The sequence below is a fragment of the Gossypium hirsutum genome, chromosome D13 (assembly GCF_007990345.1).
Source record: "Gossypium hirsutum isolate 1008001.06 chromosome D13, Gossypium_hirsutum_v2.1, whole genome shotgun sequence".
Lineage (NCBI taxonomy): Eukaryota > Viridiplantae > Streptophyta > Magnoliopsida > Malvales > Malvaceae > Gossypium > Gossypium hirsutum.
In genome coordinates this window covers 33,749,028-33,893,206 of record NC_053449.1, presented here as the reverse complement: position 1 = coordinate 33,893,206, position 144,179 = coordinate 33,749,028, and the positions used below count along the sequence as shown (strand labels likewise).

The window sequence follows — 144,179 nt, the reverse complement described above, 5'->3', positions numbered from 1 at the left end:
AGAAGTGTTCTGCATGGTGTGTATGCATCAAATATATCTCAATGTGTGAGTCTTAAAGATCGAAGACTATATTCCCTAAAATCACATGATTATTACATCTTGATGCAAGATTTACTGTCAGTTGCTTTGCGATGTTGTATGTCAAAAAAGGTAACGTCTTGTATAATTGAAATATCTAACATAATGAAAGCTATTTGTGGCAAAGTATTGATTGTTGAAGAACTTGAGAAAGTACAAGATCGAGCCGCCTTGACTTTATGCAACTTGGAGAAAATCTTTCCACCTTCGTTCTTCACTATTATGGTGCACTTGCTAATCCATATCCCTCGTGAAGCAAAACTTGGTGGATCGGTTTTCTGTTGGTGAACGTATCCTATAAAGAGGTGCTAATTTATTTGCAAAGTTTCATTCATTCATGAATATACCTTTAATTTAATTACAACTTTTGATAATGTTGTATATCGTGATTAGGTTCCTATGGAAATTGAAGTCTTATTGTCGTAATAAGCGTTATCCAGAAGGATCAATTGCTGAAGGTTACTCAGTATAGGAGTGTATGACTTTCTGCTCTAGATATTTAGAAGATGTCAAAACAAGACTGAATAGACCAAGTAGAAATGCTAGGCTCACTAATCATAACTTAGCTGAAACTTATCTATTTTCAAGTTATGGACAATCAATCGGTGAATTTGAAATTGCACACTTAGATGATAGATCTTGGGAACAAGCACATCAATATGTTTTTTTTCACCATGATTCAGTTGAACCATTAAGCAAGTAATTTTTAGAATTTGATAAATATTTGTCTTTTTCATTTGTTTATCTTCTAACCAAGTAATCCACTTTTTAACATAGTGAGTACAAACAAGTCTTAAGATATCGTTCACACTCCCGAAGATTATAACATCAAGAGATTTAGTTATTCAAAGAATCTTTTCATGAATGGTTAGGGCAGAGGGTATGCAACTGAAGCTTTCAATTACAAATAATAATGTTTTCGTATAACATTAAAATTAATCAATTTACTTTCAATTCAATAGGTTTGGAGTGGAAAGGACATTAATGAAGAAGTTAAATGGCTTTCCAAAGGTCCAAATAGAGTAGTAGAAAGATATAATGCCTTCCACATCAATGGATTTAGGTTTCGTACAAATTCTCGCAAAAGATTGAGGAGGACTCAAAATTGTGGAATAGTTGTTAATTCTTCAATTACAAGTTATGCTAGTACTAGGGACAGTAATCCTGTTGAGGGAAATGTGGAGTATTACAGACTTCTTACGGACACTATTGAGTTGGATTACTATGACAAAGGGAAGGTTTTCTTATTTTGATGTGATTGGGCTGATGTTAATATTGCTCGTGGAATTAAAAAAGATCAATTTGGTTTTACAATGGTGAACTTCTCTCGATTAATTCACACTGGACAACAATTGATAGATGAGCCGTATGTATTTTCTTATCAAGTCAAACAAGTTTTTTACTCAAAAGATCCAATTGATGAGGGTTGGTATGTTGTACTCTGTAACACCCTAGAGACTTGTTTGACATGGGCAATGGAAGTAGAGATGACATCGACAAAAGATCAGAAAATTTTCCTTTTCCAGAACAAAACTTAAATGAAATTACCCTTAGTACTAGTACACAATTTCAATGGGTTCACCAGGATGTGGATGAAGATATTTACGAATCATGATGTAATAATATTTTACGATTTTCTAATTATATGTAATATTATAATTTAAATCTTGATGTTGTTAAATATTTCAACTATTTTATATGTACTATTATTATTGTAATTAGTTACTAATATTTCAACTATTTTATGTGTATTACAGATAATGTCTAAAAGAAGATTGCGAGATTTAAGTATTATTCAAAATCCTCCAAATTTGGAAGAAACAAATAGTGATCAACAGACTGCTATTTGATCTTCGAATGTTTTGAATACAGTTGACGAACCTGTAGAAATTCAAAGTAATATTAGCTTTAATTTACATGCGTGTTGACTTTTATTATTATTTTTTGTTTCAAATTCTTATATTATCATATACCATTTTTTTTTGTTGAAAGTGGTGGGAGGCGCAAAACTCGAGGACGTACACTATTAAAGGATTTATATGATCTAAATTCTATAGAGCGTGTCAAAGTATCTAGAAACAATCATGGTCAGCCTATTGGATCAGAAAGCTCAACTTTTAGCAGGATACTTGGGCATTATAGCACGAAACGCCAATCTGTTGCCAATCAACTACGAGTTATGGCATCATATGCCTGACAGTAACAAAAATGAAGCTCTCGGTAATATTAAGGTAATAACGTGAATGTAATTTATAATAATTTGGTTTAAGTTTCACTTATATTTATTTTCTAAACTTGAGTTATTCGCAGGAGAGATTTGCTTTAGAAGTCTCGGATAATTATGTGAAGAAAGCATTAGGAAAGAAATGGAGAGTTCGATCCCAGCTTAGGATGAACACTGGCAGCATGCTTGACACATGCAAGTCAAACGAGAAGTGGTGTTTCCAGTGGCGGATGGGTGAATAATGTGTAAGAACTTGCCCTTAGGAAGGGAACAACGGTTGGAAATTATTGCTAAAACCTCGTAAGCTGAGGAACAAAAGGAGAAATCCGTTTGAGGAGGGGCTTGTGTCTGATTAGCTAGTTGGTGAGGCAATGGCTTATGAAGGCAATGATCAGTAGTTGGTTAGCGAGGATGACCAGCCACATTGGGACTAATACACAACCCAAACTCCTATGGGAGGCAGTAGTGGGAAATTTTTCGCAATGGACGAAAGCCTAACGGAGTAATATCACGTAGAGGTAGAAGCCTGACCGGTCGTGAACTTCTTTTCTTGAAGAAGAAGCAATGATGATATCTGGGGAATAAGCAATGGCTAACTTTGTGCCAACAGCCGCGATAATGCAGAGGATGCAAGCGTTATCCGAAATGATTGGGTGTAAAGCGTTTGTAATTGACAAGTTATCATTAAATTATCTATTCACTTGAAAAAAAAAGAATACAATCTAAATCAAACTTTAGTTTATGGTATAATTAAATAAGAAAAATTGGTAAAATTACAGAAATAATATACATAAGATGTTAGGTGAATCAAATTTACTATATTTTAAGCATTCATACTAAAATTATTAAATAAGGAAATAGAAAAAATTCAATCAATATGTTGAAGCCTTCAAAATCAATATGCATGTGGAATTTAAATTACTATAGCACTCAAGAAAGAATAATTTGCTCATTGAATTACTATAACATTAATATATTAAATTTGAAGTTAATTGCCTAAAATTTATTGAGTAAAGTCTTGGAGGTTATGGAACATTATGAATAAATTATTCTAGATGATGTTTAATATAAGAATTATTGTTTTTTAAAAAATATAAATAAATTAAAAACTTTGTATTTTTATTCTGTTTTACAATCATGCTTTAAACTCAAGTTATCCTTCGGAAGAAAGAATTACCAATTGAGACGTTCTTGGTCACTATAATTAGCTTATGGTTTGGAAGAGAAAACTCATTTTTAAAGATCGATTTGGAACCAGAATTCACCGAGTCTAAGGTTAAGACTTTATATTACTACTTACGAAATTTAATTATATTTTCTTATTTTATTTTTTATTAATATAACTTTTTATTGTTGTTATTTCACTTTATTTACTTTCTAAACATTTTCATCTCCCCTTACTTTTTTTTCCAACAAGTTCCTCAAAAGTCGTGGGCACGACTGTTGTCGCGACAATAATTCTGGTCGCGAGAAAAGGCGAAATATATTTTGACGTGTGCCGAGCCACCAAATATAAATTCCTACAAAAAATAATATTAAATAGTAGTATAGAGCAGTAGGACTGAATCCATAGGGATTGGTTATCTAATTTCGCCTTTTCTCACGACCAGAATTATTGTCACGTCAAAAGTCATGCCCACGACTCGTGACGAACTTGTTGGAAAAAAAAGTAAGGGGAGATGAAAGTAAATAAAGTGAAATAACAGCAATGAATAATTATATTAATCAAAAATAAAATAAAATAAGAAAATATACTTGAATTTCGTAAGCAGTAATATAAAGTCTTAGCCTTAGACTTGGTGAATTCCAGTTCCAAATCGATCATTGAAAGTGGGTTTTCTCTTCCAAACCATAAGCTAGTTATAGCGGTCAAGAACGTCCCAATCCTCAATTCTTCCTTTCATAGTTGATTCCAGTGTGACCTGCAAACCAATCCTTACTGATTATTTAACAGCGATACACACGTTCACAATTCAAGACCCCGACGGCCTTGCAATCTGAAGAACCTAATTGGGATCAATGACCTCAACCATGTTGGTTGTTTAAATCCGATTACTATCTCCCTTGATAAAAATTCCCACTAGTATGACCCCGCAAGGATATGCCAATTTGTTCATGGAAATCTGAATATAGTACAGCTGACTCGACTTTCCAATTATATGCCAAAACGACTCCAATCCAACGTGCATTTTGTGTTGAAGTTGAATTAACTTTAAGGGATGAATTTGTACTATCATATATTACAAAGAGATGGTGAATAATGTTATGAAAGGTTTTTTAGTGTCGATTCAATTCTCACAATTCTTGACTGAGAACAATACTGGCCTAAAGCTAAGAAAAAATTTAGCTAAGCATGAAATTGATCATGCTTAGTTGGGTTTTTAAGTAGTGGGTCAAATAAGGGAAGAAATGTAGAAGGAAACAGATAGCAAATTTTCCAAAATAATATTAATGAAAGAAAGGTGACAGTAGCCTTAAATTGAAGTTTGTCGAAAATTACAAGAGAATCAAAATTAATTCTCCATTGAAAGTCGTCCCTAAAAGCCCACTTTACTTCCCTTTTATACTAATTTTTAATAAACTACCCTCCTAAAATCAAGCTTTTCAAATTTAAATTAAAGAATAGAAATTAAAAATGAGAACAAAGATAAAGATTTCCTTAACAAAATTTTGAACAGATTTGAATTCTTCAAATTTTGCTATTTCTTTCTACAGCCCACACTTCCTAGAATTGTATTTCTACCCCCGCATTATGCCTTCTACTCCAATTCAGTCCTTTTTTGCTTGTTTTTGACTTAAAGGATCCCAATTGTGTTCATAACAGAATTTAAATATAAAGTCACCAACTTAGTAGAATTTAATTCAAGAATTAATCAATTTAAACACAAAAAAATGCAAAATTAACATGTTATCAATCCCCTTACTTAGCTTATGCTTGTCCTCAAGCATATTGTATGTTCTCACATTAGAAACTATTTGATAATTTATCAAAAATCAAACCTCTCTTCTGCAACCATGATCAATGCAAACAATTTAGGTGAAAAATGAATAAGAATTCAAATACTCAGTTTATTCAACAAGTTTTCATAAAATTTAAACATGTAAATTCAATCATTTCACTAAATTGAAATTGAACCAAAACTTTGCAAGGTACTTATTCTTAATTAATTATGCAGTAAAGTTGAGACATAGTCAAACCTTTTACACGAAATAAGATGACAACCCAAACACCTTACCCTGGTTACTCAATTTTACATGTCTCCAACCAGACTATTTTTCCCTACTCATGGTAGCTTGGTTAGAAGAGTATTTGCAAGTTTCCAGTTCTTCACATGATAACCCAAGCACCTCATATTAGTTATTGAATTCGGTCACATTCCCGAAATCTTCACTCGTAACTTAAGCCCTCAGTAGAGTATAATTAATTTTTCTTTTGTTTTCTTTTTCTTCTTCATTAGCAAATATATTTAAAATCAAATAACTAAGAATTATATATTTACCAAGAAAATTTACTAAGAATCAATTTTCATGAAACAATCTAATTACAATATTTCAACTTTATAACACACACGTTAGTTAAACTAGATAATGAACACTTTAATTCAAGAACCACCCAACTATCTAAATTGACTAAGTATAGGAATTAGAGGTTGAATGTCAAACAAATTAACTAATAATCCCAGCATAAGAATTAACACATGTGAAAGAGAAACAATCATGCATACTTACTAATCCAACACACATACTCTTTGTTAAAGCCTAGTATAAATACTATAGTTGTAGGTTCCTTGTATTCATGTTGAACTAAGTGAAGAAATCTTTCTTTCTTTCTTCTATTTGATATTCTCTCTATGTTTTTTTCTCTATCTGTTAATATTTCAACATGGTATCAAGAGCCATGGTTCCTTGCTGAGGGTAGACTGTTGTGGAAAGTAGTTGAAGTTTTCATTGGTGTGTCATGGCTCTAAAAGTAATCTCAGGAGATGGTGGTAGTCATTGAAAAACTGCTAATGATGGAAATAGTGCTACATAGGTATCTTATCGTCATTTAGATCCTGGGTGTGATTCTTGCATAGTGAGTAAACATGTTCCTTAATTTTCTAAGCATGATACTATTAAGTTTAATTAAACAAATTTTCTTTTGTGGAAACATCATATTATGTTTATTCTTGAAGGCTATAACTTGCAAGATTTTGTTTTAGGCACTATAAATATTCCATCTTAATTTCTTGTTGACAACAATGGTCAACTGGTGGAAAATCCTGTGTACTTGGCGCGTAATCAACAAGAAAAACTCTTGGCATCTTGGCTTTTGTCAACTGTGTGTGATGAGGTTCTTGTTTACCTCACTAGTACTCACACGAGTTTAGATGTCTAGCTCGCAATTGAAAGACGGTTTGTTACTAAGTCAAGCATGAAGATTTCTAGTCTGGGACATAGTCTTCATTCTTAAAAAAAAGGGCAGTTGTCCATTAAAGAATATTTGACTAAGATAAGGAACATGTGCGATGTTCTTACTGTAGCCAGTTGTTTGGCACTTGATCACAATTAGTGTTGTGTTTCTAACCGCAACCAATGTAGGGTTTGTCATCCACTTTATTAGGGTGTCATTTTGCCTCGACCTTGCCCTGCACCTCGGGTCAACAGTGGTATCCGGATTCAAGGGCTACGAATCATGTCACTAATGATTTTTCCAATATATCTACTATTATTGATTATACATGTACTGATAAGCTTATTGTGGGCAACGATGCTAGTGTGTCTATTGCTCATATAGGTTCTTCTTTTATTCATTCTGGTTCTAGGGTGTTACGACTCAAGAACGTTCTACATGTTCTTGAAGTGTGCAAGAATTTCTTGTCTGTTGCTAAGTCTACCAAAGGTAGTCATGTTTATTTTGAATTTCACCTTTTTTTGATGTTTTGTGAAGGATATACATACAAAGATTATTTTGCTAGTGGGGAGTGTGCATGAAAACTTGTATCGGTTTGATGTCTCACCAATTCAGGATGGAGCTATTCGCCAGTCACCTGTCTACCAAGCTATCCACCAGCGTCTGCCTGCCAATCACCTATTAGCAGTTCTTATTTAGTCTCTGAGTTTTTTGAATCTTCATTTGGTTTGTGGTACAACAAAATTAGCCACTCATGTAATAAAGTAGTTCAAACAGTGTCAAATAGTTGTAATTTGAAGTCTTCTAAGTCTGAAGTTCACAATGTGTGTTTAGTGTGTCAACTAGGGAAATCACACAAGCTTCTTTTTCCCACTTCCACAATGTTGTATTCCTCTATGTTTGAACTAGTTCTTTCAGACCTATGGGGACTAACTCATGTTTCCTTAGAAGGTTGTTTGTACTATGTTTCTTTTGTTGAGTACATAATCGATATACATGGATTTACTTGACTAAACACAAGTGAGGAGCTCTTTATTAGCATGGATTTACTTGACTAAACACAAGTGAGGAGCTCTTTATTAGTTTCTGGAATTTCAAAATTGTGTTGAAATTCAATTCAACAACAAGATTAAGGTGTTTCAAAGTAATTGGGGAGGAAAGTTTCATTCCTTTACTAAATTACTTTCCATGATGGGTATTCAACATCAGTTGACTTGTCCCTACACATCAGAGTAAAATGGTGTAGTTGAGAGAAAACATTACCAGATAATAGTTAGTGTTGATGTCACAAGCTAATCTTCCTATGCACTTGCGGCACATGCATTTCTTTATTTGTGTTTCTAGTCAACATTATTCCTACTTCCATTTTACAAGGAAGATCACCTCATGAGGTTTTGTATAAGACAAAGTCGAATTATCTTAGTCTTAAAGTGGTTGGCTATTATTGTTATCCATACTTGAGGTCTTACAACAATTATAAGCTTCACTATCAATCTCAACCTTATACTTTTGTTGGTTTTAGCACAGTATCAAAAGGTTACAAGTGTCTAGATTCGACTGGCAGAATGTTTATTACAAGGCATGTTGTATTTGATGAATCTTCATTTCTATTTCTCTCTATTAACAGCAATAAAGCATCTTGTCCTTCTAGTTCGTAGCCTCATTCTTGTTCCAGGAGTCCTTTATTTTCGTATCCCTCAATGATCCGCTAGTCACTTGTTTTTCTATCACTTGTCCGCTAGGCACTTGTTCGCAAGCCAGTTTGTCAGTCCCCTCTTCGCAAGACAACCCACCAGTCCCTTATTCGCGAGATAGTCCGCCAGTCATCTTTTAGTGAGACAAACTGCCAGTCACCTGTTAGCGAGACAATTCGCCAGTCACCTATTAGCGAGACAGTCTGCCAATCACCTGTTTGAAAGATAGTCCACCAGTTACCTGTCCACCATGCATATGTCTGCCAGTCCCCTGTTCACGAGACAGTACGCCAATCGATCGCTAACATACATCTTATACCACTCATTCTAAGAATGGTATTTCCAAAGCCAAATTTTTTTCAATGGATCTTGATGAGTGTGAACCCATGACCATTGAAGAAGCATATGCTAGTCCTAAATGGACTAAGACAGCTTAAGACGAATATGAGGTCCTTATGAAAAACCACACTCAAGAATCAGTTCCTTTACCTGCTAATAGGCAAGCTGTAGGATGTAAGTGGGTATTCAAAGCTCAAATGACATGTTGGTGGAACTATAGCCTAACACAAAGGTTAATTGGTGGTTAAAGGTTATTCCCAAGAGGCTGGTGTGGATTTTCATGAAACTTTCAGTCTAGTGGTTAAGCCATAACCAATTCTCGTAGTGCTTTCCTTGGTTGTAAGTTTTGGCTGACAAATGAGATGAGTATATATTAACAATAATTTTTTGAATGAAGATCTTTCAGAAGAGATCTACATGCATCAACCTCCTGGTTTTGAGTAATAAAGAGGTGATGTGTGTAACGGCCCATTCTTAGTAAAATTGAAACAGTGGTTTCGGGACCTCAAATTTGAAGTGAAAAAATTACTTTAATATTATTTTAATATCTACAACATGATAAGATAATAGTATAAAAACTTCGTGAAGAAATTTTACCGTTTGTACTTAATTTGTGAAAAAGGACTAAATCGCGTAAAGTGCGAAAGTTGTGTTCTATTAGCTAAAAGTGATTTAGCTATAGAAATTTAAAATAGAGGTCCTTATATGGTAATTAGACCATTAAATTTGATAGTGTATGTGCATGGCTGGTAATTATAAAAATTTTAATTAGGTGAGGGTAATTTGGTAATTAGGTAAACAATTGATAAAAAATAAAATAAAACAAAATGTCATCTTCTCCGTCCTTGCATGAATCAATTTTAATAGAAAAGAGAGACCTTGGAGAGCTTAAAAATTTTGCAAAAAGAATTCCTTGTATGTAAGTGATTCCTTGTCCCGTTCTTCTTGATTTTTATGTTTTCGGAACCGTTGTAGCTTAAGCTAGCTAAATAGGGGACTTATTTGCAATGTAATTGAAAGTATAGAATTTTTCCATGAGATATTTTTAGTTTTTCTTGGATTTTAATAGAAGAAAATGAATCTTGGTTGTTAAAGAAACAACTTTTGTTAAGTGAGTTCTGTTGAAATTGTCAATTAAGGGCTAAATTGAGAAAAGTAAAAATTGTGTGCTAAATATGTGAAATTGGAAATTATATGGGCTGCTATGAGCACCTATAAAATTCGTCTAGACTTGGGTGTAGAGAAATTTGCATGAATTTCATTTTACGAGCCTAGGGACTAAATTGTAAAGAAGTCAAAAGTTTAAAGACAAAATGGTAATTTTTTCATAATATGAAATAGGATTGAGTTGAATAGAATAAATATTAAATAACGCAAATTTAATTATATAGATCAAGAAAAGCGACGTACTGATTTGAATCGAGGGAAAGATAAAGTTAACGAGTAAACAATCATTTTTCCGTTGTACGAGTTCAAGGTAAGTTCGTGTAATTATATTGTGTATTTATATACTTTAATTAAATATGTATTTAGATTGCGTAATTACGGTGTATAATTATTGAACGCATAACCGATATAGTATGGAGAATACCGAGCCCCGTTTGAACTTTAGAACTTCGTAAGATACAAATGACATGTCATTAGGGTTACCATTTTGGTTGAAGTTCTACATTTGTTGCGGACTCACCACAGCTCGTATGAGCTTACCGATATTTAGCTCTAAGAAGCTTACCGTTTATCGCTTGTATGAGTCTACATGTACAAGAATTGACTGATTATAGTTTAGTACACCTCGTGTGTACTACCCGCGTATCTAACAAGATTCTAAGTGCTTCAACGGGCATAGTATTATTACGAGATTATATAAGTTCGAACTAAACTATTACAGGTATTTACATGGAGATGGTATATAAATATGATATATGGATATAAGGTATAAATGTTACATGTACTTGGAATTTTAATAATTGTTGAATTTATACACGATTCTCGATTTTTATATGTATACATGGCTCACTTGATGAATGATTATGTGATAGGCTTTGGCCAAATTTAACTGAATTACTTATCTAAATATGTGGTTATGTGGTAAGTTTAATTCTATGTTTTATGAACTTACTAAACTTAATTGCTTACTCCATTTATTTTTTCGTGTTTTATAGTGTCTCGAAAGCTCATTTGGATTTGAAGTCATCAAGGATCATATCATACTATCAAACTCTTTTTTGGTGCTTTGGACTTTATATTTTGAGTTAAATGGCATGTATAGGTATTTTGGCTAATGTGGTTTATATGTTTGCTTGTGTATTCACCCAAGTGATTTGACTTGAAAATGATATATGTTTTGACATGTAAATAGGTGTAAATGGCACCAAATGGCTGAAATTGAGAATGTGTTTGCATGCTAAGTTAGACACAATGTCTAATATATGAAATTGACCATTTAGGTATATTTGGAAGTATATTTGATATGTTTTAAAGTGGTCAATTGATATGCTTATAGATGTCATGTTGTATGTGAGGACAGTATATGTCATAAACTTGAAATTGGTTGGTTTTCAATGCCCACTTATGCCATGGTTATATGCAATTTGATCTGTATAGGTTGGTACCAAGTTGGGTGAGGAATAAGGCTTAGAAAAATGTCATATTTTTGTCCACGCGAGCAGAGACATAGGCATGTGTCTCAGCCGTGTGTGACCCACGGCCATGTGACATGGTCGTGTGTCCCCTGGTACTTTTATAAAAACCAAGTCAGTAGCTTCACACGGTCTAGCACACGGGCATGTGGCTTTGCCGTGTGGCACAAGTCAGTATACCCTCCAGTTTTCACACGGCCTAGCACCCAACTTGGCACATGGGCGTGTGAGGCCATTTCGAAGGGTACACGGCCTGGCACACAGGCGTGTGGGTTGGCTTTGTGACCCAAGTCAGTGAGTTACACGGGGTCAGACATAGACTGGGATACGTCCGTGTGTCCCTATTTCGGATGCCCACACGGCCTGAGACACAAGTGTGTCTCTTAGCCGTGTGAGACACACAACCTGGCTACACGAGCGTGTGTCTTCTGCACATTGAAAATTTTCAAAGATTTTTTAAAAATTCCTTGAATGCTCGGTTTATTTCCAAATCATTTTTAAGGTCTATTTTAAACCTCAAGGGCTTGTAATAAGGACTATATGAATGATTTTGAATGGGCTATGATTTGACTGATAATTGAATGTGAAAAGTATGATTGTTTGAGTTATAAGTTAGGTAATGCTCCTGACCCTATTTCAGCGTCAAAAATGGGTTAGGGGTGTTACATTTATTGGTATCAGAGCTACGGTTTTGTCGATTCTCAGACTAACGTAGCGTATGTGAGTCTAGCTATACATGCCATTTTATAACTTGTGATAGTGTGATGACTCCTGACAGTTTAAAATTATGTTTTCATAGAAAAATGGATTCCAATCAAACAGATTTCAATGATGCAGAAAGTAATGCGCCGGCCTCTATTCGCAAAACGACTTCTTTTGGATCGAGACCTGTATTTGAGGGTCGTGGAGGAGAGACTAAGGAAGCCTTCTTCCATATGATGAACAAGTGGTTCACTGAGTTTGTCCGAACTAATCCGGCTGCTCAGTAACCTCCACCCCTGCCTTTTCCACAATCAGTCCCCGTAGCTCCTCAAGTGCTAGAACTCGTAAGCTTGAACAAATCGCCCGTTGATAAAATTCAAAAATATAGGGCTGAAGAGTTTAGAGCTATAGTTGATGATGATTCAAAGAGATTCGAGTTTTGGTTAGAGAATAAGATCAGGGTTTTTGATAAACTGTCTTGTACGCCATCAGAATATGTTAAATGTGTTGTATCTCTTCTAAAAGATTCAGCTTATCAGTGGTGGAATACCTTGATTTCAGTAGTGCAAAGAGAGAGAATCACTTGGGAATTTTTCCAATCAGAGTTTCGTAAGAAATATATCATTCAACAATTTCTCGATCAAAAGCGTAAAGAATTTCTATAACTGAAACATTGTCGTATGGTCATATCTGAATATGAAAGAGAATTTGTTCGATTAAACAAGTATGCCTGAGAGTGCATTCCAACTGAAGTGGTTATGTGCAAACATTTTGAAGACGAGTTGAATGAAGATACTAAGCTTCTAGTTGGAATACTTGAATTGAAAGAGTTTGTTGTGTTAGTTGATAAAGCACACAAAGCTGAGGAGCTTAGCAAAGAAAAGCAAAAAGCTAAATTTGAAGCTAGAGATTCGAGGAAGAGATTTACGGGAAAGTTTCATCAATCAACATCGAATAAATCTAAAGAACATCACTATCGTCCTACTGTTTATATGGGGCTTGCTAGTCGAGATAGAGATGCGAGATACTTCACTCCTAAACCCCATGCTACATCTGTAGCTAGCATGGGTAGTGTTAGAAATGCTAGACCCGAGTGCAAACACTACAACAGTTCACATTATGGTGAGTGTCGGGTGAAGAGCGGGGCATGTTTCAGGTGTGGTTCCTTTGACCACTACCTTAGAGATTGCCCTGAGAAGCCTAAGAAAGAAAAAGCTCAAACTATGAGGCCGAGCAATACAGCTGCTAGAGCGAGACCACCCCAAAATACTGGAAATATGAGTGGTATTCGACATGCAACAAAATATTTAACAGTGAGATCCGAGACACGGGCGCCAGCTAGAGCTTACGCTATTCGCGCTCGCGAAGATACATCGGCGCTAGATGTTATCACCGATACATTTTCTCTTTATAACACTGTTGTAATTTCTTTGATTAATCCCAAATTAACCCATTCTTATGTGTGTATGAGTTTAGTGTCTCGTAAGAGTTTACCTGTTGATTCCATTTAATTTGTGGTTAAAGTGTCAAACCCCTTAGGTCAGTATGTCTTAATTGATAATGTTTGCAAGAACTGTCCTTTGATGACTCGGGGTTACAGTTTTCCAGTTGATTTAATGCTTTTACTATTTGATGAATTCGAAGTGATTTTGGGTATGTATTGGCTGACTACACATCTGATGATTTGAGTGGTTTGCCTATTGTGATATCGACTATGCTAGCACAAAAATATGTGAGAAAGGGTTGCAATGCTTATCTTGCGTATGTACTTGATACAAAAGTGTCTGAATTGAAGATTGAATCAGTGCTAGTGGTTTTTGAATATCCAGATGTATTGCCAGAAGAGTCACCCAGATTGCCACTGATCAGATAAGTCGAGTTTGCTATTGAGTTAGTATCGGGAACATCATCGATATCAATAGCTCCATACAGAATCACTCCGACAGAGTAGAAAGAGTTGAAAGCTCAGTTGCAAGAGTTAACGGATAGAAGTTTTGCACGACCGAGTTTCTCACATCGGAGTACACCGGTTTTATTTCTAAAGAAGAAAGATGGATCAAAGAGACTGTGTATAGATTATCGACAACTTAACAAGGTTACTATTAAGAATAAGCATTCATTACCAAGAATTGATAATTTGTTTGATCAGTTGAAAGGTGCAACGGTATTCTCAAAGATTGATTTAGGTTCGGATTATTATTAGTTACGAGTTAAAGATTCGGATGTGCCAAAAGCTGCATTCAAGACTAGGTAGAGGCACTATGAATTTCTTTAGACCATTTTTGGATTTGATGAATTGAATTTTTAGACCGTTTTTGGACCGATTTTTTGTTGTGTTTATTGATGATATCCTGATATATTCTCAGGACGAATCTGAGCATGTCGAGCATTTGAGAATTGTGTTACGGACTCTACGTGATAAACAACTATTTGTTAAGTTTAGCAAGTGCAAGTTTTGGCTCTGAGAAGTTGAATTTTTGGGACACATTATTTCGATGGAAGGCATCAGAGTAGATTCGAGCAAGATTTTAGCAGTTGTTGATTGGAAACCACTAAGAAACATATCCGAGGTTAGAAGTTTCTTGGGATTAGCAGGCTATTATCGGAGATTTGTTAAAGGGTTCTCAATGATAGCTACACCGATGACTCGGGTATTACAGAAAAATGTAAAGTTTGAGTGGTCTGAGAAATGCCAACAGAGTTTTAATCAGTTGAAAGCATTGTTAACTGAAGCACTAGTCTTGGTTCAGCTTGAGTCGGGTAAAGAATTTGTGATTTTCAGCGATACGTCATTGAACGGTTTGGGATGTGTTTTAATATAAGAAGACAAAGTGATAGCATATCTTTCCAAAAAATTAAAGACGCACGAGAAGAATTATCCCACACATGACTTGGAGTTGGCTGCGATCGTGTTTGCATTGAAAATTTGGCGACACCACTTGCTCGGTGATAAATGCCACATATTTACCGGCCACAAGAGCTTGAAGTATTTGATGTCCCAAAAAGATCTGAATTTGAGACAGCGCAGATGGCTCGAACAGTTGAAAGATTATGAATTGGTGATTTATTATCACCCGAGGAAAAGCGAATGTAGACGCGGATGCTTTAAGTAGAAAATCCTTATTTGCTTTGAGAGCGTTGAATACGCGATTAACTTTGTCTGATGACGGTTCAATATTAACTGACTTAAAAGCTAAACCGATGCTTTTACAACAAATTTGTGAGGCTCAGAAATGTGATAATGAATTACAAGCTAAAAAAGTACAGTGTGAGTTGACTACTAATTCAAAGTTTCAGATTGGATTCGATGATTTTTTGTTGTTCCAAGGAAGATTTTGCGTGCCGAAGAATCCCAAGCTTATACAGAAAATTTTTCACAAAGCTTACAGTGGTAGCTTGTCTGTTCATCCGAGGAGTAAAAAGATGTATAGTGATTTGAAACAAATGTACTGGTGGTCGGGTTTGAAACGTGACATTTCTGAATTTGTGTCGAGATGCTTGATTTGTCAACAGGTTAAAGCCGAACATCAAGTGCCGTCGGACTGCTACAGCCACTAATGATACCGGAGTGGAAATGGGATAGAGTTAAGATGGATTTCGTATCGGGGTTACCTCTATCTCCGAAAAAGAAAGATGCTATTTGGGTTGTTATTGATCGGTTGACGTAGTCCACCCATTTTATTCCAATGCGTACGGACTTCTCTCTTGATAGACTAGCTGAGTTGTATATTTCTGAGATTGTTAGATTACACAGAGTGCTAGTCTCTATTATTTTGGATAGAGATTTGCGGTTTACATCCTGATTTTGGAAGAAATTGTAATAAGCTTTGGGTACGCGGTTGCATTTTAGCACCGCACGTCATCCTCAAACCGATCGTTAGTCTGAGAGAGTGACTCAGATTCTCGAAGACATGCTTCATTCCTGTGTCTTAGAATTCGAAGGTAATTGGGAAAAATATTTACCCTTAGTTGAATTTGTGTATAATAATAGTTTTCAATCGATCATTAAAATGGCACCGTATGAAGCTTTATATGGTCGTAAATGCCGAACTCCGTTATACTTGACCGAGCTTAGTCAAAAAAAGATACACAGGGTTGATTTGATCAGAGAAACGAAGAGAAGGTGAAAGTGATTCGTGACAGTCTGAAAGCCGCTTCAGATCGATAGAAATTGTACGCGGATTTGAAGCGTAACGATATTGAATTTCAGATTGGCGATAAAGTATTTCTGAAACTATCGCCTTGGAAAAGAATTTTTTGATTTGGTCGCCAAGGAAAGTTAAGTCCACGATTTATCAGACCGTACGAGATTATTAAGAGAATTGGGCCAGTAGCTTATCGACTTGAGTTATCGTCAGAGTTGGAAAAGGTTCATAACGTGTTTCATGTATCTATGTTACAATGGTACCAATCAGACCCATCGCATATAATTTCTCCGACCAAAGTTGAGATTTAACCCGACATTTCGTATAACAAAGAACCGATCAAAATTTTAGCTCGATAGATTAAAGAGTTAAGAAACAAAAGAATAGCTTTAGTGAAGGTTCTTTGGCATCGTCACGGTATTGAGGAGGCTACCTGGGAACCCAAGGAAACCATGAGAAAACAATACCCTAACCTATTTTCTAGTAAGATTTTTGGATAGGAAAAGTCTTGAGGGGAAGAGTTGTAACGGCCCGTTTTTAGTGAAATTACAAAAGTGGTTTCGAGACCACAAATTTGAAGTTTAAAAATATATTTTAATATTATTTTAATATCTACAGCATGATAATATGATAATATAAAAACTTCGTTAAGAAATTTTACCGTTTGTATGTTCAACTTGTGAAAAAAGACTAAATCGCATAAAGTGCGATTGTGTTCTATTAGCTGAAAGTGTTATATAGCTATAGAACTTTAAAATAGAGGTCTTTATATGGTAATCAGATCATTAAAGGTGATAGTGGATGTGTATGGCTTGGTAATTATGAAATTTTTAAAGTTAGGTGAGGGTAATTTGGTAATTAGGTAAATAATTGATAAAAAATAAAATAAAACAAAAGGTCATCTTCTCCATCCTTGCATGAACCGATTTTTACAGCAAAGAGAAACCTTGGAGAGCTTGAAAATTTTTCAAAAAGAATTCCTTGCATGTAAGTAATTTCTTGTCCCGTTTTTATTGATTTTTATATTTTCGGGACTGTTTTAACTTAAGCTAGTGGGGACTAATTTACAATATAATTGAAATTTTAGGGCTTTTCCATGAGAGCTTTTTAATTGATTTGGGAGTTTAATGGAAGAAAATGAATCTTGGTTGTTAAAGAAACAACTTTTGTTCAGTGAGTTTTGTTGAAATTGTCAATTAGGAGCTAAATTGAGAAAAGTGAAAATTGTGTTAAATATGTGAAATTGGGAATTATATGGGATGCTATGAGCACCTATAAAATTCGGCTAGACTTGGGTGTAGAGAAATTTGCATGAATTTCATTTTACGAGCCTAGGGACTAAATTGTAAAGAAGTCAAATGTTTAAGTGAAAAATAGTAATTTTGCCATAATATGAAATTGGATTGAATTGAATAGAATAGATATTAAATAAGTTAAATTTGATTATATAGATCAAGAAAAGTGACATACTGATTTGGATCGAGGGAAAGACAAAGTTTCGAGTAAACTATCGTTTTTCCGTCATAGAGTTCAAGTTAAGTTCGTGTAATTATATTGTGTATTTATATACTTTAATTGAAATATATGTATTTAGATTGAGTAATTACGATGTATAATTATTGAACGCATAACTGATAAAGTATGGAGAATACCGAGCCCCGTTTGAACTTTTCGTCCTGTATTTGTTGCGGACTCACCACAGCTCGTATGAGCTTACCTATTTGTAGTGTAATACCCAAATTTTTACTCGGCCCATAATAAACAAGCAGTCTATTTTTTACAAACACGCCTATAGAGCCCAAAACCCGAAATACAACAGGGGCCCAAAGCTCAGTGGCCCAAATCATTTGCAGAAACCCTAGGGTTTTTGAAGAAGACCTTTGCGCCGCAGTCGCAGCCATCACCAAGCCGAATCTTCACGATCTTCACCTGCAAACACAAGAAAGGAAAGAAAATCAAATCAAACCAAATCAAATCAAGCAGATTTCTTGTTTCTATTTGTTGTATTTTCATTCGGCTATATAAAGCCATAGACAATACTGTAAACGGACCCCCGATTTGGAAATCGAAAATACAAACTACGACTTTCGCAATATCAAGAGCAAAAAAATTAAAGCAAAGGTTGATATCTGCAATTTTATTGTTCATATATTTTATTTACATACGAATAAAATAGAGAAGAGAAGGAAAGAAACAACTTGCGTTTGGGAGCCTAAACCGCGGTGTGCCTCTGAGGTAGCCGTCTCCGAGGAAAGACGGTCGAAAACTGACAGGTTTCTCGGGTTTTTAAGGCGTCTCTGCTTTTATTTTGAAGGTTTTAAGTCCAAATTTGGGTAAAGGGGGTCGAGAAGGCTAAAAGGGGGATTTTTTTTCCCTTTTCTGGCCACCGTAGACGGTGGTACCGACGCCAGAGATCGGCGGCCGGCGTGGTGGCCGACGAAGGGCCAATGACCGACCAACCGGAGGCCAGTGCCGGAGGTTGAGAGCTTTTTTGAAGGATTTTTTTTGTTTTTTTTAGGGATTAGAGAAATGAAATTTTTCTTTAAAATTTTGGCTTAAATAGCCGATTGAAAACGGCATCGTATTGAGAGGAGGATCCACGCGTCGACCCGACCCGGACCCAGGGATCCACGTGTTTTTCATGCGGAGGGGCAAATTGCATTTTTGCCCCCTCCGCCTTTTAATGAATTTTCAATTAGGTTTCTTATGTTTTTAAATTTGTTTTTAAATTTATTTTTCATTTCAATTTAATCCTACTGGAACGGCGCCGTTTAGAGGAGAAGGAAAAATTTCCCTTCCAGCCCCTCTATGTAATTCGCGCATTCAATTTAGTCTTCCAGACTTTATTTATTTGCAAATTTACCACATATTTTTTACTTGTAATCCAATATAGTCCTTTTTTCATATTTTCTTCAAAAATTAATTTTTTTTTATAATGCAATTGTTTTTATCTTATCTTATAATTCTTATATGTAATTATTATTATGTTGTATATATGTTTTAAAAAAAATTAGTATTTTTCGCGTACTTGTATTAGATATATACTTGTTTTATTTATTTAATTATCTTTGATATTATTTATTTCAAACCTATGTATTTTTATGTGTACTTGTATGTATTTTTTGTTATTTATCTTAATTATTCGCTTATTAATTTATGTTTGCATATTTTTGCTCATTTATTTAATATCTTTTGCTTGTCATTAATTATATTCATTTGTTTGTATTATTTCTATGTTATTATTGTATTTGTTATCATTTTTATTATGACATTTGCGCATATAAAATAATGTTACATCATTTTATTTTTAAAAAAATTAAAAATATAATTTTTTTTAAAATTGAGATAATACCCTTATTTAGGATTGCTCAAGGAAATTGAGCCCTAACGTATCGGGTTCCGATTTTTTTGAAAATCTAACAATCGAGGACTGCTCTTTAAACCAACTAAAAACTCATTATTGGGAATTCAACACGTTGTGTCCTAACGTATTGGATGTGACGGATTGATTTCTCGAAATGAAGATTTTTTTTAAAAAATAATAAAGGAAATATTTCGAGTTTGGGGTTTTGAAGGAATTGTGCCCTAACGTATTGGGTGTGATTTCTTAAATCTTGGATAAGTGGATGTTCTTTTAAAGTAAAGGAAATATTCCGAGTTAGGGATTTTAGAGGAATCGTGCCCTAACGTATTGGGTGTGATTTCTTAAATCTTGAATAAGTGGATGTTCTTTTAAAGTTTTATTACACTAGTATTTTGGCCCAATTCATTTTTGGGGGAAAATTAGAATGCTGTGCCCTAACGCATTGGGTGTGGTATCTTCTTTCTCTGAAATAATAAGGGTCTTAATACGTAGCATTGTAAGTTTTGCTAAAGATTACGTTTTTCCAAATTCTCGACCTTAAGACACTAATCAATTAACTAGGTACCAATTTTTTGGGCGTAATGAGGATGCTAATCCTTCCTCATACGTAATCAACTCCTGGACCCGTTTTTCTAAAATCTGTAGACCAAAGTCATTTTTTTAGGTGATTCAATCAAACCTCAATAAAAGATTGGTGGCGACTCCCAATTTTAATTTTTTTTAAAAAGTCGACAACCTAAAATTTTTGTTTTTTTCAAAAAAACGGCTTCGACAGCTTGGTGACTCCACTGGGGATTTTTTTTAAAATAAGAGAGTCGAGCCACAAAGTTGATCAATTTTTGTCTTAGGGTCGAGAAAATATTTTTAAAAAAACTCATAACATCCTTTTGCATTCATTATCCTCGTGTTTAAATATTGTTTGCATTCTACATTTCATGAGTTGAACAATTTTACCCTTTTAAGTGGGAGTGAGAAGATATGCCTTCGTGAGGTTTTCACCTCCATATAGGATAGTGGATCACTTTCGGGATACATCAGTACCTATGCCTTCGTGAGATTTTCATCTCCGTATAGTCATAGGGAAAATGTGTCCCCCTGAACCGAACTTGATCTATATGAGCCTATAATGGGTGAGGATCAAGGAATCTGCTGGTTCGGGTACCTTTACTTTAGAGCCAAACCGCATATAATGAGCCTTAGAAGCTTGCCTTAGGTAGAACTACACTAAACCCTAGTAGATGTCCTAATAGACGTTTTACTCTTCCTTGATTATATGCTTGTATTGGATACTGACTCTTGTGTTTTATTTTGTTTGCATGACATGACATTTCATTTCATCATAAAAGGCGTTAGTTCAGATTTGGTTGCTAGATAGAAAGCTTAACATGGAAAAAGGGTTTCTTGATAAAGTGGAGGACAATACGGCTGTCCGAACTTGGTCTGAAACAACGCAGCAAGAAAAGGATGATAGCCTGGCCGAGGGGTATGTATTAGAATTATGGGATTTTACTCGCATCAGTGTAACTCAAAACAATTTGCCGGAGTTGAAAGAAATTTGGGATCAGTGGAATAATGAGGTTAGGCAGTTATTTTACGACAATTATGGGGACTTGCCTTATTTGCTTGATGTGAAGGTAGACAAACATTTGTTTCGAGTCCTTGCCCAGTTTTGGAATCCTGCTTAGAGTTGCTTCACGTTTGGGAATATCGATTTGGTACCTACGATAGAAGAGTATGTGGCTTTACTCCGATGTTCAAAGTTTCAAGTGGATAGGGTCTACTCGAGAGCGGTGAATGTGCCAACCTTTTCAAAGAAGCTGATAGGAATAACGGGGATGAGCGAGTAGTGGGTCGCTGCACGAGTTAAGCAAAAGGGGGACTGCAAGTGCATTCCTTGGAGGAGCTTGAAGGATGCAATCCTCACCCACCCAGACATAAGAAAGAGGTTAGATATCTTCGCTTTAAGTATATACGGCTTGGTTGTCTTCCCTAAAGCCTTGGGGCATGTGGACGAAGCAGTCACCGATTTATTTGATCGGCTTGATAAGAGGGTTACACCGATTCCGACAATTTTGGCGGAAACCTTCAGGTCATTGAGTGCATGCCGAAAGACAGGTGAGGGTAGATTTATCGGATGTGCGCAGCTTCTACTCGCATGGTTTCACAGTCACTTTTAGAAGGTGGATAAAGTTTCGTATCGGGTTTTCTCTGAGAATTATTCACCACTAAAGGAGATAGTCGCTACGCCGAGCAGAGATGACATTTCAAAGGAAAAATGGATAGCCATTCTTCAAAATCTTCAAGAGGAAGATGTTGAGTGGAGAGCTCCTTGGTTATTACCAGATGAGATCCTATATAGGTGTGGAAATTTTGATTAGGTACCTTTATTAGGTATTTGGGGAGCTGTCGGATATGCCCCATTATTGGTGCTAAGGCAATACAAGTCAAGGCAATTTATACCTGCGACTCAAGGGATAGCTGATTGTGAATTTTCATACAAAGATGATGGTTATAGAAAGAAGATTCAAGAAATGTCCAATGCGTGGAAACAGACTCGCCGAATGAAGAGGTTAACTGTGGGGCCGATGACAACTCCTGAGTATTATGGATGGTGGGCTAGGAGGATTAATGATAACACGCCTAAGTTAAATCATGAGAACGACCAGTCAATAGAAGAGCATTTGCGAGTCATCCCTTCAGAATTGGAAATTGTAAGACAAGATTTTGAGAGGAAAACGCAGATTTGGAGAAAAGGATAGAGCAAATGGAGGCGAAAAAGACAAACTTGAGATTGGACATAGATGTTCAGAAGCTTGAGAACGAGAGGTTGAAGAAAGAGAAAAACAATGCTGAGGAGGAACTGGGCAGTCTAAAGACAGATTATAAAAAGTTTCGTTTGTCAATAAGAACTGCTGGGCTGGGAAAGATGTCAGAACAGTGGCGAGCAGAAATCCAGGAAGAAAAGGACAAGGCCGATAGATGGGAACAAAGATTTCAAGAGATGCAAAGGCGAAATGAGGCTTTAGAAAAGAGTTTGTCAGAAAGCCAGAAGGAAAAGGGTGAGTTAAAGGATAGGGTGATTGTATTGGAAAAATCTCTTCGTCAGTATCGAAGCTGAAACTCTACGATAGAGTTGAAAGCAAGCTTGAGCAAGATTGACGAAATAAAGAAAATAATCGAAGAGCTAGAAACGGTGCTGCAAAATTGTGAGGTTCAGATCAAACACTTGAAAGCAAACAAAAGTCGTAATAATGAACAGCTTCACCACTTTCAGAATCAAGTTAGAAGCAGAGATCATCTTATCGAGGAAGCTGTGGTCTAGATTCGAGAAGTAGCTGATCATATACAGACTTTGGCAGTACAGGCTGACACGCTGAGTGTAAAGTATGAATTAGAATCGGATTGGGGGCAAGAATTAGCTTTGTTACTTAGGAAGATTAGAGTTCTGGGTACTAGGGCAAAGTCTTATTTGTAATTCGCTTTATGTAAAGAAATTTGCTTTCTAGTAAGGTTTCCTTATACGGAATTGAATCAAAATTGACGTCTTTTTGCATTCATGCATTACATTACTTCATATGCATTTAAAAAACATTAAAAGATTCTAATTAATTTACATCATTCCTCAGTTAATCTGGAAACTAACCAACTTACCCAGCACCACTACGGTACTCAATCGAAAACTAGAGACATGGACCAAAGGCTAGAACAGTTCCAGAAGGAAATGCAAGAGCAAATGAATGAGCAACTTGAGAAGATTCAACAAAAGATAATGGATAAAATAATGGAATCTCAGGGGAGTATGATGGCTAAGTTGACTCAGTTACTGACTGGAGGAGTTGACAAAGGGAAGGGCTCGGTGCTCAACATTGAAGAATGAGACAACGAGGGACCTGTATATTCCTCAGGACTTACTTCTCAACAAGCGGGGATATATCTGCACAAATCCTCCGTCACTATCATGCCCCAAGACGGTACTGAAACACCAATAAACTTTCAAGCTAGATTAAGCTCCAATCTTAGAGACAATCTTGCTAATCCTGTTATCCCAGACTTCGACGAGACAATCGAGCAAATGAATGGTGAATTACTGAAACAACTCGAGGAAAAGTATAAATGGCTGGAGGAAAAACTTAGAGCGTTGGAAGGTACTGAGAGCTACTATGGAATTGATGCTAGAGAATTGAGTTTGGTTCCAGGGTTGGTACTTCCTCACAAGTTCAAAATGCCAGACTTCGAGAAGTACAACGGGACTAGTAGCCCCGAAGCACATATTACTATGTTCTGCAGGAGGATGACTAGTTATGTTAATAATGACCAATTGTTGATACATTGCTTCCAGGATAGCCTCACAGGGGTTGCATCCAAATGGTACAATCAACTGAGCCGTACCCAGATTAATTCATGGAGAAACCTAGCACAGGCATTCTTAAAACAGTAAAGCCATGTGACTGACATGGTACCTGATAGAATTACTCTGCAGAACATGGAGAAAAAGCCTGGTGAAAGTTTTAGGTAGTACGTACAGAGATGGAGGGAGGTTGCTGTCCAAGTTCAGCCATCTCTTCTAGAAAGAGAGATGACGATGTTTTTCGTCAACACATTGAAGGCACCATTTATTACACATATGTTAGGAAGCGCTACTAAAAGTTTTTCCGACATAGTTATGAATGGCGAGATAATAGAAAATGCTATCAGAAGTGGGAAAATAGATGCTGGAGAAAGTAGCAGAAGGGCGGCCTCGAAGAAGAAAGAGAACGAGGTCAACAACACAAGTTCATATTCGAAGACAATTACAGTGAATCAGCTGGGAAAAGTGGTTGTTAATCAGCAAGGATCATCAAAGCAGAGATCTGATACAAGACAAAATACAGAGACAATTCAATTTATGCCAATTCCAATGACGTATAGGGAGCTATATCAGAATCTATTCAATGCACACGTGGTTGCCCCTTTCCACTTGAAACCTCTGCAGCCTCCATACCCCAAGTGCTACGATGCAAATGCACGGTGCGACTATCACGCGGGAATTGAAGGGCATTTTATAGAACATTGTACGGCGTTCAAAAAGTTGGTGGAAAGACTTATAAGCTTGGGCGTGGTTAAATTGGATGATTCACCCAATACAGAAAATTCGTTACCTGATCATAATGGAGTGAACATGGTGGGTGGGAGCATGGGTAGAAAGATCAAGGAAAACATATCAGAGGTGAAAATTCCTTTGAGGTGGGTCTGGAAAAATATGGTAAGAAAGGGATTGATCGTCCCGAGTTCAGAGAGAAGCTTCGAAAGGGTGGAAAATTACTGTGAGCTCCATCACGAGGAGGGACATGAAATCCAGGAATGCGCAGATTTCAGAGCCTTGGTTCAAGACCTGATGGATAATAAGGAGATGGAATTTTATGAAGAAGTTAAGGTGGAGGGGAGCATTTGTACATCAGAGGCTTCGAAAGTTCCAAGAGTGGTGCAGCCTGTGGTCATTATTTCGCGACCCAAGAGGGATGAGGTAAGAACACCAGCAATGCCAAGGGTCATAATAAAGAAACTTGCAACCTTTCTTTACCAAGACAGCAAGAAGGTTCCATGGAGCTACGAGTGCAATACAACTGTCCCAGGAAAAGAGACTACAAAGAGCCAGTGTGTGAGGGCCAATCCAGAATTTATGAAAGAGGCCATAATAGGGGAGCAAAAAGGGAAAATAGCTGAGCCAGTGAAGGAGAAAGAAGCTGTGGAATTCCTCAAATTTTTAAAGCATAGTGAGTATAATGTCGTTGAGCAGTTGCATAAACAACTGGGTCGCATATCTGTACTGTCCTTACTCTTGAATTCAGAAGTACATCGAAATGCATTGATGAATATGCTAAATGAGACCTATGTGTCCAAAGATATTTCTGTCAGCAAGCTAGATTGGTTGGTCAATAATATTAGTGCTGATAATTTCATATTTTTCAATGATGATGAGATACCTCCTGGGGGCATGGGATCTACCAAAGCTTTGCATATTACTGCACGATGCAAGGGGCATATTTTGCCAGGAGTATTGATTGACAATGGATCATCTTTGAACGTACTGCCATTATTTACACTTAACAGGCTACCCATAGACAGTTCGCACATGAAAACGTGTCAAAATGTAGTTAGGGCGTTTGACGGTACAGAAAGGAAGGTTATGGGAAGAATTGAGATACCCCTACTGATTGGCCCAACCGTCTATGAGCTAGATTTTATTGTGATGGACATCAAACCTTCCTATAATTGTTTATTAGGAAGGCCATGGATACATTCGGCAGGGGCAGTACCGTCATCATTGCATCAGATGTTGAAGATGGTGTCAGATGGTCAGCTAGTGACAATAAAAGCCGAATAAGATATAATAGCAGCTGTATCCAATGAAACACCATACGTAGAAACCAATGACGAGTCAATAGAGTGCTCATTTTGATCTTTGGATTTTGTAAATGCGGCATTTGTTCCTGAAGGGAGCAAAATTTTGGTGCCAAAATTATCCAAAACTACAGAGATGGGTTTACAGTTGTTGGTGGGAAAGGAGCTTTACCCGGAAGAGGGCTAGGGAGATATCTTCAATGGAGAATTGAGGTTCCAATACTGAAAGAAAAGCAAGATAATTTTGGCTTAGGATACAAGCCAGATAGAGGACAGAGAAGGAAAGAGATAGAGAAAAGGCAGGAAAGAAGAAGGGCGCGTTTAAATGGGGAAGAAGCTAAGTGGGAGCCAATGATAATTCCCTACATATCCAAAACTTTCGTATCTGGAGGAATTATTTATCAGGAGAGAAAGAAGTCAATTGAGAAAAGCATCGAGAATACGTTGGGAAATATGCACATTAATGCCATTCATGAGCTTGGGAATGGAGAGAGAAGTTGGCTAGACATTCGTCCTTATGAGCTTGGGATTGTTCTAGACAATTGGACTGTAGAAGAAATACCTAAAGTCTTTAGAACTGTCTCAGAGTAATATTCAAAACAAACTTGTTGTTTTAGCCTAGAAGTAACAAGAATTCTTTTGTGAAATAGGCTTATGTTTAAAAATCATTATTTTAATAAAATACATCTTCGTAATTATTTCGAGTAAATATTCTTTCATACGTCTAAATATATTCTTTCCTTACATAAATAATTGTACATAAATTCATACATTCTTTTGTAACCATAATAGGTCTCTGTGTATCAATGACGTGAATGACACTGCTACGAGCTCAGGGTGCCCTTTTGAACGAAACGTGTGTTTAGAGGGATCGCGCGACTTTGAAGGTGATGAAGAGGGTAGTTTATCTTTGGACTTGTTGAGGATGGTGGAACAAGAGGAAAAGCAAATCCTACCTCACAAAGAGTCAGTAGAAGTGGTGAGCTTGGAAGAAGGGAAAGAGGTGAAAATTGGAACTGAAATTCTCGCAAAGATAAGATGAGACCTCATTGAATTACTCCAAGAATTCAAAGATGTCTTCGTATGGTCATACCAGGATATGCCTGGATTGAGTGCTGACATTGTAGTGGATCGCATACCCATAAAAGAGGATTGCAAACCAGTTCAACAGAAGCTTAGAAGAATGAGGCCTGATATTGTGCTCAAAATAAAAAAGGAAGTTAAGAAACAGTTTGATGCTAGTTTTTTACAGGAGGTCAAATATTCTGAGTGGGTAGCCAATATCGTCCCAGTCCCTAAAAAAGATGGAAAAGTACGAATATGCGTAGATTACAGGGATTTGAACAAAGCAAGCCCAAAGGACAACTTCCCATTGCCACATATTAATACTTTGGTGGATAATACGGTGGGATTTTCGCTGTTTTCTTTTATGGATGGGTTCTCAGGATATAACCAGATAAAGATGCATCCAGAAGATATGGGAAAGACTACATTCATTACTTTATGGGGAATATTTTGCTATAAGGTGATGCCATTCGGATTGAAGAACGCGGGAGCAACATATCAGAGAGCCATGGTAGCCTTGTTCCATGACATGATGCACAAAGAAATCGAGGTGTATGTTGATGATATGATTGCCTAATCCAGAACAGAGGAGGAACATGTGCAGGTCCTAAGAAGATTGTTCTTAAGATTAAGGAAGTTTCAGCTCAAGCTTAATCCGACAAAGTGCACTTTCGGAGCCAGGTCAGGAAGATTGTTAGGTTTTATAGTTAGTGAAAAAGGAATCGAGATTGATCCAGACAAAGTCAAGGAAATATGAGATCTATCACCACCACGTACCCAGAAAGAAGTTCGAGGTTTCTTAGGAAGACTGAATTACATTGCTCGGTTCATTCCACAGTTGACCGAGAAATGTGATCCCATATTTCGCCGTTTGAAAAAACATAATCCTGACGTTTGGAATGAAGAATGTCAAAAAGCCTTTGAAAAGATAAAGCAATACTTATCCAATACCCCAGTTCTGTCACCACCCAGCCCAGATAGACCCTTGATTTTGTATTTAACAGTGTTCAACAACTCTATGGGATGCGTGTTGGGTCAACATGATGCAGCTGGAAAGAAGGAAAAGGCGATTTACTATCTCAGCAAGAAATTCACTGATTGTGAGATGAGATATTTGCCTATCGAAAAATTGTGTTGTGCCTTGATTTGGACGACCAAGAAGTTGAGGCAATACTTACTCTATCATACGACTTGGCTAATTTCAAAATTAGATCCTTTAAAGTATATGATGGAGTCAACAGCATTGAATGGAAGAATGGCTAGATGGCAAATCTTGCTCTCTGAGTTTGATATCGTATATGTAAGTCAGAAGGCCATCAAGGGAAGTGCGATAGCAGATTTCTTGGCTAGCAGGGCTCTGGAAGATTATGAGCCTCTAGACTTTGATTTCCCGAATGAAGATTTGATGTATGTGGCAAATGCTGAAGAGGATCCCCAAGAAAATCATTCTTGGAGATTAAACTTTGACGAAGCATCGAATGCATTAGCCAATGGGATTGAAGCAATCCTGGTGTCTCCAAATGGAGATTATCATCCTTTCACCAGTAAATTAGACTTTGATTGAACTAATAACATGGCTGAGTATGAAGCTTGCATTATGGGTATACGGGCAGCCATAGAGCAGAAAATCAAGACATTAGAGGTGTACGGAGACTCAGCATTGGTAATATACCAACTAAAAGGGGAATGGGAGACAAGGGACCCTAAATTGATCCGTTATCGGAGATTGGTCTTAGAATTGATCGAAGAGTTTGACAACATTACCTTTTGTTATCTCCTACGGGAAGAAAATTAGATGGCTGATGCTCTTGCTACTTTAGCTTCCATGATTAAAGTGAATCAGTTAGAGGACATGAAGCCTATTCAAATTAGTATTTATGAGATCCCAGCCCACTGTTATAGCATTGAGGAGGTGGAGAACGATAATCCTCTCTGTACTAAGATATATTGCAATATGTGAAGAATCACGAATATCCTGATCAGGCAACGGAGAATGATAAGAGGACATTGAGGAGGCTAGCTATTGACTATGTCTTAGATGGGGAGATCCTATACAAAAGGGGAAAGGATCGAGTACTGTTGAGATGTGTGGACACTGTAAAGGCTAAGGAAATTTTAGAAGAAGTCCATGAGGGTGTTTGTGGAACGCATGCTAATGGATTCACCATGGCTAGACAGATTATGAGATTCGGGTATTACTGGTCTACTATGGAAGGAGATTGCATCAATCATGCCAAGAAATGCCATAAATGCCAAATTTATGGGGATAAAATGCACGCGCCTCCTTCTCCTCTTCATGTTATGACTTCTCCATGGCATTTCTCCATGTGGGGTATGGACGTCATTGGACCAATATCACCGAAGGCTTCTAATGGACATCATTTCTTTTTTGTGGTTATTGACTACTTCACTAAGTGGGTAGAGGCAGCCTCATATGCTAATGTCACGAAGTCGGCAATCAGTAAGTTTTTGAAGAAGGAGATCATATGTCGATATGGAATGCCTGAAAGGATCATATCTGACAATGCGTTGAATCTGAATAACAGCACAATAGCGGAAGTCTACGATCAGTTTAACATTAGACACCATAATTCATCACCGTATCGCCCAAAAATGAATGGTGCAGTGGAAGTGGCGAATAAAAATATCAAGAAAATCGTGGCGAAAATGGCTGAAACTTACAAAGATTGGCATGAGAAGTTACCTTTCACTCTTCTTGCTTACCGAACATGTATCAGGACTTCTACTAGGGCAACACATTTTTCGTTGGTTTATGGAATGGAGGCAGTTTTACCCATTGAGGTTGAAATTCCTTCTCTCTGAGTTTTGGTCGAGTTAAAATTGGATGAGGCCGAATGGATCCAATCTCGGTATGATCAACTGAACCTGATTGAAGAGAAAAGATTAAAAGCCATTCATCATGGCCAAATGTATCGGAAGCGAATGATGTGAGCTTACAATGAGAAGGTTCGTCCCAGAGAATTTCATGAAGGGGATTTGGTTCTGAAAAAGATCCTCCCTTTACAAAAGAATTTTAGAGGGAAATGGATACCAAACTGGGAAGGACCTTATGTTGTGAAAATGGCTTTTTCCGGAGGCGCTTTGATTTTGAGTGAAATGGATGGCAAAAATCTTCCGAATCCTGTAAATTCAGACTCAGTTAAGAAATATTTCACTTGAAGAAAGGTAGGAATCAAAGTGAAAACCCGCAAAAGGTGCTCTGATTTCCAAAAAAAAAAGGGGAGAGGCCAAGGTGAAAACCCAAAAAGGGCACCTTGAGACCAAAGGGGGTTTGAGTTGAAAACCTGCAAAGGGTGGCTCAAACATTGTCAGATTAGGGCATATGATGATCTTGCTTCGCTAAAGTCAACAATAAAAAGGATGTACGACATCTTGGGGGCATTGACAAAGTACTGTAGCTCCCCTAAACACATGTTAAATTCAGAATGGTTCTTGGCTTGCACGGAGAAGTTCAAGCGGTGATATCCAAAGCACCTAGCCTTCATAATATTTGTACCAAGTTTGTTGGTTCTTGTAAAAACTTCATTCTTTGCCGTTCTTGAATACTTTTTTTTCTTTTCAAGACACTTACTATCAATAAATCCTTGAATTAATTCATCTCTTACTCAGTATTTTTTATTTTTGTGCAAGCATGTCGCATTAGAATAATGATTGATGGACTAATAAACTTTCACAAAAGAAATTTTGTATATTACTTTGGGAATTTCTAAATAAATTAGTAACCTGAAACAGAGCTATTGTTTAGAACACCCAAGTTCAAAGAGCCTAAGAAGGAAAAGTCCAAATTAAGACTGTTTTTTTCTGATTTGGTTGTCTAAATAGCGAATGAGACAGCAAGAAGTCCTAATGGGGTCCTCTATAGAAAGGAAGCTCCTTATTTGGGCATGAATATTTGGTAGGACACCCTGAGAGTGGTGTGAACAAATTTCATAATCCGTATCCTTGAATTACGATAGGAGAGGATTGAGAATAATTAAAATTTTCCTACTCTTAAGTCGCGGTGGAAGGAATATGGTACAAATTCTGCGTCTTACAGGGGTGAGCTTTGAAGTACACAATGGGGGCAATTTGATTAAGTATTTCTTTGGAGATATCAGCCAAGCAAAAAGCGTCCACGGCAAAACCTTAATAAACTTTGAAAGATGATAATTCGTGAAAATGACATTCTGCATTAATTCATGCAGGTCTAGTTAGGAGCATTTGATGCATTTCGATTATGACATCCTAGTCTTAGGCATATCCAGGTTCATAAAATGAATTATACAGGTCATGTTCCCCAGAGAACAAACAGAAGAAAGCCAATAATCCTATCTCCCTAAAGTTGCAATGGAGCGGATTAAAACCTTGGATCTTATCTCTCTGAAGTTGCAGAGAGCAGATCGCATCTAGTCTTATCTCCCTGAAGTTGCAGTGGAGCAGACTAAGTAAGCAGGTTTTATCCTCCTGAAGTTGCAGTGGGGGCAGACTGAAGATGGCCAGTCTTATCTCCCTGAAGTTGTGGTGGAGCAGATTAAAGCCGATAATCCTATCTCCCTGAAGTTGCAGTGGAGCGGATTTAAACCATAGATCTTATCTCTCTGAAGTTGCAAAGAGCAGATCGCATCTAGTCTTATCTCCCTGAAGTTGCAGTGTAACAGACTAAGCAAGCAGGTCTTATCCTCCTGAAGTTGCAGTGAGGCAGACTAAAGATGGAAAATCTTATCTCCCTGAAGTTACAGTGGAGCAAATTAAAGCCGACAATCCTATCTCCCTAAAGTTGCAATGGAGTGGATTAAAACCTAAGATCTTATCTCTCTGAAGTTGCAGAGGGCAGATCGCATCTAGTCTTATCTCCCTGAAGTTGCAGTGGAGCAGACTGAAGAACGCAAGTCTTATCCCCTTGAAATTGCAGTGGGGGCAGACTAAACATACCAATCTTCTCTCCCCAACGTCGCGGTGGAGTGGGTCGAGACACCAATTCCTATACCCCTGAAGATGCTGTAGGATGGAATGTGGTTTCTTGAAGAAGAACACCAATATCCAGCGTGCCCGGGTAAAAATTGGCCATTTTTAAAGTCTTTGCTCCGTTCCTGTTACACGACAACGAGCAAAGAGGGGCAGCTATAATACCCAAATTTTTACCCGGCCCACAATAAACAAGCAGTCCATTTTTTACAAACAGGCCTATAGAGCCCAAAACCCGAAATACAACAGGGGCCCAAAGCTCAGTGGCCCAAATCATTTGCAGAAACCCTAGGGTTTCTGAAGAAGACCTTTGCGCCACAGTCGCAGCCATCACCAAGCCGAATCTTCACGATCTTCACCTGCAAACACAAGAAAGGAAAGAAAACCAAATCAAACCAAATCAAATCAAGAAGATTTCTTGTTTCTATTTGTTGTATTTTCATTCAGCTATATAAAGCCATAGACAATACTGTAAATAGACCCCCGATTTGGAAATCGAAAACACAAACTACGACTTTCGCAATATCAAAAGCAAAAAAATTAAAGCAAAGGTTGATATTTGCAATTTTATTGTTACATATATTCTATTTACATACGAATAAAATAGAGAAGAGAATGAAAGAAACATCCTGCGTTTGGGAGCCTAAACCGCCGTGTGCCTCTGAGGTAGCCGTCTCCGAGGAAAGATGGTCGGAAACCGAAAGGTTTCTCGGGTTTTTGAGGCATCTCTGCTTTTATTTTGAAGGTTTTAAGTCCAGATTTGGGTAAAGGGGGTCGAGAAGACTAAAAGGGGGATTTTTTCCCTTTTTCGGCCACTGCAGACGGTGGTGCCGGCGCTGGAGATCGGCGGCCGGCGCGGTGGCCGACAAAGGGCCGATGACCGACCAACCGGAGGCCAGTGCCGGAGGTTGAGAGCTTTTTTGAAGGATTTTTTTTTGTTTTTTTTTTTGAGGGATTAGAGAAATGAAATTTTTCTTTAAAATTTTGGCTTAAATAGCCGATTGAGAACAATGTCGTATTGAGGTGAGGATCCGCGCGTCGACCCGACCAGGACCTAGGGATCCGCGTGTTTTTCATGCGGAGGGGCAAATTCATTTTTGCCCCATCCGCCTTTTAATGAATTTTCAATTAGGTTTCTTATGTTTTTAAATTTATTTTTCATTTCAATTTAATCCTACTGGAACGGCGCCGTTTTAGAGGAGAAGGGAAAATTTCCCTTCCAGCCCCTCTATGTAATTCGCGCATTCAATTTAGTCTTCCAGACTTTATTTATTTGCGAATTTACCCCATATTTTTTACTTGTAATCCAATATAGTCCTTTTTTTCATATTTTCTTCAAAAATTAATTTTTTTTGATAATGCAATTGTTTTTATCTTATCTTATAATTCTTATATGTAATTATTATTATGTTGTATATATGTTTTTAAAAAAAATTAGTATTTTTCGCGTACTTGTATTAGATATATACTTGTTTTATTTATTTAATTATCTTTGATATTATTTATTTCAAACCTATGTATTTTTATGTGTACTTGTATGTATTTTTTGTTATTTATCTTACTTATTCGCTTATTAATTTATGTTTGCATATTTTTGCTCATTTATTTAATATCTTTTGCATGTCATTAATTATATTCATTTGCTTGTATTATTTCTATGCTATTATTGTATTTGTTATCATTTTTATTATGACATTTGTGCACATAAAATAATGTTACATCATTTTATTTTAAAAAAATTTTAAAAATATAATTTTTTTAAAATTGAGATAATACTCTTATTTAGGATTGCTCAAGGAAATTGAGCCCTAACGTATTGGGTTCCGATTGTTTTGAAAATCTAACAATCGATGATTGCTCTTTAAACCAACTAAAAACTCATTATTGGGAATTCAACACGTTGTGTCCTAACATATTGGATGTGACGCATTGATTTATCGAAATGAAGATTTTTTAAAAAAAATAATAAAGGAAATATTCCGAGTTTGGGGTTTTGAAGGAATTATGCCCTGACGTATTGGGTGTGATTTCTTAAATCTTGGATAAGTGGATGTTCTTTTAAAGTAAAGGAAATATTCCGAGTTTGGGATTTTAGAGGAATCGTGCCCTAACGTATTGGGTGTGATTTCTTAAATCTTGGGTAAGTGGATGTTCTTTTAAAGTTTTATTACACTAGTATTTTGGGGGAAAATTAGAATGTTGTGCCCTAACGCATTGGGTGTGGTATCTTCTTTCTCTGAAATAATAAGGGTCTTAATACGTAGCCTTGTAAGTTTTGCTAAAGATAACGTTTTTCCAAATTCTCGACCTTAAGACACTAATCAATTAACTAGGTACCAATTTTTTGGGCGTAATGATGGTGCTAATCCTTCCTCATACGTAACCGACTCCCGGACCCATTTTTCTAAAATCTGTAGACCAAAGTCATTTTTTTAGGTGATCCAAGCACACCTTAATAAAAGATTGGTGGCGACTCCCAATTTTAATTTTTTTAAAAAGTCGACAACCTAAAATTTTTGTTTTTTTCAAAAAAAAAGTTTCGACATGTAGCTTGTATGAGCTTACCGATATTCAGCTCGGATGAGCTTATCGTTTATCGCTCGTATGAGCCTACATGTACAAGAATCAACCGATTATACTTCAGTACACCTCGTGTGTACTACCCGCATATCTAACGAGATTCTAAGTGGTTCAACGGGCATAGTATTATTACGAGATTAGATAAGTTTGAAATGAACTATTACAGGACATGGAGATGGTATATAAATATGATACATGGATATAAGGTATAAATGTTACATGCACATGGAATTTTAATAATTTTTGAATTCATACATGATTCTCGATTTTTATATGTATACATGGCTAACATGATGAATGGTTATGTGATAGACTTTGTCCAAATTGAATTGAGTTACTTATCTAAATATGTGGTTATGTGGTAAGTTTAATTTTATGTTTTATGAACTTACTAAGCTTAATTGCTTACTCCATTTATTTTTTCGTGTTTTATAGTGTCTCGGAAGCTCGTTTGGTTTGGAAGTCATCAAGGATCGCATCACACTATCAAACTCTTCTTTTGGTACTTTGGAATTTATATTTTGGGTTAAATGGCATGTATAGGTATTTTGCCTAATGTGACCTATATGTTTGTTTGTGTATTCAGCCAAGTGATTTGGCTTGAAAATAATATATGTTTTGGCATGTAAATAGGTGTAAATGGCCTTATGATATGTTGTGTATAATTATCATGTGAATGCTTCATTTTGTGATATGGTATTTAAGGTACCAAATGGTTGAAATTGAGAATGTGTATGCATGGTATGTTTAACACAATGTCTAATATATGAAATTGACCATTTAGGTTGATTTGGAAGTATATTTGATATGTTTTAAAGTGGTCAATTGATGTGTTTATAGATGTCATGTTGTATGTGAGGATAGTATATGTCATAAACTTGAAATTGGTTGGTTTTCAGTGCCCACTTATGCCATGGTTATATGCAATTTGATGTGTCTAGGTTGGTACCAAGATGGATGAGGAATAAGGCTTGGAAAATAGCTTATTTTTGCCACATGGGTAGAGACACGGGCGTATGTCTCAGCCATGTGTAACCCACGGCCAGGTGACACGGCCGTGTGTCCCCTGGTACTTTTATAAAACCAAGTCAGTAGCTTCACACGGGCATGTGAGGCCATTTCAAAGGCACACGGGCGTGTGGGTTGGTTGTGTGACCCAAGTCATGAGTTACAAGGGGTCAGACACAGGCTGAGACACAGTCGTGTGTCCCCATTTCGAATGCCCATACGGCCTAAGACACGGGCGTGTGTCTTGGCCATTGAGACACACGGCCTGGCCACAAGGGCGTGTGTCCCCTGCACATTGAAAATTTTCAAAGTTTTTCTAAAAATTCCTTGAATACTCGGTTTAGTCTTGAACCATTTTTAAGGTCTATTTTAGACCTCAAAGGCTCGTAATAGGGACTATATGAATGATTTTGAATGGGATTTGATTTGATTAATAATTGAATGTAAAAAGTTTAATTGTTTGAATTATAAGTTAGGTAATGCTCTGTGACCCTGTTCTGGCGTTCGATACGGGTTAGGGGTGTTACAATGTGTCGTTAGTTTGCAAGTTGAAAAAGGCTCTTTATAGTCTCAAGCAGGTTCTTAGGGATTGGTTTCATAAACTCAATGAGTATTTTCTCGCTGTAGGCTTCATTTTCTCAAAGTCTGATGCCTCTCTTTTCATCAAGTGGACAAGAGATATAGTCCTCTATGTTCTTACTTATGTAGATGACATAATTATCACTGGTAGCAGTTAGACTAGTATTGATGGGTTTGTTCAAAACTTGGACTCTACATTTTCTCTTAAAGATCTTGGAAAATTGAGTTACTTCTTAGGTATAGAGGTATCATATACTTCTATTGGTTTGTTTCTTTCTCAAAGGAAATCCATAGATAATTTGTTGAGGAAGAATCATATGCATCAGGCAAAAGGTAACCGCACCCCTATGGTCACGTCTTTCAGTCTATCTGCACATGTAGGCAGCCCCATAGACGATGAATGTACAGAAGTATCATGGGAGCTCTTCAATATATAGTTATCACAAGACCTGATATTGCTTTTGCTGTTAATAAGGTTTGTCAATTCATGCACAAACCCTTATATCAACATTTTAAGGCTGTAAAACGTATTCTATAGTATCTTCAAGCTATTTTAGATTGTGGAAACTCCTTCACCATTGGTTCTCAGTTGTCCCTCATTGGTTATTTTAATGTAAATTAGGGTATTGATCCAGATGATAGGAGGTCTACTACAGGGTTTTGTGTGTTTTTAATAGCCAATCCAGTCTCGTGGTCGTCAAGGAAGCAACAAGTTGTGTCACGATCCACAACTGAAGCTGAGTATAAAAGTCTTGCACATGTCGCTAATAAAGGAGCATGGTTGGGATCTTTATTGTCTGAGTTACAAGTTCCAATTACGGGAAAGGTAATTGTTTGGTGTGATAACTTAGGGGCAGTAGCTCTTGTCGCAATCCTGTTTTACACTCAAAGTTCAAACATGTGGAACTTGATTTGTTTTTTATTTGAGAAAAAGTTACTAATGGTGCTTTGGCATTTGGTCATGTGCCAGTACAAGATCAAGTTACAGATATACTCACAAAGCCTTTGCCTGTAGGTTTTTTTTACATGTTTCAAACTAGACTTATGGTAGTTTGCAAGAGTGACTAGCTGCTTGTTCACGAGCCAGGAGTTTGTAGTTTCAACCGTCAGAAGGTGTGGTGCATGTTAAGGAATGAGCTGCAGCAGTCAAGGTGTTGCTGTTGAGATGTTCACAAGTTTCAATAGTTGTAGTCAAGAGGTTTGGTGAATGTTAAGGAATGAACTGCAACAACAATTAGGTTGTTAGCAAGTTATTAAGTTAGTTGATTCAGGTTGTTACTCATCTTCTTTGTTAAAGCTTAGTATAAATACTATACTGGTAGGTTCCTTGTATTCATGTTGAACTAAGTGAAGAAATTATTCTTTCTTTCTTCTCTTTGATATTCTCTCTTCTTTGATTCTTTAAGGTTCATGTGTTCTTTCTCTATCCGTTAATATTTGAACAACATTAAACAATGGTTTTATATTAAATCTTTAAATTTAAAGGGAACTTGGGGGGAGAATAAGCAAAGATTTTGGTGATCATAGACAATGAAATTTGGTGTGATGCATGGCTATAAACTATAGCTCGTGAACCAAATTGTCTTATTCTTAAAAAAAAAATCTGGAGATGAAAACTTTATATGTGAGGTTGAAATGCATGTAGCAACTTTGAGGTTCCAATTTTTTGGTATAAAATGTTTGTTAAAATTCAAATTTCAGATATACCAAATACTAAAAAATAACTGAATTAAGTTTGAAAAATTATATATCAATGAGTTAAAACCTCCCGAATTTTATAAATAAAATTAATTTCATCATAATTTTCTCTCACACAAGCTATAGCCAAGAAGTTTTCTACCTCTAATTGTCGAGTTTTTAAAGTAAAATTAATTTACTATACATTTTTTTCTTACAAAAAGCCATAAAGAAAATATAATTATGAACAACTAATGTTGACATTTATAAGCAAAATTAGGTTATTGATATTAAACAATCACTAATGACTTAACTTCAAAACCCATTCGAAAACTTATAATTGATGTATGCTAATGAGTACTAAAGGGTCCCAACAGCTCACATTTCTTTTTAACATTTCAAAATTTTGAATTTCAATCATTAAACTTTTTAAATATTGAAAGCTGTTTTTATTTAAAAGTGGAGAAAGATTATAAATAATTTTAGATGTTATATAAAATATTTATTATTAAAAAAATAAATTATAAAATTATACATTAATTTTAATTAAATATGTAATATTATCGAAAAATTATATATAATGTGTTAATATGAATTTTCTAAATTTATATATATTTAAAAATAATATTTGCATTAAGATGCAAATAAAACTAATAAAAAAATGCGCTAAAAATATCAGCAATCAATTCCAAACCCAACCACCATAAGAGAATATTTCGTTATTAATTAGTCATATCAAATACCAAAATTACCATAAGAAATGTTGAACACAAACCACAAAACATCAATTCATATAAGGTTAAAATAGTCTTTAAATATTACTAAAAAATTTTGTAAAATAAAAGTTTCCATAAAAATTGAGCTGCCCGTCCACCCTGCCCAAAGAAGGATAGTTTAAGGCAGGGGACCCCTCCGTCAAACGAAAGGACACAAAGAAACCGTTGGCGACAGCTGTATGACACCTACAGGTTAAAGCCACCCATATTGTCTTAACAAACGGGCAGCCCAAAAGAAATTCATGTTATTTTAGCATATATTTTATATTATAAATACATTTAAAGTATTTTATTTTTCTATAATTCTTTATTATATAAAATTTAATATTTTGTACTTCAAAGTTTTAAAATAATTTTTTATGTCATATTCATATAAATCTGAATGAACCAACTGTCATCTGGGGCAGACTGCCCGTGACCCTCTAAAATTTATTATAAAATCTCATTTTATGCAGTCCCAACTTGCTTAGTCTGAATTTGTTGTCTCTAATTCTTTGTAGGAAAGCATCAAGAATGGAGGCATTGAGGATGGAAGTATTTTGGGTGATGTTGATTGTGTTGGTTGCCGTATTTAAGGTCCAAAATGTGGCGGCAGCTGAAGCTCCGGCCCCTAGTCCCACCTCCGATGCCACAATCTTCGTGCCGTCGGTGCTTGCTTCCCTTGTTGCTCTTGCATTTGAGCTTGTTTTTTAAAATGCTGGTGTTTTATGAGACCTATAATATTTTTTAAAATTCTTTTCTATTTTCTACTTATGACTACAGTTCAGTGTATTCATATTTTTGTTATTGTTGTAGTTTCAATATGTAATTGTTGTGATTTGTTTCCTAGTGACCTAATAAATTATTTGTTTTCTTTTTATATACAAGTATTGCATGAAAATATTTGTTGTATTTATTATCTAATTTTCATATGTCATATTTTTAAATCTAAATTTATCAAATTGTTGGTCACTTAATGAATTAATTGTTGACCATCGTTTCACAATTTACTTGAGCGAGAATGTATTAATCCTCAAAACCTACTCCTTAGTATTAACATATATAAAAAGATTGCTTTCAATAAAAATTACATAGCAACTAAGTTAAAAACTAGATATAATAAAAACATAGTTTTACTAATGTATTAAACTAAATAATTAACCATTAAAAAAACTCTATTATTTTTTAACTTAAAAAATAACTGAATACTAAAAATCAATTTTTATAATTTTTTTACCTTTTGCTCCGATCCTTAATTATGAGTGAATTTATGAAAAATGTCATTTTTAAATAATTATTAGATTAGGTCATTTTTTCGAAAAATTACGGGACTGAGCCGATTTTATGAAAATGTTTTTTAGAAAAACACTTCCAGCTGGAAACATTTTTAGCATATTTCCAAGAAAACTATTCTAACGGGAAGCTCTTTCTGCCCCTAATATTTTTAAAAAAAATTATTTTAGTGTCACCTCTTATCAATATAAAACTTACAAAATAGATATTTATATAGACCCCAAGTCTCATTTCCCTTATTTGTACATCATTAAGCAATCTCACATTGTCTAGTAACAAATTGCAAATGGATTATGAGTCTATATAGACCCATATCCCACATCGCTTAAGAAAATAAGGAAAATGAGACTTGGGGTCTATAGAAAGACCTGTTTTGTAAATTTTATTTTCATAAGAGGTGGCACCCAAAAAAAATAAAAGATATTGGGCGCAGAAAACACTTCCAGCTAAAAGCCTATTCCTACAAATATGCTAAAAACGCTTCTAGTTCGTAAAATCGGTCTAGTCCATAAATATTTTTCTCAATTTTGTCTATAAATCTTTTTCTCTCCATAACATCATCTTTTTCAGTCGTTTTGAAGAAGAAGGGGATGTAGTTGAAGAAAGCTTTGCATGTCATAGCAATCTTGTGGATTAAGGCATGAAAGTAGAGAAATTGGGCGAAATGGTAAGTTTCCTGTCTTTCGGTACTCGTGGACTAAAGGAAGAAGTAGAGTCAGGACTCTCACAGCTTTTGTAGAATTAAAGATTTTGGGTTTCTAAGGATTTACCACCATTTGATTAACTAGTAAATGATTGTCATGCTTAGCTGCCACGACGAAGAAGGCTCTGGCATTTGGACAAGCTAAACTAAGGAATCCAAGTGAGTCACTGTGCCTTGCACTCTGGTTGATAGATAATGCCTTGTGACTTCCATGAGCCACATTGTATAAGTACAAAGATTACCTAAGGTTGTGGTGTGTATGTGCTAGAAGAAAGAGTAGGTTGTGTATGTGTATGATACTATGTAAGCTTGAAAATTAATTGTTGATTGTTTAATAGTAGATAATTGATGATTCGATATTTGGCATGGTGTATGTATAACGATAATTTGTATAATATGTTTGAGTATTGTGTGCGTGGTTTAGAGGGAAATTGTTCCTAAATAGAGGAAGTTAGGTCTTGGGAATGAGAATTTTAGTTAAATATAGCCATATGGTGTTGCTGAGTGCAAATCATGATATGCGAAGCTCTAAGCCTTGCGGAGGGGACACTGCAGTGTTCGAGCATCAAGATTAGGAATGGCAAAATAGAGAAATGGGCAGATGGATAGGGAAAAATAGAATTCAATTAAGATACCGCCATACAGTGTTGTTGAGTGCATTGTAATATGTGAAGCTCCAGACCTTGTGGGGGACACATTGGTGCTCGAGCATCAAGGTGAAATGTGAAATAGGTCATTCGGGACAGCACTATAATAGTGGTCAGCAAGCTTTATGGGCGACACCACAACGGCGAAAAGGTCTTACGAGGCGACACCTCAAACATGAATATTCTCTCGAGATAGTAAACACGGGTAGTCCGCTAGGATAGTAAAACATGAGAAACAATGTGTAAAACCATGGCTTGGTCATGACAACATAGGTAGTTCGTCGGGATGCTAAACATGAGGCAGTCTGCGAAAACATAAAATAATAGTTAGAATGGAGAAGTCCTCAGATCAGTAGACCATGGGAGATGCCAAGGCATAAAGTAGGGTTCATGTTGTAATTGGTGTGATAAGCCACAAGAAAGAATGAGCTTGGTGTGGCTAGGGAAAATAGACCATCGAGATAATAAGAGAATTGGCCAAAGGCCGTGATAAATAGGGCCAAGGGGACGTCTCAACCCAGATAGGGTGAAAGAGGAAATGACTCCTTAGATAAGAAGGTATACATATTATGTGCTTTCCGAGTCATCCAAGGAATGTATGGATTCCACACTTTTAAGTAGACACAAAATTTGGCTAAAATAATACATGGACTTCAAAAGTAGGCCAACCAAGATTTAGCCGCAAGTTTAGGAAAACCTACTAAAGTCTTCTAAACTTAGACAATCAATGAGCTAACATTTGCTTGTCACAATTTCGCTATGTATGTAAAACATGAAAGACAGAAACACAAAAGATATAATAGTGAAATGTGAAATTAACTTTATTTATTCATCATTCAAATACATTGAAAATAGTTACATGTTTACTACAATATGGGCACATTTTCTAACAGGAGGGACATATTATTATATAATTATATGAATGATAGCCTACTGGAAAATGAAAATGGTAACGAAATGATATGAGCTTGCATTTCAATTGATTAAATGTTGATTTCATTATGTGAATGGCATTGAATTGAAATGTTAAATGTTGATTTGCTATATGATATGGTTATATGATAAACTCACTTTGTTAATATATGGTGTCATGTTTATTAGGCAAACTTGTCAAATTAAATATCTTGTTGTATAAAATTGTAAATGAGGTAAGTATTTGTTTAACTCCTATGAACTTGTTAAGCATTTAATATGCATATCCCATTTATTTTCCATTTCCTTTGTAGATCCTTTTGCGGAACGTATCAAGTCGGATCAACAATCAAAGCTCACACTATCTTTTACTAATTGGTAGATGTTTAATCATTTTGAACTCTAACTTATGCCATGTATAAATAGGTGTTTTTGATATGTATAAGATTTTGGCATGTACCTTAATGTTTGAAATGTTTGGTAGTTGGTTCAAATGGAAATGTTTGAATGGAATACTCAAGGTATACATAATGAAATGTTAAGGCCTGAAAGTGATTTTGGTTGATTAGTTTTGAGATAGAAACATTTATTTGTTTTGTTAAATTGGTAGGCTATAACACCCTTAACCCATCTCTATCACCAGATTAGGGTTATAGAGCATTACTATACAATATAGAACCTTTAACACCAAAACAGATATCAACATGCAATTTTTATATATTAACATAACTTAATTATAGCTTAAATACTTCTACGAGCCTTAAATCGAGTCTAAGAGGCTCTAAAAATAGTTTGGAAATAATCAGGGACTTATCCAAAGCAAATAAAAAATTTTAGGCCAAACTTGAAAATTTACAAAACAGGGGTCACACGGCCATGTGGCTAGGTCGTATGACATGGCCCTATACACTATATAAATTTACAAGCCAAAACACAAAAGGCATTAAACAAATTCAAATTTGGCACAACTCATAACATTATCAAATTTCCATAGTAACAAACAACCCAATACCTGTCAAAGCACATATATCAATTAACTATTTCTTTCCTAATTTCAAAGACCATGCACAACCATTAACAAAAGATATTAAGGCATTCACAAAGTTATTAAGTGAAGCAATGTTGATATAGATCCAACCAAAACTAGGCATATAACATAATAAGCATTTCAATTTCATCAACCACATTCATCATATACTATGTGCTTTCATTTTCATTACCTTTCATATCTAAAACTTCATATATCATACATACAATAGCATAGCTTATACGTACCTATCATTTCAACCTTAATTACCCAATCATATCATGGAAAGAATTTCACTATATAAATCATTCATTCACATAATTCAAATATTACCTTTTCAATGCAAATACTGACATTACATTTTCCATTCTGTATTCTCAATAACATAGTTATTTATATACGTACCTTTTCATTTTAACGCTTAATTTCCCATTGAACCAAATAGAATAACATCGAATACTCGAGAGCCATGCTCACACAAAGTGTGCTTGTACATGTAACTGAAACCTTTTCTGTAATGCTCACATGAGCTGTGAAAGGGGCCTGCTCACACGAGCTGTGGGCTGGAAGGTAAGCTACACGACGTTGCTCACACGAGCTATAGAGAACCCGTAACAAATGCAGGACCTCAACCATAGTAGGACATTCAAGACCAGCACCCGAAACTATATAATCCCTAATGACATGTCATTTGTATCCTAAGTATTTACAAGGTTCAAACGGGACCATTTAACACATCCAAAGCCTTAATTTGCATTTCATTATATCCTTTTCAAACATACATTTCCTTCATCATAATACCATTTTGATCCATATTACCAAAATATTATGCAACTATTAATCTATTTTATTTGTAACATAATATTTATTAACATTACATACAAAATAACACATAAAAACTTAGTCCTTATATGAACTTACCTGAATTCATAAACGACTTCTAACACGAATCGACCACTATTCCGCTACTTTAACTTTTCCACGATTTGTGTCTGTTCGAGTTGTTTCTTGATCTAGATAAATATTTTTATTTAATTACTCCCATTCCAGCATTTAAAATAATTAATTTATCTTATAACCCTTAATAATAAAAATTTACAAAATTACCCTCAAAGTTTACCTTTTTTGCAATTTAGTCTTTAAACCCGAAACTTGCAATTTAACCACTTTTAATTAAAATTCATGCCAGCCAATTTTTTCCTAGTCTTATAACAGCCCATATTTATCATCAATTTACAATATTTTCCTTGAATTTTACTATTTTCATAAATAAGCCCCTAAACCTTAAAATCATAAAAAAAATTACTTAACAAAATACGTCTGTTTAACAACCAAGCTTAACAATCTACCATAAAACTTCAAAAAAAATATCAAACTCATCCATGGCATAATCTATAAAATTTAACAGTTTTATAATTTGACCCCTGAATTAGCTAGATTAAGCTAATACGAGCTCAAAAACATAAAAATCACGAAAAACAAGCAAAATGTTACATATCATGCATTAAATCAAAGCTTGGCCACATGCTAGTTTTTTCTTTCCATGGAGTTTCAATTTATTCAAGCTAAAAAGATGATGAAAATCACTTAGTTCATTTTTATTTTAGATTTTAATTTCATTTGTTTATACAATTACAAGTTTACCATTTATTATTTACTTAACACATAACAAATTACTGTCCATAGCTGTCCACTATATATCTATATGATATATTTACCATTTAAGCCCATTCACATATATTTCCATGCCCAATTAACCCATAATAATTGATAGCGATTAACTTTTACATCTTTTACGATTTAGTCCTTTTTCTTTAATTAACTATCTAAACATTAACATTTCTCAACCATATCTTAATACGACCCTAATAACACATCATAAATATTGCTTGATTTATAGAAACAAGGTCCCAAAACTTTTTTTTCTAAAACCACTTGACTTTAAGGGTTTACCACTTGAACCTAATTATTCATTCAAATAACATAAATTATCAAATCAAAGTTTATTGTAATACTATATTGAACTCGTAAATATTAAATGGTAATATATATTTACGAACTCACTTTTTAGATTTGTGGCCTCGAAACCACTATTTTTGACACCACTAAAAAATAGGTTATTACATAGGCTTTGGCAAATGATTTGAGTTTTGCTTTTCAGCAAATGAATTGGCATAATTGGATATGAAGTTGACATAGGTAAGTTGGTATTTTTTTGGTTTAGATGACTACTAGAAAAAATTGGCCATAGTTGAACTCATATTGATTTAATCTTGTTTTGAATTGGTAATGATATAATTGGTAGGAAATATTAAGTATTTGGCTTGTCTTTGATGTTATTTTAAGTTATGGAAGATTGGTATTGAATGGTATCATTGATAAGTTTGGTTAATGGTATGAGACAAATATTATTTTGTGTATTTTTTACTAAAACAATATGTCACGTCACAACGTCAAATGGTGGTATCACGACGAGCTTTAGACTTTAGGCCACTACGTGATGAGGAACCCCATCGTCACAACGAGGCCAAGTCAGTATGCCACGTTGCAACAGGGAACTCACTCACGTCGTGACATCAACCTTAAATTTTGAAAATGCTGCAACTTGATCCTCGTTCGGTCTCGGGTTAACTTTAGAGCATTCAATGCTCATATAAGACCCGAGAAAGGTTGTGCATGATATCCAATGTTTGTAATATTGTTATTTACATGAATGTTTATTTGTAATGATTATTTTATTCTGAATTTGATGGAAGTTGCTTTGGAAACGACTATAGCATCCTGTAGCTTGAACTCGATGATTGGGTCAGCCGAAAGGTATTACAGAAATGGTTTGAAAAGTTGGCACTTCTGCAAGCACTACGAAAAACAAAACAAAGAATAGGGGACAACAAATTTATTATGCAGTTCAATTTTCTTACATCTAGGAACCTAACTTAGTGAGATGAATCCACTACTTTTGAAACAAATATAACCACTAAACCTATTTCTAACACATCCTAGTAAAAAATCCTTACACTTGTATCTCAAAGGCTGAAACTCTCACCATTAAATTCTCTCTCTAAGAACTTAGTTTGTAAAACCAACAACGAAAGGTTTTTTTTGTCTCAAATGCATTTACAAAACGATGTTCCTCTATGAATTGACGAGTACTTCTCTACATAGTTCTAACTTAAACAAGCCTTTAATATATAATAGTTAAGGGCTTTCTAAGATAAAGATAAATTATAATCAATATCCCACTAAAATAAGCTCATAAAAAGACTTTAAAAATATCCTAATAGAGTCTAGAACAAATAAGAGATCATCAAGATAAGTATTCTAATCTATCTCGATTCAATCTCTATATTTCACAGGATTCGATTGCTTGATCCAATCTGATCGAATCTTAAAATATTTGTTGCACCACAATATGGATAATCAAATAAGAGCCAACACACGTCCGTAAGATCATTTAAGCCAATGCCCAACTGATTTGGTTGAAAATATTTTTAGCTCCAGATAAAGCAAGTTACTTGTCGATGTGCTAGCGGAAGTGGCCACTTTCTTCGGCACTTCGATAGCCACTTAAAAAAACACTTGCCTTCACTATTTAGAGCAAGGTAACCTTTAATCCATCTTGATTTTCCAAATCTCATCAATCCAATTATCTTTAATATAAGGATACAAAAGATGATTAAGTCAACTCATATCTTCATGGATTGCATATCTTAATATAATAGGTAAGTAGACCACATAAGAATCTTTGAAAATAAACGTGAGATTGGCTACACAAGATCCTCAAATAGATGCAACCAAATCATCAAAATATTTTGGTCAAACATGTTAACAAATAAGTCTAGTTATGTGCCTGGTGTAGTGATTAAGGACGTGGGCACTTCTCTTGGCACATAAACAACCACTTTAAAAATTTAGGTTAACAATCTTCCTCTTTTTTTTATTTTTGACCTAAAGCCATGCAACCAATTCTTCAACTAAGAAATCTAACACAAACGTCAACAACAATAAGATCCAAGTTCCCCTCAAACTTAGTTTATTCTATCACCCTGTTTTGGACAAAAATCCAAAAGAACTTTAGGCAATTGCAATTGAATAACCATCTCCATAAGTTGAAGTTTTATCAACCACAAAAAGTGATAACGTGTAAGCAGCATCAGGAATATACAAAACAAATAATAACAATAAGAATGGAAAAGAGAAATTCCCCCTTAATAATACCATTAGCACACTCCCCCTTAGTTGTAGCATCAACACAATAATACCATTAGCACACTCCCCCTTAGTTGTAGCATCAACACACTCCCCTCAATAAGATGTTTCAGCAAGTAGTGCAATGGATGCTAACTCATCAGCAATTTCGTATTTGGTAGATTTAACTCGTGGAATAACAAGGTTCTTTGTCATGAGATCTTGAGAGAGTAGAAATATCTTCATGTTGATTTTCAAGAGTTGTTGCATTAGTTGTCACTTCACGTTTCACTTGTGCATCTATCAACCATTGATCTTTCATCATCCATATTTTTTTTTGGTTGTATCTTGGCTAAGATAAAATTAGTTGATTATAAAAGTCTTTTATAGAAAAAAATTGTATAATAATTTGATATCACTTGATATATTCAACTTTATCAAAATTATTTAAAAATACTAATAAATAAATAACAAAAAAATCAAGAAGTACTAAAAATATAACTAAAAAGCATTGATAGACATAAAGTATATAATTCCAATAAAAATAAAAGAAAATTAAAAAATAAATAACGGAAATAATATAATAATTAACTAAAATATTTTAAAGTATTCAAATTACTCCTATAACTTTCAAAAGAATCTTTATTTTAAAGTATTCAAATTACTCCTATTACTTTCAAAAGAATCAAAATAGAGTATATGATCTTTCTAAGGTTAAATTTTGATATTAGTCCATGTACTATGTAGTGTAGTCCATGTACTTTAATTTGATCATTTTAGTCTTTATATTTTTCAAAATTTTAAATTTTTAGTCTTTAGAAACTATAGCTACTAAATTCATTGAATTGAGTTATGTTATTTCCAAATCTTATGCAGCAATATGTAATGAAGTTTTCTATTTTCATATATTATTAAAAAAAGTAATTAATGAATTTAGCGGTTGTCGTTTGTGTCAAGTCAAAATTTTTAAAATTCAAATAATATAAGGATTAAGAATTATCAAATTGAAGAATAAACACTAAATCTACCCCTTTATAGTTAGTACATAACATCAAGCCATTAAAATTTGGAATATGTGAAGTAAGTGTAGACTTATTAGAAATACAACTCATAATTTGAAATCAAAATGCAAATAAAGTAAATAATTTCTATAGCTTTACCGATTTATTCATCTTCACATTTGATTCGACTTAAATTTCATTTCACTTAATTTGATTTAAAAAATTTTAAATTGAGTTAAGATGATTAAATAAGACTCGTCAACTCGACTAACTTGAAATTTTGCACTCAATTCGATCGAACACTCATCCTTAATTATAGGCGCAATCAATGTATAAATCTCCACCATTTTTTTTCTTTATATTTAATTACAAAAAAGGGAAACAAAAACCATATTGCAAGTTTTTTTTTATGAAATTTCTGAATTTTAGTATTTTCCCTGTCCTAATCAACATGTCCATTATAGTGCCACCTTAATATTCCCTTGTTTGTGAGGAATTGCAAGAAGTTAGTATATGATATTAGCTTCTCAAAGAGGGAAAATCAGTATTAAAGAAAAACTAATAATAGGTAACTTGAATGTTATGTAAAGATGACAAGAAAAAAGAAGTTTGTGGTGCATTAATACCATTGGAGAAATTTAGGGCAGTAAATAAAAGCTCACCACTTTTTATTTTGAGTGGAAGCAACCTCCAAATCATGTATATACCTGATAACATTTTCAATCAAAACTCGGGTTTTTAAAGAAAGTAAAGAAAAAGCTTGTACATAAAGAAATTAAAGTATGGCTGCATACCTCAAATTTTATTTGAATAGTCCATCTCTTAAACAGTCGTTTTTAAGCCATTCCTGCAAACCTAAACGCTCGTTTATATACTATATGTTACTCAACTCCGTACACCCGTAAAGTATTAGATGCGTATGTATTAGATGCGTAAGTCCGATGAGGCACTTTATTTTCTTTGATAGACATTCTAAATTGTCACAATCAACCAACACCAAGCATTAAAGTGAAGTCCAACTTCTTAATCGACTTCCTTTCAATTTCTTAGCTTTAATAGTTATTTCTAGATATCTAAGCTCAATCAAGGTTTCCATGCTCACAGGCAATTGCATCAAAGGAACACCCCTTATTTTTAATGATTGCAACCTTCAAAGCTTATAGAAAGAACTCGGAAGTTTCTTTATATTGCAACAGTTGGTCAAGTCAAGTTCTCGTAAGTGTTTTAAGGCACCAATGGAATTTGGTAAAGCTGTCAATGGTGAATCCTTTAGACAAAGTGCCCGTATGTACTTAATTTTCATACTTTTCTTGTACACACTTGTGAGCTTTCATTGTTATTCTTTTAGCTCAAGTATATTATTGTTTATTAGTGCTTAATTGGCAAACAATTCAATCTCGTAAGGATTTCTTCTTAGTTTGTTATTTGTATTTACTCTTTGAGAGGATTTGTGTCTTAAGGTTTGGGTAGAAACCTTTAGGGAGTTTGTAAGGTTAAACATTATCCTCAAAGGCTACCAAATTAGCGAATTTAGAAAAAAAAATTATTAGTTGTGGAAAGGTAAGATAGTAGAGTAGGCAATTGGGGTGAAACCACTATATATCGAAGTGTTCATTGTCTCTATCTTTTTCTTAGCAACCTGTAACAGCCCAATTTTCAGTGATGTCAAAAACAGTGGTTTCAAAACCATAATTTCGATGAAATAATTCATGAATATTGCTTAATTAGTATAATTATGAGGTCTATAGAGTCATATTAAAATTTGGTTAAGAAATTTTATTGTTTGGATAGCTTAATAACTAAAAAGGACTGGATTGTAAAAACTATAAAGGTTGAGTAGCTAAATTAAAAGGGTTAAAAGGGAAATTTAACCATGAAAAATTAGTTAGTGGGATTTTATGGAATTATGTTTAAATAAGTGAACTAATTAGGATTAATTCTGATTTATTAAAGCTTAATTAAGAAAGTTGAAGTATTTACAAAAATGTCACAATATATATTGAATTAAACCTAAAATTTAAAGAAAAATGTCATTTTCACTTCATCTTCTCTACGGGCAAGAAAGGAAAAGCTAGGGTTTTCAACTTTAAATTTTAAACCTTGATTTGGTAAGTGTATTGATGCTCGTTTTTAGTATTTTTTATGTTTTTGAATTTGTATCAGTTTAGTCCATCTAAATCGAGGACCAATTTGTGAAACTGTTAAATGTTATAAAAGTTTCCATTGATGAATGAGGTTGTTTCTTAAAGCTTTTGATGAAATATGGAACTTTGTTGATAGATTAGATTATTTTGAAAAGTGATATTTGATTATTTTGATGTTTAGGGACTAAATTGATTAAATGTCAAATTGTTTGTAATTGAGGTGAAATTATTGAAAATAGGAGTTGATAGGAAGATAGGGAACAATCGACTAACATGGGTGTTAAGGAAAAAATGGATAATTTGCATGATAAGGGCATAGGGATTAAATTAAATAAAATGAAAGATTGAGGGGTAAATATGTAAATGTAACAAAAGGGACTCAATTGCATGAAATGGACTAAATTATGTTGTTATTCTAATCATTGGAATGAAATTATTATTTTTAGATCAAGAACGACCGATAATCATGGAAAAAGAAAAATCACAGAGTAGTCTCTATACTTTAGAATCTTTTGCAAAACAGTTTGGTAAGTTCGTATGCTTAATTATACTCTTACATGCTTACAATCTTGTTAACATGTTGTTAATGAACATCGTTTCATATACTGGAAGTACGCTCTATCGAGTCAAATCTTACTATTATACTGAATGAAGCTCAATCGAGCAAATCATAAAATTATACTGAATGGAACTTAACTGAGTAAATCTTATTGTTTTACTGACTGATGTTTAAATCGATGAAATTCTACCGTATTACTGAGTAAAGCTCAAATGAGTAGAAAACTACGTTATACAAATGAAAAGTTCAATCGAGCAATGCTCACTGAGTATACTAAATTATTGAATTGGTTGTGATTACTGTTATAAACTACGTATAATGGAAATCTCTAAACTTAAGTGATTGAAACTATGTTGGAGTGAAAAGGTTAGGAATTTCTAAACAAACTTACTAAGTTATATTCAAGCTTACCTTTAAATTTCTCATTTTATAAATCATATTTTGAAGGCTAAGAATATCAGGTCGACACTAGGAATCACACTATCCGGGAACCTTGGTAGGCTTAACTTCTCAGTTTTGGTATATGGCATGTACTAGGACCTTATGTATTGGCTTGTGAAATACCTAGCGTTTGAGAAGTATGTTGTCATATGTTATGCATTTGAACAACTTGTGAACTCTTACTTATTACCTAAATGTGTTTGAAATTTCACTGTAAATGGTATGGTATGAGTCAACTTGAGCCTATAATGAAATGGATATATGTTTATAGTGTTAGATGTGTTTGTAGCTACAAGTTGGGAATGACTTGTGATGGAATATATTGAGGTGTCAAGGTTGATAAATACTTGATGCATAGAGTGAATATGTGATTGTGTTAAAGTGTGTTTGAAGTTGAATTGAAATTCCCATATGTGTAATTGAAAGTGTGTAGGTACCTATGCCATAAGGATGTAAAATTGAGCAAGAAATAGGTAAATTAAGCTCACATGGCCTGAGACACGGGCGTGTGACTCGACCGTGTGAGGCACACAGCCTTATGACACGGTCATATGTCACCTGGTGGTCCTTTGTATACAAGTAATAAGTTACACGGCCTAACACACAGCCTAGCGCATGGGCGTGTGGGGAAACTTCGAGAGTTACATGGCCTGGCACACGAGCATGTGACACGACTGTGTGACCCTACTCAGAAAGTTACATAGGTGAGGACACAAGTTGGGACACGATCGTGTGTCCCTAGTTCGAAGGTTACAAGGCCTGAGACACGGGTGTGTCTCTCAGTCGTGTGGGGCACATGGCCTGGCCACACGGCCTTGTGTCCTCTATTTTCAAATTTTGCTACTTTTCCAAAATTTTTCTAAATTGATTCAAATTGGTCCCGAATTGTTTCTGAGCTATTTTTAGGGCCTCAAGGACTCGATTTAGAAACAATATGCATGTGAACAAAAGGCTTATGATGTGATTATAATATTGAATGATATAATGTTCAAATGTTTTTGATTGCTCTGTAACCTTAATCCGACGACGGAGACAGGTTAGGGGTGTCACACAACCAAATTTTTTAAGAGGCCAATTTACCCCCTCTTGGTGATTCCGAGTTGAACTATCAAGCTAAAAATTGGTATCAATTAGTCTCTTTTAGACGATTTAACAACCAAAGAGGAGATCCTTGACGAAGCTCAACAATCATCAACTAAATCCAAACTATGCCATCTACTTCTGGCTTAAATTTTCTTGGTGAGTCTCAATCTATTTCCAAGCCTCCTTATTTCAATGGTGCTAACTACTCATATTGGAAGACAATGATGTGTTGGAAAAAATCTGGTTTGAAAATGGTTTTCTTGTACAGAAAAAAATTAAAATTTTGAAAACTAACTTGGTTTGTGATATTTATATAAATAAACCTTAATTGAATCCGTACATGTGTTTTTGGATAATTAGATCCTTTATGTTTTCCGACTTTCAACTAAACGATTTTCTCCGCTATTCTCGTACCACGAAATGCTTCGAGTGTTGGCTCGAATCAATTGAATCAAAACACAAAACAAGAAAAAATTTCCTTTTGGGGTGAAAAAAATTCACTTTTCTTTTATAGAAACCGGTAAAATTTTTATTCTGAAAAATATGTTTATAATAACAATCTCTCAAAAGTTGTGATCATAACTCTACCGGTGCCATCTATTTATACGAAAAGAAGGTAGAACCCTTATAGAGTTGTAAAAGTTTATTTCCACTAGAAAAACGATATCCTAGTTTTAACTAGGATATCGGGCATAGCAACCTAATTAATGATACTAGGGTTTTGTCGTCCCACCTCCTTACATAAGGGGTTTTGGGTCTCTCTTACATCGGGTCCAATTACGAGTACTTCCTAGGCATTTTTGACCCAATACTTTGTAATATGATCCAACCTGATTCAGTTTTTCTATTTCCCAAAATAAAATTTAATATTTACATATTAAATAATTTTTTCATCCCAAATTTGCCCTAGTAAAATTTTTGACAATTTTACCCCCGATAAAATTTCAAGAAAAATTCGTTCAATATGTCACAATTCAACATGTTCACTATGACCGAATTATTTATTTTCATTTTCGGGCTTCAAAACAATCCAAAAATATAAACTCATTCTTCCATCATTTTTTAAGTAATCATATATAGGATTGCAAGTTTTCATCTTCATTTTCATTTCCAAATGATTTCAATTTCTGCATTTCGGAGAAAACCATAATCATTCTTGAATGTTTCTCATTTCTCTTTTTCTATTCATTCCGTTCATTTCTATTCAAACACGCAATTCATTTTTTTGTTTCAATGAGCTAGCGGAAGGACCGATTGAACATATGTACTTGAGGCTCAAATGATTTATAATTAAGTTTCGGCTTTTCACCTATTAATTATAAACTCATTTAGTCACGAAGTCATTCCACTATAGTGTCATGTTTGAGCTCTACTCAACGACATACCATTACAAAAGCAATTTACTCAGTGCTCATCCAATGACCTTGTCATAAATATGTTACCCTCATAAGATATCCTTGAGGAGCTAAACAAGTAAATTACAAAATTCAAGTTTATCCAACTAAAGTGTCATTTTTTTTTTATCTTATTTTGCTTTGAAAGAGTTTCAGATATATATAGTTTCAAATTTATATGCTCTAACATGAACTATTTATATTGTAACAAGATTTTATTTTGATATGTTTAATTTTTTATTTAATTCGAACAATATAACTTAATTTGATTCAACTAAAATTTCATTTCACTCAACTCAATTTAAAAAAAATTTAAATTAAGTTAGAATGATAAATAGTGTCAACTCGACTAACTCAAATTTTTTTACTCAATTCGTTAATTAATTATAAAAAGGGGAAACAAAAACCATATTGCAATTTTTTTATGAAATTTCAATTTGGATTGCAGACTGCATTTGATGAAATTTTAGTATTTTTTCCCGTCCCAATCAACATGTCCATTATAATGCCACCTTAATATTCTCTCGTTTGTGAGGAATTGCAAGAAGTTAGTATATGATATATTAGCTTCTCAGAAAGGGAAAATCAATATTAAAGAAAAAAAATAGTAGGCAACTTGGATGTTATGCATAGATGACAAGAAAAAACAACTTTGTGGTACATTAATATCATTGGATAGGCTTATAACTTATAAAAAGCCGAATTATAATAGTTAATGGAGATATTTATGGCAGTAAATAAAAGCTCACCTCTTTTTATTTCGAGTAGAAGCAACCTTCAAATCATGTACATGTCATACACCTGTGATAACATTTTCAATTAAAACTCGGAGTTTTAAAGAAAGTAAAGAAAAAGGCCTTTACTCAAAAAGAATATATATATATATATTATGAAATAAAAATTTGATAGAGAAATTAAAATATTGCTGCGTACCTCAAATTTTAATTAAATAGATCATCAAATGGAATCCTTTTCTTTTTGAGCCATTCCTGCCAATCTAAACGCCCGTTTATATGGTATCTGTTACTCAACTCCGTACAGCCGTGAAGTATTAGATGTGTAAGTTCGGTGAGGCACTTCATTTCCTCAGATAGACATTCTAAATTGTCGCAATCAACCAACGCCAAGCATTGAAGTGAAGTCCAACTTCTTAATCGACTTCCTTTCAATTTCTTAGCTTTAATAGTTATTTCTAGATATCTAAGCTCAATCAAGGTTTCCATGCTCACAGGCAATTGCATCAAAGGAACACCCCTCATTCTTAATAATTGTAACCTTCGAAGCTTATAGAAAGAACTCGGAAGTTTCTTTATATTGCAACAGTTGGTCAAGTCAAGTTCTCGTAAGTGTTCTAAGGCACCAATGGAATACGGTAAAGCTGTCAATGGTGAATCCTGTAGACAAAGTGCCCGTATGTACTTAAAATTGGAGACACAAAGACTTACAAGAGATTCATGAATAGCCTTTGATTCCTTTGAAACCTCTTGGACCATTACTGTTCGAACTTTTTTCAATTTAGTAAAAACTTGGGCAACGTTTATCTGCTTGTCATCACAAAATGATAAATGTCGAACATTTTCGTCAATGGTTTTTGTTTGGCAATTCACTATTTTACACTCTTTTTGGGACACTTCTAGTGCAAGATCATGTATTAGATCGTGCATTTTGAAGGTAAACACATCGCCATAATCTTGGTTCATCTGGATGAGGCATCTTGACATCAATTCATTCAAATATTGATCACCAACGTCCTCCCAATCTTGCTTTTGCTTTGGATGCTCAAGCAGTCCATTTGCCATCCAAAGATAGACGACTTGATCACTATAATAGATCTCGTCCTTTTTGTACAATGACAAAAGGGCAAGACATCGTTGCAAATGGGATGGCAAATGATTGTAACTCAACTTCAACACCGGTAAAATATCATTTTCACTTTGTTCAAGCATCCATATTTCACTGTCTCTTATAGAGATCCAATAAGATTCATCAGTTTTCAGAAACAATAGGCTTCCCAATGTTCTCACTGCCAAAGGAACCCCTTTGCACTTTTGCACAATTTCTTTCCCGATTCTCATTAGGTTTGGATATTGTCTCTCATCCTCATTATTAAATGCCCATTTTATAAACAAAGTCAAACAATCTTCAAAAGGGAGACCTTTCAATTCATAAGGGTGAATTGAACTCATTATAAAGGCAACCTTCAAACTTCGAGTGGTCACAATGATTTTGCTCCCACACAAATAATCCATTGATCCCAATATATCTCTTAACTCAATCCATCTCGCACGGTTTTCATTCCACACATCATCGAGAACCAGCAAAAACTTCTTATCATTCAAAAGACTTCTCAAACAAATTTGCAAGGCTTCAACCGTTAAATTATCACATTTCTCTCCCTTATTTATGGAGTGAATAATGAGCTTGAGCAATCTAGAAAGATCAAATTCATCTGAGACACAGATCCATATCTTTAATGGGAAACATCTAGTAACCCGATCATCATTGTATACCAATTGAGTGAGAGTGGTTTTTCCTAAACCCCCAATTCCAACAATGGGAATGACAGGGATGTTTGGATCCTCACTTGGTTTCATCAAGAGATCAATAATATTCTCTTTATCCACATCTCTACCAATGACATCAGAAGAATTCACACAAGAGTGAGTTTCTCTGTGAAAAACATGCCGGTTGTCGGTACCTTGTCCTAGATTAAAGTTGTTCCACTCAGTGGCAAGTTCGTTTAGCCTCTGATTGATGGATTTGATTTTATGACCCATTTTGAAAGAGAAGGAAAGAGGCAGAGAGCATGAAGCTAAAAATCGAACCTTGAAGCTGATGTTGGGATGATTGACCACCTGTTTGCGGAGAGCTTCACACTTGAAATCATCAACAACATCTTCAGCATCGTAAAAGATGTCTCTGAGCTTCCACATACAGAGGCGCAACTTCTCATTCTGGTGCTGTTGCCGCTCAGCATCCAGCAGCACAGCTTTAATGCTGCTCATGGTTTCCTTGAGCTTTCTCAAGTCGCTTTCGACATTAAAGGCCAAGCCTAGTTCTTCCATGGAGAGATGGGCTATTTTCTCCACAACCCTTTGTGCAATATCTAACAGAAACGTTTCTGCCATAACTGAACTCTAAGAGCAAAGCAGGAAATGCAATTGTTATAGGGAAAGCAAGGCAAAAATGATTTCTTTTGAGGAATATAATCCAAGTTGCTTTGCCCAAATCTTGGATTGTGCATCAGCGAATATATATTTTATATTGACTTGACAATTCCTGAAAGTAAATATATGTGGTTATAAGATAACAGTGGGAATTCCAATTAGAATATATTTAATTTAATCTCCGGTGCATATTAATTAATTAAAATTATTTACAACAGTAAATATTTTTAATTTACAATTACTTAATTTCTCCCGTGCATGCTAATTATTTATTTGATAAATAATAGTGGAAATTCCAATTATAATATATTTATTTGAGGAATAAATTATTGAAATTCAAAATATATTTTTGGTTTGATGGTTTCATATTTTGGTAATTTGGAAGAAATAGAGAGGTGGTGGATGGAATTGAGATTTGAGAAGCGCATGTGATAACCTCAACTATTCTTCCATATTTTAAACGAAATATTCATATGTTATCATTTTATTTATTTAAATAGAATATAAATTTATATTATCTTTTTTTATTTATAATCTGAATAATTATTCATATCTTATCTACTACTTGCATTTTACCATAGATAATTATAATTTTTTTTTAAATATGTTGATTATTACTGACACTTGAAATAATTAATAATTATTTATTTGATTCACAGGTAAATAGTTCGAGTAAATTTCTTAAAAATTGTCATTTTTTAAAAAAAATTATCAAATTAGGCTATTTTAAAAATATATATATAATATTAGGCTGGTTTTACGAAAACGCTTCTAGCTTTTTTGCCCTTTGATAAGCGCCAAAACCACAAAATATAAATTCCTACGATAAAATAACAGTAAATAGCAGTACTGAGTAGTAGGGTCGAATCCACAGCAACTGGCTGTCTAATTTCATCTTTTTCTATGACCAGAATTGCTATCGCGGTCACAGTCGTGTCCACGACCTATGCGTAGCAATGCTGAAAAATAAAAATAGGGGGTTTAAATTGATAAATATAATAAAATAAGGAAATACCTAGTGTAATAAAATGAAAATAAAACAGATTCGAAAATGCAAAAAATAAATTTAAGAAAATAAAATGAATGAATAAATAAATTATTTTTAAGCTTAGCTTTAGCTTCGGTGTACTCCAATCTTGAATCGATCCTTGAAATAGATTTTTTCTTCCAAGCAATAAGCTGGTTATAGCGACCAAGAACGTCTCGACCGCCAACTTTTCCTTATGTAGTCGATCCCGGTGCGACTTGCTGCAAACTGACTCTTGCCAAATTTCTAACTGCGATACACGTGTTCATAATTTAAGATTTCGACAACCTTCCGATCTAAAAAGCCCAACTTGAATCAATGGCCTCAATCGCATGGGTCATTTAAATTCGATCTCTATCTCCCTTGACGGAATTCAACTGGCTTTTTTTTACCTAAACATGCCAATTTGTTTGCAGGAATTCAAACACAGCATGGCTGATTCGACTTCCCAACTGTACGTCAAACAACTCCAACCTAAAAGGTTTAGTTAATCATGGAGAAAATCATGCTTTAAAAATAGATGTGTGGAATTGTGGATGATAGAAAGGGAAAGGGCCTTGGAAGGTAATTAAACCAAATAAGGTTGAAAGTATAAAAAGGGAAACAGAATAGAAGTTTGGCACGGGAAAGGGGAGAAAAAAAAGAACTTATTAAATGTCAATGCATGTTTAGTTTGTTGTAACCATTAGGTATTTATACACACTTTTAGTGTTAAAATTTCGCTAGATTTTTCCTTAATATTATCACTAAAAAATCTTAAATACTACCACTAAATAATTTAAATTTTAAAAATCAAATTTAAACTAGAGATTAAATTTAAACTAATTACAGAATGGTAACAATATAAAAAAATTCTTCAATCTTTATCCAGCCACTTTTTTTAAAAAATCTTTAACCCTTCAATCTTTATCCAGTCATTTTGTATCTTCAATCTTTCAATCAAGCCCTCTTCTTTGCTTTTTTTTCAATTTAACCATTTTTTTGTAAGAGTTTGAATTTAACACACCAACTTCATTCCTGATAAGAAAAATCAAATTTAATAGCATTTTATCCGATAATTAGCCAAAAATAAATATATTAAAAATACGAATTTATCTTGCTATCATCCTTAATATTTTTTTGTGTCACCTCTTATGAAAATAAAACTTACAAAACAGGTCTTTACATAGACCCCAAGTCTCATTTTCCTTGTTTTCTTAAACGACGTGGGATATTGTTCTCACATTGTCTAGAAACAAACTACAAATGGATTATGAGTCTATATAAACCTATATATCACATCGCTTAAAAAAACAAGGGAAATAAGACTTAGGGCACGTTTGGTTCGCTGTATTGGATTAGAGGTGTATTGGATTAGAGGTGTAATGGAATAGATGTGTAATAGCAAATCAACTGTTTGGTTGAATGTAATGGAATATAGGCGTAATAGTAAAACTGTGTTTGGTTGAATGTAATAGAGGTGTAATAGCATAATGGAGAAAACTAAAATGACCAGAATACCCTTAGCATAAATTTGTTTTGGTAAATGATTATTGTTATTGTTATTTAAATTTTAATAAGATTATTTATTATCAAAATAAATAATTTAATCATATTTAAACATAATTATTATTTAATATATTTTAATTAAAATATATAATTTAATAAAATTCTTAATAATTAGCAGAAATTTGTTTTGGTAAATTATTTTATTTAAATTTTAATAAGATTATTAATATCAATAATAAATAATTTACTCATATTTAAACATAATTATTATTAAATATATTTTAATTAAAATATATAATTTAATAAAACTCTTAATAATTAATATTCTTATATGAATTTACTCAAATCATAATATATGATACTGTAAAATATAAATTAAAATAATAATTATTAAATATATTTTAATTAAAATATATAATTTAATAAAATTCTAATAATCAATATTCTTATATGAATTTACTAAAATCATAATATATGATACTATAAATATAATTTGAAATAATTAATATTAAATATATTTTAATTAAAATATATGATTTAATAAAATTTAAAATAATTATCTAGATTCAAATTTAAGAATTATTTACATGAACAAAAATATAATATTTGTTTCTAAGTTAATTATTTTAATAAAATAATTAAATATTTATATAACGGTGTTCTCATCTTTTGGTATTTTTATATGCAATTTTAAAGATTGAATCCAAACTTAAAAGAATATTTATTTGTAAGCATTTCACCGGTTTACTTCAACTCAATTATTGATTAATTTTTAATAAACATAAATTCAATAACCATTACTATTATCTTCTGAATATTGTACTGAATTTTAGACAATTTTTATTTTGAGAAAGGAGTTCATCATAAATGCATCACCCCTTGTCTAGTTCTCTAACCAAAGCAGGATAAACAGAATGGAACAAAAGAACATCAAGTAAAAAATAGCTGTATCTATCGAACACTGCATTTCAGGGCTTAAATTAAGCATATGTCCCAGTCCATGATCACACAATTTTGAGACAAGATTGGAAGTTCATTGTAGTTTAGATAATTGATTTATACATGGAATTAATTTCAAGTGTTGTTTACCTCTGATCCTATAGGCTGATATACCACAGACTTGCTATTTCCAAAGTTGAAAACTACCCTCACAGCCGTTAATGTATTAACAAAAAATAATAAGACATGATGTAACTATCTAAGATGTGGGTTCGTTACCTCTCGGCTCATCCAACATCTCAACCACAGGAGCATACTGCACAAGTTAAAAGCAGGAATGGTGAGGGATGATGTTGTTTATATACATATATAGAGAGAGAGAGAGATTGAAGTTCATGGAGATGAAAAAATCAGAGAGAGACCTCATCATTCTCTTCAAAGTAGATTCCATCAACTGCACTTTTCTGCTGGAACTCCCATCAAAGTAGATTCCGTTACAGATTTTCATTTTCCATCCCCATTTATGGGCAGGGTTTAACCATAATAAAGCCTCCCGAACAGCCGAGACTTGTGCTAAATGTGGTGGCATAGTCAGCTTAAATGTTTTAACAAGTAGTTACTAAAAATTAAAAAATACAAGTAGAATTGGTTGGCATAGTCAGCTGTCTAGTGCTCCTCTTTTTTATTTGAATTGTTACAAATATTTACTGGTATTCTTTGAGTAAAAGGTTATATTCCATTTATGTCTGTGGTTTCAACTTTTACCTCGTGGCACCATGTGGTTCTTTTTTTTTTCCTTTGGGTTACAATTATCATCCTGTATTTAAATTCTATAAACTCAGGGAGTTATGCCACTAAATTTATCAGCTAAATTATAAAAATACCCTCAACTCAGAAGTCATCTATTCACACTAAGGTTCTTTTCATAATTTTATTAGATAAAATTGGCATGCTAATCCTCTATGTAACTGAAACTTAACTACAAGGTTTTAATTGGAAAAGAAAAAATCATAAGGTGCTATGTGGGAATGGTTGAAATAGGAGTTTTATAGAATTTACCCCATATATTTTCAGCCTATGGTGTTCATACAGCCTATCTGAGTCTAGAGTAATTCAGGAGTGTCTCAATATATGTATATCAGGTGAGATTGTAATGTAAGTAATAATGAGCATTTTGTGAATACAAATAAATTATACAAGTAAATTGCTAACCTAAGTAAAACTTAATGTGTCAATGGTTGTATACATTTCTATTGGCCTGGTCTTTGTCTAAAACTGTCATTCAAATCTTACAGGCTAAAAGCATATTAACAACCATGGTCCAGATTGTTTTCTTGAATTTTCTTCCAACCTAATTTGTATAATGCTTTAGTATGTTATTATTTGAGAATGTTTTGCTAGTATTGATATGTGTTTGCTTGCATTCTTAATTTCTGGTTTTAACAGTTGTGATATTAAAATAGTGCAACTCCTATCTGAATTTCGGCCCCTTTCTATGAATTTCATATTTTGTATGTTGAATAAGCAGTTTAATCGAATATCAGCTAACATTTTGTAGGCATATTTTGTTGGGAGGGCTTTGACTCAAAAGCTGAAGGAGCTTATACCTAGACAAATGTTTAAAGTACCAATTCAAGTAAGATGCGCACAATTGAAATATTATTGAATGTTTTAACAAGTAAGGCAGAATTGCTCTTTATGAAGAAAAAGAAGCAGAAAGTACAAATCCTTGTTTAAAGAAGAAAACTAGGAATTGTGCAACTTTTTTCAATCATCTGCATTATTTGATCACACTGTGCAAGCAAAGCATATGTTTCAATCTAAAAAAGCTTTGCAAAGTAAAAAAGAATCCATGCAGATCAGCAAGCAGTGATCTTATCGGCTTTACTGCTTTGCTTTACAAGTGTGAACTACATTCACACCATCAATATGCATCACTTAGCATAAATTTATTTCCCCTCGCTTCCACCCGATCCTTGGGATCGATTAGTATAACAAGCAAAACGTTCTGGAACTAGCACCAAAAAATGAAACAAGCAAAACGAAGAAATAGAACTAGCAGAAAGAAAAAGATTTAACTCAATATTCAAGCGAGTATTTAGCACCAAAAACAAAAACGAAGAAATAGAACTAGAAGAAACAAGCAAAGGGAAAATTCTGGGAAAAATCCAACTCATTCAAAAAATGGCTGAAACTATTATTACGAAAAGATTCATGTAAAATGCTTCAAGAAATTAAAAAGTTTATTCATACCTCAAAAACCAAACGCCGAGATTGAGAGAAGAAACGATGAGGACAGAATCATCAACGAAAGCAGTAGGAAATGGGAGGAGAAATTATGAGGACAGAAGAGGAGAGGGTCGGGTAGGGAGGGAGGGTAAAACAGAGAGTTGGGGAGGGAAGCCAGACGTAATACCTATTACTCGATTTGGGAAGGGATTAGAAAAGCAGGGAATTTGGGGATTAGGTGGGGATTGTATTACGCGCGTAATACCTATTACAGCGAACTAAACGCCGGATTAGGGGCGTAATGTAATAGCCGCGTAATTGGTCAGTAATGGATTACCTAATACACTGAACCAAACATGTCATTAGGGTCTATATAAAGACCTATTTTGTAAGTTTTATTCTCACAAGAGGAGGCACCAAAAAAATAATAAAATAAAAAGCAGAAAATGCTTCCTGCTAAAAGCATTCTTTTGCAAATATGTTGAAGCGTTTTTTTTTTTTTGCAAATTAGTTGAAGAAATGGCCTAATCTGATAATTTTTCTTAAAAATATGCATTTTTAAGAAATTTAGTCTAATAGTTCAATAATATTATTTTAATATATTTATTTACTATATTTTAATGATTTGTTAAACTATTAATATTTATCATATCGTGAATAAATTGATCATGTTTCAATTTCATCCCTTTATAATATATTTAAAATTAAATATTTCAATGATATATGACTAGTCTTGGGTTTTTTACCTTCATAATATAAAAAAGAATTATTTGCGAAAATGAGATATGTTGTAGATTATTTACGAGAATAATATGTTTTCTACAATAAAATTAGGTGTCGTCAACTTGACAGAGGGCACCACCTATAAAAAATAATATTTTAATAAGAATATATAAACATTAAATTTAAAATATAATATTTTAATCTAAAAAAGGGTGATGCCAAAATGTCACTTTTACCCTTTTCTAAATTTGGAATGGTTGTGGTATAATTTTGAATTTCATACTTCTATTTTATGGAAATTAGAAGTTAGCTTGCTTATTTTAATTTATCATAATTTGATCTTTTGTGTTTTCAAATTTAAAAGTTAGTCAAATTATTTAATACTATTAAACTCAATAATCAAATTACTTACTTCAAGATCAATCATTTATCAAATTCATTTGCAAAGAATTAATAAAATCATCAATTCAACAATTTATATGTGGCAAATTAGAAAGTTTTGATAAGTTTATGTTTTTAAGTTTTCTCATGTTTTAATTATTATTTTTGTATCATATATGTTTTCTATAATCATACAATGTCTAGTATTGCTAAGTTTGTTTTAAAGGTCTAATTATGAATTTTTACCTCTTTACTTTATAAAGAACTAAGAAATTAATCCCTTTTTACTTTAATTTGTTAAAATTCAATCCTCGTACATTATTAAAAATAATCCTTTAAAGATTGATAAGTGTTAAAAGTAATATATTTTAACCTCATTCTTAATGCATTTTTGGGTGATTATTCGATTTTCATTGTGAATTTTATGCTTCTAATCCTTTAAATTCATGTTTTAAAGCTTAATATAGCATTTGGGAGCAAAAGGAGCGAAAACTGGAACATCAAAGCAAGTTGCAGGAGCCACATGGGCTGGACCATTCCATATGGCTTGGCTACACAACCGTATGACCCACACGGCTGTGTGGTAGGTTGTGTCGATTTCACGGGATTTCACACCGAACAATAAAAAATCACGATTTTTATGTTTTTAGGGCATTCTAAGACGTATATATGAAAAACAAGAAGAAGATAGGAGTGATTCATCATTGAATATTCAAGAAAACAACTCGAAAAACAACGTTGAAGCCGATTGTGAAGTAGATTTCCGTCAAGATTAAATATTCTCAATTGATTTCTTAGGAATCCATCATAAGTTTCTTTGTTTCTTTCGATTATAGTTTGTCTCGAATGTTTTTATATTCAAGTATAACTAATTTTCTAAATGCCTAGGGAGATAAACCATATGATGGATTCGGTCGTTTGATTTTTATTTTACATAATAAATACTTAGTTTCTTGTTATCAAGTATGTATGCATAATTCTTGGTTTGGTATTTCTAAATTATTGATCCATGTTTGATGTGCTTAAATCGGAGGTTGAATAGACCTGTTAAGAGTAGATCTTGCGTAATTGAGTGGAGTTGCATGCAATCCTAGAAATAGGGCGACATAAATCTACCAAATTAGATTCAAATCTAATAGAGGAATCCATAACATGGGTTAATGTGATAATAGGAGTTTTAATTAGAAAGAAATTTTATTAATCAACCTAGAGTCAGTTGCTCTTATGCTAAAAATAGATATTAGCATAATTTAGGGATTTCTTCGGATCAAGTTACTAAGTAATGAAATTGCGTGATTTAGATTGATAATGACAAATGAAATCTAGGTGAATTCTTTCTTGACTATTGTTTCGCTTCTTTGGTTATTAATTGATTATTTTCTTATTTTGTTCTTTGTCATGTTTGTTAGTAATTAATTTAGTTAATTTTAGTTTTCAATCAATCACTCGAATTATTCGATTAAATAATAGAAAGACGGTAATTACTAGTACTTTTAGTATTCGTGAGAATAATATATTTACTCACTGTAGTTATACTATTAATTGATAGGTGCATTTGCCTTAGTCAAATTTTTAGTTTGTTCCATGGACATCAAGTTTTTGGCATTGTTGTCAGGACTAAAATATTAGGAAAAGTTTATTTCTATTAGTTTAGCCATTTTTTATTTTTTATTTTTATTTTTTGTTTTTAATTTAAATTTGACATTCTAATTTTTTCTTTCTTTTGTTTAATTCATACAGGTTCCCTTGGTTTATGACTAAAGGCAACCTGTTGGAACAGTTAATTTTTTACAGTGGGATCAAAAAACCGCTTGTAGAAATCGCAGAGAAGTTAAGGAAGCAAGGCAATGTCAATAGACTTTAATAGACGATTAAGAGCAAAATGACATTATTGTGGAGATGGATAATAATCTTGGTAATCAGCAACCTCCTACATGTCCTGCTTCTTGGACTATGTATGACTATGGTAAACCCACTCTGATTGGGACTGAATCAAATATTGTTAGACCGACTATTGCTGCAAACTGTAACGCCCCAATACTCGGCCTAGGAGTTTAGACCGAATTTCAGAGGTCACATTGATCACCGAAGTGACCGTGGGAAATTTTAGTTTAACAAACCGAAAAACATTACCGTATTTAAGTTTCGTAAAAACTCGCAAATATAAAATCCTGGTATTACAAAAACCTCAGTCCAAATAACGCTTACATGTATTTAATACGAAAGTTCATACCACAGTTTTCAAAACAGTGCTTAAACCAATTATTTAAAATGCATAACTCTAAGACCTCCGGCGTGCCGAGTTCAGCATCAAAATTTGAAAATGTACCTGAAAGGGGAAACACTAAGGGGGTGAGTTATACAACTCAGTGTGAGTCCGAGACATGACTAACAACAAAATTATAGACTGTAATTCTAGATAGTAGTACAACAGTGAAATGTACTTACAGAGATATATAGAACCAGCAGGTATACACGAAGCCAGCGTCCCAAACAAACGTACTCAAGCAAAGCACTTATCACCACATACAGTGTTACAACTCATCTTTACACGCAAGAACAATCACAAATGATAAGTCAAATAGACAGATTGTAGACAAACAAACTTACACCCAATCACTTAATCAGATGCTTATGAATGCAGTCAAGTAGTGAAAACCCACCCATCCAGCCAAAACACCTCTCCGTCCCCCGATTACACCCCAATAGAACTGTTTAAGTTCATCCAACCAGACACACCACATAGGACCTCGACAGGCCCATCCAACCCTACACACCATGTATATGGACTAAACCACTCAGGTAAAAGTACACAGCAAAGCTGACGTAGATACAATACGGTGCATTGTGGTAAACTGTTGTACAGATATGTTGCAGTTAAACTACTAGATCATATCAGAATTAGTCTTCCTTCTCTTCAAAACCAAACCCCAAATTATGATGTAAATATAACAATGCACACCAAACACGAATAGTCACACAGTCACAGAAGGTCATAAAACAGTCAGACAAATACAGAAACAGAACGGATAAGTTATGCTACAGAATAAAAGTTTACAAAACAGGGCCACACGGCCGTGTGCTCCGGCCATGTGAAAGTGCTTAGGTCGTGTGAGGGTCAACACACCTATGTGGAGAGGCACACACCCGTGTGAAAGGAGGCACACGGGCGTATGGCTAAGGCACACGCTCGTGTGACCTAGGGACATGGTCTTGCGATCTGGCTATGTAACTCTCTGTCTATTTGTGCTAAAACAGGGTCTAGGGTAGACACAGTCGTGTGTCTAAAACACACGCCCGTGTGGGATCCCTAAATCCCTAAATTGGCCACACAGTCGTGTGGTACCAAACCATCCAAACTCTAATCCCTAAATGCACATGCCCATGTTCCCATGGGACATGGCCATGTAAAAGTAAACTAAAACCCCAAATCAGCCACACGACCATGTGTTCAGACTGTGTGGCACTAGAATTTACTCAGAAACCCTAAATCCCAAATGTACATGACCGTGTCAACTGCCCATGTGAGGGTACACGCTCGTGTAGCCACCCGTGTGGTCACGAAACCACACCAAAATTGGCTGCAAATTGTGTCTTTTTTTCCCGAAATGCATTCCCAACATTAGTAGATCTAAACCCACCCCAAAATTTCTTAAAAACGATTTCTATGCGCTTTAATACCAAAAACCTACGATTTAATTCCCGTAGTATTCAAGACATAACTAAACTCCATGGAGTCCAATATCAAAACTAAACAATTCAGAAATGCACCCACAATTGCCAAATTTCACATTTCTATTTTAGAATTTCAATAACGTAAAAGAAAAGTTTGAAACCCACACCTTAGTTTGTGATCGTACACCTAGACACCGACTTGACGACAAAAAAACCGCAACTTTTCTAAAATCATAAACAAAACTGTTCTTCTGTTTTTGTCAAAAGGTGCAAGAAATCCAAAAATAAAAGAAGGAGAAAGAAAAATGATGGTGATGAAAAGGAAAGAACATGAAAAAAATAATGAAGAAAAAGAAACAAAATAAAATAAATATTAAAATTTTCAACAAAACAAAGCTAAATAAAAATAATAATTCCCTTATAACACACTTGAAGACTTGAACCTAGGACCCCAGGCTAAACTAACACATAACCAACCACCAGACCAGCATGTCCATTCTTTCACTAGAACGCAGAAACACACATAATTGGTCGAGCTACGCATAAACCCTAAATACAAATCCTAAAAACTCTTAACCCCAAAATATAGGGTGTTACACAAACAATTTTGAGATTGAGCCAAACACAATTCAGATGTTGCAGCGGTATGTTCAATTTGATGGATTACAAGATGAAGATCTAAATGCTCATTTAACTAACTTTTTGATACATACACGGAAACGATTGAAGTGCACTCGAGCCCATCAAGTGGACCAAACTCTAAGCTGCCCGTTTCAAGAGAGGATTCAGTTGAAATTCCCATTAGGCCTATAAGGCGTGATAGATCCAAGAAGTTTAAAAAGGCGATGATGGGTCTAATTTAGTAAGTTTGGGTTGAACATGAGATGTCCAACCCTTATTGGACCCAAAATAATGTCCCAAGTCCATGCAATGTTTTGCATTTGGTTGTTTGTTTAGTTTAATTAATTCTATAGCTTTTAATTATGTCTTGTTTATTATATGCATCTTTAATTAATGTCTTGTATTATTAATCCACATCTTTTAATTCTGACATGCACTATGTGTTTTGCATTTAATAAAGTGAATCATTATGTAACTCTCATGTTAGTTAAGTTGGCATCATAAATTATGACATGCATTATCTAACTCTCATATTAGTTAAAGTTTGCATCATTAAATTAAGTAATGCATTAAGTAACTCATTTGCTCATTTAGTTTGTATATTAAACCATGCATTTAAGCATCTTAGTTGTTAAATATGTTTGATTTTGTTTATATAAGTATGTTATTTAAATTTGGCTATTACTTTTTAATGCAAAAATTAAAGTGTGCTTATTGTCATTTTAAATAAGGTGGTTTAAGTTGCATGTTTAATTAATTTGTATGCATGAGTGTTATTAAATATGTTGTTTTTATGAGTGTTTTAAGTTATTTTTTAATGCTTAATCATCTATTTTTGCAAGTGACTTTTCATATGACTAAAGACTCTTCATGTTGGATGGTTTCAAAGCTTTTTAAAGAACATTATAGAAGTTGTTTAATGGACCAAAGGAGACTTTTCAAGTCTGAATGTTTTTGGAGTCTTAAACCTTCATCATGATGCCATTTAAGAGGATGTTATAGAAGCTTTTATAATTTGGTTTCAAGGAAGCTGAAGAGACATCAATTAAACACATTAAGGATACATTAAGTCTTCATTAAGGAAAATTGGCATGCCTTTTCAACTACATCAGATTCCAATAAAGAGACATGACTCATTGGCTTCCCTAGAAGAGTTGAAAATGAAATAGTGTTTGTAATAATACTAGTTAATGGCCAAATATGAAAAGTTACACATAGGCATTTGGATAGTCACAAAAGTACCTATAAATATCCTTTAAATATAACTTTGATTAGCTAATGAATATTGATTGAATATTTCTAAGTTTTGTGTAAGAATTCTATCTTTTTGTTCTTGGTTTAACTTATCTAGACTTATCAAAGTTCTCTTTGTGGCGTCAAACCCTTTCTTTTCGAACTTACCACTTCTATTTTTTCCTTGTTTTCTGAAGTGTGGTGTTCTAACATACTGTTGGTTCCTATTTTGCTAAATAGTGAGTCACAGTTTTCTTCTTCTTCAAAGACTTATTTGTTATTTCGCTATATAAAAATTGGGACACAATCATTTATATCGGTGGTTCTTTTCTATATGTTTGATTTGTGCAATTCATCCTTCCGAAACTTTTATTGATATTTTTATTCAACCTATTTTCCATTACTCACAATTTCATTTTGAATTCCAACTTGAAACGATATTGAAATTAGACGATCAAAAAATTCAGTGTCTTGTAATCGAATTCATGAATACGAGCATGCATCACTTTTTGAAGATTTGCTATACATTTAAGATCAATGGTGTTGCAATGATATCATACGCTTACGGTTGTTCTCATTCTCTTTGAGGAACAAGGAAAAATAGTGGTTGAATTCATTTCCACGAGGTTCTATCACTACTTGGGCTCAGATGAATGAGAAGTTTTTGCTGAAGTATGTCCCACCAGCCAAAATAGCTAAATTGAGGAATGACATCTCTTCTTTTGTTCAATTTGACCTTGAGACGATTTAAGATACATGAGAGAGATTTAAGGATCTGTTGAGAAGGTGTCATTATCATGGACTACCTTTGTGGCTCCAAGTTCAAAATTTTTACAATGGTTTGAACCCCTCGACTATATAGATAATTAATGCAACAACTGACAGAACATTGAATAACAAAACACCTGAGGCAGTCCAATAATTTATTGAGGAAATGATACTGAATAATTATCAGTGACAAGTTACGAAAGTAAGATCTACCAAGGCAGTCAGAGTTTCTATATTGATGCAATATCTATGTTGGCGAGTCAGGTTGAAGCTCTTGGTAAGAAAATTGATGGTTTGAGTTTAGCTAACTAGGTAAATCCTATAATGCAATATGATGCGGCTGGAGCAAGAATGGTTAATCTAGAATGTTTGCCCTTTAAGCCTAACACGAAGTATGAGCAAGTCGACTTTATGGGTATTAATTCTAAACCTCAACAATTATAATCTAGGATGGAGGAATCATCCAAATCTTTCTTGGGATGGTCAAGGAAATCAAAGGTCACAACCCTCTTCGATTTTTCAGCAACCTTATCAGCAAGAAAAGAAGTCGAATCTAGAAGTTTCAGTGTCAAAAACTAGATTCCAAAACACTGAAATGACTTTGAAGAATTAGCAGGCGTCAATTCAAGACCTCGAGAATCAGATTAGTCAGCTTACTAAATTGGTTTTGGAGAAAAAACAAATCAGTTTACCTAGTAACATTAAAACCAACCCAAAAGAGCAAGTCCACGCAATCACTGTACGAAGCGTGAAAGGGTTAATCGAGCTTGAAAAGAAGCTAAATTTAGACACGAATGAGAAAAATGATGGGGCTAAGGAATGCATGAAAGAATATAAATTAGTGGTTAGAGAATACAAATCACCAATTCCATATCCAACAAAAGTGAAAAAAGACCACATTAATGAACGATGTGGTAAATTTCTTGAACTTTTGAAAAAATTACATATTCACTTACATTTTGTTGAAGCCCTTTTGCAAATGACCAAGTATACAAATTTTTTAAATGAGCTATTAACAAATAAAAAGAAGTTAGATGAACTTTCCACTGTGGAGCTCAATGAGAAATTCTGAACCATTCTCTAAAACAAACTACCCATCAAGCTTAAAGATCTAGGGAGTTTTACTATCCCTTGTTTTATTGGTAGTTTAAATGTAGAAAAATATTGGTAGTATAAATCTAATGTCTTATAAAATGTTCAAACAACTTGGTCTCAGGGAACCAAAACCCACTAGAATGAGTATTCAATTAGCTGACAGATCAATTAAGTATCCTAGGGGTATTATTGAGGATGTACTTTTTAAAGTCGATAAATTCATATTCCTTATTGATTTCATTAAATTGGACATAGATGAAATATTGACATACCCATGATTTTAGGTCGACCCTTTTTAGCCATTGCTAGAACTATTATTGATTAGGGTAATGGTGAACTTGTGCTAAGGATAGGTGATGAAGAGGTTACTCTTCAATCACATGATATTGTGAGAGTTTCTAGTGAGCGAGATGATACTAGTTATTTGGTTGACATTATTAATCATGCGACTTAATGTTTTTTTGTAGGAAATCACTCATGAATACATGTTAAAACCGTATCCTTTTGAAGGTGATAAAAAATAAGGGACGAGTGGAGAATGAATGGTGCAACTTAATGAATTAGATGAATGGGGACCAAAGGCTTATGAGAAACCAAGAATGCTCAAAAAAGTAACAAAGCGACATCATAGGCGTGTTTTTGAAAAGGACGAACCAATTCAAAGTTGGAGACAAAGTGTTGCTGGAAAATTCAGACCCACGAATGTTCCTTGTAGAACTTAAGTCAAGATGGTTAAAACCATTTGTGGTACAGAACATATTCCCAAACAACACCTTTAAGGTAACACACCCTGATTATGGCACATTCAAGGTAAACAATCATCAACTCAAACTTTATCTCGGTAGTAATATTGATAACGTGAAAAAGGAGCTTCGACTCCAAAATCCAACTTAACCATGAGCTTGAAAAGTGAAGTCGAGTTTAAACTCTAAATAAGTACTTCTCAGGAGATAACCTGAGTGTTTTTTTATTTATTTATTTTACTTTTATTTTATTACTTTAAATTTTAAAAAAATAAAAAAAGTTCACACGATCTGGGGTAGACCTCACGCCCTAACGACATGATTGTGTGGCTGACACGGCATGGGCACACACCTATATGAATATGGGCGTAAATAAATTTTTAAGAGCCACACGGCCTATATACACGAGCGTGTCAGGAACTGTATGACTACTAGAGCCAATTTTTCAAAATTTTTGTGACACAGTATAAATGAATCCACACGCCCTAGCAACATGGTTGTATGACCCATACACCCATGTACACAAGTGTGGGAGAAGCAAATGAAAACTGTACATGGTCTAAATGAATCTACATGGCCTGGCAACACAGCCGTGTAGGACAGACAACCTAGACACATGGGCATGTGACAAGCCATGTGAACAGTGGAGCAATACTTTAAGATAGGCCACACGAGTACAACGAGTAACATAGTCAACTCACACGGTCGTATGGCCCAACATAGTCCACATACACACCCATGGCTTCCTCCTCTCTTTTCTGGCATGTGACAGGCCATGTGAACAGTGGAGAAATACTTTAAAATAGGCCACACGAGCACAATGAGTAACATAGTCAACTCACACAGTCGTATGGCCCAACATAGTCCACATACACACCCATGGCTTCCTCTTCTCTTCGCTAGCCCGACCACCCATCCTTACCCACCATTGTCGCTATTCTTCTCCAATCCCCTCACACGACCATTTTCCTAATATCCTACCCAGGCTACTATTAACTCCCCTTCTTTCCCTCTCCATTCATCGATTCCCCCTCTGTTCCACTTCCATTCTGTTGACCACACCACTGTCAGTCGACCACTCCCTCGTCTTCACCTCCGTCGATCGTATCGTCATCGTTGATCGACCCTTACCACTGTTTGTCTTCACTTTTTTATTTATTATTTTTATATTATTATTACTTTTATTACTTTTCTTGTTATTTTATTAGTAGTTGTTAAGTTATTTATGTCTCCTTAATTTAAGTATTAGTTTTAGTATTAGGATTAGATTTTAATTGCCTTAGTTAGGTCTAAATTAGGAATTCAATTTTCATTACGATGTGGATTGCAATTAATTAATTTTGCTTCGTATATCGATCTGTTCATTGACTAGGTTATTTTTATTGGTGGGGAGCTTATGAGTTTGCAATATGTACTGGTTAATGCTAATTTTTTTAGTACTGTTCATGCTAAATCTCTACATGAAAAATTTGATATGTTTTGGGTTAAATTATTTCGGCATAATTTATCTTGAATTTTTATTTATTTATTTTCGTTAATGTATTTTTTCAGGTACATAATGTTGAGCACACGAGGCAAGACTAAGGTATCTACTTAGTCCAAGAAACAAAAAGATATTGGGACTTCATCTTCCACCTCTCATACCGCAATCACTCACCACTGATACCTCACATTCGACCATTCACCCCATGAAGAGAGGTACCAACACTTGAAGGAAAAATCATTGGGTTTGCTTTGGTGTATTGACTAGGAAGCCCTTCAGACAGTGGTTTTATTCGCACAGGTTCATACTTTATTGGATGTGACACTGTGGGAACAGTTCTTTGCGATCATGGAGCTGACGTATGCTGAGTTTACTTTCAAGTTTTTCTCCACATTTTTCCTATAGATTATGCTATCGTTAGGGGATGAACCACGAGCAATCTCATTTTGTCTTAAGGGTGTAACTCGATATTTGAGTATTGCAGGATTTATAGTCATTCTCGGTATATATTCATGCCCGAGTCCTCCACCCTCCTAAGGTACATCCATCAACCACCCCATCTTTGTTGGTCTGACACCTCTAAAGTTGCCACTCTGTACATACCAAGCCAGTCCAAAGCTCGGTGCCTACCTCTACCACTGTGCTACATTCACGTTATTTTAGCTTACACTCTGATTGGTCGAAAGGAGAGTATGAGCGTCGTGGGCAATTTAGATATGTACTTCTTATGGAGTATGCATGAGCAATACCTGATTAATATAGCCCATTTCGTGGCCCAATGTTATCAGCATTAGAGTGAGCGTCTACAGAAAGGACTTATCTGTATGGGTCTATGTTTGGCCCATTACTTCGGCCTCTTCGAGACCCCTGAGCAAATTGGTATGCATAGTTTGGTTGGGGACATGACACCACAAGGCTTAAGTATAATGAAACATACGATGATGGTTGCCCGTTGGCCAAGGGCTTTTGGTGATCAGTATGTGTTGCTACATTCGACTCAACAGAAGGAGGATGATGAGCATCTGGACGATGACCTCCCACCACTACCATGACCCATTCCCAGTCCTCCAACCAGTCACTTTACTATTGTGACTACGCATACTGTTACACTTAAGTATATCTAATGCCTTCAGCAACAGCAGTCAAAACCGATATATCGCATTGAGGCATATTTACAACGAATGCATCAGTATTTCCATATTTCTTCCACTGTTTTATCTATTTTGATTTTGATTTTGATTTTGATTTTGATTTTGATTTTGATTTTGATTTTGATTTTGATTTTGATTTTGATTTTGATTTTGATTTTGATTTTCAGTTGTACTTTTATTTTTATTATTAGTTGTTTTTATTTTCTTTTCTAAACTTATATGTTTTTATTTTATTATGCATTTTACTTTTATTATTTTTTCTGTTTTTATTTTTTTTCTTATTTTTTTTTATCTATCTTCTTATTAGTGTTCTTGGAAACATATACTTTATTTAGAATCTCCTACGATTCTGAATTTCACTATTTCAGCAAATTCATCCAAATTCAGGGTAATTTTAGTTCTCTCCCTCCCTTATGATATTTTGTTTATTGGTTTATATTTATTTGTACATTGAGGGCAATGTACATTTTAAGTGTTGGAAGGATTTTATATGTTTATGTGATATAGCCCTTGAATTGTTGTTTGTGTTTAAGTAATTTGTTCAAATCTATCATTAAAGTTAATTTTCTTTAATGTGGAGTTTTTATTGATTTTATTTGGGTTTAATTTGCAGATTTTTATGCATTGTGTTTTTTTATACTTTAAGACACGAGAGAGTCAAGTATGATAAGTTGTTTTTTAGAAATTATTATTTTAGGTTGTCTCTATGAACTAAAGTATTATCTTGGATTTTTAAATTTACAAGTTTGACATCAAATCATGTAATTTTTTTGTGAGCTTTTGAGGCTATAAAGCAATTTTTTTCCTGCTCATTTTACTTTAGTTATGAGTATGTCTGTTTGATCTGTTATTTTAGAACTTGTTTCGATTATATATGTTGAGACCACATTACTGATTTGCTATATTAAGATGATAGAGTCATTTAGAATTTAACCCGCCTAACCTTTAAACAACTTACTTGTTGTATTAACCCCTAGTAAACCCCGTTAATCCTAACATTTTTTTACTTAAAAATTGTTCATGTTAACCCGAAAACCCACATTAATGTTGTAAAATTTCTTTTTATTGACTCCATTTTTATCGAGATTCGATTTGGTTAGTTGTCTGACTATATTTTATAATTTGAATTTTGTTCTTAAAAAAATGGAAAAAAAGGAAAAAATATGAAGAAAAAAATTGATTAAGCTTGAATCATTAGTCTCATATTTGGTATAAAAGCTCACATCCACTCTTTATTTCTTGTTAATGTAAATTCTTGTAATTCAGCAACTAATTTTTTTTGTTTGGTAACTTATCAATTTGACTCTCGATTGTAACCTACTTTTTTACCTTTTCCGTACCCTTAACCTAAGCCCCGTGGCAACCTTGTAAAGACCTTTTGATTGGTGTGTCATCTCATTTTTATAATGGTGGAGATTTGGTTTTCAAGTAAGCCTATGTAATAACATTTCTTGCTCAACTGTTGACTGCATATTACTTGAACCTTAAACACTTTGAGTGCTTTGAGTGAACCTTAGTGAGGGTGTTAATTATTGTTGAATTTGAATTTCAGGTAATTATTAGGATAAGGGAGACGCTTATGCTTTTATGCTTTAAAAATCGATGCTTGGATTGCTTGTGTTATTCGGTGTCATTTTTGTTTCAATTTCCAATGTATGATTATTTGTAGGTTATCCTAAGACATTGTCGGTGAAAATAATAAATTAAAGGAAGCTAACTTGAATGTGGGTTGAGAATTTTGCTCGAGGACAAGCAAACGCTTAAGTGTGGGGATAGTTGATAAGTGCTAAAAGTAACATATTTTAACCTCATTCTTAATGCATTTTTGAGTGATTTTTTTATGTTAATTGTGGATTTTATGCTACTTATCCTTTAAATTCATATTTTAATGCTTAATAGAGCACTTGGGAGCAAAAAGAATGAAAAACGAGCGAAAACTAAAACTTCAAAGCAAGCTGCAGGAGCCACACGGGCTAGACCATTCTACACGGCTTGGCCACATAGTAGCTTGGCCACATATTCAAGAAAACAACTTGAAAAACAACATTAAAACCAATTATGAAGTATATTTTTGTCAAGATTGAAGATTCTTAGTTGATTTCTTATGAAGCCATAATGAGTTTCTTTGTTGTTGTTTTTTTCGGTTATACTATGTCCTGGATGTTTTTATTTTCAAGTATGAACTAAATTTCTAAATACCTAGGGAGATGAACCTTATGATGGATTCTGTCATTTGATTTTTATTTTACACAATAAATACTTAGTCTCTTATTTTCAATTATGTGTGATTAATTCTTGGTTTGGTATTTGTAGATTATTGATCCATGTTTGATGTGCTTAAATCGGAGGTTGAATAGACCCTGTTTAAAAGTAGATCTTGCATAATTGAGTAGAGTTGCATGCAATCCTAGAAATAGTACGACATAAATCTACTGGATTAGAGTCAAATCTAATAGGAGATTTCATAGCATGAGTTAAAGCGATAATAGGGGTTTGAATTAGAAAGAAATTTCAATTAATAAACCTAGAGTCAGTTGCTCTTATGCTCGAAAGAGTATTAGCATAATTTAGGGATTTTTACGAATCAAGTTACTAAGTAAAAAAATTGTGCGAGTTAGATTGATAATGATAGATGAAATCTAGGTGAATTCTTTTCTGGGTATTGTTTCTCTTCTTGGTTATTAATCGATTATTTTCTTGTTTTGTTTTTTGTCATGTTTGTTAGTAATTAATTTAGTTAATTTCAATTTTAATCAAACACTCAAATTATTTAGTTAAATAATAGAAAGATTATAATTACTAGTACTTTCAGTCTTCGTATGAACAATATCTTTGCTCACCATAGCTATATTATTAATTGATAGGTGCACTTACCTTAGTCAAATTTGTAATTAATTTCGTGGACATCAAATATACGTTGAAAAAAAACTTATTTTAGAAACTATGTAATTTTTTTAATTTATCGATCTGCGCTATTTTTTGAGAGAGAAAGGAAAACGTGCCCTATAGGACGCGTTTTCCTTTCAATAATAACATTTCCAATTATAACTTTTTTAATGGCTACAAGGGTTCCAACAGCCATAAAGTTTCCTATATAAACCCCTCCAAACTTCATTCTTTTAAACTCAATACTCAATCCTTAATTTTCAATTCTAAATTCTAAATCCTCAATTCTTTATTCTCAATTATTATTTTTATATCCTTTTCTGAATATTATTATCTTCGATTTTATTTTATTCCTTATAATTTGTAAAATGATAAATCAGGTTATTCGTTTAGATGACAAGCATATATCTCTAGCGTTCAATTACAAATGGTAAAAAAATATTAATAATTTTTTTTAATTTTAAATAGTTAATTACTATGTTGTTAACATTATTAATTTTTTATGTTTATATACTCAGTCCGAAGATCAGATTTTGGAGATTTACATAAACAATTTAAGTGAAGGTACATTGGATGTCATTTAAGGACACTTGCGAGATACAAAATTTTTGTACGTGACTCACATGCTCGAGGGGACTAAATTGAATACCCCACTTATCAGTGCTTTGGTAAAAATATGGAGCCAGAGAAACATACATCCCATCTTTCTTGCAGTGACTATACAATTACACTCGAGGACGTTAGTTTACAACTCGGTCTACCGGTATATGGAGAAGTTGTTATGGGGCTAATGATTAGTGTCGATTGGAGTGCAACATGTGAGCAACTACTACGGAAGGTGTCAAACAAGTTTAGGGGTAGCCGAATCAAGATGAGATGGTTTGAGGACAACTTCAAAACTATTAAGGCTTTCGCGAGTGATGTTGAAAAAGAACAATTCGCGCACGCATTCATCGTGAGGTTGATTCGGGGTCTGCTAATGCCAGATTCGAAATCTGGTACATTTAAGGTGGCTACTACTACTAGCCGGCTTGAAAGAAACAGGATGACTTAGTTGGGGATCAATGGTGCTGGTGACATTGTATCAAGAAATGTATTGAGCGACGAAACCATAAAAAGTTAAAATCAGCTGTTGCATACTTCTTTAATCATGGGCATCGTATCGACTACCATTTTTATGCCTCTAAGTGGAACTCCCTTACGAATTCCCACTCATAATATGGTAAAATTCATTTGATAAAATTATTATTGTTTTAATTTTCATTATTGTAATTTTGAAATAACATATTATTTGAATACGTGGAACAACCCTACGAAACACAGCGATATACCTACTGTCCTCGAAGGTATCCGACTAGCTTTAGATAAACAAATCAAAGAGGAGGTTAATTTATGAATTTCAAAGTTATATAATATTGATTCCAACATTTGAAATTAAATATTAAGCACATGCTAAAAATTTCTAAATTTGTATTGTAGCTTGTATAGATGCCATATGTGAATATGAGGATTCAAGAATGTACACCGGTCGATTTTTGGCCAATTGCAACATCTGGCATGTCAAAGTGTCGTTGATCATTTTTTCAACGGTCGAGATGTATGAATTTGATCGAGTGATGCGACAGTTCAGGTGTATGCAACGTATTCTGCTGCCACCCTAGAAGCTTGATGACCTGCACAAGATCGACTTGTGAGAGAGACCCGAGGAAGATTGATCAATATTCTATAAGAAATATATTGAGATTTGGAAACGTAAGTACGATTACTTGGCAACGTGTGAACTATTTCTTACACAGTAGTTGGCAACATCTCCAGATTACATGGATTGGTTCAGGCATAATGACATGTCGTATCTACTACCAGCTTCAGAAATGAGTAGGGAGGCCAAGATGAGAGCCTATCAGTCCTAGGCTGGGAAAAGATCCTACAAGAGGATCAACATCTACTCCAGCTCCACAAGAGGACTCAATTACCGTGCAATATCTTGAATAGTATAGTTCGTGTATTTTTTGTGCTAACCCAGTTTATTTTACACAAGTACCACAACATGCACAATCATTCCTAGCATCAACACCTTCAACTCCAGTTTATTTTACACAAACACCACAGCACACATAACATTCCCCGTATCAACACCTTCAACTCTAGTTTATTTTACAAAAACACCACAACATGCACAATTATTCCTTGCATCAACACATTTAGCACCAGTTTATTTTACATAAGCACCATAACACCCACAATCATTCCATGCATCAACACCTTCTCAATAGGTATATTTCGTATGACTGCCACCCACCGTTCTATATTGCATGCTGATGCCATCAATAACACCGACATATTCAGTATCTCTAACAATTCCCACATTTTATTCATAATCAACCCATGCGACACCATACAATTATCTATCGATAATGTCATAAACACCCCTAACATCGCTGTTCTACCAATGTGGGTTATCCTCGCAACCCCAAACTCATATAGGAAGATGTACGATGGCTGGCTAGGGCATGGTCGCAGTCAACCATAGAGGAAGGAGATGAATATGATGATCAACCCTGACGTGCACGTGAAGATGAAGACAAAGTCAATGAGGAGTCGCCAACCCAAATAGTGTGATGAAACCCTAGGCGTGCTCGATGCCTACCTGGTTGTAGCACACATTCGGGACGCTGATGATTATGCTATTTATAATTTTCCCAAATTGTATACTTTGTTTTACATCTCGTATGTACACTTATTTAAAATCTATGAAACAAATTTGTTAAATTGGTTTTCTTTGTACCATATTATATAGTGACTTTAAAATTTACAATTATTTCTATTACTTTTCCATTTAAGTTTTTCTCCGTCCATTTGTTAATTACAATATTTTCAAAAATCAAAGGTTTGATATCAAGGTACAAGAAAAGATTAAAATTTTGGCTTGTGTATTGTAATATATCATACTTCAATAAATAATATTAACTTACAATTTACAGAAAAAATTAATGAATAAACGAATAAGTTAGTATTTTTATTACATTAGTTAGTGTTTTAATTAACTCTTCTCCTCGATGCTCTTGGGAGGTATGGACATGTTGGCTTTGTATGCCCTGGATTCCTACAGTAATCGCAAAACCTCAGTGTGTCTCCACACTCCTGAATATCCATATTGCCTCGTATCTGAGTTGAGTTCGATCGACCTTTTGACTAGTGTCACGAGTTCTTATCCAGTACCAACTCGAAAGGAGTATACGAGGTAGGCAGCTATAGGTTTTCACTTGGAACAAGTGGGATTCAGATTTCCAAGCATTATATATACGTTCAAGTTTTTAAACTTCGTTAATGCAGGTAATGTAATCTACACTTCTCGAGGCATATGCTGCAATTGTATATGCGCATGGATAACAAAGTACTTAAAATCTTCTACACTTGTAAGTCATTTGTCTTAAGACTATATGGTACACTCCCCCAATAACTCATCGGTCGAATCTATGGGGCTACGAAACCCAAAATATTAGATTTGGTCGCAAGTGATACACTAAAGTCATTGAGTTCACTATTTCTACATTTTCCCCCAATATCTTTCAAAAGCGGCTTGCACCAAATGTGACCGCCCTTTATCTATCCTATATTGTCTCAGCTTGCTTTGGAAACAAGGATGCTAATCGAAAATACGTTTCCTTGACCACTGAGGCTACCGACAAATGACATGTTCCCTTCAGTACGAAATTAATGCATCTCGCTAGGTTCGTTGTCATGTGCCCATAAATAGTCCTTCATCATATGATTGCATCTACTACTCATTGGGTAACACTACACCCTATGGTTTACAACCCATAGTCTCTCTAACATTTCATGGAATCAATGTTGGACGAGCTCGTACCCTGTCGATAACAATCAATATTGTATTCAAGAAACGTGACCCAAATGTATATGTCAAACTATTATACAGGAAATAAATATTATGCACAACGCACCCATGTTAGTACATGTCGTTGCTTCGTATCCTTATGGTATAGACCCATGTAGTTAGGCCCTATATGACGTAAACAATACCTATGGTGTGCACGATCCTATAGGCTTGAAATGCAACCTGTATTTTGGTGCCTTATTGGAAATGATACATAAATCGGGTTGCGGCACAACACGCCTTCTCAAGGTAGTTAAGAAGAAATCATAGGCATCTTCGGATTCATCGAGAGTTATTGCAAATGCCATTGGCAGGATTTTTCGATTACCATCCTGTGCAACAGCTAATAACAACTCATACTCATATATTTTGTATAGAAATGTGCCGTCAATTTGGACAAGTGACTTACAATACTGGAATATAGTTATGCATTACTTAAAAGTCTAGAAAAAAATGATGGAAAACTCTCTTTTCAGGGACCAAGCAATCGTCGTATTACGCAAGCTTCGTCTGCAGCTCGGTTATAGAACCTAGCATGTACTACTCTAATACTTTACACCATTACCACAATTCATTATAGGATTTTTCCCACCCACTATGCATATTATCCAACGCCTTCTTTTTTTCCAACCATGCCTTGTGGTAGGACACGGTGTAATCAAACTCGTTACGGATCTGTACGATCAAAACTAGGATCGAAATCTTATGACTAACTTTGACTATGGGTAATATAAAGTCAAATCCATGTCCAAATCCATTTTTGGATGATCGCTCAACATGCTTGAAAATAATAAATTGGGTTACTATATGTAATAGAATGTCAAAAAAAGGTCAAAATTCGAGTCGATGTTGTTAACCATGATACATACCAACTACAACACATGTATGTGGCACAGTAAATTTCCTAATTATCTAGAACGCTGACTTCTTCCTCATAAATGTCATGATTTTCCATGGACATCCTGTTCTATGCATTGTTCACATCGCCTCATATTTCTCATATCTAGAGCATGTAATGATTAAGTTGACGCTAAGTTGTATGCTATACCGATTGACTGTAGCTACAAAAGCATATTTGGATTCAAACTCTATCCCAACCTCTAAATGGCCAAAATTTATTGATGAAGTCGCATGCTTTAGTATTCTATAAGGAAAGTCTTGAGATTTTAAACCACCTTCACCAGCAACATCGAGATTACGCATATGGGGAGGAGCTCCGTATGCCGTGAAACCTAGGTCATCCCATCGAGCAACGTCCGAAGCTTGACCACCAAATTCATCATATTCTGGTTCAGTATGGATGGGATCCAGTTTTGAAATTACTTCAATTTTCGTACCACCAGGTTTGGCCTCCTCTATTAGGTCATTATTTGTTTTATACCCCTTTTCGTCCTCTTTGTTTTCAACCCTAGTTGCAAGTCCAAGGTTGAATGTCCTTCTCTAGTCGAGGTTGTTAGGAGTAAATCATTTGTTATTGTAAATCCAATGTTAATCCCAAAATCACTTTTGTTTGGCCCACCCTGGTAACTTGATGGGATACCCGTGTAAGTGTTATCGGGGTTGAACATAAGCGTGCTGAAGTTGAAATCAAAGGCACTGATAGAATCTCGTGTAGGTGTGTCATAGGCCTGGTGACCAAATATGCCTAACTATCCCCCAAAGTTGAAATCGAAGGGCGAAATCGATGAATGCCTCACTATTAATGATGATTTTGGGGTGTCTTGGTTTGAGCTTTGCAACAATAATGTGAATCCATCGCACAACCTTGTGGTCGAACTTTTAGCTTCTTGATCTAGCGTGGAATTTTTAGGACACAGTGTGGTCGAGCTCGGGCCACCTTCATCCTTTTCGACGAAGTTAACAAACATATAACTCTAGTACAACATTCCCACTAAAGCAATGTGGTTCGAATGATATTTAACGGGGTTTAATGACGAATGATATCTACATTTCAAGTTCGAAATTCTTCTCCGGATTCCCACTTTGTGCCTAATCCTTGTTCGAAGCTCTTTTAACATTATGCTCTGGTTGAATGTCAGATCTTCATATTGGGCTGATAGAAAAAAAGGGCCTAATTCGATCTTAAAAATTTGATCGTTGTAATAGATAAGAACTCTGACTCCCCTACTCATCTTGAACCAAATAGCCTATTCCACATGTTTAAAACCAAAAAAATAATAATAAAATATAGTGATCATTACCCAAATCCCTAAACCTACATGTAATTTAACAAATTACCTTTTCTTAGACAACAACGTATGAACGAAATTATAGTTTCGTTTAAATTATTTTTTTTCTTTTTCTTGCGTGTTGAAATTTCCTAGTTTAAAGATTTATTTCTCTTTTATTTTAGGGGAGACATAATTATAGTTTTAAGTTGTGTTTGGATTCACGATGATGTCGTGGAGCTCGATAACTTATAAATTTTACTTTCCATGTGAGTATATAGCCATGACTTGAGAAGTTGGGATCACTTTGCAACTCAAGGTCCAAGTTGGCAGTGATTATATCGTCTGGGGTTGAAGTGTAAATAAGATTTCAAGTTTACAAAGATTATGCTGTCAAAGGATAGAACATAACTGGGGCCCTAGTTGATGGTGGTTATGTAGGCAGGACAACAAGTTTCTCCTCGTCATAGGAGCATGTTTTATAAAACTCATACGGAAGTGTAAGGAAGGAACACGCAAGGGGTCTTCCAATATAATTAAATAATTCATGTTGTCTGTCCGAAAGCAGTAACCTTGTTAGTATAACCTATTGCACCCCAATTCTGTCACAGGTTATAATAATGGGGTCACCGCTTTCGGTGGTGATGGATAAGATGCATTATCTTATTATACTAAAACGCTATTGTGTTTTTCTTCCTCGTACTTCTGTTTAGGTTTTATAAAACATCCTCTTCTAACGAGGAAAAAATCGTTGTCGTGCTTGCATACAGGGGCAAAACTAAGGGGCTAGCAAGGGCCCCAACCCTCCTAAAATGGAAAATTTCCCATTTAGGCCCTTTAATATTTTTAAAATTTTAAATTAGTAAATGTAAAATTGCACTTTGCCCCTTAAAAATATAAAAATTTGATTTAATCCTTTAAAAATTATAAAGATATAGGTTATTAAAATAATGAAATTGCATTTTTGCTATCGGAAAAATTATAATTTAATTTTGGCACCCTAAAATTTTTTTTTGGTTTTACCCCTGTCTACATAACCACTACTAATCGGGGTTTCATTTATGCTTCATCCCTTGACAACATAACTTTTGTAAACTTGAAGCCATAGTTACAATTCAATTCGAGACCATATAATCACCGTCAACTGGGACTTTGAGTTGCAACACGATCTGACTTCTTGAGTGATGGCTCTTACTCACATGGTAGATGAAATTTGTGGATCACTCAGCTCCATGACACCACTATAAATGAAAATATTCCTTAAAATTATAACAATTTCTATCTCAAACATGGGCAAAAATAAATCTACAAATTTATAATTTCCAACCGTAAGAAAAAAAATTTACCAAAGTGAAAATGTGTCCTATAGGGTACGTTTTTATTCTCTTTCCCACATCAGTAAAAACACATCTTGTAGGACGCATTTTCTTTTCTCTCTCCAAAAATAACGTAGAACAATAAATTAAAAAAACTAAAGCATATATCTAAAAATTAGCCCGTAAATAATCTACAACCTATTTTATTTTTGTAATTTTTTTTATAACCTAAGTAAAAACCAAGTGGTTGGCATTGGATAAATTATGTTTTAGAATACTTTATTTGTACCTAAAAGGAAGAAGAAACCAAATAACAAGGCCAACCAACCTACGTACCAAACAGGACGCAGACAAAAACATCAATGCGCAACGCACCGTTTCATCTCCTTTCCTTTCCCATTCCCCATTAAAAAGAACGAACATGGGAAAAAAAAAACGTTAGGGCTTCTGCAGAGAGAGGGGAAAAAGAATCGAAAATGGAAATTACGGAGAAAAGGGAAGGAGAGAGCAATAACAGCAGCAAAGATTTGAACAACAATGATAATATCAACAACGATTTGACAGATTCTGATGGCAATAATACGAGTAAAGAAGCTGAAGAACGCCGAGCCCGTGACCTCAAAGCCGGTTTGCATCCTCTCAAGGTATTTTTATTTCTCATGATTTTTCTTTTCTTTTTGAAAAAAATTAATTTATGTGAATATATGTGTAATGTTTTGCTTGTGGATAGATCTGTTTACAATTTCAAAATATCGCTTTTGAAATTTTTAGGTTTAATGACGGACTATGGCATTTTATTTCGATTCAGATAACTTTTTTTTTAACATTTTAAAGATATAATATTTCACTGGTCTTTTTAAAACAAGAAATTTTGTTTTCGGAAATTTATTTCATTTTGCTGAATAATTGTTTCTCATTTCAATTTTCACGTATTCATATTGAAATATTGATTCCTTTTTGAAGTTATTAACATTTGGAATGATTTACTCAATTGAGACACTTGACGATTCAGTGAAAGAATTTATGTAATAGAAACACTGTTTTCTCTTTTGTTTGTTTTTCCTGATTAGTTTGGAGAGGTAGTCTAGGAAGTGATTAGTTGATTATTATATATATATATTAAAGCATCCCGGAGCTTTTGCAGCACTTAACTTTTAAGTTCATAATGTGGTTGCAGAAGTGCATGCTTCGACTTAGAAGAGACAAATGAGTTCTCCAATACTATCGTGGCGATGCATTAGTTTACCTGAATTCACTTGAACACCTATGGATATCTTATTGAACTAGACAATCCAAATTCTGATCAAAATGTGAAAGAACACCATGGTAACAAATGAAAATAAACCTTGAAATGAATCTCTTTTCATGGTGTAGATAGCCCACCATGGTACTACCTTAGCAAAGTATTGTATCCAACTCAGTTTCTACACATTCTATAATTAGTCCTAATTAACTAAGGTAAAATGAATTCACTTCAAGTTAAGGGAAAGTATGATCTCCGCACTGTGCTACCTTTTATGTTGTAGTTCATGTTTCATGATCTAAATGAGCTGTATCCAACTAACTTAGGCTTCAATTTTTATGATGTTCTTGGCTCTTCATTTTCTTGGTCTGACATATATATAACTATTCAAGTGCCAAATTGGTTGCTTATTAGTCCCCTTATTTGGTTCTCACATTTTTTACAGCACAAGTTTGTCTTCTGGTACACTCGTCGGACACCTGGAGTTCGAACCCAAACAGCCTATGAGGACAATATAAAGAAAATTGTGGATTTCAGTACTGTAAGTTCTTTTTAAAAAGCTAACTGTGTTTGATTGTAAATATTCTCACCTTGGTATAAATATTTCTTTTTAGGTTGAAGGTTTTTGGGTCTGTTATTGCCACTTGGCCCGTCCTTCTACTTTGCCAAGCCCAACAGATTTGCATTTATTCAAGGAGGGAATCCGTCCACTATGGGAGGTAATTATCGAAGGCCTCACCTTCAAACTGCCAGTGCCACTTTATATATATATAATATTATATAACTGCTATCAAATCTTGAACATTTTATTTAACATGAGTCCTTTGTGGTTTCATAAAATTGTTATTATCTCAGGACTCTGCAAACTGCAATGGTGGCAAGTGGATAATTCGGTTCAAAAAGGTTGTTTCAGGTCGCTTTTGGGAAGATCTGGTAAGAAAGAATACCACTTGTAATAATCTATTTTCTGATATTCTAATTAGGTTTTGTTCTATGAACAAGTTTAAAAGTCTCTTTTAAATCAGCTTTCTGCAATCAAACCAGAGCTTTTTAAATTCTAGTCTTGATCATGGGAATTCCACCTTAATTGAAGCACATACTTGATGTCTACCTGTTCTATAACTAAATGAGAGCTTTTACGGTTTCTTTAACTTCTTTAGACTATTTCATGGGAAGTATAGTGATATTATGGTTGAAGATGGAGGTGCAGAATGTTATTCTCTGTTCTGTGCAAATACTTTGGAGTTCCATTAACAGTAAACTCCCTGTCTTTTGATTAAGCTGTGAGATAGGAATCTGAAAATAGTTTAGTTGATTATAAAGGTTGTTATTCGGCTCTTAGCCAGGTGTGTGCCTCAATTGATTACATGGGTGCCTATTTAACGCTTGAAAATATCAATTCCAAATGTATGTGTTGATAGTGTATCTTTTTGTTTGAAGGGGGAAGAAATTGGGCATTTTTGTAACCCACTGATCATTGATATGAAGAATAATAGTTTCATTTTTTTCTGAAAAGATGAGAAGTTCTAGGGTGAGCTTTCAATCGGCTTTAATTACACCAAATATTACCTAATTACACAAATTATTACAAATATTATATAATACAAATTACACAAAACTTTGTCTGATTACACAAACTATTGTAATTTTCTAATTTTTTGTGAAACATTGAAGCTGATGGAAAGCTCGAAACAAGGAGTTTCTTTTAGAATTTTCCCTAAGAGATTCCTGAAATCTGGTTCAAATTTCCTTAGAAGCGCATTTTTTACCATCTTGTTTCTTTTCTAGTTGACATTTAGGCTTTATTGGTGCAAATGTTAACCTCGCTGCCTCTTTTAAAGATGCTTCCTGATTTTAAGCTATAAAATAAACAAATAAATAGATTGTAAGACATCTTGGTAAATGCAACTGTTCCGTTTGGAGGTGTGTGAAATGTTGTATTAGTGTGTGATTGGGTGTCTGAGTGATGGGCATTTGATGTTGTACATTGCAGGTTCTTGCCTTGGTTGGTGATCAACTTGATTACGGAGATAATGTTTGTGGTGTAGTGCTGAGCATTCGCTTCAATGAGGATATATTGAGCGTATGGAATCGTAATGCGTCGGATCATCAGGCTGTTATGGCTCTAAGAGATTCAATCAAACGGCACTTAAAGCTTCCCCACAGCTATGTGATGGAGTACAAGCCCCACGATGCTTCTTTGCGTGACAACTCATCATATCGAAACACGTGGTTGAGAGGTTAGAAGTTGAGAAAACGAGAACACTTAAAAAGACTGTTTAACGTCTCTGCATCTTTGGATGTTATGACATGGAAAACCATAGTTGATTATAATCGTTATGTTGGACTATGAGACAGGTAGGTGTCACCAATGTTGGTTTTATGGAAATGTTATGCTCCTCCATCCATTGGTATCCATATATTATTAATATGAAGTTGGTTTCGCTAAAATGTTTGTAGAAGCCTTTCGTTCAAATTCTATTTGTAGTTTGGCCACTATCATGCTACTAAGGTTAGAGCAAAAATTTAGGAGCACGAGCAAGGTTAAAATAAGATTAATTTTTATAGATTCAATTTTTCGTAATGTATTAAGAAAATATAAGACAAATAAGAGATACGCAAGTTGACAATTTATTTTTGGGTAAACTAAATAGTGGTTCAACTATTAGATTGTCTATATTTAAAAAAAAATATTTTTGTTATTTATGTCATTGAAATATAATATTTTGGTCTTTAAATTATTAACGGAAAGTTCGCTTGGTTATTTTGTAAGATAAACTATAAAAATAATAATTCAATTCTTAGTATATTTTTAATTTGGTCATTCATGTTTAAAATTATCTATTTGAATCACTAATATTATGGAAATTTAAATATTTTAGTCATTCTTTTGTTAATCACTAATGACAGTCTTTTATCGGCATAATAACAAATTTAGTTTTCCAATGTTTTACAAATTTTATCAATTTAGTCTTACTTTTTAAAAACTCAAATTTTAGAAACTTTAAAAAATTATCTGAAAGATCTTTTTTTTTATAAAAATATATAAGGGTTTATAAAAATACATACAAAATTATAAATGAATATATTTTTTTCTTTTTTGACATAAAATTTATTTATTAAATAATATTTTTATAAATAAAACATTTTTTAGAAAAATACCCCACAAACAATACTTAAATGAGATTCAAACTATTCCTTTTTTTAGTTTATTTTATAATAATAAAATTTATTATGCGTTTTGCCTTGCTCGAAAGTTCTTGTCAAATTTGTTGGGTATTAGGTACCACTTTTGTGTACAATCATCGGCACTAATAATCCTTCAAACTTCTTGATTTCCACGCCCTCCATCATCATGCCATCGGACTAAGAATTGGTCATAGAGTTGTCGGCATGACCTTCCACCTATTGGGTCTCTAAGACCTCATCCTTACCTTTATACCCCAACTATGCTCACCCTCAAGCACAACAAACTCGTTATGGGCAACAACCTAAAGATATTGATTCTTAGCGTTTTCAACCTCATGCAATAGTTTTTTACTCAACCTGAACATGGTGTGTAACATTCTCGAAAACCTCTTGGTCATAATAGTGTTATTTTGAGCAATTACAAGTTGAATTTTTTAGAATAAGTAAAATGAGATTTATAAGTGTTAGTGGAGAAGGTAGTGGGAGATTGGAAGAAAATTAAAAAATTATTGTATTCAGAATTATTCCAGGATATAGACTAAATTGTAAGGTTTTACAAAGTGTTTGTGTCAAAGTGAGAAATTAGAAGTATAAAAAATTAAATTGAATTATTGGTGAAATATGTGAGGACATGAAATTTTTTTTTTACTAAGATCAAATGGATAAGTATAATGGATAGATTTTTTTTAGTAATAATAATATTTTATTTTCATCATTACTACTACTATTATTATATTAAATTATTTGATTTGATTAAAATATTAGGGGAAGGATGTAGAGAATTCTCCATTTTCTTTCTCATTCACATTACGGTCATTAGAAGGAAAGAAAATTTTTCTTTTTTCTACAATTTGGTCCCTCATCTCCATTAAAGGCTTTTCCAAGCTCAAAATCATCAATTTCCCATAGAAACTTTAGCTAATTCAAATTACCCACAACCTACAAAGTTTAATTTTCAAGTTGGAAGTGGGGAGTACATGTTTGAAATGAAAGAAAAAACTAGATAATGTGATAAACTAAGGTTTTAAGGTAAGATCTTCATGATTTAGTAATAGTTTCATGTCTACTTTGATTATTTGAGCATGAAAGTGTTGTGGATTGAGAACATTGATACCTTATATTTATGATATTGATATAAAATGAGGAGAAACACAAAGAAGAAGCTACAAGGAGTTTAGATAAGGGAAAGAAAGTAGACAAAGCTTGAAGGAAGTATTATTAGCCAAATTTGTAAGTACTTTAGAATTCTTCTTATTTAATTAGGTTTTTGAAATTTTATGGTAATGTCATGAATTTGAGTATTTTTAACTTAATAAATATGTGAATAATTCAAGTAGTAAAAGAATGTGGTTATTGTTGATGTGAATATATGTGTGGAGAAAAGGACTAAATTGTAAAATATTGGAAAGTTACTAGTTACTATGAAATTTGATTGTGCTTGGGATGAATATTGGATTTATAATGATGTTAAAGCCCTTGTAAATAAGTTTTGAACTTGTGGGATATAGATGGCATGCCATCAGGAATTTCTTAGTGCGCTCGTGAATTTAGCACTTTGGTGCTCGTGATCTAGCACTATTACTATTTGTGATAATCTAGCACTTATGTGCTTGTGTACTTCGTCATTATATTTCATATATCCTTCTTGTTTAGTCAAGTTGAGGTAGGGATATAACAAAGAGAATTGAGTATTCATCTATTTATAATTTTGCATGTATTTTTATTAAAAAATAAAGTATTATTTTTAAAGGGGTTTTTTTTTGAATTTTTAAGAATCATGAATAAATTGACAGAATGTGCAAAGTTGAGGGATAAATTTGTTGAATTCTTTAAAATTAGGACCAAATTGATAGAATTTATAAATATTGGAGAGTTAAATTTATTATTATGCCAATAAAAAAAATGCCATGTCAAACATTCTACAGATAAGGGACAAAAAATTAAACTTTGATAAGATTAGTAATTAAAATAGATAATTTTTAGGTTGAGTGAACCAAACTAAAATGAGGTCTATCTAATTAAAACGGGAAAGGAGAAACAATGAAAGATGAATAAAAAAGAAAAAGTCAAAAAGGTATAAACTCCAAAGGGGTGGGTTGTTCCAAACTCCAAAGTGAAGTCTCACCTCACCTCCTAACTCAAACACTTTAATCCTCCTTTGCTTTATTGTCTTATTCCACTTAAATCTATCTATATCTACTAAAACAATGAAAAGATTATCAATCCCTTTTTCTTAATATTATTTCTTTTCCATTTTAACTAATAACAAATTTATATAAATATATTTTTGATTCTTTACAATTTTAAAAAACAAACTAATTGACTAACATTTTAAAATATTTATAAAAATACCCAAAAATTTATTAAAAAGAAGTTTTAATATATATATTTAAAAAAATCTAAAAATTATGGAAAAATGTTCATTTTTAAAAAAAAATTATAAATTTGAACCTTAAAGTAAATTACTAATTAAAGTTTATAAAACTAAAGCATTTTGTTTTGAAAGTTTTTCAAATATATATGGTCTCAAATTTATGTACCTAGCATGGAACTAATCATGTTGTCAACAAGATTTTAATTTCACCTACTTAATTCTTAATTTAACTTCAACAATTTCATTCGACTCCACTTCACTCAAATTTAATTTCAGAAAAAAAGTAAATTGAATTAAGATGATAAAATAGATTTCGTCAACCCAAATAACTAAAAAAATTTAATATTTTAAAAACAGACCTAAATTTCAAGAAAAAACAAGTATTGTGGAAATGGACGAATTTGATAAATTAATTAAATTGACATTGACGGTCTAACTACTAGTATATCATAAGCTTTGAAATTAATAATAAACTTCACAACCCTCAATTATTATTAAATACATATAAAATTGTTGATTAATTATTATTTTAAGTTCATTATTGACTTCTCCACAATTATGTTTATGGTGGTAAATTTTTTAACTAAAATATCCAAAATTTAAATAGTATACTCGAAATGATTGTGCCTTCAAAAGAATTAGACATCATTGATCAAAGTCAACTTAAATCTCTACTTAATTTTAAATAATTATAATTAATTTAAAATTTAAAATGACTTTTAAAAAAAAAAATCTCAAATTGAGTTTAAATCACAATTATATCTTAAAATATAAATTGTAAAATAATGAAAATCCCCCACCATCATGGAGGCCTAATTTTATTTTTAAATATTTTTAATAATTTATTTAATTAAATCATATAAATTAATTAAATTTCTAAATTAATGAATTAATCGATATAACCACAAGTTTATCATTCAACAGGTAAAGTAGAAGGTTTTGATCGTGGCACAATTTTGTTTTCTACTGGACTTGACAAAAGAAAAACTGAAGCTGGATACGTTTGCAGCATAATTTTCTTTTTATCGTTTTCTCTACTGGCTATATATATATATGACTTTTTTTTTTTGAAAAGATAAGCCATATTTGAATATTTAATTTATAAAAGTAACTAATTATAAATAGATTAATACGCACATAAAATCAAATATATAATTACATAAATAATTAATAATTAATAAGTAATTGAATTTTAATAAAAATAACATGATAATGTTTTGTGTGAATTAAATTTTAAAATTTAAACGTTGAAATATTAAATAAATTAAAATATTATAAAAATACATAAAAATGGTAAATAACCGAATATTCTTTTGTAAGTTTTAATTTCTTTAAATTATAATGATTTTATATATCAATCAATATAAAAATAATAATTCTATTTTAAATATGAATGCAATTTTAATATCTTTGAATATCATTTAACATTATTAATATAAATATGGTTTTAATATTTTTTATTATATTTTCACTTTTTAATCTTTTTATGATTTTTTTAAAAGTTTACAAGTACATTATAATAGAAGTAGAGATATAAATACATGTTTGAGTAACCATCAAGTGTAGAATCAAATTATTACAACATAAATAGAGTAAGAACTGAAACAAAGAATCAAATTATTACAACACAAACAAATTATGAACAAGAACAAACCAAACTATAAATTGATTAACTAGACTAAAACCCACATATGGAAACAATTCATGGTGGGACTTGGAGACCTACATATTTAATTGCACATGGTGAGTCTCGAGTTTGGGTACTCAGGACCTAGGGCCTCCACCTTTGCCAACTATACCAAGGCCTCATTAGAATTCATTTTTACTTTATTTTATTGCCACCATTATAATTGAATTCAAACACATATCCTATTATTGGAAAAATAAGGCAAAATTGTAAAAAAAGATTTTAGGTTGGGTGTTTTATTAATTAGGGAAATAGGTCTTTTTTTTTTTTACCAAGGTGGGTGACATGTGGCAAAAGTGCGTTATGTAAGAAACATACCAGAAGGGAGTGATTCTAACAATGAAGTTCAAGACAATACTGAAGGAATCTAGTAAGATTTTAGGCTGTATGAACCTCTATCCCACATGCTCAATGTTGACATTGATGCTCGACATGTGTTGGAATTTCTAAAATTGCCTCATAGAAGATCAAGCCATGTGGGTTCTTCTAAAAATTTTGGCAATTTGCAAGTCGAAATGGAGATTTCCATCATAAATACTATTATTTCAGTAAAGTGGTGCAACATAAAAAAAATAGGGTCAATTTTTAATTTACGAAATCTCGATCAAATACATATGAGGTGAAGTACGTAAAGCATGACGATGGAAGTCCCTGGAAAATCATGGCACCTGTGAGGAAGACGACAAGATTGTGGATGATAAAGAAATATGACGTTCCAAATACTTGTATTACAACAACCTAATTTTCAGTGGTATTGAAAAATGGGTTTCAGAACTTCATTTCCATAAACCGAGTCTGTAAATATAAAATAAGAATATTTATGAAATTATTATAAAAAATATTGAAGTCTAGTCAAGAAATTTCATCGTTAAAATAGTTAATTAAAGCTTAAGGACTAAGTTGTAAAAGTCCAATCGCTATTGAGTTTTCATTAAGAAAAGGCTTAAGGACTTACATAGCAATTATCTCAGGGACTAAAATGGTTATTAAACCAGTGTTTTCTTATACTTAGTGGATGATGATGTGGAATTCCACTTTGTCTTGTTAATGATAGATTAAGTATATTAAACTTAACTAACACTAATTAAATAAGCTTAATTAAAACTAAACTAAGTATAAATATGTGTGTTAGTGAAATTTTTCATCATCTTCTTCTCTACTCTTCCAACAGTCCATGCTTAGAAAACCTAAGGAAGAAAGCTTTGAATTCATCTAACATTTTGCCACTATATAGGTATGAACATCAAGTCTTTTTCTTGTAATTTTTATAGATTTGTGATCATGGAAGCTTGAATTAGCTAGCCCATTTACCAATTTGATCAATTTTGAAAATTTAGCAAGTTTCCATTATTGATAAATTGATGGATTAGGCTTGAATTGAAGCACAGTGGGGTACTGTTAGGTTTTCGGGTTATTCTTTGGTAAGGTAAGTGATGGAAGGATGTCTTTTGGATACTAAAATCAACAATACCTTACTTGTTTTATTGCCTAAGGTTTAAGGGCTAGAGAAGATCACGCAGTTTAGACCAATCAGTCTATGTACAGTTCTGTATAAAATTATTATGAAGACAATTATTAATAGGCTACGTCCGCTGATGGTTAAGCTTGTCCAACAGAACTAAGCAAGATTTGTGATGGGTAAGAATTTCAGAGGTTGTAAATATGGGATGGTGTTGAAATTGACCTTAAAAAGGCATATGATTGTATCAGTTGGGATTTTTTAAAGGACACATTCTATAAAGCAGGCTTATTGGTGCTGTTAGTCACTATAATCTTGAACTATGTCTCGTCTTCTTCATTTTAAGTGCTATGGAATGGTGCAATAACATGTAAGTTTACTCCATCCTGGGGTATTTGACAGATAGACCCTCTATCACCTTATCTGTTTGTGTGTGCATAGAGAGATTGGGTCATCTTATTAAGGAGGCGGTGAGTCAAAGGAAGTGGAAACTATTGCTACTTTCTAGGAGAAGCCTGGCATTGTCACATTTATTTTTTACGAATGACTTAATGTTATTTTGCGAGGCTTTACCAGAATAACTTGAGAATATTATGGATATTTTAGACACTTTTTTGTTATTATTCGGAACAATAAGTGAATAGAAATAAATCTCAAATTTTTTTCTCACCAAATGTACCAATTGAAATGGTTGTAAATATCTGTAGGATTGTGGGGTTTGTTCGAGTTGAGGATCTCAGAACGCATCTTGGGATGCCGCTTATTCCTAAGAGAGTTGGAGTTAATACGTTTGACTTCATGGTTAATAAAGTCCAAAATAGACTAAATGATTGGGAACCGAAAAAGTTTTCGTTAGCTGGCAGAATAACTTTAACTAAATCGATCCTCCTCTCGATCCCCAATTATTTCAAGGCTACTGTCCGTATTCCTATCTCTGTTTGTGGGGTTATTGAAAAACTAGCTTGTAATTTTATTTGGGGTCCACTTGTGAAGCAAGGAAACTGACTTTATTAAGTTGGGCTAAATGTTGTCAACTGATGGATGTTTTTGGTCTTGGTTTACGAAGTCTGGTTACTTAAAATAAGATTTTTTGATGAAGTTAGGTTTCAGTTGCTCACTAGGACTGATGCTCTATGGTTACAAATTGAGAGAAATAAGTATAATGTTTGTGGGATCCTTCCTAATAGTATTGCAATGAGCAATTGTTTTGTTTTATGGAAGTCATTATCAGGGATATGGACAGATGTGATTAATAATGTCTATTGGGCTATAGAGGATGGGTGCCTTACAAAATTTTGGAATGAAAATTGGATTTGTCTAGTAGGTCCACTCAGGAGTTACTTTAGAGGCTTGATCGACCAAATGACACTTTACGTGTTTGTGATGTTGTGCATGGGAATGGTAACTAGGATTGGGTTCAGTTAATGAGCTTTTTGCCGGATCACATTGTTATACAGATAGCTGCTATTTTGCCACCTTAGTTTGATGTGGGTCCTGATTGACTTGCTTGGAGATGGTGTCAAAAAATAGTTTTTCATCGGTAGAGATGTACATATGTATTCATCAATATGGGTCTACTGTGAGCTTAAATGTTTGGAAGTTGATGTAGAAGTTGAAGGCACCTCAAGAGGTTAGGGTATTCATATGGATCATGTGGAAGAATAGAATTTTAACTAATATGGAGCACATAAGAAGGCTTATGCCAAATGAAAGCCAATGCCCGAGGTGTTGCAATGTCTATGAATCAGAGATCCATGCCGTTCGTAATTACTTTTTTCCTAAGTCTGTCTGGCGATCAGTTGTGCCATCTCATGCATGGGTAAGTTTTTTTTTTGTTATGCCTATGAATGATTGGATATTATGGAATTTAGAGAATGTTGGGGATTATGGTAGTCAAGTTGTTGAATGGTGTAGTTTTTTTCCTATAATGTGTTGGTTGCTATGAAAGAATCGGAATACATTTGTGTTTTCAAATTGCCACAGTAACTTCGAGGAAATTATTGATAAGGGCATCAGTTGGGCAAGAAATTATGTGAGAATGTCTTATCCTGTATTTCAGTATAGTCCTATGGTTACTGTTTCACATTGGTCAATGCCTTCTAAAGGCTGGATTAAACTGAACATAGATGTAACAGTTTCACCAAATGGATATTATGCCGGGATTGGGGGAATGTTTAGAGATACTGATGCTAATTGGCTCTGGTGATTCTCAAGGTTGCTAGGTAAGGAAATAATTTTTAAGATTGAAGCGAGAACTATTTTGGAGGGGCTTCGTTTAGCATGGGAAAAGGGGAGTCGTCAGTTAAAAGTTGAAAGTGATAATCCTTTTTGGATAGAGACGATTGTTGAGGGAGGTGCAGCTAATAGTCAGATAATGAAATTACGTGGGATTCATCAAATGGTGTGTTAAGGGTGGAAGGTTTATTTTCGCCATGTTCCAAGAAATCACAATGTTGTCGCTGATCATATGGCAAAGGTTATGGCAACAAGATTCACTGAGATCTAAGTTTTTGAGGTCTCACCCCATTCCATGCGGGATTTAGTTCAAACAGATTATTTTAGATTTACAAGGGCGAATGAGCCTATTCATTAGTTTCGCTTAAAGTTGTTTTATTTTATCAAAAAAAAATTGCAACTTAAAAGCTTAATATATAGATTAGCCAATGAACTTGGCAATTTTTCTCACATTGACCCCTAAATTTATTTATTTTTTTGAGTTATGTTGGTCCTTAAAGTTGGCATTTGTTATACAAGTTGGTCCCTACACTAACACCGTTTGTTTTTTTTAAAGAATTTGTTGATGTGAACAAGCATGAGGAAGACACGTGGAGAAATAAGAAAATGACACGTAGATTTATTTTTAACCATTCTTTAAAAAATTTAAAAAACCTTAAATTTTGAAAATAAATTAAAATCTGTTAAAAATATATAAGAAATATATAAATTTTAAAACTTCAATAAAAGAACATATATAAATTGAAAATAAAAATAAAATTTTAGTTAAAAATTCAAAAAATATTAAATATGTTTAAAAAATAAAAAATAAATTTGGTCAAATTTTTAGTAATTACAAGAAATTGAAAAACTAAAAAAATTAATTAAAAATATAAAATAAATAAATTTGGTTAAATTCAAAATTGATCGGTTGACGTTGGTCAACACCCTATCAGTGTCGGTCAAAGCTGATCAAGCTGAGTTATCTTTGGTCGATACTCAATCAATTTTTCATTTTTTTCTAAATTTCTAAAAAACTTGAATTTTTTTATTTTTGTATATTTTTTAATTTTATTTGTTGTGTACTTTTAGATTTAAAAAAAATATTTTTTAAAGTTAACTTTTTAAAGAGTAAGCTTTTAAATGTTAACTTTTAACTTAATTTTTTATTTCATTTTTATTTTTTTATATATTCAATTTTTAAAATTTTAAAATATATAATATCTCTTAAAATTTTAAAAAATAATTCTGATTTTTTTTTCAAAATTTTAAGGTTTTTTTAATTTTTTAAGAATGATTAAATATAAATCCACATGTCATCCCCTCATTTCTCCACGTGTCACCCCATACTTGTCGACATCAGCAAATTCTTGAAAAATAAATTGTGTTAGTGTAAGGATGCCAACCTTAGGGATCAATATAATCCAAAAATAAGTTTAGGGGCCAATATGAGAAAATTTATCAAGTTAGGGGCCGTTCTATATATTAAGCCTTAGAAATAAACTAACGGTGTTAACCATACAGGTTGATTTGTGTAATGGATGCTAACTTTAGGGACAAATGTAATCGAAAAAAAACTTAGGAGCCAATTTGAGAAAAATTACAAAATTTAGGGGTCAATCTATATATTAAACCTAATTTAAACTTATTAATATATATAATATGAACTATTAGCATGTGAATATATAAATATAACAAATAATTCCTTAAAGAAAAATAAATAATATTAAAGTTAAGCTTCAAGCTGAAACAATACTTTAGGTTTCTATTTGATAAACATTTTTATTTTTATTTTTATAATAAATTATATTAATTATGGATTCTATTTCTATAATTTATAAAAATTAAGAAATTAATTCTATCGATTTTAATTTTTCAAAATTTGGTCATTGTACTTTTAAAAAAATTAAAAATTAATTCAATAATTTGTAAATAAATAAACTTGAATTGTTGATTATTGTTAATTTATTACATATAAATTAATAAATTATTAATTTTTAGATCAATGCAAAATGAATAATATTATTGTAGAAGCCCAATTTCACCCGAGCCCTACCAGCAAAACAAACTTCAGCCCAAACGGCCCAATTACATTACAAAATTAATTGGACCAGCCCAAATACAAACAATAGGCCCAAATACAGCCTAAACCCAATGAAAAACTAGGGTTTCAGAACCTTAGTTTCCCCCATGTGCGCCGTACACCTCTACAGTACCCACCCCTCTGCCACCGCCGTTCGCTACGTCCCATCCGCACCTGCCTCTGACGTCACGCCGCTCGTCTATCACCCTGCAAACACGCAACACAAGCAGAAGCAGAAGGAGACAAGACCAAAATTTTTATTTTTATTTTGGCTATAAAGCCGATTTGTAAGAAACGAAATAGGGGGATTTTTCTGGGATTTTTTTCTTCTTCTCTTTCGGCAAAAGCCGAACACTATAAAAGGGGGTTCTTTTTCTTTTCTTTCTTGTAACACATTCACAGAAATAAAAGCAAAAAAAAAAAAAAATCAAAGGTGATTTCCAAGTTTTGTTTCTGATTTCAATCTTTCCTTTTTATTTTTATCACTGTTTTTACTTTTTATTTTTATTTATTTAACGAAAATATAAAAAGAAAAAAAGAAAGAAACTCACCGGGACGGATTTCAAGCGCCAATCTGATGTTTCGTCGGCCGTCGAAAGCAGTGGCGGTGCGACGAGCGCAACGGCGGCGCTAAAAGGAACCAAGGGCCGGATTTTTTTTTAGAGAAAAAAGAAAGGTCTTTTTGAATTTTTTTTTAAAACAGTGGCTGAAATGAAAAGAAAATAAAAAAGGAGGTGTTTAAATACAGATGCAAAACGACGCCGTATAGGGCCTTCTGACCCGCGCGCGACCCGACCCGCTCTAGGGGGTCCGCGTGTTTTCGCGGAATGGGTTATTTACAACCCTGGTCCCTCCGCGTTTATGGCTCTCTTAATTTACTCCCTTTTCGTTTGTTTCATTTTTTTAATTTAGCCCCATAGTTTAATTTGTTTTTCAATCTGGTCCTTCGTAACGCCGCGTTTTGGGGTGCTTGGTCTATTTGCCATTTTGGACCTCCCTCTTTCTGCGCGTGTCGCGGTTCAGTCCTTTCGTTTTTTTATTTGAAATTCGCCCGGTATTTTTGTTTATATTTCGGTTTAGTCCCTTTTTTTAGCAATTTTATTATTATTATCATCTATTATTATTATTATTATTATTATTATTATTATTATTATTATTATTATTATCTTTACTATTATTATTATTATTATTATTATCAATATTATGGTTATTATTGTGATGTTTTTATTTACATTTACTTATGAAAATTTTAGATATATGTGTTTTATTATATTATTATTATTATATAATTGTTTATATATATACACGTATATATACACTTTTAACTTAGTTAATATAAATACTCATTTTTATATACATATGCACCTTCCTTTTACATGTATTTCATTATTTTCATATTCCATAATTTTATATCTATATATATGTACATATTTTGTATATACATATTTATTATTTATATTTAAAATGTATTTCATATATTTTATATATTTCGTAATTTACATATACACACATATTTTAATTTAGGCCTATATACATATATATATATATATCTCTTTGTTCTTTTTTAATTGTATTTACTCTTTATTTATCTCATTTCCATTATTATTTCGAATGAATGTTTAGCTTTATTTGCCTATGTACGTTGTCACTTTGAATGTTGTCGATTTGTCCTTTTAACTGTTTTATATTAATTGCAATTGCTTGTATTATTTCCTTGCTTTTGTATTTAATATGGTTTTGTCATGCATAGCAACAATGCAATTTGCTTTCGTATTCTTTACTACAACTTCGTATTTTATCTCACTCGATATAAATAATTTTGTTTTGAATAAATAACATTTCGTGTATTAGATTTGAGAGGATCGTACCCTGACTTATTGGGTCTCAATTTTTACAACAAATCTAAATACACAAACTTTTTTTCAACTCAAGTTTTTAAATAATTTCGGGATTTAAAAGAAAATCGCATCCTAACTCACTGGTCGTGATCTCCCTTTTAAATCTGAGATTTTGAAGATATCTTTTAAGCAAGCATTTTTTACGCATCGAGAATTCGAGACATTGTGTCCTAACTTACTGGATATGATGTTTTCTTTCTCGACTAACGTGAAATATGCCTATTTTCCTGAAAATTTTTAACATTTTAATATAAGGATCGTATTTTTAAATATTTCTCCAAATTTTTAATTTTCGACAAATAAGACATTAGCTAATCAACTAGGTACCAATTTTGGGCGTATCGAGGGTGTTAATCCTTCCTCGTGCGTAACCGACTCCCGAACCTGTTTTCTTGAAGTTCGTGGACCAAACTTGTTGTTTTAATAAAATCAAACCGTTTATTAAAAAACAACCACTTTTCGAGGTGATCCAATCACACCTCATTAAAAAGGATTGGTGGCGACTCCCGTTTCTTTTTTCAAAACCCAAGTCGACCCCGTTTTTCATCCAAAAAATGGTGTCAACAGCTTGGCGACTCCGCTGGGGACCCAGAATAAGAGAGTCAAGCCACGTGTTGATTATTTCTTGTCTTTTTGTCGAAAGTTTAAAATTTGATTTAAATTTATGATCCTCTCATTGCATTTTCTTTGTTGTGAGTTATATTTTTCATCATGTTCTGTATTTTATTTTTATATCTCCACACATTGCATTGCATGACCATGGGTCACACCTTTAAGTGAGAGTGAGAAACTACGCTTTCGTGAGGTTTTCACCTCCGCATGGGATAGTGAATCGCTTTCGGGATGCATCCGTACCTATGTCTTCGTGAGATTTTCATCTCCGTATGGCCATAGGGAAATGTATTCCCCTGAACCGAACTCGGTCTGTATAAGTTTATAATGGGTGAAGATCGAGGAATCTGCTGGTTCGGGTACCTTATCCTTAGAGCCAAACCTCTTATAGTGGACTTAGGAACTTAACCTAGGTAAAACCACTCCAGATCCCTAGTGGTTACCTGATTAGGTACTTTTTGTTTTCCTTGTTTACTTCTGTTTTGTACTAACCCCTTTTGTTGTGTTTTGATTGATATTGCATTGCATTTACATCTTAGGAAGGAGGTATTGATTCAAGTTTGATTACTGACTTAGAAAGTTTGTCATGGAATGCGAATTCCTTGATAAAGTGGAAAACAATACGACTTCCCGAATATATTCTGAGAAACACAATAATGGCGAGGGAAGAGTTCGTGACCTTGCTTCGTGGCCTGAGGATTCAAAGTGATTATCTGAGAGCCTTCGACGTTCCAACTCCCTTAAAGAAACTGACGAGCCTTATGAAGATGGGCAGGTGATGGATCGCGACCAAGATCAAGAAAAAGAGCTAGCAATGGCACCTATTGGCGAGATTACCTCAAACATGTGGATGAAGAAAAAGATCGATATTGTCTCTTGGAATATAAGGGCGAAGCCGTACATGCCTCTACTTTATGTAAAGGAATTTACTTTCTAGAAAAGTTCTCTAAATGTAATTGAATCAGATTCAACGTCTCTTTAGGCATTCATTTCATGCATTTGCATTACATGTATTAAAATCCATTAAAAGAGTCTAATTGAATAAATTTATTTCAACTAACCTGGAAAACCAACCAACCCAACACCCTTACGGTATCCAAACAAAGGTTAGAAAAATGGAACGAAGGTTGGAAAAATTAGAGCGAATGCAGATTCAGATGTAGGAGCAATTGACTGAATTTCAACAGGAAATGAGAGTTCAGATGCTAGAATTACGGAGAATTATGATAAACTAGTTCAATCGATTGCTAGCGGGAAAGTCAAAAGAAGTGAAAGACCCGGTGGTTTACTGTGGGGTTGATAATGAAGATATTGTCTACTCCTTAGATTGTACTCCGACAAGTGTCCAGGTCCAGCCAGATGGGAGCCCACAAGGAACACTCTTTACTATCGGATCCCAATACTATCAGACTGGTACATCAACACCAGTGAATTGCCTGACAGGCTTAAGATCCAATTTGAGGAACGATTTAGTTAATCCTGTTGCTAATCTAGTCAAAATAAAGCAGATGAGGGTAGAGTACCCAGATACTACAAAGTCCCCAAGGAAGAAGGGGAATAAAAGGGATAATGTAGGCGGATATAATAAGGGCCACTCAAAACCAATCACTGTGGGCAGGCCAAAGACGAAGACCACCAGCTATCAGAGCCCTTTAAAGCAATAATCTGGAGTGAAACCAGGTACTGAGAAGCTCCAGTTCACACCAATTCCGATGTCATAGAAGGAGCTGTATCAAAGCTTGTTTGATACGCATGTTGTTGCTCCTCGTTACTTGACCCCTTTACAACCTCCTTATCCCAAATGGTACGATATGAACGCACAATGTGACTACCATACGGGAATTACGGGGCATTCAATAGAGAATTGCATTGCCTTCAAGAAGCTAGTCGAAAAATTCATCAACATGGGTATTGTCAAGTTGGGTGACTCATCTAGTGCAGAAAGCTATCTACCCAATCATATTGACAACGGGATGAATGGATGTATGAAAAAGTGTTGGCAAGTGTTCACATCAATGGCATATATGAGGACACAATTGAAAAGAGAACTTGTTAGATGCCCGCCCTTATAAATTTGAGAGCGTTCTAAGCGATTGGATTACGGAACAAATCCTTGTAGTCTTTAGATCTTATTTAGAGTAATGTTCAGAATATTTTTGTTGTTTTTAGCCTAAAGCGATAAAAATTCCTTTGTGAAATAGGCTAATGTCTGAACGTCATTATTCTAATAAAATACATCTTTGCATTCCTTTTTGAGCCATTGTTCTTTCATTTTTTTTGAATAATTATTTCTGATTATTTCATTCTTTTAGATTTTCTTCCACATCATTCATTCATAATCATATTGTATAAATAATTATTCATAAATTTATACTTTCTTTTGTATATTCTTTGGTACTTATTATGAGTCCCCAGAGATCAATGACATGAGTGACACTGCTACAGACTCAGATTTTCCTCTTGAGCGAGGCATGTGTCTGGACGGATCTCATGACTTTGGAAATGACATAGATTGTAGCTTATCTCTGAACTTGTTGAGGATGGTAGAATAAGAGGATAGACATATCCTACCTCACAAGGAATCATTAGAAGTTGTGAGTGTGGTAAATATTAGAATTGACCTGACCGCAGAGACGAAGCAAGACCTTGTTGAGGCACCTCTAGATTTTGAAGATATCTTTGTAGGATCATACCAGGATATGCCCGGGTTAAACGCCGATAATGAAATCTGCACAACAGTACGATGTCAGAAATTTACAGTATGAACGATGTAATTCATTGCCGGGGCAATGCCTTTCTCGTGGAGTCAGTATAGCTTTGCCCATTTGAAGTCGAATTTCTACCTCTTCAAGTTGTTGTTGGGTCCATCCTGATTAAAGAGGAAGATCCAAAGTTTTCTGTCGTAGTTGCGCCCCAAAAGGCTCAGATCAAAAAAGGAAGAAAAAGAAAAAGAAAAATCAAAATCAAAGTCAAAATGAAAAAAATTAAAAATCAAAATAAGAAAAAAACAAAAAGAAGAAAGAAGAAAAAAATCAAAATCAAGATCAAAATGAAAATGAGAAAAAGAAAGAGGAATGAAAAAAGAGAAATCTAGATGAAAAAATCAGAATGAAAAAGAAAAGAAAAAGAAAATGAGAGGCCAAAGCAAAAACCCGCAAAGGGCGCTTTATGACCAAATGAGGTTTTGAGTTGAAAACCTGAAAAGGGCGACTCAAATTTCAAGCACAATGAGGCATGGACATCACCATTATCGAAGACTTCTAATGGGCATTGCTTCATTTTGAGAGGCTACTTCATGAGCCAAAGTCATCGTATACCGATACAGAATTTCAGAGAAGAGGGTATTGGAGAATGCATTGAGCTTAAACAATAGCACGGTCGCTGAGGTCTCAAATCTCAGAAGTGGACACCACGATTTGTCACTGAATTGCCTAGAGTTGAACATCGAAAATTGAAGGAAAATGACTGAGACTTATAAGGATTGGCATGAGAAATTACTATTTGCCTTCTTTGCTTGTCGAACATCTGTACCGGGGCAATACCTTTCTCTTTGGTTTGTGGGGTTTAGGTAGTTTTACCTATTGAAATCCTTTCTCTCCGGGTATTAGTTGAGCTAGAATTGGATAAAACAGAATGGATCCAATCACGATGTGATCAGTTGAACCTAGGAAAAAGGTTAAAAGCTATTCTTCAGGGTCGGATGTACCAGAAACAAATGATACGAGCCCATAATGAACAGTGTCATATCAGAGAATTCCACGAGAGGGTTGGATGTCGAAAAAGATCATTCCTCTCCAAAAGGATTTCGTGGGGAAATGAATGCCAAACCAGGAATGTCCCTACGTTGTAAAGAAGACAATGTTCAGAAGAGCACTGATCCTGAGTGAGATTGCTAGTCCTATAAACTCGGATCCAGTCAAGAAATACTTCGTTTAAAGAGGGAGAAAGAACCAAGGTGAAAACCTGCAAAGGGCACTCTGAGTAAATGAAAATGAAAAATGGAGAGGCTAAAGGGAAAACCCGGAAAGGGCGCCTTAGGCCAAAGGGGATTTGAGTTGAAAACCCGAAAAGGGCGGCTCAAATATTTGTTCAGAATGGGACATGAGACGATCAAAGCGATTCGTATTTTGATCATATTGGGGCATGTGGTGATCTTGCTATACCTGAATCAACAGGAAGGGATAAGCGACATCTTGGGGCATCGACAAAGCACTGTAGATCTCCTAAACACATGTCAAACTCAAAATGGTCTTCAGAAAGTTTGTACAGAGAAGTTCAAGCTGCGATATCTGAGGCACCCAATTCTCATATTATTTGTTGTTCTTGGAATACCTTTTTTCTTTTCTAAGATATGCATTCCCAATCAATTTCTTTGTCATCCTTTTTTACTATTTTTTGGATAACTTGTTCTTTCGAGCTATGCTCAGAACCAACTTTATTCTTATCCATTGTTATGACCCTTTTTGCAAGCATGTTGCATTGGAATAATGATTAATGGACTAATAAAACTTTCACAAAGGAAGTTTTGCATATTACTCTGAAAAGTTTCTAAATAATATAGGAGCCTGAAACATGACTATTGTTTAGAACACATCAATTTTAAAGGTTGGAAATCTAAGAATAAAGTGTTTAGATTTAGACTCTCTTTAGATTTATGTTGTCAAGTGTATTGATTGAACAAAATGACAAGATGTCGTGTCAATGACAAAGCTTAAATGAACAAGCAAGCAATGATCATCAGGCAATAGGAAGAGGTTACCTCGGAGAAGAGAGCCTTCATTTGCGCATAAGACTTTGGTACGACACCCTGAGAATGGTGTAGGAAACCAGAACGGTTCAGATCCTATATCCCCGAATTGTGATAAAAGAACGGAGGAAAAGCCACATATTTATACCCTTGTATTACAGCGGGAGAGTGATGGTACAAATTTTGGCGTCCTAGTGGATATAACTTTGAGGTTTACAGTGGGGGCAGCCTGGCTAAATGTTTCTTCAGAAAACGCCAGTCGAGAAGAAATGTGTTATAGCACTTTGATGACAAAGCCTTAATAAACTTCGAGTAATGATAACCTAAGTGAGATCATTCACGAAAAATAAAATTCTGCATTCATGCAAACACCATTCACACATGTCTAGTTAGGAGCATTTGATTCATTTTGATCATGACATCCTTATCATTAGGCATAATTAGATTCATTATACAGGTCATGTTCCCCAGGGAATAGACCGAAGAATTTCAGATCTTATCTCCATGAGATTACAGCGGAACAGATTGAAGATAGTAATCCTATCTCCCTGAAGTTACAGTGGAGCGGATTAAAATAAAGGATCTCATCTCTCTGAAGTTACAGTAGAGTAGATCGCATCAGGTCTTATCTCCCTGAGGTTACAGTGGAGCAGATTGAAGCCAGATATCTTATCTTCTTGAGATTACAGCGGAGCAGATCCAAGACACTATCCTATCTCCCTGAAGTTACAGTGGAGTGGATTAAAGTAAAGGATCTCAACTCTCTGAAATTACAGTAGAGTAGATCACATCAGATTGAAGCCGATAATTCTATCTCCCTAAAGTTGCAGTGGAGTGGATTAAAATCGTAGATCTTATCTCTCTGAAGTTACAGTAGAGTAGATCGCATCAGGTCTTATCTCCCTGAGGTTACAGTGGAGCAGAATAAAGTAACCGATCCTATCTCCCTGACGTAGCAGTGGATTGAAGCTACAAGCCGTATCTCTTTGAAGTACGGTGGATTGGATTGAAGCAACAAGACACAGTGGATTGGAAGAAGACTACCTGAAGAAGAGAAGCACCAGAGCAAATCAAGAATTAACGAGACCGGGTGAAATTGGTCTTTCTTAGTCCTTGCTCTGTTCTCGTTACACGACAACGAGCAAAGAGGGGCAGCTGTAGAAGCCCAATTTCACCCGAGCCCTACCAGCAAAACAAACTTCAGCCCAAACGGCCCAATTACATTACAAAATTAATTAGACCAGCCCAAATACAAACAATAGGCCCAAATACAGCCCAAACCCAATGAAAAACTAGGGTTTCAGAACCCTAGTTTCCCCCATGTGCGGCGTACACCTCTACAGTACCCACCCCTCTGCCACCGCCGTTCGCTACGTCCCATCCGCACCTGCCTCTGACGTCACGCCGTTCGTCTATCACCCTACAAACACGCAACATAAGCAGAAGGAGAAGGAGACAAGACCAAAATTTTTATTTTTATTTTGGCTATAAAGCCGATTTGTAAGAAACGAAATAGGGGGGATTTTTCTGGGATTTTTTTCTTCTTCTCTTTCGGCAAAAGCCGAACACTGTAAAAGGGGGTTCTTTTTCTTTTCTTTCTTGTAACACATTCACAGAAATAAAAGCAAAAAAAAAAAAAAATCAAAGGTGATTTCCAAGTTTTGTTTCTGATTTCAATCTTTCCTTTTTATTTTTATCACTGTTTTTACTTTTTATTTTTATTTATTTAACGAAAATATAAAAAGAAAAAAAGAAAGAAACTCACCGGGACGGATTTCAAGCGCCAATCTGACGTTTCGTCGGCCGTCGAAAGCAGTGGCGGTGCGACGAGCGCAACGGCGGCGCTAAAAGGAACCAAGGGCCGGATTTTTTTTGAGAGAAAAAAGAAAGGTCTTTTTGATTTTTTTTAAAAAAACAGTGGCTGAAATGAAAAGAAAATAAAAAAGGAGGTGTTTAAATACAGATGCAAAACGACGCCGTATAGGGCCTTCTGACCCGCGCGCGACCCGACCCGCTCTAGGGGGTCCGCGTGTTTTCGCGGAATGGGTTATTTACAACCCTGGTCCCTCCGCGTTTATGGCTCTCTTAATTTACTCCCTTTTCGTTTGTTTCATTTTTTTAATTTAGCCCCATAGTTTAATTTGTTTTTCAATCTGGTCCTTCGTAACGCCGCGTTTTGGGGTGCTTGGTCTATTTGCCATTTTGGACCTCCCTCTTTCTGCGCGTGTCGCGGTTCGGTCCTTTCGTTTTTTATTTGAAATTCGCCCGGTATTTTTGTTTATATTTCGGTTTAGTCCCTTTTTTAGCAATTTTATTATTATTATTATTATCTTTACTATTATTATTATTATTATATATTATTATTATCAATATTATGGTTATTATTGTGATGTTTTTATTTACATTTACTTATGAAAATTTTAGATATATGTGTTTTATTATATTATTATTATTATTATATAATTGTTTATATATATACACGTATATATACACTTTTAACTTAGTTAATATAAATACTCATTTTTATATACATATGCACCTTCCTTTTACATGTATTTCATTATTTTCATATTCCATAATTTTATATCTATATATATGTACATATTTTGTATATACATATTTATTATTTATATTTTAAAATGTATTTCATATATTTTATATATTTCGTAATTTACATATACACACATATTTTAATTTAGGCCTATATACATATATATATATATATATCTCTTTGTTCTTTTTTAATTGTATTTACTCTTTATTTATCTCATTTCCATTATTATTTCGAATGAATGTTTAGCTTTATTTGCCTATGTACGTTGTCACTTTGAATGTTGTCGATTTGTCCTTTTAACTGTTTTATATTAATTGCAATTGCTTGTATTATTTCCTTGCTTTTGTATTTAATATGGTTTTGTCATGCATAGCAACAATGCAATTTGCTTTCGTATTCTTTACTACAACTTCGTATTTTATCTCACTCGATATAAATAATTTTGTTTTGAATAAATAACATTTCGTGTATTAGATTTGAGAGGATCGTACCCTGACTTATTGAGTCTCGATTTTTACAACAAATCTAAATACACAAACTTTTTTTCAACTCAAGTTTTTAAATAATTTCGGGATTTAAAAGAAAATCGCGTCCTAACTCACTGGTCGTGATCTCCCTTTTAAATCTGAGATTTTGAAGATATCTTTTAAGCAAGCATTTTTTACGCATCGAGAATTCGAGACATTGTGTCCTAACTTACTGGATATGATGCTTTCTTTCTCGACTAACGTGAAATATAACTATTTTCCTGAAAATTTTAACATTTTAATATAAGGATCGTATTTTTAAATATTTCTCCAAATTTTTAATTTTCGACAAATAAGACATTAGCTAATCAACTAGGTACCAATTTTGGGCGTATCGAGGGTGTTAATCCTTCCTCGTGCGTAACCGAATCCTTAACCCGTTTTCTTGAAGTTCGTGGACCAAACTTGTTGTTTTAATAAAATCAAACCATTTATTAAAAAACAACCACTTTTCGAGGTGATCCAATCACACCTCATTAAAATGGATTGGTGGCGACTCCCGTTTCTTTTTTCAAAACCCAAGTCGACCCCGTTTTTCATCCAAAAAATGGTGTCAACAATTATCTAATTAAACTAAGTTAATTAAACTAAATAAATGTAAAATACCAATTACAAAAATGAAAAAGATTTTATTTAATAAAATAGTAGAGTGAAGATATTTTATTATCAATGATGAAAATGAAAGAAGAATAAAAGGTCAGGTGATAAGCGCCAGAGTTAGAGCATAAGATAAGCGACAACGGAGCCGAGCTGGTTCAACCCCACCATACAGTTGGCGGGACATCCAACCAACTCTTTAATTAATTTCTCAATTAATTAATTTAATTAAACATTCTTTTCCCTTCTTTAATACCCATTTAATCTTTTAACGTTTTCATTCATATATAATTTTTTTCTCTTCGACTTTTCCTTTGATTTAATTCCTACAGAGAAAAGGGTTGTTTGAGATTTTGGTTTTGCAAAAAAAAAAAAAAACAGATATGAGGGAGGTGATTAGTATCCATATTGGTCAAGCTGGAATTCAGGTCGGAAATTCCTGTTGGGAGCTTTATTGTCTTGAACATGGAATTCAACCCGATGGGATGATGCCTAGGTTAGTATTCTATACATGTATGTGTATATGCATGTGTTGGTATTATTATGTATGTTTTTGCGTGTATCATCATCATCATCATCATCGTTGTGTGTTGACTGAGTTTTGTTGAGCTTTTAGGAACTGGGTTTCTTTTCTAGCTGGTGTTTTTCCTTTTGGGAAAGTTTTTAGGAAATGGGTTTATTTGTTTTGGATTGAAGTAAATGGTATTCAATTTGGGTATGGAATAAATTGTTTGTAATGTTTATGATTGCCTGAAATACTGCCAATATGATATTGGGTCATTGACTTGAGAAACTTAAGAGGGATAGGATCATTATGTTGAATTTTATATAATGAAATCCAAATGATTTCCCATAATTCTTGTTCAATCCATATCCTTTTTTCTTTACTCTTTATGGTATGATTTAGTTGTAGCAAATGCTTATTTTACTTGGTATAAGTTTCATATGTGAGATTAACTTAGAATGAGTGTAATAAATGGATCGCTAATCATGTTCTTGTTTGCTTGCAGTGACACCACGGTAGGTGCTTGCCACGATGCTTTTAATACCTTCTTTAGTGAGACTGGGTCGGGCAAGCATGTGCCAAGGGCTATATTTGTTGATCTAGAGCCCACTGTCATTGATGAAGTTAGAACCGGGACCTATAGACAACTGTTTCATCCGGAGCAACTTATTTCCGGAAAGGAAGATGCTGCTAATAACTTTGCTAGAGGACATTATACTGGTACAACCATCTCTTCATCTTCCCAAATACAGCATTTTTATTACCTCTCATTACTGGCCTGTACCTCTTTTCCGGTGCTTTACATGCTGCAGTTGGTAGGGAGATTGTGGATCTTTGCCTTGACCGAGTGAGAAAATTGGCTGATAACTGCACTGGTCTACAAGGATTTTTGGTATTTAATGCTGTTGGCGGTGGAACTGGTTCGGGTTTGGGCTCATTGCTTTTGGAGCGCTTGTCAGTAGATTATGGAAAGAAGTCAAAGCTTGGGTTTACTATCTACCCTTCTCCTCAGGTATCATTGAAGACTTCAAGTAGTTGCTGCTCAAACCTCATTTCAGAACTATTATGTACACCATTCACTGACATTTTGCTCCTCAATTGTGCAGGTTTCTACAGCAGTTGTGGAACCTTACAATAGCGTGCTCTCAACACATTCTCTCCTTGAACACACAGATGTTTCTGTGCTTCTTGACAATGAAGCTATATACGATATCTGCAGGAGATCCTTGGACATCGAAAGGCCAACTTATACCAACTTGAATCGCTTGATATCCCAAATTATCTCTTCTTTGACCACTTCATTGAGGTTTGATGGCGCCATAAATGTGGACATTACGGAGTTTCAGACTAACCTTGTGCCTTATCCTCGTATCCATTTCATGCTTTCATCTTATGCCCCAGTAATCTCAGCTGCAAAAGCTTACCATGAGCAGATATCTGTTCCTGAGATCACAAGTGCCGTCTTTGAACCCTCAAGCATGATGGCCAAATGCGATCCGAGACATGGGAAATACATGGCATGCTGTTTAATGTACCGTGGGGATGTTGTACCAAAGGATGTCAATGCCGCTGTTGCTACCATCAAAACTAAGCGGGCAGTTCAGTTTGTAGACTGGTTAGTATCCAAATCTTGACATTTCAATTCCAGAAATTATGCATAAACAATCTGGTTAATATGAATATTACGTAGAGTTTGCCAAGGAGGAAACATCAATTCAGCCTTCAGTTTGTTACTAGACTGATTGCGATACATCTTTTCTTTCAGGTGCCCTACCGGTTTCAAGTGCGGCATCAACTATCAGCCACCGACGGTGGTACCAGGGGGTGATCTTGCTAAAGTACAACGTGCAGTGTGTATGATCAGCAATAACACCGCTGTGGCCGAGGTTTTTGCTCGAATCGACCACAAATTTGATCTCATGTATGCCAAGAGAGCATTCGTTCACTGGTATGTAGGTGAAGGAATGGAGGAAGGTGAATTCTCGGAAGCCCGTGAAGATCTTGCTGCTCTAGAGAAAGACTATGAGGAAGTTGGGGCAGAAGGTATTGAAGACGAAGAAGAACCGGAAGATTACTAGATCTGTATTTTGAAAAAGCACAGGCTAATGATTCCCCACGTTCCTCGTCTGATTTTACTTCATCAGCTATTTATAGTATTCTAAGTTTGTCAAAGTACTTTTAACTCTTGAATTTCTAACATTTTTATGCTTTGGCTTTGCATTTGAGTGGTTCTAAAGTGTAGTTTATGAAATGTGATGTTCTAATAAAGCTTCTACCTTGTGTCATATGACATGGAATTCAATTGAATCAGCAGCATTTTCCCATAAATCTATCTTCGACATATCTAGATATGGGTATAGGATATGATCTTCTAAACATGAAAATTTTACATTCATTCCCGAAGCCGTATAATATACACTCAATTTTTTAATCTGAATAATGTTGATTTAGATCACAGAGAAATTTGTTCTGAAGTAAAAAACAAAAAGAAGAAGAAGCTAATTTGGGTCTGTCCTTATCCTCAGACTGTTTTATCTCAATTGGTTTAAACCTTAAAATATGCTGCCAAGAAGTTTGATTTTGTGGGTCATGGAAACAATTATTTAAGGATGTTCACTTCAGTCCACTAAAAAGTAGAAATTAGAAAGGTATGGCACCAAATATATATATATTTTTAAATATTCATATTTTGTATTTATATTTTACATTTAAATATGTGATCGAGATTCGATTCTCGCTTATGAAATATATTTCATGACAGGCTGTTTATCTCTTTGGAGAATATTAGTGACAAAAGAATTAATCATTATTCTATGATTATGAGTAGAGTCACTGACAACTTTGGCTCCACTAATTTAGCATTGTTTGATTAATTCTGCTATTTTACATTTATTTATTTGTTGGATTAATCGAGTTTACTGTTGATAAGAGAATCATAATTCCCCTTCTATCATTTTTTTTTCTTTTACTCTTTTAATTATAACATGGACAGCATTCCACAAATAGACTAATACTCTCGTGATTAACTCTAAATTGCAGAAACCCAAGGCTGTAAGCAATGCCTTGTGAAGGATCAAATATTTGATGATGAATATGAATATGAATTATGATTATAGAGAAAGAAATTGGAAATATGAGGATTAATGGCATATTTAAATCACCATGATTGCTTAAACTTTGAATATCTTCACCTCTTTTACATATTTGGAATATTTCTTTTCATCTACTCTATTGATTTTGTAAAGGTAATTATCTTGGATTTTGAAGTCGAGTTAAAACTCTTCTCTTTCAACTTTAAATTGAAATCTTGTTTATAGGGTATGGATCTCCTTATATCGATGAGCCCAACAATATTGTAAAGTGAAATAATTTAGTAGAGCAAAGAACATAAAGGGGGAAGATCCCACAAGTTTTCAGAAGAATCATGGACAGTTTCCATATATTCTTCAACTCCATTCATTGCATGAAGTGAAGCTGAAATCTGCCCTTCAACTTTCATGCTTTGGAACTCTGTTAACTCAGAACCAGTTTCTTCAGGTAAACCCGTGGTTTCTTGTGTATAAAGAAACCTATCAAACCCTAATTCAGAAGTGGTATATGTAAAATCAGTATCAAACCCAGATTCCCTTCTCCAACTTCTCATATCAGGCCTATATGCATCATCAAACAACTGTGTATCTTGAACCGTTCCACTAACTGAAAGATTCCCATTGCTTAAACCACCATTAGAACTGCAACCACTACTGCTAGTGCTAGGACTAGGCATAGGGCTAAAACTAATGGTAGCACTTGTTGAGGGGGCTGCTGAGGCAACAACACTTTGATGATGTTGTTGTTCACCTCCTTTCTTGCTATTAAGAAGATTCCGAATCCGATAAGCAAGAGGAGAATCCGAGGGCGCCTGAGTAATGAAGTTGGTCCGAGTATTGGAACCGTGGAGAAGGCAAGCGGCTTCGTCATAAGCTCGAGCAGCTTCTTCAGCAGTCTCAAAGGTGCCAAGCCACATCCTAATCTTGTGTGTTGTGTTTTTGATTTCAGCCACCCATCTACCTGAAGGCCTTTGCCTCACACCTACAAACTTGTTAACCTTATTGTTGTTTCTTCCTTTGAATTTGGACCCTTTGCTAACACTAGGATTGCTCGACTTTGGCTGCAGTTTCAGCTGAATTTGTTGTTGGGACTGAATTTCCATGGGACTAATCGACAAAAAAATGTAGGATTTACAGCAAGGGTCTAAAGTTTTACTTGAAATTGGACAAATAATCATGAAGAGGAACTGTCTATATTTATATATGTGAGTGAAAGGATGTCTGAGTTTTGTATATAATCAACTTGGCTAATTATATATATATTTACATCAAATCCATGTAATTTACTAAAATGTTATGTCGATGTTAATTAATATTATTTTTATCGTGTATTATAATCCATGATTTATTTAATTTGACATTTGATGTATTAGTTATTTTAGAATAAGATTAGGGGACAAATTATCCCTCAAAAAGGGTGACTGACTCTTCAACCTTTGTTTTGACATCAACAAAAATGTCTTTATCTGCACCCCCACTTAAGATAGATGGATGATTCAACCATATAATAAAGAACATGGTTTAGGTGTTATTTCCCATTCTTATCACTTCATCCACATTTGGTCTAAATAATCAATTTATTCATAAATTATCAATCTTGAAAATCAGATTCTACATCTATTGAATACTCTTTGTTGAAATCAATTTTAAGTTCATCTTCAACGTTTTTCTATTTTATATAATGACTTTTTATTTAATTTTTCGCCTGTTTTAAGCCTTAAATTTACGATGTTTGTCAAATCACTGTAAAATAGATGAAAAAGTTAACTGGTAACTTTGCTGACGTATATGTCACATTAACAAATAATTAATTTTTTTTAAAAAAGATTAATTAATTACTGATATGGTATACACGTGGATGCAATATTAGCAAAATTAACCGGCATTAACTTTTCCTTCTATTTTAGGGTAATTTGACAAGCAATACAAATTTAAGAGATAAAATAGACGAAAAATTAAATAAAAGACTAAAATAATTCTTTTTTATAAAATTAAAGGATCAAATAAGTTATTATGCCTTTTTAAAATATTTAGTATTTTGTTCCAAAAATAAATCTCAAATTAGTTATAAATTTAACTTAATAAGAATTTGATTAACCAAACTTTTTAATCTTTCGTACCATTAAAATGGTTGCTGAGCTACCCTCATTCTATGTTTATTTATCACACATATGGAAATAATTAAATTTATTTATAATAAAAAAATACATCTTATATTACATATTATGCCTAGTGGTATAAATAAATAGAACGTTTGATAAACTGTTGGTGAACCATTCATATAACGTTCGTTTATTAAACTAAATAAATGAGTATGGACAAAATTTTTATGTTCGTTTAATAAGCGAACAAACGCGATTCGTTTATGTTTACAAACAAGCTTGTTTATAAGCTCGTTTATTGACTCATTTATTTATTAATGATATTTTCTTATAAAAATTTCATTAGTAACATTAATAAAATTATCTTGATTTGTATTTTTTTCATTTATAATATATATTTATATTTGACTATTTTATATCTAAACAATATATATATGTATTTATTTATTGTTTTTTTATTATTTATTAACATTGTTTGTGAGCATGTTTAATTACATGTTCATGAATATATTCGTTTAATGTTTGTGAACATGTTCGATTAAGTTAAATGAATATATTCGTGAACAGTAAATAAATAAACATGAACACACATAATTTTAAATAAACAAACAGAAATAGAAAATTAAAATTCTTAACGAATACAAACTGAACACACAAATAAACTTAAAAATAAACAAACGAACATGAACAAAAAATTATTCATTTAAACTCGGTTCATATTCAAACTCGGTTCATTTACTACGCGAACATTTGAAGAGAACATGGTATTTGATAGACAACCTCAAATTTAGTCATTGTTCCCATTCCCTTTTAACCATGTCAACATAAATGAAGAAAGCCTCAAAGGCTGCCATGTGGAGGGCTGTAGAAAAGCCTCTAGAACATATATATTAACACAAAAAGCAAGGTTAAAATATTCATTGCATAATTGGACCAAGTCTTTACCCAATCATGCACGTTCCCCTTGCTTTCCCTCTTTTTGCTTCTTGATTAAAGCCAAAGGTATATTTACTAGAAGTACAATTATATTATATTTTTTTATTTAAAAAATAGTAAGCTAATCTTTATATATGAAATTTAAAAAATAAATTAGTCTTTTTTGTTAAAAATTTTATTTATTTGTAACGTTAAAAATTAACATAATTAACGAAATAGTCAAACATTAACACGTAATGTGCCACATGTATCTCATGTTCTCATGTTGATGTATATGAATCAATTTTGAACAACAATTTGGATGAATTTTTTTTTTTAAAATTACTATTTATTTTAATATATATAGACTAATTTATCTATTTATTAAGAAGAGATGGTAAAATAGAATCTAACTATTAATATAATAGCCTCCATGATACTTTTAGCTTATCTTATTTAAAGACAAAAATATAGTATTAGCTTATCTAAATATTATTTTCTTTTAAAAGAAAACAATGTTGTTTCTCCATTTTAGTCTCTTTAAAATACCTATCGTTCAATCCTTAATTCAAAGTAGAGGTTGATTGTTGAGTTAAAAAATCTTAATATATGCTTCTAATCTGGATTTATATTTCTTGTATATGTATTACCCCTTTTAATTAGTAATTAAAAATAAAAATATATTTATTTTTTAATTTTTATAAAATAATTTAATACTTATATTTAAACATTTTACTAAATTGTATCGCTTTTAATTACATCACCCATTATTTATGAAATTAAAGAAATATTTCCTTTAAATTTTATTTGATATTATTATGATGGTATTTTTATTTTTTTCATACTATCATACCATATTTAAATAAAATAATTAAAATTATAAATCTAAAAATCAAACACATGTCCAATAATATTAAAATAGTAATATTACTCTATTTAACTTTAAACTTACAAATTTATAAATACAAACTTCAAATTTACGTTGTTTTTAGTTTTTTTTCTTAAAAGGTAATGGTGAGAAAAAGTTGATAAAAATCGACCGAATTGACCTAATTCAGTTTTTTTTATTCAATTTAGCTTGTTTTGATTTTAACTCAAGTGTGTTGGGCGGCTAACTTGTGTGATGTCGGTTCGGTTTCGATTTTAAAATCTAAAACCGTTTTAACGGACTTTACATATAATATATTTGATTAAACCCAGCCCTTACTTACAAACCCAAACTCTTCAAAAGCCCAAATACCCATTACCCAATCGGTTAACCCATGAAAACCCAATAAATTACAAAATAATAATGTTAATAAAAACTAAAAATGTAATAATTAAAATAAAAATAAAATTAAAATAAAAAACTAGTAATTTACCCTAACCCTAAAATTAGGGTTTAAATTACGGTTGCGGTCGCGTTTTTGGTTGCCTTGCGTTTATAGAGGTTGTGGACATAACGAATGCTATTGCGGTCACTGCGGGTATCGTGATTGTGATTTTTTTTTGAAATTTGCACAACTTAGTGTAAAATATAATAATTATAATTATAATTATAAAAAGTCACTTTTAATGAGTTTTAGAGTGTTTTCTAACAGTTATGAACCTTTATTAGTATGAGAATATAATTTTTTCAATCATTAATTATTTTTATATTTATTTACGAATTTTCTAAGAATATTATATTAACTAATAACAAAGTAAAAAAATAGGAAATATTAAAAATTCGTCATATTTAATAAGTTTGAAAGATTTTATAGATAAAATAATTAAAAATTCATACATGAGATAGGTCTTCAACATTTCTTTACAGCTTTGAAGATTGTGAAGATATCAAAACATTCTATGACGCAAAAGGAAAAAAAGGAATAGATAAATGTATAGATTTTCATTAATTATTCCTAGTTCCTACCACTTATTCTCACTCTCATTCTACTTTCATATATAGTTTAACATGCTTCAATTCTTAATTATCTTTTCATGAAATATACTCCATTCATTTATCTAAAGATATATTTTAAATGTTTTAATATTATTAAAATTAAAAACATTAACAAAAGTTTTGTAACACCCCTAACCCATATCCGTTGCCGGAACAGAGTTACAGAGCATTACTGAAATTTACAAATCAAATACAGTAATTTCATATCATTTAACATTCATATCAGAAATCAATCATGTTCAATCATTTTGTCCCTTATGTGAGCCCTCAAGACCCAAAATATGCATTGGAAACAAGTCGGGACTAAACAAGTCCGTGTGGGCATTCAAAATAGGGTACATGGCCGTGTCCCAACCCGTGTCTGTACCCGTGTAACTCTCTGACTTAGGTCACACGGCCAAGTCACACGCCCGTGTGCTAGGCCGTGTGAACGTAGAAATTTGCATTAAATAGGTGTAGGGGTCACACGGCCAAGCCATATGCTCGTGTGCCAGGTCGTGTGAAAAATAATGAGCATTCTGTTTTGAATTTTAATGATGTAAGAGACACACGGCCAAAACACACGCCCATATGCTAGGCCGTGTGTCATACACAGCAGAGACACACGCTCGTGTCTCTGCCCGTGTGGACAAAATAAGGCCATGTCCAAGCCTTATTTCTCACCCAATTTGTCTTCCACTTACAATCACAATTTAACACTTTCACAAGCCAATTCAATACATTCAAATCAAGCCAAAACCAAGTTTAATACATGTTATAATATCCCATATGTCTAAGTATTTAATTTCCCCTAAATGACCCAAATCACATACAAGCATATCTTACCAATTATACTAACTCAAATCAATTAATAATGAACCTATATAATCTCCATCATTTAACCAATTCAAAAATTCATCAAACACATCAAGACCATATATAAACACATCAAAACATGTCATTCATTAGCCATCCTAATGGCTAATTACAACCAAACATTACATTGTCATCATTGGTCATATTTAACCTATACTTGCCATTATAACAAAAATTAGTTTACTATATTTATACCGAAGAGTCCGAGTAATAGTGTGATGTAGCTCCAACCAGCTTCCAACCTTTACGAGCCATCGAGTACTATAAAACAGAGGAAATAAAATAGAATAAGCATTTAATGCTTAGTAAGTTCGTATAACGGGAAATTAACTTACCATTCATTTATATTTAAGGTAAACATGCAAAATTCATCCAAAGAAATTTGGCAATTAGCCTAATCACATATAATCTTAAAAAAAACATGTTAGTCATGTAATTCATGTGAATATCAAGAAACAAGGATGAGCTCATCATGCAACAATTTCCATATACATATGTTTTTCTGCATCACATATTTATATAACATATACATTTCCATAACAATTCATATCAAGTTCAGATTATCTCATGTCGGAACTTTGCCCGTTGAATTTATTTGAAATATCGATGGGACACACGGGTAGTACACACGAAGTGTACTAATCTATAATCCGTTAATTCATATTCGGGAGTGCTCATTAAAGCACATAATCAGGAACCCCTCTCTCAAGCCATATAAAAGGAAGCTCATGTGAGCCATGTAAGGGAAGCTTATCCGGGCTATATAACGGGAAGCTCATGAGAGTCATGATTAGGAAGCTCATGCGAGCCAATAACGAGTAGCTCAGAAGAGCCATTAATCAAGAAACTCCGGATAGCCATATATTGGGAAGTTCAAGCGAACCATATCGGGAAGCTCAAAAGAGCCTTAATTAGGAAGCTCACAAAGAGCCTTTATTCGGGAAACTCACGAAGAGCCATATATCTGGATGCTTATAAAAGCTGTGGTGTGTCTACAACACATACAGAATCACAACCAATCGGGATGCTACGAAGAGATATTATCGGGAAGCTCGCAAGACCATATAACGGGAAGCTAGAGAGAGCTAATATCGGGACGCTCTTTTGAGCTATGGTGTGCCCGTAACATATGCAGGACCACAACCAATAAGGGAACCTTGTATCCAATCGAATTTCATTTATTCAAACGAGACTTAATATTTGTCAGGCATTATCAGATATGTAATCAATTTCATGTACATGACAATTACACAATTCATATATATATCATTCAATACAAACTTATAAATATACATAATTTAGTTACACGAACTTACCTTGACAAGTGCTCGTGAATTGTAATCTACTAATCCGATACTATTTCTTTTCCTCGATCCAATTCTGTATTTGGTCTATCCAGATCTATACGAGTAAATTTACCTCATTTTAATATAATTCATACTCAATTCAATCCAATTCACATCTTAGGTAAAATTATATTTTGCCCCTATACTTTTATTTCATTACGATTTCATCCCTAGGCTCAGAAAATGAAATTCATACAATTTAATCCTTATTCCAAGCCTAGCCTATTTTTACATATAACATTTATAGCCCATGTAATTCATAAAATTTAGAATTTTTCCATGAAATTTACATTTTTACAATTTAGTCCCTAAATCACAATTTCACCAAAATTCACTTTACAAAAGTTGTTTATCTATCAACAACCTTTCATTTTCTACCATAAATTTCATAATTCATACATAATCATCCATGGAAAAACCCTAGTACTTTGATAACTTTGCAAATTAATCCCCGAGATAGCTAAATTAAGCTATTACGATCTCGAAAACATAAAAATTACTAAAAACGAGACAATATTACTTACCCAATTAAGCCAAGTAAGCTTTCTTGAGTTCTCTTCTCTTAGCTAGGGTTTCCATGTATTTTAATTTTAGGAAAGATGATAAATGATGATATTTTGTTTTATTTTATTATTTATCATCTTTATTTTTCATATTTCCAATTTTATCCTTTTCTTTTCTTAATTTTCCATGGATGAATCATCATACTTACCTACTAACCCCTCTTAATGGTCTATTTTCCATATAAGGACCTCCAATTTTGAATTCCATAGCTATTTGATACTTATAGCTACTAGAATTTAACTTTTGCATTTTATGCAATTTGGTCTTTTCCATCTAATTAAACATATAATCGGTAAAAAAATTTTGACGAAATTTTCATATAACATAATGTAGACCATGAAATAATATTAAAATAATTTTTCTTACAACCTTGAATTTGTGGCCCCGAAACCACTGTTCTGATTTCATTGAAAACGGGTTGTTACAACTCTTCTTTAAAAAAAACATACCTTACAAATAGTGGTAGTGGTACGATTTAGTTTTTACCAATTAGTGGAATGACAAGGAGGATCAGATCCTTCACCTTCACTTTGAGAGAGTTTTTGATTTGATTCACTTGGCCTTTGGCCAAAAATATATCCAAAAAAAGTAACATTTTTACCTTGGTTTTCATATAATTAATATGGAGGATATATTTGATGAGGAGGATACATGAGAGGTGGAGGTGGGTGATACATTGGTGGTGGAGGATGCATTTGAGGCTGATATGGCACACCATAATTAGGAAATGGTGGATAATAACCATATGGTTATGAATAACCATGTAAAGGTTGAAAATATGAAAGTTATTTTGGCGGATAAAAACCTTGAGTGCTAGTAGATGAATCATTATACCTAAGGTTACTAAAACTCGATCTCCTACCAGATGAAGAGCCTACAAAAGTATGCTTCTTGCCTTTTCTTTTTGATGGAGCTCTAGGTTTACTTCTATCTCTTCTAGGTTCAGGAAACATATTTCCATCAAATTTTGATCTATCACGGAAATTTCCACTAGTGGTACCAACCCCATATTCTCATTCATACCGATTAGAAGACTTAATTTCACCTCTATCACCACTAAGTCCATCATCGTCATCAATTGTACTTAAACCACCACCATTGTGTCCATCACCAATCTGACTTGGCGTTGCACTAGAACTTGAATGAGACAAATTTTGTTGTTGAAATTTATCAACATTCATGTCATCATCAGAGGTATCCACATGCAACACACCAACATTTTCACCATCTAACAATGAATTCTCTTTCTCTTGAAATCATTCTGATAGTGGATCAACATCTTCAAATATATGATCAAGGCTGATAGGATTAAAACCAACATTTAGATCATCAATGCTCATTCTTTTTTGATGCCTCATCTGAAGCCTCATATTATAGTAGGTAAACACTAGTTTCTCAAGTTTTTTATACTTCAACCTATTTCTTGCCTTAGTGTGAATATAACTAAATGTGCTCTAATTTCGTTCGCAATTTGATGCAGAAGTTGTTTGACGACTAAGCACTTTAATAGCTAATTTTTGTAACTCAAGAATACATGTGCTGTATATTATCCACCACTCAGTTGCATAATATTATTTAAATTTCAAAATAACTTCAAAATGTACAATATAATTAAATAATTTAATTAACTACTTACCCAAATTCATTTGCTTCCAAGCTCTTTGTGCTTGTAGAGTATCGAATGTCTCATGTTTATCTCTAAATAGTAACAACTGCATAAATAAAAAAATAGAGTAAAAATGAAAAAAAATAATAATTCCATTTCAAATTATGTAACTAAGTTAAAAATAATAGTACTTGAATCTAACCTAATTAATCATTTTGACTTGAGTATCAAGAGAAGGTTCTAATCTTTCAATTATTGATCTTGTACCTTCTAATGTTTCTATTAGTACATTCTCAGAATGTTCCACCCCAAATTGAAATTGAGGATTGAGAAAATAACCGAAGCATAATTTATAAGAATATCATCAAATAATAATCTAAAGCTTAATAAAATATAAAAATAGTTCTTAATTATATGAAACATTTTATCTTACCAGCTGAATGCAAGTCAGAATGCATAAAATTCCATTTATTGTCAATAATATTTTCGTACTCGGTGAAATATCGACAATCTTGTTGAATTGCTCGTTTAGCTCTATCAACAGCCTCATAAATAAAGCCCATTGTTGGTTTTTCATCAACATCCACAATTCACAATACTTTTACTAAGGGCTCATAAATTTTTATTAAGTCATTGACTTTTTTTCCAACAATCTTTTCCCAAACAATTTTTTTGGCTTCATAAACAGACCTTGACTTTTGTTGTCCCCATTTTGATTATTTAAATTCTTATATATTCATAAGATAAATTTTAAAAAAATATAATTTAAATTATCTGGAACTAATAAAATCATCAAAGGTTGCTATATTTAAGTAATTATATTAACTAATTATAAAATACTGACATTTGAATTAAACATTTCTCTTAGACCTTGCTTTTGCCTTGTTATCTCTTCAAGTTGAACGAAATGAGTTGCAAATCGAGTAAAAGCGGGTCGAAGTATTTGCTTCCCTTGTATATACTTCTTCATCAAATCAACAGTCCAAATGTGATTGTTTATAAAGCAAGTCACTTTCTTTGCCTCATCTAACATTTTTGCTACACTGGGCTTTTTCTCAATATCTTCAAGGCAAAAATCTATACAGTGAGCTACACATGAGGTCCAATATAGATGCTTTCTTTTCAACATTAATTTTTTTTCTAACGACTTTTATTGTTGCCTCATTATTAGTCACTATTTAGACAATATAACTTTCTCCAATTTATTCTACAACTGAACCTAACAATCTGTAGTAGAATTCAGCATATCTACCATGAACACTCGAGACATCCACATATTTCCAAAAAATGGTTCCTTTACTGCAATAAAAATATAAATTAATGATGTGCACTTGATTCAGATTGTTAGTCCAACCATCACACATTAGAGTTGCACCCAATTCTTTCCAATGAGTCTTTAGTCCATTTACCCAATCACAAACTCGTTGATACGTTGAATCCAAATACACATCTAGAACCTAATAAGGTGTTGGAAGCTTTACATCTTCTCCAACTTCTATTGACACTTGAATTAAGTTATACAACCATGTAGAGCTTGCTAATTAAAATGGAATTCGTTCATATATTAAAAATTTAGATATCGCTTCACCTATCTTCCTATGTAAAGTCTTTAAAAAAGAGTCACTGATCTTTGGTTGCTTTGAGCTTTTGCTTCTCGCCAATTTAGGTATAGCTCCCTTTAAGGTAAACTCAGAATCACTTGGGATGGATTTACTTGTTCTTTCTCTATAATATTCTCCAACTGATCCATGAGAAGATCGCCCCTTTTTCATAAATGTTAATCCAACCACTAGTACTTCGTTTGAATTCTTCCCTTCTATGCCACTCGTGTTGTGATTGAATACTTTCTCGAGTTGCTTGCATTCTAGCAGAAACCTCATCAATGAATTCCTCGTGTTCATCCTCCTCTCTTCTTAATTGGGATAAGAATTAATCTGTTCTCCTCTTTTTGTCTATTTTTTTGTGTTGCTTTCTTTCAGTATATTCATCAAACTTTCTCTAATGACACCTGTTAATAAAATAAAAATAATTCACACTTTATTATTATCAAATATGTATAATCTTTATTGATAAATTTACAATAACATTTAATAATAATAAAGTATCACATACCAATAACATTAGGGCATGGTGCAACATTACTGGCTTTATGAGCAACGTGCTCTTTAAATCGTGTTATTCCTCATTTCACAAATTTACCACAAAGTTTATATATGACATTTTCTTTCGTATTTGGCACTGGAGTTCCAAAGTGCCAACCTATATCATTACTTGGTGCACCCTCCAATCCTTTAGTCGGGAACTCTTTACGTGGTGGCCTGATTTATTTTTATTTATATACAAAAAAACATAAAATTATATTTAGAAATATAAGCAATTTATTACTTATATTATCAAAAATATAATACAAAAAAAGTAAACATCACTAACATTGAAAAATTAAATTTATTGCATAATTTATTTTTTATTTTTTATTTTTTAAAAACAACAACACACCATTACCCATTATTACTCGGTCACCCAAAACCCAAAAAATAAAAATTAAAATAAAAAGTTCCCCAAATCCCCCCAAATCCCCCTAAGACCCAACCCCCTTCGTCTTCTTTTTTCTTTTTAAATATAGCTGAAACTTTTTATTAGAGAATAGAAATATTAAAAACAATTACAAAGAAATACAATCTAGCCTAAGCTAACCTACCAGCTAACAACTTAGCTCACCAACTAACTCTAATTAACTGCTAAAGAAACCGCTATGTTAATACTATCTAGACTAAGCTACTGTATAAATTGTAATATTTGTGATTGGGGCTAAATAAATATCTATGTGCATTTTATAGGTTTTTTAAATGCAAAGCTTCAGTGTTAATATTCGTTATAATTTTTTGCTAAAAATAGTTTAAGATTGGATAAATTGCATTCTTTTGAAAGAATATACTATATAATGAGGAAAAAGGTGCATATTGTCGTATGGTTATTGAAGTATGTATTTTAGTTGTAGGATGGTTTGATGGGCTTTTAGAAGTTGGTTTTTGGATATAGAGAATGGGCAGTAGTGAGAATTCTAGAGACCAAGAAACAAAAATTAAAACAGACCCCAAATCCAACAAAAACGAAATAGGAATCCACAAGCCCAAAATGAGTTGTAAGGTAAAATAAAAAATAAAAATAAAATATAAAAAAACAAAATCCTATAATATGAAAAAAAATGGAAGAAAAAAACTCAAAAGCCTCAGCCCTTAGCAATCATCAATAAATGCATAACCTCCTGAAAAAAATAGCAAAAATATTGGGAACCCCATAGGTGTTTTCAAAACCCATTCAAAGCACTAATCCAGATCCTTCCAAAACCTTTTCCCCTCTCCAAAGTGATTTCTTATCCCTAACCCAAAGAACATCTCTATAGATTCAAGACACGAATAACATTTATTTGCTTTTATCTCTATCAACTACTTCTTTGGCACACTCCAAGTTACAACAATATTTGCATGTTACAACAAAAAGAAGTAAGAATCAAGACAAAAAAATTCAGGTACTTACTTGAAAATTATGAACTTTTGAAAGTGTAAGTGAGACCTTGTTTAGAGATTTTTGTGATTATGTTGTGATTTTGTTTGGTTTGAAGTTTGGACAGTGAAATATGAGAATTTCATATTTTTCTATTGCTTTTGGACAACTTTTTTCTGTTGATTTTGGACTACTTTTTATTTTTTATTGAAAATTATCTGATTTTGTAATACCCTGAATTATTTAATTTTGTTTCTATGAATTTTGTTACAAATATGTATCCGCTTCAGTGGTTAAGTGTTTTGGGTGTGTGTATGAGGTCTTAGGTAGTCTCATATTTGTAAAATCTTGTTATTTTGGACCCTAGCCTATCCCTTGGCAGTTCGACTTATATTCTATCTTCAGTGATTCATATTAGAATGAGCCTGCTGGTTCGAGTGGTAAGGTGTTAGCTTGTTGAAGGTCTTATGTTTAAATCTCTATGTGAGCAATGAATGTTAATTTTTGCTTCGGTTGTCTGATAGAAGTTCGATGGAGTTGGGAGTCTGTGACAGTGGATGAATGAGTGGGTAGTTGGGATTCGTTTGAATGAGTGATCATGCCTTAATTTGGGAGATTGTGTGGGATTTTATTTTATTTTTATTAATTTTTTTCTTTTCCTCAAAATTCCCTCTCCACATTTTTGACTTTTTTTCTATTTCCCAATTCTTTTTTGATATTATGTCTTTCTCTTTCTTCCTTTGCAAAAAAAATTCTACTGTTACTCTCTTCTTCAATTCTGTTTGTCGTCATCGTGCTTTTGGGGTTTCTCAATTTGTACCAAGTAGGTAAGTTTTAGTAGTTCATTTCAGTATTGTGTTGTGGAGGATTTCAATTTTGTTTTACGGAATCCATTAATGGTGTTCGCTATTTCTCGTTCAGGGGAAAGACAATAAGCGGTTGATGCTTTATCATCGATTTGAGTGTTGTGTTTCGGCTCGTTAGTGGTAAGTGGATTGCACGTAATTCGGTTTTGAGAGGTTTTTATCATAATCAAATTCTTGGTTAAATTCATAAATTGGTTGCTAATTGGTCATTGGGATGCTATTTCTTAGGTTTCAGAGGGCTCGGGATAGCTGTAGCATCAAAACTGAACCAGGCGTGTAATGAAAACACGAGAAAATAAGGTTCGGCGAAAGTAAAAAAAGTGGTCTGTCGACGCCACACGACCGTGTGACGGACAAGTGTGTCATCGTATGGGCCACACGAGATAGGCCGATTTGGACATGTGGGCCCACATGGGCATGCCACACGAGTGTATGAGCCATGGGCCAAGCCATTTGCGCCATATGGGTAAGGCCAATTTGGGCGTATAGGCCACACGAGTGTGTGGCCCAACATAGACATGTGGGCCCAAAATTTTGAAATTTTCTTAGGGTGACACGTGTCATTCGGATCGACTATGAGCCTTCTGTATGGTTGGTAAGGGCTAACCAAACCCTAATGCATGAGTTCTTTTGTTGTGATAGACTGATTTGAGACTAGGAAAATCGGTATGTATGTCTGGTTATTGTGTATAAGTATGTATGATATTTTTATACGAACATGTGGGTCATGTTAATTCTATTATATCTGTATTCTGTATCTATATATGGGGTGGGATTTGCATATACAGAGGAAGTGTTCCATGAGGTGACATTCGTCGATATACTGGCAGCTAGGTTGCATACTATTCTAATAAGTTTCGTATAGACACTATGTGGTGTGTAAGGATAGGTGAGTGTTTTATACCCCACATGGTGTGTTGGGATAAACGGAGATGCTGTGTAGAGGATAGGGGTAGCACTCTACATATATGTATGTTTCTGATAATCTGATTCTGATACGATTTGATTTTGTTAAGGACCTATGTTTGTTTCTGTATCTATTCTGTATATGAATAACCTAGATATATATATGTATGTATGTTCTATAAGTTACCACTGAGTTTCCTGAAAACTCACATTTGTTTTTTTGCTTTGTTCAGGTAATCCTCAGTCATAGGCGGGTTGGTGCGTCAGAGGCTCAGCGATGAACACTAGCTCGGATACTATCTTTTAATTTTATCTTTATTTTAATTTTTTGGATTTTCTTCGGAGTTTTATAATTTATGGATTCTTCGAACAGTCTATTTCTAATTTTGGTTTTGGATATGTTTTTTACTTTTATATTGCGATGTTTGACAAAATTAATGGTTACACAAACGAATGGTTTTTTTTTTGAAAACATAAACTTGGTTTTCAAATATAACGATATAAAATTTTTGCTGCAAAATAAGTTTTCTAAAAGAGCAAATTAATGATGTTTTCCTTAACGAAAATAATAATATGATTTGTAAAACATGGATTCTCTTTAGTAACAACTAAATACGAGAAATTTTAACATAATAAGATTGTTTTCAAAACCCTTCTTCTTAACACTTCCAGATTCGACCATAACGTCTAGGCCAGGTTTGGGGTGTTACATTTAGTGGTAATAGAGTCAGGTTGCAAAACCCAGGCTGTGAATTTTGGGTTTAAAATAATACTTGAAAAAGAATTGTGTTTTTTTAAAAAAAATTATTCCTTTTTAGTAAGTATGTGGTACATCGAGTCCCTGACGCCAATCCTGTAAGTACTTCTACACTTAGAAATACTGTAGTTAGAACTGTCTGAAACTATACTGAGTTAGTTAGAAACTGAGACTTCTAAAAGATATCTGAAACTCTTGATAAATGTTAGAACCATAAAACATTTTCTAATAAACACTAAAACTGATGCATAAAATTTTATAATCTAGATAAAACAAAAATTACGATCAGCGCTTGTAGAACGCGTGGTTGTGGTACTCTTGGGTGCGGTAGGCACTGTAGGGGGACTCGAGTTGAGTCTTCCTCTTTGGGCAGTATGCCAAATTTAGATACGAGAGAGACTCCAGCTATACCTACTACTGAAATCAGGTCTCAAAGCTACTCGGCTGGGGACGACGAACTGTCCCAATCCATATTAAAAGTTTTGGAGAGGGTCGTTGGACCTCATATTGGATCTAAGGGCCGTGGGTCGGTAACCGAACAACTCCGGTCCAATGGAATTGAACTGTTTAGGGGCATCACTAAAGTCGCTCCTACCGTGGCTGAATACTAGTTGGAGGCCACCGAGAGAATAATGAATGACATAGATTGCACCCTTAAGCAGAAACTCAAGGGTGCAGTTTCTTTGCTTCGTGACAAGGCATATCAGTGGTGATTATTGGTTGAGGAGGGAACTCAACCGGGTTGTCTTAATTGGGATTATTTTAAGACCGCCTTTCAGGGAAAATATGTGGGCACGAGCTATGTTGATGCTCGTAGGCTTGAGTTCATAAATCTCATGCAATGTGATAGAACTGTGGTCGAGTATGAGGCCAAATTTCTGAGACTAAGCCGTTACGCTCGAGGCATGGTGGTATCTAAATACGAGAAATGTGTCCTCTTTAAGGACAATCTGAAGGACAGTTTGAGCGTTTTGATAGCTTTGTAGAGGGAGCGAGAGTTCGTCGTTCTGGTGGACAAGACGAAGATCGTCGAAGAAGTTAAGCGCGTGGAGTGCCAGAACAGGGATCATGAGAAAGGCAAGAATAAGAGAGATTCGAAGCACTCTAATTCTACTCAGAGGCCTAGGAAACGAGCCAGATCTGATGGGCTTTCTAGAGTGGGAATTCCAATTGCTCCTACTAGGGTTCAACCATATAGCGATTGTGGTAGGCGCCATCCGGGCAAGTGTTGGAGGAGATTAGGAGCATGTTTACGTTGTGGGTCGATGGATCGTCGGATTAGAGAGTGCCCACAGCGTTCTAAGCAGCTGCAAGCTCTGGGTCCAGGTTTTGTTTAGCCTCAGAGGGCAGTACATTAACCACTTAAAGGCCATGGTCCGACTAGGGTTGGTAATGGTTTGGGCAGAGGACAAAGAGCACTAGGTAGAGGTGCTAATCAGATTGAGACGAGATAGCCTGCGTTGGCATATGCTGCTCTATAACAAGAGGATAAAGACGCCCATGATGTGATTATGAGTACATTCCTTATTTATTGCTTTGGTAGATATAAGGTCAACACATTGCTATATAGCTAGTTCTATCTCTGGTAGTTTGAGAATTCCTGTTGAGAGTACTTCGAGTGAGATTTTTTTATTGAGTCCATTGGGTGAATCAGTTCGGGTAAACAGATTGTGTAGGAATGTTTCACTAGAAGTTAAGGGAGTTTGTTTCCAGCAAATCTGATGGAAATACCATTTGGAGAGTTTGACTTAATTCTGGGTATGGACTGGTTAGTAGAGCATCAAGCTAGTTTGAGTTGCGCGACTAAGAGGGTCGTTTTGAGAACCGAGAATGATGTGAAGGTTATTATGATTGATGAGCATAGAGATTACTTGTCTAACATAATCTCCGCTCTTGTGGCCGAAAAATTGGTTCGAAAAGGGTGTGAAGCATATCTGGCCTTCATAAGTGTTTCAGTTACTAGGACTCTTCTGTAGTGGGTATCAGAACAGTGAGGGAATTTCTGGATGTTTTTCTTGAGGAGTTATTGGGTTTGGTATTGAGCTTCTACCGGGTACAGCTCTGGTGTCCATGCTCCTTATCGAATGGCACCGAAAGAAATACATACGTACATATTAAAGACATGTGTTGACATGAACACGGAGGCCAACGACGGCAGACGTGAATGGCTTAGTCTTTTATTACTCAATGAGAGTAAACCCAAAAGACTATATTTAACCTTTGTGGCCAATGTTTTATTAATGCGAGATTTCTTTACATTACCCATATTCCCTAACTAATACAAAAGAAAAAAAAAGAGATTTTTGAAAAGATGGGAAAAAGATTTTTGATGGTCAAGTTACCCTGGAATATGCTTTGACATATGTTATATCTCAGGAGAAGGTAATTTTCCATGATTCTGCTGTCTCGAAACAAAATCAGCCACAAGGATTTGATCCTTTTAAATCCAAGGTTCATATCCATTCTATTCACAACAGACAAGATAAATATGATAAAAACAAATCTAGGGGAGGACATAAGAGAGATTGGACCTTGGTACATGAAAATTTCATTTCAGTCTGGAATGATTGTTGGCAGTGTTCGTATACTGCAAGTAATCCCCCACGACCCCCCTTGCTTTTTCTTGTTTGTTGCTTCCTTTGTATTCTAAATTTTTTGGAATGTCATATTGGTATTTTTTTATTGACAGGGGCAGAAGATGCAAACAATGAAAGACATGGGGACTCTCATTACAACTTGCTCTCTCTTGGTAATGTTCGTTAGAGATTTTCCAAACCAAATTCATTATCTAATATTACTTATTAGATTTAAGTTATTTAAATTTGTGTAGAGAACTTACAACAATAGGATCATTAGTTAGGTCATGATGACCCTACGGGGCAGCAACAACGATAGATGGATCATGACGATTCGTTGGGGCATGATGACCTCATAGAGCAGGAGCAACTGATTCCTAGTTCCAGAGCTAGTTGGGGCATAATGACCTCGTGGAGCAGGAACAGCTGATTGTTAGCTCCTAGAGCAACCCACGGTTGTGCCTTAAATATGGGCAGGTATCCAGCAGATGAACTTTGAGTATTAAAAAACCTAAGCGGCGGATTGGTCTCCGTAAAAATGTAAATTTGGAAAATATTCTTCCTATTGGTGTAAAAAGACCATTGGAAATTTCACTCTTTCTTTCGAAATCCAAATTCAAAATTGACAGTATAATTACTAGGCTTCATCTTAAAGAGTGAAGGTAACTAATTGACACATTTTTGTTGTAGTTTTAAGAGTGTGAATGATAAGTTAGTACATGTTAGAAAATATGCCTGACTTTGTTGTGTTTATGGCAGCATCAAGGGTTACAATAGAATGAGCTAGGTATGCACTACACCTGTGCCCATGCAATTTTTTTTCTCATTTGCATGTCCTATTTACTGTGGGGTATCATTTCTATTTTAGAGACTAAGGATTACACATTTTTTTTGAAAATTTACAAACTAGTCCCTATGTTCAAAAAGTAACAATTAAACTTTACAAACTAGTCATTTTCCATTTCTAAGCTTAAAATCTAACAAAATAACACCAATTTCATCAAGTATTCAACAATGAGAACTTTTGAAAACTTTAACAGTTTTGCAAAATAGTAAAGGAGTAAGCTAAACCAAGCTCCCACGATCACAAAAATATAGAAACTTTGAAAACCCTTGGAGCTTTTCTTCTTTTAGAAATAGTGGAGAAAGATGGAAGATGATAATGACTTTCTTTTCTCTTAAATTTTATGGTATAATCTATAGGAATAACTTACATTAGGATGATCTTAAAAACTAAGATTTTTAGACACCAATAAAATTGTCACATCATCAAATTTGAAAGACATGAAATTATTATTATACACTCATCTATAGAAAATTTATTGTATGGAACCTTCTTACCACATTATTCATGATCCATTTCCAATTATTTAATAACATTTAAAAAAATTCATGTCATTGACATATAATTTTGGTAATTTATTTTTATTTTGAACCTCAGACCCTAAACCCAAAACTTAAAACCCAAAACCCTAAATCTTGGACCCCAAATCATTGAATCCCGAACTCATAACCCATAACTGCAAACCATAAACTCCAAACCTCGAACCTAAAACCCTAAACCTAAACCTTGAACCTTAAAGTTTGGGGTTTGAACTCAAGGTTTGAGGTCCGAGATTCAAGGTAAAATAATTACCAAAGTTCTATGTTAATGGCATGGAAAAAATTGCACAAGATTACTATTTTTCTGAAAAAAAACTGGTCGCACAAAAATAAAAAATATTAACTTATGAAAAAAAAACAAAATGATAGTTTGTTAATAATTTAAAAAATTAATTATTTAAGTAATTTAATTGAAGTTAAATTAAGATGGAGAAGATATTAGATATAGATGAGTGTATAATAAATTTTGTTATCTTTAAAATTTAATGATGTGACACTATTTTATTGGTGCCTAAAAACTATGCTTCTTAAGATCATCTTAATCTAACTTTTTCCCATAATATATATTTTTTATTACTTTAAGTTATATTTTTAACATAATTTAATAAATTTTATATGTACAAAAGCTTTTAACCGTCCACTATCTTCTAAAGTGGAATTACTGCCACTTTAAACCTTGATTAATTAATATTTTAGTCCTTTAACAATTGAAAATCTATAAAAATTAATTTTTATCATTTTTACAATTTAGTTCTTATACGTTAATTAATTATCCGTGTAACACTTCAAACCCGGCCTAGACATTATGGCCTAATTTGGGAGTGTTACTTCTCGTATTAATTGTTACTAAAAAAAGAGTCTACATTTTTGGAAAAACTTTTAATCATACTCGTTAAATAAATCGTCAGTTATTTTCTTTTAAAGTAAAATGTAAATTTGCAGTGGAAATTTGAAAGTCGTTATAGTTGAGAACTGAACTTGTGTTTTCGAAAACATTTGTTTGCGTAAAACCGGTGTTTTCGTAAATTTTTTTCTTGAAAGTCGCAGAATAAAAATATAAAAAATTTCAAAATCCAGAAATTTAAAACCAAAATTCCAAAGAGTCCAAAAATTACAAAACTCTCAAAAATAATCCAGAATATAAATAAAATCGTTAATTAAAACTTTTCGCAAACTAGTGGTCACCGTTGAGACTCCGTCACATCGACCCTCCTATGTCTGAGGATTACCTGAACAAAACAGAAAAACAGATGTGAGTTTTCATCAACTCAGTGTGTAACTAAACAGAGACATACATGCATTTATATTCAAAATTTTCGTATACAGATACGGACATAAGTCCTCAATAGAACCAGATAATATCAGAATCGAATTATCGGGAACATACAAATATGCAAAGTCCTAGCCCCATCCTCTACAGACCATCTCTGACCATTCCAACACACCATGTGGGGTATAAAACACCCACCCAACCATACACACCACTTAGTGCCTTTACGACACTAATCGGAATAATTTGCAACCAAGCTGCTAGTAAATCGACGAAATGTTGCCTTAAACACTTCCTCCACATATACAAATCTCACCCCATATACAGATACAGAATACAAATATACAGATATAACAGAATTAACATGTCCCACATGCTCGTATACAAATATCATACATGCTTATACAAAACAGTCAAACATACATATCGGTTTTCCAAAACTCAAACCACTCTATCAAAATAGCAGATCTCATGCATTAGGGTTTGTTTTGCCCTTACCGACCCTACGGAAGGCACACAGTCGACCGGAATGACACGTGTGACCCTAGGGAAAATTTTAAAAATTTGGGCCTACACAAGCACGGCCGTATGGCCCACATGCCAAATTTGACCTTGCCCGTGTGGCCCACACGCCCAAATCAGCCTACCCATTTGATCCACATGGCCATGCATACTCCTGTCACACGGCCATGTAACGTCGACAAGCCGCTTTTTTAGCTTTCGCCAAACCTCGATTTCTCGTGTTTTCGTTAAACACCTGGTATTTTTCTAATGCTGGTTCAAATATGAATAACCCCGGAACCTAATTGATAATTAACATAGCCAATTTTAGTAATGAATAGCAAAGTCATGACTAAAAAAAATCGAAGCCAATCAAATAAAACAGCTCTTCAAAACACAACCACGACCTTACTAGCACACAAATAGCTACAATGTAAATTCTAAATAGTTAAAGGGTCACCTACTGCCTCTTGTACTACTCCTAGATCGTATTAAAAAAACACATCACCAAACCAATTAACACAATCTTCGACCAACACAACTACAAATAGTATATAAAATATCAAACTTAAATAACTTGCCCTTGGATTAGCAATCGAGGAATCACAAACTAGTGCTTCAAGCACTAGCACTAGCCTAACGAAATAAGAATGAAAGACAGAAGAATGAAGAAGGAAAAGAAATTAAAATTAAAAATTAAAAGCAAAGTGCCCAAAATTGGACTTGGAATTGCGGCAAGAATTAGGGGAAGCAATAAAAGTACAAAAACGTAGGGATTTCCTTATTTTCCTAATAAAGTAAATAAAACCAAAATAAAATGAGATTTATTTTAAAAGAAAGAAAGGATAATTGTACAAATACTAACCACTTTGTTTTATTTATTTATTTATTAATTTAAAAAAAATCAACAAACCTGTTTAAAATTAAACTCCAAAGTTTTGGTAGTAACAAATTTTATTTTAAAAATTTGATAGGCCTAGGAACAAAAACGATTGAATTGAGACCCCAAACACAGAATCAAAGCCCTCAACCACTGAAGCAAATACTCAATTGTGACAGAATTCACAAAAGAAAAAATTTAAATAAATCAAAGCGTTACAACTCTACCCCCTAACAGATATTTTAACCTCGAAATTTACTTGATCCAAACAGGTAAGGATATTGCTGACGCATCGAGTCCTCAGGTTCCCACGTGGCTTCTTCAGTGCCATGATTCCACCACAGAACCTTAACTAACAGAATAGACTTCCTCCTCAGGACCTTTACATCTCAATCTAAAATTTGAATCGGCTCCTTGTTAAATGTCAAACCGGGTCTAACCTTGATCTCCTCAACAAAAACAATATGAGGTGAGTCAAACTGATACCGCCTCAAACTAGAGACGTGAAACACATCCTGGATTTAGACTAACTCTGGAGGTAGCTCTAATTGATAAGCGACCGGTCCCGCACGCTTCAAATTAGATATGACCCAATGAATGTAGGGCTCAACTTGCCCTTACATCAGAGCCGCAGAACCTTATTCCACGGAGATACCTTAAGGAACACGGAATCCCCTACAGAGTACTCAATGTCCCTTCTTTTCAGATCCGCATAGGAATTCTGTCTATCAGAAGTAGCCTTAAGACAATCTTGAATTAATCTGACTTTATCATCAGTCTCAGAAACCAACTTAGAACCCCAAACCCGTCTGTCACCCAACTCAATCCAACACAACAGAGTACAACACTTATGATCATACAGAGCCTCATAAGGTGTCATTTGGATGCTAGACTGAAAATTGTTGTTGTAGGCGAACTCAGCTAAAGGCAGAAAAGCCTCCCAACTCCCTCAAAAATCAATCACGCAACTCTGAAGCATATCCTCTAGTATCTAAATCACCCTCAAATGGGCAGACTTGGTCAACCAATCCACGATGACCCAAGCAGAATCCTTTTTAGTAGGTGTTAATGGCAACCCACTAATGAAGTCCATCGTTATACGTTCCCATTTCCACAAGGGAATTTTAACGGGTTAAAGCAAACCCGAAAGCAACTGGTACTTAGTCTTAACTTGCTGGTACGTTAGACAACGAGAAAAGAAATCTGTTACCTCTTGTTTCAACCTTAGCCACCGGTATAGTTCACAAACATCTCAATACATCTTATTTCCACAGGATGCATAGCATAAGGGCTACTATGCGCTTCCTTCAGAATCGACTGTCTCAAATTAGAGTCATTCGGTACACAAACTCATCTTCGAAAACACAGAACCCCATCATTAGTTAGCCCAAAATCAGACGCACTACCACTCTCAACCTAACAGAAACGTAGAACCAAAGAATCATCCCCTAACTGTTTATCCCGAATCTGATCAATCTAAATAACCTTAACTTGCAACTAGGCTAACAAACTCACATCATCAAACAAACTGAGACAAACAAACATCGTCCTCAGATCAGACATTACTCTACGACTAAGAGCATCGGCCACCACATTGGCCTTACCAGGATGATACTCTATCGTGTACTTATAATCCTTGAGTAGCTCAATCCATCTACGCTGCCTAAGATTCAACTCCTTTTGAGTAAAGAGGTACTTGAGGCTCTTGTGATCAGTGTAGATGCTACACCTCTCACCATATAGATAGTGCCTCCAGATCTTTAAAGCAAAATCCACGGTAGCTAATTCGAGATCATGCGTTAGATAATTTTCCCCGTGTGACTTAAGCTGTCAGGATGCATAAGCCATAACCCTACTATCTTGCATCAGTACACATCTCAAACTGATGTGTGACGCATCACAATAAACCACAAACTCTTTACCGGATTCATACTATATCAGAACAGAAGCTTGATTTAGAACGGACTTGAGCTTCTCAAAACTCGATTATTGCCTATCAGCCTAAAAAATAGCAACATTCTTGCGTAGAATCTTAGTCAGACGGGCTGCAATCAACAAGAATCCCTCAACAAACCATCGATAATAACCCACAAGACCTAGAAAATTACATATCTCAAAAAAATTTTTAGGCTGTTTCCAATCAAGTACAGCCTCAATCTTTCTAGGATCAACTCCGATCCCCTTAGCAGAAACCATATGCCCCAAAAATGTCACTTCTCGCAACCAGAATTCACACTTGCTTAACTTAGCATAGAGTTGTTTCTCTTAAAGTATCTAAAGCACTACTCTAAGATGCTCATCATGCTCATCCCCAGTCTTAGAGTACACCAGAATATCCTCGATGAAAATTACGAATAACTAATCCAGATACGGCTGAAAAACCCAGTTCATTAGATCTATGAATGCTACCGGAGCATTCATCAAACCAAATGGCATAACTAGGAACTCGTAGTGCCTATAACGAGTCCTAAAAGTTGTCTTATGAATATCAACTTCCATAACCCTAAGCTAATTATAGATCTATCTTCGAGAATACTGAACCGTACAAAACTGATCAAACAAATAATCGATCCTTAGAAGTGGGTACTTATTCTTCATAGTTAATTTATTCAACTGCAGGTAACAGATAACATCCTCATGGTACTGTCCTTTTTCTTTACAAATAAAATCAGTGCCTACACGGAGACACACTAGGACATATCAATCCACGATTCAGAAGCTCTTGAAGCTTAGCCTTAAGCTCCGTAAGTTCCTTCGGTGCCATTCTATATGGAGCGATGGATATCGAAGCTGTACTCGGAAGGAGCTCAACGTCAAACTCAACTTCTCGATTCAGAGGTAAACCCGGTAACTCATAAAGAAATACATCTGAAAATTCTCTCACTATTCTGATGTCCCCGTAAAAAGAGTCCCCAGAAATAGAAACTCTTATGAAAGCCAGATATGCTTCACACCATTTCTGAACCAGTTTTTCAGCCATAAGAGCGGAGATCACATTGGATATGTAATCCCGATGCTCACCGATCACAACCACTTCTATATCAACCTCGGTTCTCAAAATGACCCTCTTAGTCGTGCAATCTAAACTGACTCGGTGCCCTACTAACCAGTTCATACCCAAAATCAAGTCGAACTCTATGAACTGTAGCTCCATCCGATTTACTGGAAACACAACCCCTTGTACTTCTAGCAATATATTCCTATACAATCTGTTTACCCTAACCGACTGACCCAGCAGACTCAATACAAAAATATCAATCGATGTACTCTTAACAGAAATCCCTAGATTACCCAAGACAGAACTAACTATATAGGAGTGTGTTAACCCTATATCTATCAAAATAATATAAGGGGCATAAAAAATAAGGAACGTACTCGTAATCACATCAGGGGTATCTCTGTCCTCTCAGCGTCAAGTAGCATATACCAACACAAGCTGCCTCATCTCAGTCTGATTATCACCTCTACCCGGTGCTCTCTGTCCTCTACCCAAACCATTAGCACCCCTAGCAGGACCACGACCCCTAAGTGATTGTTGTACTATCCTATAAGGCTGAACAAAACTCAAACCCGGAGCCTGCATCTGATCAGGATGCTGTCGGCACTCTCTAATTCGATGATCCATCAACCCACAATGCAAACATACCCCTAATCTCCTCCAACACTTGCCCGGATAGTGCCTACCACAATCACTGCATGGCTGAACCCCAGTACGAGCAACTGAAACTCCCACTCTAGAAGGCTTATCAGTCTAAGCCCATTTCTTAGGCCTTTGAGCGGAACTAGAAGGTTCTGAATCCCTCTTATTCTTGCCTCTCTAATGATCCCTATTCTGGCGCTCAATGCGCTTAACCTTTTTGACGATCTTTGCCTTGTCTACCAGAACAAAAAATTTTTGCTCCCTCTATAGAGCAATCAATACCCTCAAATTATCCCTCAGATCGTCTTCAAAGTGGACGCGTTTCTCGTATTCAGATGCCACCATGCATTGAGCGTAGCGGCTTAGTCTAAAAAATTCAGCCTCATACTTAGCCACAGTCCTATCACCTTGCGTGAGATTCATGAACTCACGCCTACGAGCATCTACATAGCTCGCGCTCACATATTTTCCCTAAAATACGATCTTGAAATAATCCCAATTAAGATGATCCGGTTGAGTACCCTTTTCAACCGATAACCACCACTGATATGCCTCATCGTGAATCAAAACAACTTTTATGCATTATAAAAACTTTTATCTACATTATAAAATTTTATGCATCAGTTTCAGTGTTTATTAACAAATGTTTTATGCTTCAAATATTTATCAGAAGTTGAGAAATCTTTCAGAAGTCTCAGTTTCTAACTAACTCAATATAGTTTCAGACAACTCAGAGTTTTCTAACTACAATATTTTTAAGTTCAGAAGTACTTATAGGATCGGTGCTGGAGACTCGATGTACCACTTACTTACTCAAAAAGAATCAAACTTTGTTTGAAAACCAGTTCTTTTACAAATACAATTTTGAACCCAAAATTCACAGCCTAAGTTTTACAACCTGACTCTGACACTACTAAATGTAACATCCCAAACCCGGCTTAGACGTTATGGTCAAATCTAGGAGTGTTCCGAAGAAGGGTTTTAAAACATATCTTTCATGTTAAAACTTCTCGTATTAATTGTTACTAAAAAGAGTCCACATTTTCGGAAAAACTTATAATCATACTCTTTAAAGAAATATTCAGTTATGGTCTTTTAAAGTAAAATGTAAATTTGCAGCGGAAGTTTGAAAGTCGTTATAGTTGAGAACCGAACTTGTGTTTTCGAAAACATTTGTTTACGTAAAACCGTTGTTTTCGTAAATCATTTTCTTGAAAGTCGCGGAATAAAAATCAAAACAATTTTAAAATCCAGAAATTTAAAACCAACATTCTAGAGAGTCCAAAAATTACAAAATTCTCAAAAATATTTCATAATTTAAAGAAAATCGTTAATTAAAATAGTTCGTGAACTAGTGGTCATCGCTGAGACTCCGTTGCACCGACTCGCCTATGTTTGAGGATTACTTGAACAGAATAGACAAATAAATGTGAGTTTTCATAATCTCAGTATGTAACTAAATAGAGACATACATGCACTTATACTTAGAATTTTTGTATACAGAACAGATACAAATACAGATATAGACATAAGTCCTTAACAGAACCATATAATATTAGAATCGGATTATCGAAAACATACATATATGCAAAGTCCTACCCCCATCTTCTATACACCATCTCCGACCATCCCAACACACCATGTATGGTATAAAACACCTACCTAACCCTACACACCACTTAGTTCCTTTACGACACTTACCAAAATAATTTGCAGCCAAGCTGCCAGTAAATTGGCAAAATGTCACCTTACAGACCACTTCCTCCACATATACAAATCCCACCCCATATACAGATATAAAAATATAACAGAATTAACATGGCCCGCATACTCGTATACGGATATCATACATGCTTATACAAAACAGTCAAACATACATTAGGTTTTCCTAAACTCAAATCAGTCTATCAGAATAGCAGATCTCATGCATTAGGGTTTTTTTTCCTTACCAACCCTACGGAAGGCCCACAATCGATCAGAACGACACGTGTGACCCTAAGAAAAATTTTAGAATTTTGGGCCCACATGCCCAATTTGGCCTTGCCCGTATGGCCCACATGGCCTGGCCTATGGCCCATACGCCAAAATTGGGCTAGCTCGTGTGAATGACACGACCACACATACTCTCGTCACACGGCCGTGTGGCGTCGACAAGCCACTTTTTCAGCTTTCGCCGAACTTCAATTTCTCGTGTTTTCGTTACACACCTGGTATTTTTCTGATGCTGATTCAAACACGAATAACCCCATAACCTAATTGATAATTAACACAACTAATTTCAGTATGAATCGCTAAATCACGACTAAGAAAATCAAACCCAATCAAATAAAACAACTCTTCAAAACATAACCACGACTTTACTGAAACATGAATATCTACCGTGCAAATTCTAAATCGCTGCAGGATCGACCATTGCCTTTTGTACTACTCCTAGATCACATTAAAAAACACATCACCAAACTGATTAACACGTCCTTCGACCAACACAACTACAAATAGTATATAAAATATCGAACTTAAATAACTTACCATTGGATTAGCAATCGAGGAATCACAAACTAATGCCTCAAGCACTAGCACTAGGCGCGAAATAAGAATGAAAGATAGAAGAATGAAGAATAAAAGAAAGAAGGAAAAGAAATTAAAGCAAAGTGCCCAAAATTGGAATTGGAATTGCGACGTGAATAAGGGGAAGCAACAAAAGTGAAAAAACGTGGGGATTTCTTTTTTTCCTAATAAAGTAAATAAAACCAAGATAAAATGAGATTTATTTTAAAAGAAAGAAAAGATAATCGCACAAATACTAACCACTTTGTTTTATTTATTAATTAATTTTAAAAAAATCAACAACCCTATTTAAAATTCAACTCCAAAGTTTTGGTAGTAACAAATTTTATTTTAAAAATTCGAAATTCGATATGCCTAAGAAAAAAAATGATTGAATTGAGAGTCAAACCCAATACCACAAACACAAAATCAAGGCACTCAACCACTGAAATAGATACTCAATTGTGATAAAATTCACAAAAAAAATTAAATAAATCAGGGTGTTACAATCGGATTGGCAAAATTAAGGGACCAAACTTCAATTAAACTTTATGCTAACATCATAAATATTAAAACTCCTAATCCCAAGTTCTAACGTTATGAAAACTAGGAATTCCTAATCCCAAAATTTAATTACTTTTTAATGTAATCTTTTTTTTTCATACTACTATACAGGTGATGATGAAGTGGATAGGAGCAGTGGTTCCCCAAAAAAAGGTCCGGAAACACATCAATTGACAAATGAGGAAGTGGGATCGAAGATGACATTTGAATTTTTGGGAACTAATGAATTGAAGCATAATTTTGGGAATTCTGTACCTTTTTTCTCCTCACCAATTAAGACTGTTGATTTAAAATTGATGGTTTAAGATGGCCAAAATCCTATTGATGAGTTGGATAATATGAAAAAAAGTGGAAGTTTGAACAGGTCGATTAGTCCACTGAATGCAAATCCCCATAAACGAAAAAAGAATAGTTGGCAAAGAATTGGTCGAATTAAGACGGTTGATCTCTGTATGAAAGAAATGGGGATGGGAAAGAAGAAAAACTACATGGATTTGATGGAGGAATCTAAACAACTCTATTTTAATAGGGAAAAGAAGAAAAAGCTCAGGTTTGACAATAGCGACTTAGGCATTTCTGTTTTATCAGATTCGATGAGGCCTAATTTGAAGCGAGACACTGCTTTAATTCAACAAGGATCGACGACTGCTAAGAGGCATGTCGACCAGGAGCCATGAAAATGTTAAGTTGGAACGTCCATAGATTGGGGAGTATGTGGGCCATTTGAGGACTTAGACATATGTTGAAGATAAACAAACCCTAAATTATCTTCTTAATGAAGACTAAGTTGACAGGGAATCAAATGGAGAATGTTCGTAGGAAGTGAAATTTCAATAATGGCATAGATGTGGACACTGATGGTACAATGGGTGGTCTAAGTCTAGTGTGGAATGGAAATGATCTGGTTCAGCTACGAAGTTTCTCGAAAAATCATATTGATGTAGAAATCATGATGGATGATGGGTGTAATACCCAATTTTCCCGGCCCACAATAAAAAAACCAAATATATAAAAATGATTAAAAGTCCAATGTCAATAAAGTCCAATTACAATGGGCCAAATTCGGATTGAAGCCCAATCACTAAAACCCTAAATGTCTAGCCCAAATACCAGACTCGATTACAAACCCAGTAACCCTAAACAAGTCTTGACAGAAACCCTAGTAGCGACAGCAAGCCTCCAACGCCGTAGCCACCAGGGCCTTCCCTCGTATGTGCGCCACCGCCACATACCACGCCTTTATGCCACGCACCTCCGTAAACTGTACCTGCAAATGAAACGAGAACAACGAAGCACAAAGAAATTTTGTTTTGTATTTTCTTTTATTTTTGCGTACATGGCTATAAAATGAGAGAGAGATAACCTTTGTTTTTTTTACGGACTGAAATATATAAAAAAATAGAAATCAAAGATCGATTGATTTTTCTCAACTTTTCTTTTTATATTTTCTTCTTAGCAGTTTATCCATTCGGTCTTCTATTTTTTTAGTCGCATACATATAGATATAACGAAAAGGGGTTAAGGGACGAAGAGTTACCTGGCTTTGCCCACTCCGTCGGCATCAGAGATCGGGCAAAGGTTGAAGGCTCTAGGGCGGCCTGGTCGTTAGCGGCGGCCTACGGGACTGGGTTCAAAACCCTAGTAGAGGAAAATGAGGGAGGGACCTCTTCTGTTTTCTTTTTTGAAATAAGGCCCGAGGTGTTTTTTTATTTCATTTGTTTAAATCA

General features: G+C 34.0%; 4 protein-coding genes, 1 long non-coding RNA gene and 1 pseudogene across 5 annotated transcripts; 3 read left to right on the top strand and 3 right to left on the bottom strand.

Moving 5' to 3' along the window:
* The first annotated feature begins 22,579 nt into the window (after window positions 1-22,579).
* Window positions 22,580-103,783, top strand: LOC121224955 (uncharacterized; annotated as a pseudogene).
* LOC107918607 (putative disease resistance protein RGA3) lies at window positions 54,589-57,251 on the bottom strand. The gene is made up of 2 exons (XM_016848202.2): window positions 54,914-57,251; window positions 54,589-54,781 (listed from the first exon to the last, which is right to left on the bottom strand). The coding sequence occupies exon 1, from the start codon at window positions 57,106-57,108 to the stop codon at window positions 54,922-54,924; it is 2,187 nt and encodes a 728-aa protein (XP_016703691.1). The 5' UTR covers window positions 57,109-57,251; the 3' UTR covers window positions 54,589-54,781; window positions 54,914-54,921.
* On the bottom strand, window positions 60,598-61,124 carry LOC107918974 (uncharacterized). Its single transcript, XR_001690323.1, has 2 exons — window positions 61,024-61,124; window positions 60,598-60,917 (listed from the first exon to the last, which is right to left on the bottom strand). It is a non-coding gene; the product is annotated as an uncharacterized lncRNA (long non-coding RNA).
* On the top strand, window positions 85,282-88,662 carry LOC107920746 (eukaryotic translation initiation factor NCBP). The gene is made up of 5 exons (XM_016850591.2): window positions 85,282-85,612; window positions 86,657-86,752; window positions 86,826-86,930; window positions 87,067-87,144; window positions 88,205-88,662. The coding sequence occupies exons 1-5, from the start codon at window positions 85,445-85,447 to the stop codon at window positions 88,454-88,456; spliced, it is 699 nt and encodes a 232-aa protein (XP_016706080.1). The 5' UTR covers window positions 85,282-85,444; the 3' UTR covers window positions 88,457-88,662.
* A 6,501-nt stretch (window positions 103,784-110,284) lies between the features above and the next one.
* LOC107920243 (tubulin alpha-5 chain) lies at window positions 110,285-112,942 on the top strand. Its single transcript, XM_016849847.2, has 5 exons — window positions 110,285-110,648; window positions 111,163-111,377; window positions 111,470-111,669; window positions 111,764-112,272; window positions 112,423-112,942. The coding sequence occupies exons 1-5, from the start codon at window positions 110,536-110,538 to the stop codon at window positions 112,733-112,735; spliced, it is 1,350 nt and encodes a 449-aa protein (XP_016705336.1). The 5' UTR covers window positions 110,285-110,535; the 3' UTR covers window positions 112,736-112,942.
* A 982-nt stretch (window positions 112,943-113,924) lies between these two features.
* Window positions 113,925-114,975, bottom strand: LOC107920244 (ethylene-responsive transcription factor ERN1). Its single transcript, XM_016849848.2, has one exon. It carries the CDS (start codon window positions 114,922-114,924, stop codon window positions 114,028-114,030), a length of 897 nt encoding a protein of 298 aa, XP_016705337.1. The 5' UTR covers window positions 114,925-114,975; the 3' UTR covers window positions 113,925-114,027.
* Between the last annotated feature and the right edge of the window lie 29,204 nt (window positions 114,976-144,179).

Excerpts from the sequence above, each read along its gene's own strand:
- LOC107918607 (XM_016848202.2), bottom strand. The coding sequence starts at position 57,108 with ATGGCAGAAACGTTTCTGTTAGATATTGCACAAAGGGTTGTGGAGAAA.
- LOC107920746 (XM_016850591.2), top strand. The coding sequence starts at position 85,445 with ATGGAAATTACGGAGAAAAGGGAAGGAGAGAGCAATAACAGCAGCAAA. Across the intron at positions 85,613-86,656 it reads CCGGTTTGCATCCTCTCAAG|CACAAGTTTGTCTTCTGGTA; the intron begins GTATTTTTATTT and ends CATTTTTTACAG. Across the intron at positions 86,931-87,066 it reads GAATCCGTCCACTATGGGAG|GACTCTGCAAACTGCAATGG; the intron begins GTAATTATCGAA and ends TTATTATCTCAG.
- LOC107920243 (XM_016849847.2), top strand. The coding sequence starts at position 110,536 with ATGAGGGAGGTGATTAGTATCCATATTGGTCAAGCTGGAATTCAGGTC. Across the intron at positions 111,378-111,469 it reads TGCTAGAGGACATTATACTG|TTGGTAGGGAGATTGTGGAT; the intron begins GTACAACCATCT and ends TACATGCTGCAG. Across the intron at positions 112,273-112,422 it reads GCAGTTCAGTTTGTAGACTG|GTGCCCTACCGGTTTCAAGT; the intron begins GTTAGTATCCAA and ends CTTTTCTTTCAG.
- LOC107920244 (XM_016849848.2), bottom strand. The coding sequence starts at position 114,924 with ATGATTATTTGTCCAATTTCAAGTAAAACTTTAGACCCTTGCTGTAAA.